General features: G+C 42.7%; 2 protein-coding genes across 4 annotated transcripts; both read right to left on the bottom strand.

Annotated features, from left to right (window-relative positions):
- Positions 1–3,892: 3,892 nt before the first annotated feature.
- nsfa (N-ethylmaleimide-sensitive factor a) lies at positions 3,893–30,135 on the bottom strand. 3 transcript variants are annotated; one of them, XM_048246741.1, is made up of 23 exons: positions 30,013–30,101; positions 23,212–23,229; positions 19,247–19,332; positions 15,906–16,005; positions 15,449–15,488; positions 15,166–15,332; positions 14,253–14,360; positions 14,087–14,162; positions 13,706–13,861; positions 13,136–13,335; positions 12,618–12,783; positions 12,379–12,453; positions 11,674–11,861; positions 11,126–11,221; positions 10,682–10,838; positions 10,329–10,462; positions 10,057–10,123; positions 8,810–8,889; positions 8,302–8,436; positions 7,433–7,546; positions 6,592–6,647; positions 6,221–6,297; positions 3,893–5,222 (listed from the first exon to the last, which is right to left on the bottom strand). In XM_048246741.1, the coding sequence occupies exons 1-22, from the start codon at positions 30,022–30,024 to the stop codon at positions 6,267–6,269; spliced, it is 2,262 nt and encodes a 753-aa protein (XP_048102698.1). In that variant the 5' UTR covers positions 30,025–30,101; the 3' UTR covers positions 3,893–5,222; positions 6,221–6,266. The 3 variants fall into 3 exon arrangements, with proteins under 3 accessions (XP_048102698.1, XP_048102700.1, XP_048102699.1); XM_048246743.1 differs by lacking the exon at positions 23,212–23,229 and having other exon boundaries at positions 30,013–30,135; XM_048246742.1 differs by lacking the exon at positions 6,221–6,297 and having other exon boundaries at positions 30,013–30,100.
- Positions 30,136–31,668: 1,533 nt separating this feature from the next.
- On the bottom strand, positions 31,669–45,675 carry LOC125296679 (26S proteasome non-ATPase regulatory subunit 11A). The gene is made up of 13 exons (XM_048246718.1): positions 45,508–45,675; positions 44,260–44,361; positions 43,817–44,013; positions 42,488–42,545; positions 41,736–41,930; positions 40,728–40,872; positions 40,320–40,380; positions 39,659–39,721; positions 38,295–38,420; positions 38,026–38,061; positions 37,865–37,916; positions 35,500–35,642; positions 31,669–31,838 (listed from the first exon to the last, which is right to left on the bottom strand). Exons 1-12 carry the CDS (start codon positions 45,596–45,598, stop codon positions 35,500–35,502), a joined length of 1,269 nt encoding a protein of 422 aa, XP_048102675.1. The 5' UTR covers positions 45,599–45,675; the 3' UTR covers positions 31,669–31,838.
- Between the last annotated feature and the right edge of the window lie 76,221 nt (positions 45,676–121,896).

Below are 121,896 nucleotides of genomic sequence, written 5' to 3'. Positions count from 1 at the left end.
GACCGGTCTACAGATCATTGGATGGATAATTAGATTGATCAATAGCTCCACCACGTTCCTACAGTACAGCAAGTCTCCCCTCCCCAATCTTCATTCATAAATACACACACAGACACCCATCCTTCAGCATAAAGTACCTATACATAGACCCTCTCTCTCTTTTCTCTCCCCCTCTCTCTCTCACACACACACACACACACACACACACACACTTGCAACCTACCCTTCAGGGCCCTGGAGCCATGACGTTAGACACGCTTACCCCTGAACATTACATTTATGATTTATTTTTTACTCTAGTTCACAGAAATATATATGAAAGAAGGTTCTTGACAGGATCAGGATCATTCAGTTCATTCACATTCAGTTTAATCATCCTAAAAACATAAACATAACTAAACATTCCAACCTTTCTCTTTCTCACTCTCAAGCATGCAAGCACACGCACACACACACACACACACACACACACACGCACAGACCTTTGGCCCAGCCCCTACCCTCTCTCCACCGCACTGCTGTCTGATATATTTTATTCTTTTCAATGACTTGATGAAAATCTTGATGAATTTGAATTTAAAACTCTGTTGATGCCAACCTTTTTTCATACAGACATATTTTTTGGATCATTTTTGATAATTGTCTCGGCATAACACTCCCATGGGCTCCTCATGACACACACCATGCATCCCCTGCACATGACACCCCCACACCCCATGTACACACACACGCACACACACAGATAGCCCCCTCCCCCAGACACATGACTCCTACCAAAAGCACCCCGCCAAATTCAAAGGCATCCATACTCAACAGATGCCTATACTGATGCCTATAGCTTTCTCTTGTGTCTTTTCTTAATGATTTCTCTTAATGTTTTCCTCTTAGGGGGCCCCCCTTAGCCACTTCGCTACTAGGACCATTTTCAGGAGTTGATAAACTAGCCATTTTACTTTGCTATCTTTACCCATACTTTTACACCGCTTTTTTATTCTCCCGAACAGCACCGCTCATAATTGCTCGCGCATGACACTCCCATGACACCCCGCACCCCCTGGACACACCCCCACCCATGACCAACACATCCGTGTACACCCCCACCCTGGACACACGCCACCCATGACCAGCACATCCTGCACACCCCACCCTGGACACACGCCACCCACTACCAGCACATCTAATGCATTACACCCCCACCCTGGACACACACACACACACACACACACACACACACACACACACCCTGTACACACACGCACACACACACACACACACACACACACACACACACAAGTCCTGACCCTGGCTAAAACATTTAAATGACTAAAAAAACATACAAATTGACTAAAAACACACAAAATGATCATAAAAGTACAAAAATGACACTAAACCTACAAAACTGTCAAATTCACTATCTCCCCATGAGCACACACACACACACACACACATACACACAACCCCTCCCCCAGACACATGACTCCTATTAAAAGCAACCCGCCAATTTCAAACATCCTGTCAAACTCAATTGATGACAAGTTCAAAGACCGGATGTCCCGCCCTCACCGGAAATCAAAGACCTTTGACCTTAATTAACTGGAAGTCCCGTCACATGCTAATTAATTGATAATTGAAGATAAGTACATCTTACTCTCTCTAAAAATGCATGTGCGACAATTATCGGCACCCCTTATAAATATTATAAACAGAATGAAACTTTTAGAGTGATCAGAGTGCTTATGTAATTTCAAGTTTAGTTAGGTCAAACACCTACAACATGGGAAAGACAAGAGAATAAACAATTCAAATAAGGGGAAATTTGATCTCAGGAAGTCAGGGAATGGGTATAAAAACCAGATTCTAAAAAAAAAATAATCAGGAGTGACCTCAATGCTAACAGGCACTCAAGGGAAAGCATTTCTTGTCAATGAACTGTACATGTAAATGGCAGGGGTTGCTAAATACTACTGGGACTTTGACTGGAATTGTGTTATGGATAAAAAGAAGCATTGAGGTTTTTTTTTTACCAACAATCATTCAAGGTGGATTTGACGTATGCTGGGGGATGATGCTATCTACTGTATGTATATACAGTATGGGATGTATATCTACTGTATGTTAGAGGGTGGTGCAGGGTATCACGAAATATCTGGGCATTTTAAATTAAAACATAAACTATGACACTTAAAAGTGGCTCACGATTGGATCATCCAGTCAGTGATACAAAACGAATGTCGATCAACACAAAAATGGTTTACTTAACACAAAATCAAGTTTTTGCCATATCTCCCTGATCTGAACCCCATAGAAAAGCCATTGGAGTGAGAAGAATGCAAAGGAGTGGTCCTATAGGAATCTGACCAATCCAGAGATATTCTGTTGAGGACATTTCCCAAATCCCCTGCTTTGTATTTTCCAACTTTATGAGATGTTATAGGAGAAGACTATAAATACTCTTTTAGCAAGGGAAGGCTCTACAAAGCATTAAATAGGGATGCCAATAATTGTGCCATGTGTGTGTTTTTAGTATTTATTTATTCATAAGTAATTTCTTCTTCCCATAATGCTTTTTTTCTTACTTTCAAGGTTGAATTTTTGTAAATAAAACAGCAAAATATGGATTTCTATACCTTTTAAATAATGTTATCTCTACCAGGAGGCTTACAAGGAGACTTTGTGCACATTCCAGGTGCTGAACAAAAAAATTACGTTTTTGTGAAAAAAGTTCGCACAGTCCTTGGTAGGCTATTGTTTTTGAGTTTATTTTCTCACTTGGAAGATTCATTCATTCATTCGTTTCGACTTTGCGGTCTTCTTCAGATTCACTTGATTCTCTACCAGCTTATCTTCATGATAGGTGAAGAACTTTAGCTGGTAGGTTGGTTAGTTCTCTTAATAAATGTGCTATATGCATTTTTATCCTATATCCTATAATGATGCACATCTTGAATGCATTCCAGTAAACCAGCAACGTCTGGATAAAACAGGAAGTCTGTGATTCTGACAAACAGATAGAGCCCTCCTATCCGTGCCCCTGAAGAGACATACTGATTAACTGGATGTTTTATGGGTTAGTGCGCTACTGTGGGTTTTTATTTTATTTATGTTTACAGGATGGTATGGGCCTATGAGGTTATTGTGTACAAACACCTGTAGACAGCAATAGGACTATGTGGAGCTGTGTGCTGAATGTGGGTGTGTTGGATTGGAATTTCAGACTGCACCTTGTTCTACTCTTGCAAAGGCTCTGTTCTTTGTTTCAATTGTTGTTGTGGTGAAATGTCTACATTTATATTAGGACTACAAGTACAAGCATTTCCTTGCAAGGCCATGAAAAATGTTTTCTTTCCAAGGCAATATCAGGTATGGATTACTTAACAGGCCTATAAGCCCCAGGGGGCCCTGAAGCCAAAGCCTCTGCATGAAGTTGCTACTATGTTCTTCATTCCTGATATTTCAGTGAGACTCCTCAGTCAATTAACACAGGTTATGTGTGATATGTCTTAGGAGGGTCCCTCAATCATAAGTTATTTTATTTCATGTTATTCACCCTTGATATATGAATGGGGTCCATTAGTCATGTGTTCATGTGTGTGCCCAGGGGCCCAGTGGCTCATAATAGGCAGTATAACTAAATGTACCTTAATTGACTTTCATTCTCTCTTACCTCCATTGGAATAATGCATGTTACACTGCAACTCTCAACCAAAATTCATCCAGGCTAATTGTTTCTGCTAAATACCCCCCTTCCCTCCTCACGTGTGTTTATGTACTGTAAACATTACAATTACATACAAAAGGAATGGGCCTAGAGTGGCTAAAACAGTCACTACACAGTTATTATGAGGAAATGGTTGATTTCAGTTGAGTGCAAAAATAACATTATTTTCCTTCATATGTGTGCCTGTGCTTTTATTGCAATAATACATCTGCATCCTTGCCATACATCTTTAATGGTGATAAAGTACTCTGGTTAACACACTTGTTACCAAAAAAGAAGAAATAAAAAGATCATAATTAAGAACATGAGGTCATTAGGCAGGCAAAAACATGGACAAAAATACTCACAGTGTACACATACACACACCACACACACACTGATTAAATCTTCCAACACACTGCATACACACATGCATACGCATAAACATACATACATACATACATACACACACACACACACACACACACACACACACACACACACACACACACACACACACACACACACACATACTGTATACACACACAAACACACACACCAAACCTGAACAGTCATCCACAGTACATGAGTACAAGATCGAAATCCAGTGCAGAACTAATTCACCCTACGATACAGTAAAGGTTGTTCTCTTGGTTAAATCTCACTAAATGTATAAGTGTGGTATTTTTTCCAAACACTGACTTTTGACATTTACATTATGCAGAAAGTAAACTCTATATAAATACTGTACTTGACCCAACTGCCATCTACACAGGAGCAAAACATATAGGTCTGATATGTATACAGAGGCTATACATAAACAAATGTCATTTAATGGAATGAGATCACTGTAATGTGTCCTATGTACAAAAAAAATAATAAATATAGAGTAGATGGATAGTTTGCATTTACACACATCACAGACAATAAATTACATTTCCACTTTACACAAACTACAGGCCTTCTCTGATTGTATTTCTAGGTTAGTTTTAAAGACTTACATCTCATATATGCATAATGTATATATATATATATATATGTATATATATATATATATATATATATATATATATATATATATATATATATATATATATGTACATATAGTACATATATGGTATACTTTGTCATACTGTTGCACACCTCCTAGGCTCAGGATTCACAGAAATGTGCTGTATCATTTCTTTCGGACTATAGATAGAAACATACATTAGCAATAGACACGGCACACAAAAGCACAAGACGACACTTGGAGATTGATATTGCATTAATACCGACAACATGGAGTATTACTGCTCTCCCACTGAAGGTGTTTGTCTCTGAAGTGTGTGTGTGTGTGTGTGTGTGTGTGTGTGTGTGTGTGTGTGTGTGTGTGTGTGCTGTGTGCGGTGTGTGTGTGTGTGCGGGTGGTGCTGGACTGTAGCAGGAACAATCTCGGTCTGCCATCATAAACATGCATGACGGGGCGCCTCTCTGGCGGGATGGACCCCCTCTCTTCTCCTCTTCTGTCTCCTAGAACTGGCCACTGCAGGGGGGAAAGGAGAGACGTACAGTAAGCGGGTGTTTCTGTGTGTGTATGTGTGTTCATGTGTGTGAGAGGGTGAGGGTCTACATACTGTACATGCCTGCAATGACTGGTTTGCGTGTGTGTGTGTGTGTGTGTGAGTGCAAGCGCGCTTGTGAGTGCACGCGCGCATGCACGTGTGTGTGTGCACGTATGTGGGCGTGGGCACAGTCACTAAAATCCAAACGTGAATATGTGTGTGTGTGTGTGTGTGTGTGCGCGTGTGTACATGTGCATGTGTGTGTGCGTATGTGTCAGTGTGTGCGTGGTTGCCTCCATGTCTATCTCTAGCCTGCCCTCACCGATTCTAAACTCCTTGAGAACCCTCCTCCCCTCTAAAGACAGGCCCTCGCACAGCAGAGCATGGACACTTTGGGTGGCTGCCACCTAGGAAGATGACCCCATGAGTATCCACAGTCAAAACCCGTCAGCCTTTTATACTCACACTGACACACTGAACAGTGTAGAGCTCCCTCTTGTGGAGGCACAGGCTGTACTACAGGCTCATTTATTTTTTTCTGAAGATTTGTTATGTGCAGCAAGTCTATCATTTTACGTGTCCTGTGCTGTGTGTGTGTGTTAAGAGCCAGGGATAAAATTACTAGCAGTGAACTCCTATGTGGTGTTTACCATAATAGACTACTACACAAACAACAAACACAAGCTAGGGCAAAAAGACAGACATATCACAAACATGGACATGGAGGCCTACTGGAGACATGAAGGCCTTTGGAGGCCAATGGAATCAGAAGATGCTATTTTGATGGACCAATGGGACTAACACAGTGTATCCACGGAAACCATTAGGAATACAAAAGTTCTTTGACTGTAGCAAGAACATAAAAGCAACTAATAAACTATTAGCAGCTAAGCCTGTCTATCAAATGGGGAACTATAGCTAATGTTAGCTGTGAAACTAATGCAAGAGCATATCAATAAGACTTCACCCGCTCTCTTACCATACAGGACAGATTTGGCTGAACAGTGCAGTGCGACAAAAGGGACTTATACTCGGATCTGACTGCCGTCGTCCATCCTAGTGGGATAGAATAGATGGGCATATCGACCAGGCGGTCATTTTTATATTGTCTCAAGATCATAAAGTAGAAAACTGCCAGTTTGAAACCAGTCATCATGGCATCTGCTGTGGAACATGATTGCACATAGACACTGTTTCTTGGTAACAAAGAGCAGTTTGTAAAACAGAGCTAATATTCTGCTGAGTCGCAACAGTGCTTCAGAGGTGGTAGGCCTAAGAGATAACGATTTGATGAGAATGTGATGAGTCATGGTCAGCTAAATAACAAACAGGCTAAATGATGACACTCACGCCCCCTCGTCTCTTAGCAGCGACAAGAACTTGCTGACTCTGTAATCCTTGTCCATCTAGAGAGAGAGAGAGAGAGACACAGACAGACAGACAGACAATTAAATGTAATTGCTTTTCCAAGTGGATTGCAGCATTTTAAACAATATATTAAGATGGCATCGACTCCAAACCTGCAAATACTGTACTTAACTAATTACATCATTCACAGACTGTACACATGACAATGCATACACATATTTCAGGTCCAAGAAACGATAATGGACAAGGATATTTAGTGAAACAATGGTACAATGACATCAGTATTATAGACTGAAATCCCCCACTGATGAGTGTCTATACCAGTTCTATACCTCGCAACTTGAGGTGTGCCGTGTGGAAAACCAATGCATGTTTTTGAGGAAACCAATGCATGTTTGTACAGGCTATTTTTAAAAGCATAAGTAACACAGCTTTTTAATCAGAACGGATTTAGATAGTCATAAAGTGGTTGTTATAGAGTAGCCTAATAGGCTACAGATCTATTACGCAGCTCAGTCAAAAACAAGTGAGCAACTACCTATCGCTAATACCTATCAGCCCATAGACACTCTGTATAGAAAAAATGTGGGTATACTGTAAGAATGTACACCCCTGTTATAGCCTATATTATATACCTATATTATGTGTGTGATACTTCATAGTGAAGGTCAGTGTGCCTTGGTGTTTTGGTTTGACCCTTTGCCCAAAAAAAGGTTGAGAATCTCTGGTCTATGTGAAGGATCTGATTGCAAATTCAGACAGGTATATTGCCTCTGTTATTACAGAGATGGCTTCAGACCTCACTCAGCCCGGTCTGGCTCACCTGTAGGGACATCTCGATGAGCATGAGGAGCTTCTTGATGCCGATCCACACCCTCTTGCCCTTCACCTCCCGGGCGATGTTGGCCCGCTCAGGCTCCGAGAAACTGCCCAGGAGCTGGAGACCACATTCAGAACAGATAGATAGATAAATAGATACTTTATTGATCCCCAAGGGGAAATTCAAGGTCTCAGTAGCATACAGACATCACACACAACATGCACTTACCGCAGAAATAATATACATATAAAAATACATATAAAAAAACTCCACTGTACAATAGAGACAGTAGAAGATAAACATGATACTAAAATACTAAATACTAAATATACTATATAAACTAAATCAAATATCAACATAGTGTGCTTAAGGATGATCAAGCATGACAGGGCAGGGACTGAGCCTGTAATTCAATGTGCATTGTAAGGTGCTCTATGAGAGTGAGTGTCATGGTGATGGTGAAAATAAGTAAGTGCAACAGTGCAAGAATAATGTTTAGAGACCAGCGTGAAATAAATATGGACATATAAGAGAATAACGTATAATGTAGACAAGGTAATATAAAAAAACTATATTAGTGCAAGAATAGATTGAGGTAATAGGGTTACAGCCATTGGTCAAGTATTACGTATAAGGTATTAAGCGAGCCATTAAAGTACGGCAAAATCCAGTAACATATAAATAAATGACAAGCACTCATACACACACACACACACACACACACACACACGCACACACGTGCACACACACACACGCGCACACACACACACACACACAAATTGAACAGATGACAGGACAGAGAGACAGAGAATGAGAGAGAAAGAAAGAGAGGGAGAGGGGAAAGAGAAAGATGCAGAGCCAGAGTGCCAGACCTCCAGAGCCTCCACCAGATGTTCTCCTGTGGAGATGTTGTGCACGTGGATGGAGGTACTGAAGGCATCCAGCATCTCCATCTCCTGCAGCACATCCTTACGGCTGGTCGTACCAATCACCAACAGCTTACGACCCTGAGGGAGACAGCAGAGCACATGAGCCCAAGAACACACACACACACACACACACACACACACACACACACACACACACACACATACAGGCACACAGGCACTCATTCACACATACAGTACACACACACACACACACACACACACACACACAGACACACACACACACAGGCACTCATTCACACATAAAGTACACACACACCACACACACACACACACACACACACACACACACACAGAAACACACTCACACACACACACACACACACACACACACACACACACACACACACACACACACACACACACACACACACAAGTACTTGCTCACACATTCACAAACACACACACACACACACACACACTATATACACACTTTTGGGGGAGTTTTCTTGAGCAGAACAAGTAGAGCCTGTAGAACCAAGTTGGAGAACCGGGGACCAATTGGAACGTAATCTGTGGGATGACAGTGGCCATAAGAAGATAAGTACCTTCATCAACATCTTGATAGATTTATGCCACCCTACTGCTACAGCATAGCTCCTGGTCTACAACCAACCCAAAAGGACACATGTTACCCCCGTTGCTCATCCAGCTACACTGGCTACCTATGACCGCCCGCATCAAATTCAAGTCTCTAACGCTTGCCTACAAAGCAGTTTCCGGTTCGGGTTCCTACTGAACGCCCTGGTACAGGCATATGCTACTGTACCTCCCAACCGTTGCGCTCCTGGTAAGGCTAATCAGGCCAATCCAAATTTTTCTCATCTGTTGTTCCTCATTGGTGAAACGTGCTACCAGTTCCTACTAGAGCAGAGGCATCCCTCTCCATCTTCATAAAAACTCCTAAAGACCCAGCTCATCAGAGAATATCTCGTCTCGTAGCACTATTTACAACTAGCCTTGCTAATTCTAGCACTTATCACCTGACTAGAACTGACTCCTGACTGTATAAAAACAGCCCTCACTGCTGCACTAATTTGTTCTTATTGTACTCTACCTTTTAAATAGTTTTAAATTGTTCTAGAATTGTTTTTGTTTTGTTTTTGTTAAAAAAAAAAAAGCTTAAAGGAACCATATGTAAGAAATGTGTTTCAATTCATATTGTCATTTAAAAAGTGAAGTTGCAGCCCTCAACTGATGTTGATGTTGTCATGTTGTGATTTGGCCTGATGCGCCACCCTCCACCTATCTACTAATCACAAAGTCAGTAGTCAGGAGGGGGAGGGGATAAACCGCTTTACAGTAATTTGAAAGTGATTGCAGTACTAGTTTTGGCCACAATCTTACAAACGGTTCCTTTAAAACTGTTTACCAAATGTAATGTAATGCAAAGTAATAAAATATTCTAAAATCATGTTGCAGGTGTCACGTCTCAGGTAGTTTGGGTTCTCTAACTGTGGAATAAACAGAAGTCTCTGATTAGAACTCCCAGCAGACACTGGTAACCATGCCAACCACTGCCATGGGGGACGTGGCACACTTTGCGGTTTGTTTCCTAACTCAAGTCCTTAAAAATATCATTTAACATTAGTAATACAATTTGTGTTAACATTCCTCATTTCTTCTATCTATAGTCAGTGTGAGTGTGTTTGAGGCACAAAGACAGGCATGTTATCTCACCCAGCAAACGCTCAATGTCATCTACGACCACACAGCTCAGCTGTGACTTGCAGGCATCATCAAAAACCTGTAGAAACAAAGCAATTACAAAGTTAGAGACATCTAACTGGGTTCAAGACACAGCCATGTTAAACTGGCTCTGATCACAGTTAGAGTCTGTGAAACAGAAATCGAGTGACTATACTCATATTTTTTATGGACATTGTCTTTTTCCCTTCCAAATTTCACAGAAGTTTATTTCATAGCTCAGTTTCCCCTCCAACATGACTCACTTTCTTGATGGCCTGGCACTTGGAGATCTCAGAGTGACCGATCATCTTATCTGGAGAGCAGATCTTGATGAAGGGGAACTCTGAGTCCTCTGCAATCTTGGCAGCCAGAGCGGTCTTACCACTGTGGGGTGGCCCTGTCAGTGAAGCATGGAAACAACATGAGGAACAGAGGAACAACATGTCATTTTAAAAAGGATATAAAAATAAGAGTATGTGTATATGCATGTGTAGGTGTATGTGTATGTGTGTGTGTGTGTGTGTGTGTGTGTGTGTGTGTGTGTACTGTATGTGTGTGTGTGTGTGTGTGTGTGTGTGTGTGTGTGTGTGTGTGTGTGTGTGTGTCTCCTGCATACCCTCCAGTAGGACGGTCACCAGGGGCGTGCGGTCACTGTTCTTGGTCTGCTGCACCAGCAGTTCACCATCACCCAGAACATGGCTGACTGGGTCACCCCATTTGATGATGCCGTTCATGATGTAGCTTGAGTAGTCCTCTTGGTTCGTACCAAAGGCCTACAGCATGGACAAACAGTGGAGCAGGAAAGTTGACCCCCGGAAACCACAAAATCACCAAACAGTATTGACAGTACAAAAATGTTTTCTGATATGTCCTTTTGCCTGATACCCTTCAATGTATGCTTTAATGTTTTAGACTAAATGTATAGCTTTGACTGTCATTACATAATTATTAATACAAATTAAATTAGACTGTTAATTAGCTAATCATATAATACATATAGGTGAGAATGTCAACAATCTAATGACTGACTACATGAATGAATGAATGAATGAATGCGTACAGGCTTGATGTCATTGTTGAGAGATCCCATAAAGTCATCCCTGTGAACTTGTAGCTTCTCAGCGCGCTCCATGTCCACTTCCACTGTGGACGTGGCCTGTAGGAATCAATGACACCGTTAAAATATCAGTGACTGAAATTTCAATATTTCAAAAGACTATTTGTGTTGGAGAAATTTGACAAATAAATTTAAAGCTGGTATTTTAATGATTGATATATCTAACAGTATGGATTTCTGTGTCCTAGGGAGTGAGTGCAGGTGTAAATAACAGTAAAAGAAAGTAGCATGTGGACAGGTTGGCTCTTACTGCCAGTGTTTTCCATCCCAGTGTCCATCTAAGACTTGATCTTATCTAGACTCATCACTTGCAACAATAGGTAGGTGTGTTATTTACCAACAGAAAAAGACAGATTGACAATTTCTATAACTTCTTGATTGATTCATTGATTGATCAATTGATTGGTTGATTGATTGGCAGACTAACTGACTGATTGGTTGGTTGACTGATTAATCTTATCACGATTTAAGTTTGGCCCAAAGTGTCTGACCTTGATGTGGCGGTTCATGGCAGTGGACTGGGCAGCTCTGACAAGACCCTCTATCTCAGCACCACTGTAGTTCTTGGTCTCAGCTGCGAGCTCTTTGATGTCCACATCACCGGCCAGCAGGTTGAACTCTACCATCTTCTTCGTGTGAATGTTGAGGATCTGGTAACGACCCTTTTCATCAGGAAGACCTGTCAGAGAGGGACGTGAAGTTATATATAGCCAAAGTCCTTTTAGGCAAGTCCCTCCACTCGGCGGTCATATTGTAACGCTTTTTGGGTACCTATCGGGCATCTATTTCGGCAGAAATGCGCATGCGCAAGGCATCATGACACCAACCTTTCTCCAGCGGCAAGATCACAACACATAATTGGCACGATGTATTAACAACACATCACATGATTGGCACAATGTATTCACATGTCAACGTTTTTGCCGTGGGAGGGGCGGGATATGTGTAGACAACTGCCATATTGGCGTTACAAACTAACCCCATGCAATTCTATGGAGAAGTTTTTGAGTGCTGTGTCTCCTCATTAGAAAGTCTCTGATATAGCTTTGACACATATGTTAGTTCCGTTATCTAGTGTTAAACACACACAGATCTACATATTTAAGTAAAGAGCCAATATGAAGATGTTTTTACAATTTTCCCAAGATTTTCCCACAATGCATCATATATTCAAACACAGCGTTGGTTAGACTCACCAATTTCCATCTTGACCTCAAATCTGCCAGGTCGCATAAGAGCATCATCAATCAAGTCAGGCCTGTTGGTCATGCCTGACAGAGACAGAGAGAGAGAGAGAGAGAGAGAGAGAGAGAGAGAGAGAGAGAAAGAGAGGGGTGGTGAACAACGGGAAAGCAAAAACTCAATGAAAAGAACTCCAGAGATGATGTATAAAAGACATATTGCTGATATCGCTGATTGCACAGTTCACACGTACCGATGACCAGGATGTTGTTGAGCTGCTCCACGCCGTCGATCTTGGACAGCAGCTGGTTGACCACAGTGTCGTGCACGCCTGTGCTGCTGGCGCCCGTGCCTCTCTGCTTGCAGATGGCGTCCAGCTCGTCAAAGATGATGATGTGCAGGCCGCTGTTGGCGCCCAGCTATTAGGAGCAGATACACATGAGGGGTTTACACACACAACAATAACAACAACAAATACTCTGAGTTGCGTACAAATGATGATGTTTACTTATGAGTTGTTTACCAATGACAATGTTTACTAAAAGTTGTGTTGTCTACCAATGCTAATGCAAGAAATATCTAGTTATTTACATGCTACATTACATGTAAACTCATCGTAGACAAAAGGGCAGGGAAAGGATGCCATTTGGGCTGCCATTTGTATTTAAAAAAAAAAGGGGTTGCTGGTATGTTAATTGTAGTCAAACCCCTCCCAAGATGTAGTGAGGGGTCTATGGTATCCTATGGTGTTCTCTCATGTTTGTGTCTCACCCTTTTCTGCTCTTCCTCAGCATCTGCGAACAGCTTCCTGATGTTGGCCTCTGACTCTCCCACATACTTGTTGAGGATCTCAGGGCCGTTGACTATCTTGGGCTCGCGAGCGTTCAGCATCTTGCCGATCTGCCTGGCCATCAGGGTCTTACCACAACCGGGAGGACCGAAGAGCAGGATACCCTTCACGTGCTTACAACCTGGGAGAGAGGGAGAGAGGGGGATGAGAGGAGTGAGAGGAATGAAGAGAAGAGAGAGAGAGATGTAAGGAGAGAGGGAGCATGTGTGAGAGAAAGATGAGCAAGAGAGAACATGAAGGACAGAAAGAGTGAACTTAAAGGGATGGGAGGTCATCAAGGTCAATGATGCTCTTCAACTGATGTTTTTCATGTACCGCATGAGGTAGAACAAGGTGCAAACATGTGCTCTACGCTGATGAAAATGATAGAAGATATCTATCCACCCTCCAATTAGAAGTATGAGAGTAAGTGAGGGAGAAAACATGGAAGTCTGTGAATGTCTAACACAGGCAAACAGACACACAGCACACAATGAGACTAGGCATCTCACCCATCTGTTCCACAATGTCTGGGGGGAAGACACGAGAGGCGAAGGCCCTACGGAAGATGTCAGAAAACTCCTTATCCAGACCACCGATGCCCATACGCTCAAAGTTCCAGTCGGGGTTAATGATGGTCTGGCGAGCCTCTTTGGTCTTAGCCTTGCCTGAAGGCATCAAAATAAAAGTCATGACAAGGATATTATGAGAGGATATGTAAGATATTAAGATATTTTTAAATGATCAAGTACTCTACCTAAACATTCAATATTCTTGATACAACAACATAACAGTAGCTTGTTATATGCTGTAACACATATAATACTATGGTGGTAATGTTAAAATATTTGTTCATAACAAAAATATATTATAGAAGCATTTGTCAAACCTACCCACTAATGTGAGTGAGGAACTGTCTGCCTTCTCGAAAATCACTTGACTATTGCCTACCAACAGGCCAATCTCAATCTGCAAGAAGGAAGGAGTGGGTCATTAGGTTGGGTTTGTGCTTACAATGCATTTGCACCATGTCTTGTCATGAAGCTTGTAGTAGCCTACCTTTTGTTTTTTCCCAGATGGTGCCTCCCCTTTCAGGATGCTAGAATCCATGGCCTCTATATCCTTAATCATCAAGCCGAAGAGTTTGTCACAAAAACTGAACACCAGCTGTGGGGATGACACAGATCAGATGGTGTCAGAGGACACACAAATGCTGAAATGGCAAAATATTGCATAAAAACTAGAAATACCCTCCACAATATGGTTTGTCTGAGCAGCCACACTAGACTCATTTATCTATAAAACACAGCAGTCATCTAATGGCTTGATCAGATTACACATTTCAGCCACGATTTTGTCATAGCCGACAAAATTCCAACGTCGTGCCGAGTATAAAATGCAACAGCGCCGAAGGAGGAACGTGATGTATTCAACAACCAGCAATTTATTGTCTGCGACGTTCAAGAAGATCACGACCAAAGATTCTAGAGCGCTACACGCAAGATGTATTACTGGACGGAAAACACGTTGGATATGTTAAAGTACGTTCTATGACTCTATGGGCGTAACTGATCTATCTTGCTCTACTCTAGAATCTTTGATCACAACCAAAAGTCGAGCATGTCAGACTTTTTGGGGAATCTCCTACAACTCACCATTGTGGAAGACAAAAAAAAATCATATAATCTGACCCAGCCATAAAAGAGCATGTTTTTGGATGCACAATAACAGGATACTAGTCTGGACTGGATTAAATTAGCTTTTTTGTGACACTAAAACAACACTAAGTATCACAACATCAATATGTGGCTCAAGTCACTAATGATAAGCCTTATTGAAAACACATCATGTAGTGACAACACTACCAAGTAGATGTACTGTATATAAGCTTGTGATATCAAGGAACACAGACATGTACTGTCAGGTCCCATGCTGTGCTGTATCCATACTGTATTTCTGTGGTCATTTATACCTGCTGGGTCACAGAGAAGGACTGGTTGTTGAACTGCTGAATGAACTCGCTGGCCATCTTGTCCGAGTCGTAGGGGCTGGTGTCTGTGCTCTTCTTCTGGAGGAAGTCAATCTCAATGGTAATGAGGCCGACGCACTGCCTAGACTTGTCAAAGTTGTAGTTGGCCACTAACAGACAAGAGAAAGACGGACAGACTTGGTTAAATGTGGGGAAAACGTGACCCAAACATATCGTGTGAGAGATAGAAAATAACATGAAGAGTGTCAGTATGTGGAATTAATACCTTCCACTTCTTGTCCGATGGATAAACCAGCCCATTTTCTCTGAGGGAAGAGAAAAAGAAGAATAAAGAACACATAGAGAGGAATACCGATAAAGAATACCAAACACCATCAATGTCACCTATCGTGCATGCACCTAATTACTAGGCCAGTTAGGCATCATCTGTTATGTGGTGTTTATCCATGGGCCTAAGCACATCCAACCAGGCTTGTCAGATGTAGAATTTGGGAGATGTGTATTTTTTACCAGCTGTAATATCAAAATGGCACCAGAGCTTGTCCTGCATCTCTCCTGGCGTGAATAGATCTGAACACACACACATACACACACACACACACACACACACACACACACACACACACACACACACACACACACACACACACACACACACACACACACACACACACACACACACACACACACACACACACACACACACACACACACTCTCTCACCTGGGGCAAACTGAAGGCAATAGTGCCGGGCGTCACAGTGTGGTGGCTCTTTACTGTAAACACAAACTTGTGGTTGGGCGTGGTCTTCACCGTCACATGCCTGCAGGAGGGAAAGGAACAACAACTTTGGAAAGTTCTTAAAGTTCTCAAAGGCTGCTGGATCCTGGACAACAGTTGAGTCTAGATCTGCTCTAGGGCAGAGCCAGAATCCAGTCACAATCAGATGCTGCTTAGTGGCATGCCTGTAAGGATAGTGCATAGAAAAGTCCTTTCACTTGAATTGCTAAGATTTCCATTCATGTTTCTTAAAATCTTAAATGTTTTCACACAGATAAACTCTCTCACACTTTACAATCACAACAGATAATTAGACAATATGAATGTGTATTTGTGTGCTCTACAATCTTGTTTAGTGTTTCAGCTTGCCATGTACCATAGTTTTGAAAATGAAATCAAGGGTACAGTATGACACAGTATATGAGGGAGATGAATACCTTGCCCATTCATATAACACAGTTAGAAATGACTGGTTTACTTGTGTACAAGGGCAGCCGTGGCCCACTGGTTAGCACTCTGGACTTGTAACCGGAGGGTTGCCGGTTCGAGCCCCGACCAGTGGGCCGCGGCTGAAGTGCCCTTGAGCAAGGACCTAACCCCGAGCACCGCCGTTGAAGCAGGCAGCTCACTGCGCCGGGATTAGTGTGTGCTTCACCTCACTGTGTGTTCACTGTGTGCTGTTTGTGTTTCACTAATTCACCGATTGGGTTAAATGCAGAGACCAAATTTCCCTCACGGGATCAAAAAAGTATATATACTTATACTATACATCAATGTAGTTACACTAAAAACATCATTCCTGGTTACACACACACACACACACATTTGAATGGTATCAGAAAGACTTCTTCACACAGACACACAAACCTGCAATCTCTCCCAGTGCAGCTGCAGTGGGCACACACCCCCTCAAACACACATGCCTGCAGTCTTTCACAGTCCTGTTGCAGTGGACAAACAGTGCTGACACACCCCACACTCATGTACACATGCGCACGCGCACGCACCAAGCACTGCAGACCGCACCTCTTCATCATCTCAGTAATGAAGGCAGCACATGCTCAGAATGAATTGTAAGAGGCCAGAATAAACCAGGCCCAAATCATTACAGAGTAGTGTATGAACTACACACTACATGCCCAAAAAACCATGTCCTAAATGAAAACATCTGTCAACTTTTAGAATGACCCACATGGTAGCTGTTACATTTCAGTGAGTCTTATTTACAAAGCAGAAGAGTCCTGATGGAATAAGTCAAATCATCCTGGTAATGCGAGCCATGAATGGAGCATTCAGACAAACAGGAAGTCCCTGATACAACCCTCTCCTCTCGTCACAGCCGCAAAGGATTGTGGGTCTGGTTAATCTCAGATGAGCCAGGGATTATGCTCAATGGGACAGACAGGAAGGGCTGGATAGCGAGAGGGATCTACCATCATTCAGCTGCAGACGCTCAGAGTGGATTGTATTTTTCTCTCACTAGGAATGTTTTATTCTAACCATCTTTACAATTTTTCAGTGGTAAAATCAATATTATTGTTGTTCAAACCCACAGGCACACAGACACACAAACATAAACATATACACTTTTAGACCCACAATGGCTGCCTTGCACTACTCCACTTGTACACTTGCACACTTGCAACTTGTTGTTGTTGTCCTGTTGTCCTGAACACTTCTGAACACACTTCTGCTGCTCTTACATAACTTGCACCACTATGCCACTTGCATACTTAGGTCAAACAAAACTACCTCTGCCATTTATTGGCCTGACTTTTGCACTATTATATTGACTGTCTACTGTATGCACAATTGCACAATTTCTACCAAATTTTGCTGCTCTTATTTCTTCATTGTATGTGCCTTCTTATTTTTACTTTTTATATTGTTTACTTGAATGTTATGTTTGTCTGTGGACCTAATTGGTAAAATATGTCTTGTCTCCACCGTGGGATTGTAGGAAACGCAATTTCGATCTCTTTGTATGTCTTGACATGTGAAGAAATTGACAATAAAGCAGACTTTGACTTTGACTTTGATACATTTGAAGATGCAAACAGAATAAAACAAACACATATACAGGTTTAATGATTTTATAGACAGATTACTAACTAGCAGGTTTAAAGGAGAAAGTCAATACATTTTCCTTAAAACTTGTATTTTCCTGTATATACTGTATATACATGTTCTGTCTCGGTCTAGAAGACTGCAGTGTCAGCAGGAGAGCGTGAATAATGGATCAGGCATTCCCCGCTTGGGAGACTTGGCATAATAGGGGACACCGGAACAAATACACACACATATGCAGCACATAGATACTGTACATACACACACACATGCCCACATACACAGACACAGACACAGACACACACAGACACACACACAGACACACACACACACACACACACACACACACATACACAGTGTCTCTATCTGTTTCACATGTAGTAGATCAGGAGGCACTGCGGCAGCTGTTGTCAGTCTATGTTAACGTCCATTCTGAATCAGCAGTTCAAGGACATGGGCGCACGCACACACACACACACACACACACACACACACACACACACACACACACACACACACACACACACAGCTATAGCCTTAGAGGGAAAAAAAGGAGGAAAAGGACAAAGAAAACAACACGGGGCAGCAGACCCTCTCAGGCTGAGATTATATTATGTCATCTCTGTGATGTTTGATTTCATGTCAGATTGGATGAATTTGAAGATATGTATTTGTTGATGACACATTCAGTGCTTCCCTATTTTAAGCGTAGACAACAGTGCCCAAGAGAGGAGGTGTGTATATATTAATAATTAACTGAACTCTCACTGAATACTGAGTGCACACCAATATATCCAGGTTAGTGCCCACAACAGGTCTGTGTCAGATGAACCTTCACTGCACCTGATACCTGGACTGGACCGCTTCCAAATCCGGTTTTGCTCTTGCTGGGCTTGGGCCAGTTTGAGGTCCGTTTGGACCTATTCTGGCGTCAGCTGAAATGTATCAGGAAAGGCCAGTTTGAGATCCGTTTGAACCTATTCTGGCGTCAGCTGAAATGTATCAGGAAAGGCCAGTTTGAGATCCGTTTGAACCTATTCTGGCGTCAGCTGAAATGTATCAGGATAGGCAGCTGAAACTGTAATAGATGACACATCTGGGTTCAGAGTCAAACATAAACTCATTCTTGAGTGTCACCAGTGGGAGAACAGCGAACGTTACCGTACGGAAACAGTGTGTGGGTGGGAGGAATAAAGCAGTAAAAGAGTATGACTTACTGTCCAGACTGCAGATCCTTCTCACTCACCACGGCGCAGTTGGTCAGAGAGAGTTCGTCTGTGGGGCATCGCGCCGCTTGCATTGTCTAAGGGAAAGGGAAGAGGAGGGGGAGAGGGGGCAGGTGAGAGTGGAGCAGAAGGGCAAAATCAGTGTAAGGGAGTTAGAAGAGTAAGGGTTAGACTACGTTCTCTCCATCTTTCATCAGCAAGTCCATTTCCAAAAACTTCCAGAAACGTTACAATAAAAATATTATCACCCCACAATGGACATCTTCGTGTACCACATGCTGAGGTGAAAAATAAATAAAAATAAAATAAAAACCAAGTGCGCTAGGCTAGAAAGATATCAACTCAGTGGGGGTAGTGTACTAGTGGAAAGCACATTTTTGTGGTCTTTTATGCTAATCAAAGCTGACGAAATAATGATGGCCGCTTGTGATTTACATTCACTTGATTACTCAGTTTGATGATTATTTTCTCCAATATTAACCCAATAGAGTATCTACAGTTCATACGTGTTCTATGCTCTGCATGAAGATATACAGTAGTCCTCAGTGGAACTTAATTGTTTAGCTCTACAAAGTAATCCCATAATGACTTCTCCGTGTGATATTCATGACTCATTTGTGCAGTTACAAAACACAGAGGCACTTATAACCATTAGAAGCTATCATAGGCTCCTGAACAACCATTGCTAATGACTGTCTATGTGGTAAGGAATTACTTAGACAGTTAGTATTAAACTGGTTTGGCTTTATCTGTCGAATATGAAAATACTGTATGCATGTATGAGGAATAGAAGACAAACGTTTGGCTTCAATAACAATATTTTTTGTTTGAAACTGAATACAAGGAACAGATATTTACAGATCATAGAAACACACTTCCAATATAAACTGTTGGTATGAATGTTATATTCACAGCAGTGCAAAAATCAGTCTCCTAGCAACACAGGTCGACCATGCATACCATCAAAAAGAAAGCTCATCATTCTGTGATGACACGGGTCTTTTATACACTGTCACAATCCTGTTCTGAAGCAAACTGGATGCCATGGCAACAGCTGATATGGGGAGGCATCGAGAGGCAGGCAGAGAATGCAGCAGGAGCACCACACCTTAACCACACACCTCGAGCTGCCAGCAGCAGCAGTCTATCACAGGGAGCCACACAGCCCAGAGCTTCCCGCTAAACACCACAACAACACCGAGGATGCACAGCACGGCACAGCATAGCACCACACCAAAGCAGAACACAGAGAACACAGTCAGGCAGAGAGCAGCGCAACACAGCACAGCAGAGCACAGCAGAGCAGAGCATCATCGACACAGACAGTCAACCCATCAAAGCAAGCCACACAGCACAGTGCTGTCACACCCATCGGCCAAATAACGCTGGGTGCAAAGCAGAGTATAGCAGAGCATAGCACAGCTAACACAGAGAGCATTCAGAGACACATGACATCCCCATCAGGATGCATGCAAACACACATGCTACATAAACTAAAAGAGCTCATGAATGGCAATGGGCAGATGGTCTGAGAGGTGAAGAGAAGCAAAGGACAGAATAGAACACATGGGAGGGTGGGGACAAGCTCTATAACACCACAGACGAATGGACACAAACACAAATGCAGGCAGAGCAGCAGACAGAAGCAGGAAAATCACAGAATAATAGCATTCATTATACAGAATTAAAAATAACAGTGAAACTACAGAACCAGTGACAAACGGTTAGGGAATACTATGTCCCAGAGAATGCAGAAGAATTAGAACCATGCAAGGGCGTTGCACATGTAAAATCAGTTTATGTCCTGAGGAATTTTGCACTTGCTGAAAACCTTGGCCTGGAACCTTATATGTAAAGCATTAGAGAGAGACTGGACCAGGGGTTTCCAACAGGTAGCTCGCGAGCTACCATTAACTCCCCACCTGTTTCTAAGTAGCTCTCCAAAAGGTTTGAGGAAGATGTTCATAAATCTGATTACCCAGTCACTTGGCAAACCTTTAAAAAGCATACATATCTTATTCTGCGGTTTTGGGTAGAGATCAGCCATGTGAATACATGGCATGGCATGCTACTACTAACATAAAATCTCGGCCATGTCCATTTTGTCAAAGTAACTGTCGGAGGAAAAAGGCTCTTGACCACGTCCATTTCGTCAAAGTAGCTCTCAACTAGACTAGACAGATGTGATTTATATGGAATCTGAGCCATGTGCAATCTTGGACCAACCCACTGAATGCCATGATGAAATTAGACCACATGAGAACATTAAGCCGGCTAATCTATAGGGATAGTGAGATGGTGGCATTATTTTCCTTTCCACAACATCAATGTTTTTAAATACTGGATCATGACCATGTTTTTTTATTTACCTTCTATCTATCTAACAACTACCAGCAGAAACGATCTCACGCCTCATATTTGTCACATAATTTAACATAGAGGCGAGCAATGCTTAGCCAACATATACAACCTGACCTTTATTCTATTTACTCTAATTATTATATCTAGATAGTTGTTAAAAGAATCACCTCCATTGTAACAAAAATATCAGACAGAGAGGACTGAAGACTTCAGTATCCTCGGTGGTAGATAGAGAACGTCGCTGCAGTGAAACGTGTGCTCTGACTGCCATGCCAACAAGACTCTTTGGTAATATACAGTTTCTATGACATATAGACGTTCAGGAGAATGGAGGGAAAAAAAATAAAGAAACGGCAAAGTGGCTTTGAAATGGCTTGTCATAGAAAGCCATTTAAGACATAATGAAATGGAACATTCTGGTCTGTTCTGATGATTCTATTGACATGTCTGAGTGAGTACTTCTGTCTCGGGAGCTGAGAGCACATTTAATCACTATGGCAGATTAAAATGGGAGCGCAGGCATTTCTTGACTGCATGTGTGCATCTGCACTTAATTCTGCAAATAATTGCACTGCACTGGTGCACCTTCTTGGTCACTGTGGGTTAATAAGAACTGGGTGGGGAGAAGGGGGGGCATGTGTGCCATTATAGGGAATCTCTGACCTTACAGGAATCTCTGAAAGGCTTGGGGCTTCCAGAGCAAGTCTATCATCAGACTGCACTGAGACACTAGACTGCCAACATGCCAGAGAAAGAAAGAGAGAGAGAGAGAGAGAGAGAGAGAGAGAGAGATGAGGAAGAACAAGAGAGGGAGGAGGAGAGAGGCGATGAGTGAGAAACAAAGAGAGAGGAATGACCCTGCAAGGTTGTCAACATAACAGAGATACAGGGTGAGAAAGTAAATAAGAGAGAGAGAGAGAGATGAGTAAAGTAGAAAGTGAGTAAAAGAGACTACAGAGAGCAAGATAAAGAAGGAGGTAGAGGCAGACGGAGTTGAAATAGAGGCAGAGTCCAAAGAGAAGGAGAGAGAGTTAGAGTGACTGTGCAAAAGGTTTGCACTGCAGACCTGGCACCAGGCCCAGAGACCTAGCACAGACAGACACACTGAACAGTCTCTAGCTCTACAGCCAGGCAGAAAAGACATCTTTCTGCTGAGCCAGTGGGGAGGAAAGCAGGAAGCAACCACCACCTTGGGACACCATTCAGCCACCAACCAACGGCCTACACTCAGGCCTACGCTCCAACTAGGCGTTGCAAGTTGCTTCATGGATTTGCAACACCACTTTCCTAAGGCCTCCAATGACAGGCACTGCTAACGAAGGTTGGAGGTGAGGGTTAGGGGTGGAGGTGGGGGAGTTGGGCGGGGGCAAGGGCAAGGGCAAGATGGTGTCAGGGGGCAGTTCTCTGCCGTTTTTCAGGGGGGGGGGCAATGCAGCTGCAGCTACTGTCACAGAAGCGAACTGTCCGAAAAACGACCCACCAACCAAACAACAGAAAACAAAAACCACAGGCTACGGAGTCAGAGCAACAGGCGTCCGGCGCTCTAGAACAACAGAGAAGGGTGGCTGACCTCTCGGTCATGGAGAGATACATACCTTGAAAAATATTACGACCTGGTGGGCCGACCAAGGCAAGCAAGAGGGAGGGGAAGAGGACGTCAGACACAGAATAGAAACAGCCAGGACCACTGTGTTTAAAGGCTTGTATGGGTGGGGTGGTGGTGGTGGTGGTTGGAGGGTGGGGGCAGTTAGGTGGAGGGGTTAAGGGGAGAGGTCCATTCACATTCAGTAGAGCTGTATAGAGTGTAGCATGAAGCATGCGAGGCAGAGTTGGGGTCATAGCCTTGGGTAAACACATGCTCTCTCGGGCCAGCCGGTGGGTGGCTTTGGCCAACACAGAGGCACCCTCCATCTTGTCCTTCTCAAAGTGGGCAGGCCAGCCAACGTTTCTCCACGCCCCTGACCCCAAATCTGAAGGGAAGAAAGGGGCACACATGCATGTGGCAGATGCACAAATGTCACAACACACGTATCAAATGCTCTCTGTCAGTCAGTCAGTCCTCCGACAGCACTTTAGAGGGCTCGCCAAGAACTTCAGTCTGTTTTTGATTAGTCATTTTTGGAAACACACAACAATCTGTTTCTTTCGTCAAAGCAAAGTGACATTCAGCTGATGTGATACAGCATATCAGTGTTCTTTCCACCAATTAATCTGCTAAGAATCTCTATAGATTTTTCTTAAATGTCTCAACTCATACAGGCAGGCTACACCAGGCACGTAAATTAAGCGCTCTGTTCACTGAGTGTAAAAATAGTATCCCATTTGGTGTAGCCAGTTCCATTGATTATAACGGAAGCTAATTGCTGTAGCATACACTCCGCTAACGGAATGCTTCACCAGTTACCAGCTACATGCCTGGTGTAGCCTGCCTGTTATTTAAGTATGATCCATCTACAAATATTTTTGCAACTATGCCATGTTTTGTATCCTCTGAGACTGTGTATGTGGGATATTCTGATCGACCTAATCTACTTGCAGAAAACCTCTGTTTATAGTTGCCCATTCCCAAAAACTGTTATGCAAAACCCCTGCTTATAACATACTGGCCCTATAGGTAAACACCTCACAAATTAGTCCTACTTGTCCACACCATGATGACAAACATCTACTGCCAAAGACCCTGTAGTACATTTTTAATGAGGCTGAGTCTCAGGGGGAACGTCCATTCAAGTAATTACAGGCTGCACCTTCAGACAGCCAATCACAATGACTTTTGTTTTCTGTAACTCCAGTGTCCTACAGTCTTTTAATCTAATCATTGTTACATACTAAAAACAGGACGTGCATGGAAAAAAAATAAAATGATGATTCAAAAGACTCAGCTAAGACAATCTGCATGTTATAAGAAGCCTGCTATGCCTACACAAACAGGAAATTCCACAACAAGAATAAGCCCATTAATCTATTCAGAGGAATCCCCTTGGATCCAAGATTCAGTCTCATAGGCCGATCACCCAATACTCATCCACTGTTCCTCGCCCCGCCCCCCTGCCAAGCACTGGGCTGCTCCCTCCTCTCTGATTCTCATTGGTCACCAAGAGGACACCGTGAAGGTCGTTCCTTGATTGCTGTCAGAGAACAGAGAGCAATCTAACAATCAGTCATAAAATGGGTTTTGCCGATTATTTTCGGCTATTAGTGCCTCCTCCCAACACATTTTGAATTATGGATTGCCTTCTTTTGTTCAGGAGCAGGAGGTGGGGGAGCAAGAGAGGTAGCATCTATCCAACATCTGAGCCATCGTGCTCAGTGCCTGCAAGTAGAGTGCTTGGATCTAAATATAGCTGTAGCTTGGAGCTCATGCTCTGGAAACACACACACACACACACACAGGCAGATTACACTAACACATGCTCCCTGTGCTCGCTCATAGTCTACCAGTCCACACCTGTCACCATTGGCACACCTTAACACAGTCACACAGAGATCTGAATCAGGAATCAGAGGAGAAAGTGTGTGTGTGTGTGTGTGTGTGTGTGTGTGTGTGAAAGAGAGAGCAGGCAAGAGGGAAAGAAAAAACAAGAGGATGAAGGTGAAAAGAGAGATAGAGAGAGAGAGAGAGCACAACAAGGAGAGGGAGATTATGTAAGTCCTTTTCTCTACTGGCTAATGACTTCATTGATTGTGAGACCATAAAGGGCATGAGCAATATGCACACGCACGCACACACACAATTATTACTCCTTGTTTAATTCAGAATTGAATTGAAACTGAATTAATCTAATGAATCTGACATCAATATCGAAAACAAATCGAAAAAAATCCTTCTATTGCCAGTTGGTGGCGCTATACCACACACATTAATTAGGCATGTGAATATCATCATAATAATATCCAATATTTTTTATGTTTCCAACCAATTAACCAATGTGTTGTCAATGTCTGGCACACTTCCTGTTTGGTCAAGTGGTGGAGCTAGACCAGGTTGGCAGTTAAGGCATGTGGATATCATCAGATTTATATTAACTAATATTTTGTTAATACATTTCAAAACAACTATTCTGACTTTGGCCAGCTGGTGGCGCTACACCAGACAGGCATATTGGGTGTTTGGATGTCATATACACCTAATCTGATTAATCTGATGAATCTGATTGTGATATCCAACAGAAGTGAAAAGAAAAACACATTCCTTCTCTTGCCAATTGGTATTGCAACATGCCATGCATGTTAATAGGACATATGAATATCATCATCATGATATCTAATATTTTGTAAAATTTCAGATCAATCAGTCAAAGCAACATTTTTGGCACATTTCCTGCTTGGCCAGATGGTGGCGCCAGGGTAGGAATTTCACGGCGGCCACGACGGCCATGGTCGTCGTAGCCCCTAGCGTTGGCCGTGACGCCCCTTTGAAAATCAGAGGTTTACAGGCCACGGTGGCCTTGGTGCCCCCTTCTTCAAATATTCTGCTTTGCGTCCTACTAATAGCGATATATATTTAGCCTATGGCCTGTCAAAATAATCTTAGCATTCACAGCGCAAATTACACAGTGGAGAAAGTGACAGCGCAAGAAAGAAAGTGCGTCCAAATGAACCCATTCTTCTCAGTTGAACTACTCGCGAAGTAGCCTACTCATCACACAGACAGAGGGATGGATTACTGCACGGGCCTACCGGGCCCAGGCCCAGGGGCCCAAGGGGTCAGGGGGCCCTGAAGCCCAAGCCTTTGCATGGAATCATTGCCTCAATGTCAATAAATCAGGATGTAGGCTATGAATCTGAATGAATTTAGTATTGGCTATCCCCAAAATGCACCAGAATACAGGAAATCACATCAAACAAATTAAACATTTTCTGGGGGAGGACCCCCAAACCCCCCCTCCCACATATATACGACAATTAGTGGGAGGCCCTTAATACATCTGGGCCCAGGGGCCCGAAAGTTCATAATCCGCCCATGCACAGACATCACAAGTATCACATGAAAGAGCTTTTTCTCATCTTTTAAACGATGTTAGCCGCTAATTGCTGTGGTGAACGGTTCGCGAGAAAAGTAAATAATATCATTCAATTTAATCATAAATTCTACTGAAGGTTTTGCGTCCATCTCCCTACCCATTCATCTCGGTGGAATACTTCACGAACCCTTCGTTTAACATATGACAAACCATATATCAGAATAAACAGCAGACCTTACCGAACAGAAAGGTGTAAAGCAGTCCCCTGTACAGTTAGCCGTTCCAGACTAATCCCGTTTTGAATTTGCAGTAAATTTCAACATACATGAATGTCTCCAAATTTGGGATTTAAGTTTTACACTGTGTTTAAATTGTTCCACATTATTTCATAACGGGCCAAATACAAAATAAATATTACAATGTCGCCTAGATATCGGTAAATCAGAGGACAGCTGACTATAAGAGTTTGTGAAAGTAGCCTTAATGATCACAAAATGCTAAGCATGCATCTAGGCTATTTGAGTTTCTTAAAGCTGAGCTGTGCTTAAATTGTTCAATACATGATTTCATAACAGGCCAAATATAAAATAAATGTTAAATATAGCCTAGATATCTGAAAATATTAGATGATCAGATGATTTACAGTTATATGTAATATGTCATGTTTTATGTTTTTGTAATGTTTCATACAGTGATGCAGGTCTACTGCAGTGAATACAACTTTGATCATTTTTATAGCATACTACTGTATAGTTAACTTTGGCCTTGGTGCCCTGACATGTGGCCTTTGTGCCCCCCACCAAATATGCCCAACTGAAGGCCAAGTGGCCTTGCCCCTAAAATGGTGAAATTCCAAGCCTGGGTGGCGCTATGCTAGGCATGTGAATTACACGTGCGAATATCATCACAATAATGATATCCAATATTTTGTAAAGTTTCCAATCAATGAATAGGGCTTCACACCTCTCGGTGCGCAGGGTTAGGAACACATCTCTACTTAATAGATTCTCTACCATCACTTACTCTTGCGGCAGGCTTGGCTCAGGCCTTAGTAAGACACTTAAAAAGTAAATTGCTTGCATTGCAAGTCTTGCCTCTCCTTTTTGCCAGACGGCTGAGGACAACCACCCACACTGCTCGTCCTCCCACACAGAAAAGCAACACTACCAAGTCTCACTAGGCCAGGCTTTAGCAATCAGAGCACAAACCTGTAAAGGTTCAATCTAGATTGGGTAAATCAAATCCACACATCCCAGGCCCAGGACAGGGCAATTTCCGATTGTGATAGAGAGTACACGTGACGTGTTACTTGAGTAACTCTATGAGTATGCTATCATTGGAGTACTTATTTTTTCGGCCATTTTTGAAGTGACAGCCCCTGTAAGACCAAATCAAATTTCAAGGTGGAACCTTGGATTCAGCTTGTCTCCTCAATAATAATACTGGTTCACATTTTCTTCTTTTCAACCATGGAACTTAATTCCATTTCCAAAAAGGTTTTGTGTGATAGATAGATTCTACTGGATTTCATTCAGTTGAAATGCACAGGGAGCCATAGCAGTAAAACTCATTCAGTCTCTCATTAGACCACATTTGTCCAGATTCACCACTGGAATAATGGGGAACTACTGCCAGTGTCGTCTTATATAATCTGGACAAAGCTGAGTCAGTCTGTGGACACATTTTATATATATATATATATATATATATATATTGCTGCTGCCGGTGGAAACCTGGAAACCTGCGTCATCAAAAAAAAAAAAAAAAAAGAAAAAAAGGGGAAAAAATGAGAAATGAGGTTTTTACCTGACAGCAGCGATATATGTCTCTCATATAAATTTGAACCATTCAGAACTAATGTAATGCTTCAAACAACGTTGCTGGCTTAACAGCTTCAGTAGATGGTTGACAGTTACCCCCAAAATTTCACTTTTTCCCTATACATACTGACATATTTTGATACATACTCAGAGTGAGTCTTAATATGGGTGTTTCATACAGAGGACTGAGAGAGCTGGTCAGCTGTTGCCAGATATTAGTTAAGGGGATGAACTAAGATGATAAACAGGAATAAAGAGTGGACTGGACGAGGAACTGTTTGAAAGGACATGCACAAGAAAGGTGGTCATCGTCCAGTAACACACTTCATGTTGTCTTACAGATGAGGAGCATGTCATATAGGCTACATGCAGCCATTTGGTTTAGTCATTCTCAGGTGGACACAGCATCCTTGATTAGTCTATAGCACACATTTTGGTGTGGCGATGCCTGCTAGGCCTACTGCATCATGCAAGTGTAGTGTAGCCTCTGCAGTAACATGTAAGTCTGCCAACAGCAGAGATGGTAATTAAGCCAGAAGCTATGCGGGTGTTAAAGTGCACTGACTTGCCTGGGTAAAGCCAGACGAACCGGTTAGCAAATTGCTCTCTAAAGCGGGTGAATATATTGCCTTGAGTTAAGCCTCATAGCGGATTTCTGTAGCCTACTCCATTTGGTTAAACTGGTGTATCCATTGAGCTTCAGATGACGTGCCTTGGGATAGCGGATTTCTCTAGCAGTCATCTCAGGTGATGTATTTTGACATGGCTATGCCTTTATGCCCCAAAAGGCTTTTAGCCCAAACCTAATGAGCAAAGTCTAGGCTATGCCTACATATGACTGCAACAGTCTTTGGACATTCAAAGTAGCCTGGCTAATCTCTTCCGAAAGCTATGCCAAGGTTAAATCCTATTCCAAGCACCGACATTTAAAATATGTTTTATGCAAAGGCATTCCGTTATCTTGGGTGAAATAATAAACTAAGTCTGGGCCTACCTTGAGGGAAAATAAGTAAATTAAATGACATGCTTTGTATCCTGAAATGTAACCTATGTTCTATTCAAAACAGTACGCAAGCTAGATATCCAGCAAGCTGTTTGTTATGGACCGTGATGGCTAGTCTATGGCGAAACTGCATAGATAAACCGATAGCCCTAATATTAGGTCATTTCATTATCGTTAGACGTTTAAATATATAGCAATGTTGCATTTACAATCCATTGTAGGTCCTGGAATATAACGCAGTCACGTCTGAAACCGTGTAGTAGCGTGATAAGCGAAGTAAATAAGGTCTGCATGCGACCCCATAGTTGCAACAGCAATTCATGACAGTGGGCAGACATTCGCTTTATTATTTTAATAAAACAATGGAGTATTAGTTCGTTGATTAACATTATTTACAATGACGTACGTTTAATATTTTTTTTTAATGACGCACTTAAACGACAAAATTAAATGTCATTCCCGCAGAGCAGGGGGTTAAGCTTATTTAGGCTTGATACGAACCTCAATCCTAGGTGAAAAATAGGCGAGGACATTATGTCCCATGTAATACCTTAACTAAAAGGTGTTGATGGAAGTGATGGGATGTAATTTTAGATTAAAATATCTTACCCTGGCCGCCATCTTCGCGTTTGTTGATGCTTAGATATGCACCTCAGAATTTGGATTACCAAACCAGCACCACCGACGTAGTGGACAGCGACACACGGAGCTAAACACTGCGCATGTGCACACTGGCTGGGCTACGTCCTATTCGATGGGATCTCAACTACCGCATTCTACGTCGTAAAATATGACTGGACACAAATTGTAGTCGCTTGCCATTCGTTACCAACATCACTTTTCACAAGCAGGTCTGACACATACGCACACACTTGAGAGATGCAAACTGAACTGCTATGTTAGCAAAAGAACTGTGGTAAATGTATCAGACAACAATCTACTGGGACTAAGTAGCACTGACTGACAAACTCATTGAGTAGCAGGAGTCGCTGTTTACAACCATATGCAACAGTCCAGGTACCAGCACACGACATCTCGAAACTATTGAATTCATAAACCAGCCAGGTACCACCGACTATGTAGTGGGTAGAGATATAGAAGCAAAACACAACGTCCGAATTTAGACAATATTCTATGTCCCATAACTGCCCAACATACTAGCTACAGTACAAATACCTTTCCACATTTGACAAATATCAGTTGTATTTCCCCATATTTCAATGGAAACATATGCAAACTCTGTAATACTGATTACAGAGTAATTTCATAGGAGATTTACATTTTATACTGATACACAGCTGGAGATTCAAATAAATGAAGGCACAATTCAATCAGATCAAGATCAATAAGGACTGAAACAGACAAGTTCTCCCATTGTGACTTTATTATGTTTTTAGCGTTATAAAAAAAGGGTGACGGCCATTCAAGCCATGGAATGAGGCTCTTGGCAACGTTATGTACAAACAGGGAGCTGGAAAGGTTGGGAAGGGCTGGGCTGGGGTGGGGGCGCAAAGGTGGGAGGAGAATTAGGGCGGCAGGATGCAGTTGCCTCATGCCCCACCTTGTGACGGAATCCTCCCTCGATACATCGGCCCAACCCTTGCCCGGATACAAACAGTCCTTACACCCCATCAACACTCGCAGTGGAGCCAAATCCGGGTGTAGTGGGGTGGGAGCAGGGCATGGGGTCTCAAGGAGGTTGGGGTGTAGGGGTACAGGGTGGGGGCCCTTGAAACCGTTCCTTTGGTGTAGCTCATGGACGTGCCCAGAAGAGGAGGGAGGGTCAGGGGGGTCTGACGTCCAATGCCACGTTCTGGGAGAGGGGCGCGGGTGTTGGCAACACAGCTGAACCTTCAGTCCAGGGGTTGGCCTGCCTGCAGAGCTCCAGGACAGATCTGTATATGTACATTTCGTATAGAACTCTTTTTGTGTGTGTGCGCGTGTGTATATATATATATATGACTCTTTTGTTGTGTAACTGCTGTATTATCAGAAGGATTCCCTGATAACCCTCTTGAAGGGTGTGTGACAGAGGACAAGAAGAAAAAACAGAAAACAAACGCAAACCCAGAATCAAAAACCTAAGTGTTGAGGGGTAGGTGGTCGGGGTTTGGGGTAAAGTTGACAGTAGTCCATTAAGGAGATAGCTAGGGACACTGACCACGTTTCAAAAACTTTCCAGGTGAAAGCTGGAAGGGCCAGAAGAACCCTGTCAGTTTGTTATACATTTTGTCTTTTTTTTTTTTTTTTTTTTGCAAGGGGGGGGGGGGGGGGGGGGGGGGGGTGGGTTGGTTTTCCTTTTTCTTCTCATGTCTTTTTTTGTCATTTGTTTTGTCCTGGGTGTAGACTTCTGCTTCTCCCCATCTCGCCCCCTCTCCCTGGAGTCTTTTGGGGAACTGGCCACATGGAGGCCCAGTGACGACGCCAGTGCTCTCCTGTGGGACAGCACACACAAATGGACAAACATACACCACGTGAGCTACTACCAAACAGACAAAAAAGTTGTTGTATATGTTGTAATATTCATTGTATATTGCAGCATTCCTAAGATGTCCTACATTGCCACAATAGGAAATTACACCAAGCCATATGTGTAGAGCCCTACTATGTGAGAATGGTCTAAATGTGGATAGAACAATATCAGTGGGTTTGAAACCTACTAAGCCAATTTAACCTCTTATAAGGGCCAAGGTCATAGTAGTGACAGATTTTAGCACAGACTGAAACAGAACACAGCATAGAGATGAGAAAGAGGTGATTTCAGCCAGGGCAGGTTTTAGGAGGAGAGTTAATCTATACGAGTAATGGTTTACCGCTAGCCTGAAAAAATCAAAACTCATTCACCAAGTGGGTTAGATGGGTGTGGACGCTCACCTGGTAACCTGGATTACAGATTACCTGACCGAGCGACCACAGTTCGTCAGACTGAAGAACTGTCTCTCTGACACTGTGATCAGCAGCACCGGAGCGCCACAGGGAACTGTGCTCTCTCCAGTCCTGTTCACCCTGTACACATCTGACTTCTGCTACAACACCGAGTCATGCCACATGCAGAAGTTTTCTGACGATACTGCAATTGTGGGGTGTATCAGGGACGAGCAAGAGGAGGAGTACAGGAGCCTTTCTGCATTGGTGCAAATCACCTTCAACTCAACACTTCAAAGACCAAGGAGATGGATTTCCGCAGGTCTAAGCCCGCTCTGCTACCAGTCTCCATTGATGGGGTCAATGTGGAGGTGGTAAGCACCTACAAGTATCTGGGTCTCCACCTGGACAATAATCTGGACAACACCGACACACTCTACAAGAAAGGACAGAGCAGGCTGTACTTCCTGAGGAGGCTGCGGTCCTTCAATGTGTGCAGCAAGCTCCTCAGGATGTTCTACCAGTCTGTTGTGGCCAGCGTCCTCTTCTCGGGAGGAAGCACAAAGAAGAAGGATGCTGGGCGACTTGACAGGCTGGTAAGGAAGGCTGGCTCTGTAGTGGGAGCTGAACTGGAGTGCATCACTTCAATAACTGACAAAAGGACCCTGAACAAACTGATCAACATCTTGGACAATGAATGTCATCCACTCTACACAGCACTATTAAAAAGCAAAAGAGCTTGATCAGCTGGAGACTTCGCTCACTGCCATGCACAACTGAAAGGCTGAGGAAGTCATTTGTCCCCAGGGCCATTGAACTGTTCAATGCCTCACTAAAGGGAAGAGGAGAGATCTACTTCTCTGCTTAGTCTGTCTGCCTCTCCGTATTTAGTTCTTATCTTCTACTGTCTTTATTGTACAGTGGAGTTTAGTTATATGTTTATATATACCATTTCTGCTGTAAGTGCAATTGTGTATTCTACCGAGATCCTTGAATTTCCCCTTGGGGATCAATAAAGTATCTATCTATCTATCTATCTATCTATCTATCTATCTAGTCTGGTGACTCTTGATTGGGAAACGTTTCCAACATTTGCATCGCAACAGGCACCAACTTTCACAGATGCACCCCTCCTCCCAATACACAACAAAGGGATCACTCTTCCTCCCATCATCATGGCGAATCAGGTTCAGGAATCATGCTGAGGAGACTTCGCCACAGGAAAGCAGCCGGCCCAGAGTGTCTTAGACTGCTTAAAGCCTTTGCTGTGGAACTGGGGGAGCCTGTGCAGCATGTCTTCAACCTGAGCCTCCGACTGGGGAAGATACCAGCACTGTGGAAGACATCATGTCTTAACTAAAAAAAGCCACATCCCAGTGAGCTAAATGACTTTGGGCCAGTCTCTATAACATCACACATGATGAAGACCATGGAGCGACTGCTACTTCACATCCTCAGACCCCAGGTCCACCACTCACTTGACCTGCTCCAGTTTGCATACCAGGAGAAGGTGGACGTGGAGGATGCCCTCATATACCTACTGCACAGAGCACAATCTCATCTGGACAAGGGGGAAAGTGCTTTGAGAATCATGTTCTTGGATTTCTCCAGCGCCTTTCACACCATTCAGCCAGTCAGATTAAGAGACAAGCTTGTGCAGATGGTCACCTGGTACCCTGGATCACAAACTACCTGATGGAGACACCACAGTTCGTCAGACTAACTGACTGCTTCTCAGAGACTGATCAGCAGCACCGGAGTGCCTCAGGGGACTGTGCTTTCACCGCTCCTGTTCACCCTGTACACGTCTGACTTCAGCACCAGCTCGAGTCATGCCACATGCAGAAGTTCAGACGACACTGCAATTAACTTGTCGCTAAGCGTTGCCCTTAGAACGCAGATGAGCCAATGACAGTCCAGCCTCAACTGACTCGGATATGAGCTCGAACAACTCCAAAGGAAACAACAGGGAGGAGGCATAAAATTACAAATTAAGGGTGGATTTATGGAGTTTAATTTCCTCAAAAAACCCCAACGGATAACCATGGTCAACCGATGTGCATGGGGGACATGTAATACCGATAGCCGGTACCCGAGAGGCTAGAAAATGGGGGTATATTTCATAAACAGTAGCCTACAGGACGTCTCTCGTGTTCGCAACAGCTCAATGTAATGTAGGCTACTAAGCCAACAACTTGGGTCACAGTAACCAGGTTCCCTGTTAAATCCCAAGATGAAAATGCTCATTAGTGCATGTGTGTGCATACCTGTGTGTGCGTGCGTTTATGTTTGTGTGTGTGTGTGTGTGTGTGTGTGTCTGCATGTGTCTTTGTGTGTTTGCGTGTGTTAATGAGTGTGTGAGTGCATGTGTAGTGTAGTTACTAAATGTACACATATATTAATTTATTGTATGGTCTCCCATGAACGGAATTCCACTAACCACAAACTTGGCATGCATTCTGAGGGTGTCATAATGATCCTACATTTCAAATTCCGTGCAGTTTCGAACCGGTCAGCCAAAGATACCCGCGATTACAACGCCTCGTTTCTGCTTTTTCATTGTTAACTAGGTGGCGCTATACATCAAATGAGTGGTTATAGGATGGGTGGACATGGCCCCTTGAGACCAATATACTAAAAAAAAATGTGGTCTTCCTAGGCTGTACGGTTCGAGATATTTACAGAAAACTGTCCCCGCCCCATCCTCCTTTGGGGGTCCAGTCAGGCGGGGGGCCTGATCAAAACGAAAAACAATGGCTCCGTGACCTCTTTGTGGGGCTAAATGCCCAACAAGTTTCGTGAACCTGTCTTTCAGTGTCCCGGGAATCATTGACACAAAATTACTAAAGGAAAAAAAAAAATCCGGAAGAAAAAAAACCCTTTGCCGCTTCACTGCGCGGCGGTCATAATAAATGCTGCCTTGTTTCCAGGCTACTCATCAAAGTGCATCTCCATACCCTTCAAACAAGATCCCCACAGATCAGAGAATTTAACACAACAGTATGAATGACATGTCATCAATGTAGTATTACTTTTAATTATTAAAAAAAAAAACAAATTCAAATCAGGTCCTTGCTTTGCAGATCTTGCAATTTAATTTGCCCTTTGTGCATGAAGGCGATACTTGACAGAGAGAGAGCTATTTTGCATGAAAATATTCACCATTTCACCAACAACAAGCTCAGAGGCCTGAAGGTGGAGCAGTACAATGCTCAAACATCTTTGACTGACCTATGTTAACTTCTTGGCTTTGTTGTAGAGCGAGTCCACTACTTTGCTCATGTTCTGAATGGTCTCCAGAGCTGCCTCATATGTTTTGTCAACGGGGGGCTCGTCAAAGACGATCAAGACGCCTTCTCCCTGGTCCAAGATGCCTGCAGCACAACCACAAGGATTAAAATTCATTATGATGTTTTTGACACACAATACAAACAACAAACCACTGGTGTCGAAGGAATTTAGCCACTGGGCGAACCTGCTCTTCAGAGAGGTCTACCAACAATGCCAACAATGGATTCAGTGGGGTATACTACAAAGCTTGATTAGTGGGTTAGCGAGGTATGTTGTAGCGGGGTATGCTGTGACACAAAAGTGGTTCTGTTTTAGCATCGCTAGATCACCATGGTGTCTTTATGCTGCCAACCAAACCTGGTCCTCTTGCGTGAAATAAACTGCTCTAGATCGATCCATTTTGTAAAGGTGAGTAAAATGACGCAATGGGAACGCGCATTGAAACTAAAGACGAAAACCTAGCTTGACAAATTTACTCGTAAGTGAGCTTCGTGGTAGCATTTAACTCTGATTGCAAATTTCGTATATTTGTCGATCCAGGTTAGGGATTGACCGATATGGATTTTTTTAGTGCTGATACCGATTTTTTTTCCATCAGCCATAGCCGATGACCGATACAGGCTGCCGATTTTCTTGAGCCAATTTTTGGAGCCGATACTGCTTTTGCTCCCTCAATTTACATCATACAAATGACACATAATTACACAAATGATAACAAATGGTTTAAGTCTCAATTTAAAAAAAGGAACATTTATTAAAACTTATGGATGGATGCAATACATATGGTTAACTGTGCAAGGGTAAAAGGCTTTCATTAACATCTTACAACACAGCCTTGATGATGCATTGCTTGCTGACATATTATAAGACATAATTCAGGTCATCACAAAATGTCCTTTGTCAACACATTTAAATAATTTAAGAAAACAATAAGCCTGAGAAGTAGCTATTGAAATAAAGTGCTTGATTTGTAATTTAAGACTGCATGGCTATGTCTATATTTTTCTAAAAAAAGCTGCCAGATGTGTCAACCACAGAACATAAATCAGCAGAGGAAAATAATGTGGTGTCAGATGTTTCTGTTCTAAACGGCATCAACGTTAAAAAGGTATAAAAACATCTCTCTCAAAGTTTTAAAAGCTCTCCTTCAGGTAGCGCAGCACTCTCATATCACTGTGATGCGTGTGTCCCACTGAGTGAGACAGACCAGACGCACACACAAACTTCTGTTTGGTTGCTGACGAAAACTCAACCACCATTGAACTGGCTCTGAACACAAGTAAGGCATACACGGTACACTTATGTCTGGTACATGAGAAACATTAACACAAAGTAATATTCAACTACGTATAACACGTCTCATTATTAAAGCTCTGATTTCACTGCGATGGCAACTCCATCCAGCTCGAAGGGAGAGGTGGAGGGAGAGACACACACACACCACACGTGTCCAAAACCCAGCCAGGTGGTCGCTGAATAAAACTCCCACAAATACCATGGAACAATGTCGGCATTACTTAATCATATGATTGACCAGTGTTCGTAACAGCTACCGCTACCGCATGCATACAGATAGCCTACGACTTAGCTATTTGCAGCTCCCTAAATACAATGGCAAGCAGTTTTAGGCATTCAGGGAGGGAGCCACACACACATGCGCTCGCTGAATAAAACTCCCACAAATAACACGGAACAACGTTGGCATTACTTAATTTACTTTTACTTTACCACATGCATATGGATAGCCTACAACTTAGCTATTTGCAGCTCCCTAAATACAATGGCAAGCAGTTTTATAGACGAGGCATTCAGCATTAAATAAAGTATCTATCTATCTATCATTCGCATTTTCCATTTGGACCCACAAACTTGCTTCCACTTAAGTGTATGGCAATATTTCAGCTAAGTCAAACAGTTAAAAGAGCAACACAGAGCTGCCTGTGGACGCCTATATGTAAATAATGCGGGGGGAAAACTATCGGCGAACACAGCCACTTATCGGCCGATGCCAATGCATGTAAAAAACGCAAATATCGGCCCGATATACCGGCCGGCCTATATATCAGTCGATCCCTAATCCAGGTTATCCAAAGGAAGCCTGGGTATGTTCAGCACGCTTCGTAGTATACCCCACGGGTGTGTTGAAATTAGCAAACAATTTAGAAGTTGAAAGAAAACCAGTTCCCCCTCTGAATGCACCTCCCATGAACCAGCCTTAGAGAAGCGTCTTATGGAAGCATGTCAAATTGAAGGTGTTTTTCATCAGAGGTTGAAACAAACCCACTACAGTGTTGTGATCACTTACCATGGAATTTCTTGTCTAGGATCATCTGAGATAGTTTCCTCTCAACGTCACCCTGAACTCAAAAGAGGGACAAACAATCAAACGTCATTGTCTACTCACAAACCAGAAGCATTTTGGATCATACACCACCATAGACCAGCTCTTTAAAAAGATGATCTCACCTTAGACAGTTTAATAAGACTGGAAATGTTCCCAATCTGTGAGGGGAAGAAGAAAGAGGCCACCATGAGGACAAAAACTTTGTACACAATTAGTATTTAGTAAAGTATCTCCTGAACTAGTACAAGATCCTGGACATGAAGCACTGGCTTCTAGAAAAACAAATGAATTGCTAAAGGATATCTCCAAACATTACAAAACATACCAAACTAAACCAAAGCAAGAACAAAAAAATAAACAAATAAACATAGGGGAACGTGCTGTGGCCAACCTGGACTCTGGAGAAGGGTTCAATGACTCTGATGAGGTTCTGCTCCAGCAGGTTGTCGTAGAGTTTGGTCAGGTGGTTGCTGATGATGGGGTCATCCCTCAGCTCAGCTCTGTATTCCGTTAGTGCCTGGTAGGGGCAGCAGAGGGCAGTGCATTTATGCATTCACATTCTACTCATAAGACACTAGAGCTGCCACCATTAATTAATTGATTCGTCGTGAACTATTAAATTAGTTGCCAACTGTTTTGGTAATCGTTTTTTTCTTTTAAGGAAAATGCCTCAAATCACTGATTGCAGCTTTTAGAACATATATTTTCTATTTTATTTAATCCTCTATGACGGTAAACTAAATATGTTTGGCATGAGAGGGATAAAAGGGCTTTGGGAAATACTGAAACACTCCATTTATTGATATTTTACCGTCCAAAAACGCTAACTTGCGCAGGCAGCTGGTTTTCACAACCTGTACACCTTGTCACAATCACCACTGTTAAAGTAAGAGTTAAAAAAAAAGCTTAACTCTAAGGTATGAGCTACACCAGGCGCGTAACTGAAGCGTTCCGTTCGCGACGCGTAAAATCCATTTTAGATAAATGGTCTATTTTTTTCTAACGTACGCCCCACTGTCACGTCTGGTGTAGCTACTTCCATTGATTATAATGGAAGCTAATTGTTGCAGCAGACACAACACGAACCGACCGCTTCAGTTACGCGCCTGGTGTAGCTCAGCCCTAACAGAGTTAGTGTAGCTTTGCAGCTAGATGATATAATCAAGGGTAACGTCCAGGCCACCGTGAAAAATAGGATTTTATTAGGTTGACACCATTTTCTTATAGGCTTCTCTGAATAGCAGAAGAAGAAAAAAAAGTGTGTCCAAAATTAGTTGAAAAGAAAAAAACTTTTCTTCACCAAGGCACTCCAAGGAGTATTTTAAAATGTCTTTATTATTATGACATGTCCACTGAGGACTTTAAAATTGCCCACGCGTAGCGGCGATTGGGCCTTCAAGGAAAAAAAAAAAAAGTGTTTCTTTTACTATCTATGGAAAATAACGAGCGGCTCTGGGACGAGTTGGACCCAAAAAGGGAACTATCGGCACATTATTGCATCATGACTTAACAACCAAATATGACACATATACACAAAACATCTTTAGAGCTGATGAGCTCAAGCAAATAGAACAGGGAAAAAGTTAGAGGGAAAGATGATGAAGAAGAGGAGGGTGGGGCGGGCAGGGTAGAAAGAGAGGAGTGGAAAGGAGAGCAGACACAGAAGGGAAGACATACAGGTTGCAAAAACACATGAATAATAAGATTTTCCAGAGTGTGAGAAAGAATTAGATGGCCAGCTGTGTTTTGTCTCACCTTTTCAAAATCAGCGAGTGACCGGTTCTTACTAGCCTGGGCCACACACTTTAGCGCGTCTGTCTGTCAAATACAAAAAACATATGAGAGAAATTCTGGCATTTAAATCCACAAAGCGAGTCTGTGAGCAGTGTGTGTGTGTGGATTTAAACAAACATTTTTTTTTTTCTTTTTATTAAGACTGATGTATGTGAGCATTCAGGTCAATCTTGCCTACTTTTACACTGTAAGTTCACACCTGACAATAACTCACAAGGGCCCCAGCTGTGGCGCAACTGGCTGGGGCACCTGCACCGAACGCCGGCGACCCGGGTTCGATTCCCGCCCCGTGGTCCTTTCCGGATCCCACCCCTGCTCTCTCTCCCATTCGCTTCCTGTCACTAGTCCCCTAGTCCCCCAGAGGCAGGGTATAACCTCCATTTGCATAACAAGAGTAACATCTGGAGATGACTAGTGATGTGGACTAGAGAGTATCATAAATTAATGGCAATAAAGCAGTGCCCCTTTCTCAACAAAAAAACTGCCCACCCCAGCATGTTTGTCTGCGGGTGAGTGTGGCTATGGGAGATTCGTACTGAGGACGCCATCAGAGCATCCTTTGTCCTACAGCGGACAGCCATGAACCTCTGGAGCGTGTAGTGATGCCCTGCGGCTCACATACCTGTCTGCCGGCATAACGCAGGGCAAGTTTCCCGCTTATCAATGCCTGGACGTCCTCAGGCCTGCAAAACAAAGCAGTAAGCACATCAGCCATTGTTCCAGTCTTTGTTGTTCAGTCATCAGTCATTGTTCCATTGTTCCAGTGTCATCCTCCTATTCCACAAACTCTTCATGCATCAATAAGATCTCCGCCAAAAGGCTGAATTCACAGGAAGGAACCATGTGTATTACAAGTAGGCATGCAGTTAGATTAGGGTAATTTGTGGTTAAAAACATTACTTCATAACATTTGTACAACAGCATAATGATGTGGCCAAAGTAAAGCTTTGTATAAGAAATTATGATGAGGTAGGAGAGTGATTATGTGTGTATGATTGTATGTGTGTGTTTTGATAGAAGGTTGGCTTACGCATTGAGCATGATCTTGCACAGCAGCATGTACTTGAGGGCCTTGACGGCCCGTGGACTGTCGATGGAATCGTAGCCTTCGAAGGCCTCGTAGAAGTACGAGTACGCTGTCTTCCAGTCCTTCTCCTCTGCCGCGTGGATGATGCCTAATACACAGAAAGGGACAATGAGCCTCTCTATGCTGGAGACACCCACCTGGTACGCATCCTGGAGAAAATGGAGTCGTGAAGCTTCCCAACATCACAACAGTTTGTAGAGACAAATTCTGCCACATGTTACGTTGTTAAAATTATTTAGCCCTTAAAGCAACACCAAAGAGTTTTTTGTACCTTAAAATAATGTTTCCAAAATAGTTTCAATGGTTCATCAACTCGTAACAGGGTGAACAGCACTTCTGCATTCGCTTTGCAGCCCTCTATCGGCTATAACCACACTATGTAAGTTTGCCAGATCGGGTAGCGGATCTGTAGTTCGATGGAATGAGACATAAGAAACTACAAATTTGACGTGCTTCTGATGTCGCAATATATCATACTTTCATAAAATCATGCAACATACTCTACCTTGTCTGTGGACATGTTATTTGCAAAGCCAGTGCTGGATAAACAAATATTGTGCGTGCGACAGAGAAAAAGTTCTTTAGTGTTGCTTTAATACTTAAAGAAGTCCACTTGTTTATCACAAGAGACAAATCACATGACAGCTGTCGATACCTATAATGCTATGGAACTTCTACACCACTCTATTAGGAGATTAGATGTGCATTTTCTGTCAATACAACCATTTATTAGAATTAGTTGCATCAAGAAAATACAATTTCTCTTTGCAATCCTTCAGCTAAGAGAGCCCAGGGAAGTGGGCAGGTAGAGATGGAAGGAAGGAAAGAAGGAAAGAAAGAAAGAAAGAAAGAAAGGAGACATGACCAGGGAGCTTCAGAAGCCCATTTCAAAGCCTCCTGACAGGGGCGATCACATCATGCAGGAACAGGGCACTCAAATTGCGGACTCACCCGACTGCATGTCAAGGGCTGCTTGCAGCTTGGGCGGGCAGTAGATGGCGTTGGCTGTGGTTCTGGCGGACGTGAGGGCGGCACGGGCCTTAGGCAGATTGCTGAGCGCATGGTACGTCTTGCTCTCCAGGAGCTGCACTTCCACCAGCAGCGCTTTGTCATCCATCTTTTTCAGCTCCTGCAACAGCTGTGAGCCTGAGAAAAGACCAGAGACGGTTGCTTTTTTGACTCCACATAATGTAATACGCCATTAAAAAGATTGCTAAAAACACGGTATAAACTTTCTGTTATAAACTGGTGTTAAGCATCAGTGATGTGGTTGTGGTGAGGCCTGGCCTTGTGCATGTCTATGGTCTTTATGTATATGAAGTTGATGGAACTGGCTATTGGGGTCCTTAATATCACTTAATCATTAGGGCACAGGTTTAAACATTTAGTCCCACGTGTGGCTGAATTTAAACTGAACCAATTCTGGATCTGAGTAACTGAGGAAGGTGCACCAACTTCACAATGTATTAATGATGATAAAATAAAATGTGTTCATGTACCACCTGGTTATTCAAGTTCAGTTCAAGTTCAAGTTTCAGTGTCAAGTTGAGACACATTTTCACTGATTGTATGATGCTGCACAAGCAGGCTAGCATGCATGTATGAGTGAAAGAGTATATCTGTGCGAGTCAGACTCAGGAGAGAACAGAAATAAACAGTGACACACACTTTGTCTAGGTCAGACAACTTGCTCTTCAGCTCACCTAGCAACAGGGCTTCCTGGTACCTCCTGGTGTCGAAATACAGTGAGACCAAGCGTGCCTGCACAGAACAAAGATGGTCTCAAGATTAGCAAACATGGACCAGTCACAGAGAGGACACACATTAGCTTCATCAACTGAACATCCTGCTGCCAGACTAAAATGTAGGCCTCATATTTTACCCCATCAATCCCCGGGTAAAAAAGGCTACTTCCTAACTTAAACTGAGGTCATTTCATATTATTGTCTGCCATCTCAATTCTACGATCAAGCTGTACATCCCCAACCGCCCTTTGCGGTCTTCTGATGAGCATCAGCCATAACGGCAGGTTAAATTCAAGACTCTTTTCCTCAGTGGTTCTTGAATGAGTTGCCCAGTGCTCTCCTTCCTGTAATAGTTTTGAGTCTTTCAAGAGGATAGCTGTTCAGCATGCACTTAGTTAATTAAGCGTTTCTTATGAGTTATGGTTTGTATACTATATTATAGTATAGTTTCATTGTTTTATTTTCATTGATTGCATTGACATTATTATTTAGTATTGCTATTCTCCTTGTAGTCTTACCAACTTCTTTAAACTGTTCACTGTTAAATAAATAAAATACAATACAATAGTTAAATTAAGTCGCTTTGGACAAAAGCGTCTGCCAAATCCCATAACCATAACTATTATTGACTCTTGTAGTAATATGGGTTGGGCAGGCAAGTGGGCTTCAGGTTCTGCTCCAGAGTACAAACTAAAGTTTAGCAGATCCTATCACCACAGCCAAAATTCAGCCTGATTATTTTCTGTGACTACCACTACATGCCCAGGAACGTTGTTCAGGATCAACCATAGCTTTACCACTTCATGACAAGCACACAGACCGGAGACAGTGTAACTGAGGCAGACTGAGCTAGCGTGCTAGTTGCCCGTGTAAATCCTCACAGCCCTAACCTTAAGAACGCTTCTAACCGTTGAGTTGGAAGCCTGTGGTTTTAGCTCAGTGGTTAGAGCGTTTGTCTCCCATGCCGGTTTGTGTGTCAAGGTGGCGGGTTCGAGGCCCGTGAGCGGCGAGCGAACCAACCTTGTGACAACAGCATATCAGAACTGTACTTTTGAACGCAACTGAAAGGTGAGGGGGCAAAGACTGAGGGGCTTTCTTTCTTAAATACTCTCACAAGGCGTTGTTTTGGAATGTTTCCCCATACAGACAAACGTTACACTAAACCAGTTTCCATATACAGCACACGCAAAACGCTCCCACACCAAATTCCTTAATGGATTTATGCACACAGCTTCCCATATATGTTATGGTAGCTGCCAGACTGTGTGCAGACTATCCATGACATACCTCTAGCGCTTGACGCAGGAACGTCCTCTTCTCAGATTTGGCCCACTCTATGCACTCCAGGCACAACTCCACTTCCTGCCCTGTGGCTGCCTCCATGTCCAGGAAGAGGTCTAGCAAGGAGCGCACCAACCTCGCTGCCTTGGCTTTACTGATGGAGTTCAGAAAGGGTCTTACATACTTCAGGAGGCCACCGAGCTCTGGGAATAGAGTAAGAAGGAGATTAGTTAACCATCATACCACTGAAGTAGTTTTATTTTCTGCAGTCCAGTCACATCAGTAGAGTAGTGACAAGGTTGGTAGCAATGGTCATGAGAAATAATTTCCCTAAGTGCATCAAACAAGTTGTTGAAAAGCTATGTAACCTATCTATTGTGGTCTAGGATAAAAATTATAGGAGAGGTTCGAAAAGTAACGGTGTGAACAAGACAGAACTGAAACCTCACCTGCTGCCTGTCCCGTTTTGGCCAGCAGACCCCCCAGTTCAAGGATACTCTGTTCCTTGACGCGCACAGCCTCCTCGTCGGTCTCTTGGACATCTCGCTTGACTGCATCAACAATGAACAAATTGTTAACAAAATGTGTTAAACAGAAACGCTGCAAATACACACACTGTTTCGCATCATGTGAAACGAGATAGCCATGACTCAAATTACGAACGACTTTATCTGATTAACAATGGTCTTGAGTTTCTAAACTTCAAGAACCGACGGATTAATTACTGAATTGACATGAAGATACTGTGTCGTTTACTTTTTCGCGTGCCAAATCTCAAACACTTGACAATGAATCGAATGAATAATGGTAGTCTAACGTTACTGTCATCCTGAGCTGAAGATGCTTTGCGTCAAACCCTTATCCCAGTTGGAGAAATCAGCGGGGTTTACCCCTTATCCCAGTTGGAGAAATCAGCGGTTTACCGCAAACTTACCGTTAACTATCTAGAACTAGCCTGTTTTCTATCACTATTACCGTTTACATTCTAGGGAAATAATCAAGGTAACAACAGCTAATAACGCTGACTGTCTATATAAGATTAAGTAACATTAGCGACCTATGTAGTAGTATTTGATAGCACAAAGAGGAGACTCTTTGATAGTAGACAGGAGATATTCCACATCATTCAATCGTTGATTGTTATTATCTTAAAATTCGTAACTATTACACAGACTTCTCAGGACATTCATGTAATCTTACTGTGGGGCTACATAACAGTAACTTACAGCAGTGTGTAGCAACTTAATAATTGCTAACTAACAAAGTAGCAATGAAGTCTGCTTGCAATGACCGCTTCAGGATTGAAGCGGAGCTACACAGTGAGCTAGCTAGCTAATACAATGACGCTAACTAACGTTAGCGATGTAAGGGTAGCAAAAGGGTTGCCTTAATGAAACTGCTTTCCGCAACCTATATTATACATTTAGTAGACTGTAGCATTACATTGCTACGCACCATAACATACCACAATGTAACTTACCTTATGTAGTATCCGTGCAGGCTTTTAGCTTGGTAGCTGCTAGCTAAATAAGCTACTCATGCCCGTCACAGTGAGTCAGCAGCAAGAAAACCGGCTAGCTAACACCATGGGCGAAAGAGAACTTGGCTGTTTTGTGACAGCACGATGGCAAATTAACGGTCAAATAAAGACAGTGATTTGGTGTCAGGATATAACACTTAGTGCATAATGTACTTACCAATCGCATGTAAAATATCAATGGAAGCGTCTCGATCCGTGCTGATCAGAGACTGTGCTCTCTGAAATTCAACCACTGCCGCAGCCGCCATCTTACCAATTCTTGGACTGCCTGGTGCACATACTCGGAGCCTGACGATTCATTCGCTACCACGACACAGGAAATACACAAATCACATCCTACAGCGTGTGTGTGCAAGTGGCTATCATCGTTTTCTACACGGTGGCGAATCTCACGAAGCCTGTCAAACTGTCAAAACTCAAAAAAATATTATCTACCTCATTTGATTGATTTTTTAAATATAAGTGACAAAATAGAATGTGAACTTGTATTTTTTGATAAAAGTATTTTAAAACAATTTAATATAGCCTAACTTGATTTCAATGTTATGGTAGCTACCATGATCCAGAATAATTCCAATTACCGATGTAGGCTAGTAAATGACAAAGGGTGAAAGGGAGACCATAAAACATTTTTTTTTTTCATTTACACAAAAAAGTCCATCAAATGAATTAACTCTCATGACCAATTCAATTCAATTTTTCAAATAATCTCTGTTATTGATATATTTTTAACAAAACCATGTAGGGCACAAACACAACACAATAAGGACACAATGAACTTGAAGACATTCTTGTATTCTTGTAATATTTACAATATCTATGTATTTGTAGACTATGTAATGATATGAAAATTGAACCTCATGGTTATAGTGACCAAAATTATCACGGTTTTCGGTATTATCGCGATATTTTTAAAAGTGTGTTCAATATGTTCAGAAAGGACTAATAGGCCTACACAAGCTGAAATAGTTTCAAAAAGTGTGACAGCATTTACTATTACAAAATATAGGCAAAACCTTATCAAAAGTGCAACATTTAACCAGGGACGCTGGAACTCATTTTCATCTGGGGGTGCTCATAGAGGGGGTGCTGAGGGAGGGTAAAAACATTGTTACTGAGTAGAGGTGATTCTTTTATTCTGGTGCATTTTAAGGTGGCCTATTCCTACTGGAGAAGGGCATATTTTCATTCACATTCATAGGCCTACATCCTGACACAAACAAACCTGGCTGAGCTGAGCATTCTTAATTCATAGCATATAACGTTACCGTGGCATTGTGTGTTGTCCTGTTCACTTTTTGTGTACTTGTTCACTAATGTTTACCATTACCACATCGCAAATATGTGTTTTAGTCAACGATACGACACTTGACCCATCACATCAGTACTGTGACTTTTGAATTATTTGTTTGATGCATCTATGTGTGAAAACATTAAACAATATAACCGTCTCGTAGTTGGAGCGCAAGAGAGTAGGCTACAATGTATGAAGTCAAGGTAAAGTTGGCTAGTGGCAGGCTCAGGTTGTTTTTTTCTTGTTGTCTTTGTTTCATTAACAGGTCCATTTTATGTTTATGTAGAATATGCAGTTCTGATGCAGCAAGGTTTGGGCTATGTGTCGTTGTTGTAAGGTTTATCCCTGACGCAAAATGTAAAAAAAAAAGGTCGCCCTTTACGTGCTTCAATTGTGCGAGAAAAAATAAAGCACATTCATTTGAATGATTTTAGCTTGTGTGCGATTTATTGCGGGCACGGGTCGGGTAACGGGCAAAATATTAACGGGTCCGGGCGGGTGCGGATTTAATTTTAATATCACCACAGGTGACGGGATGGATCTGGTGCTGAACTTCTCGGGTGCGGGCGGGGGCGGGTCTAAAAAAATGGACCCGTGCAGGACTCTGGACCAGGGGTTAATATTAATATGGCAATCATAGCTACTAGGCTAGGCTGTTATTATTATTATTAGGCCATATAGGTTATTATTACTATTATTATATTGTTATTATTATTGATTATAGTTATAATATTAGTAGGCTATTAGCTAATTTTATATTATTATTGTTGTCGTTGTTAGGCTCAATAGGTTATTATCATCATTATAATAATTATTATTACTATTACCATCATTATTTTTTGGTTTACGGTAATTAGATTATTAGGTAGTAATGGTACTAGGCCTAGCTAGGCTATTATTATTAGGCCTATTATCATTATATCATTATTATTATTATCATTTTCATAATTATTATTACTATTATTATTATTATTATTATCATCATTATTATTATTATATTTAGTCTCTGTTATAATCTTTGTCAAAACTTTGTATGTTGTCAATGTGAGACGTGGGCCTGCTTTTCTTTGCAGAGATCTTTAATTCTTGGCTCAATTTTAGATAAACATAGCTTCAGGTCATCCTTGATCTGTGCACGGTTGCGATATTTAGTTTTGAGCGCAGTCAATTTTGAAAAACCTTCCTCACACAGGTATGTCGATGTAAATGTCGATGTATGTTGGAGAGTTGGGGGTATTCCTGCATCACTGCTACCCAGAAGGATGCAAGAGGACAGGTGGTGAAGAGGTGCTTAAACCTACTGTCACTCTTCAGCTCAATAAGCTGTTCCTGCATTTGCAACGACAGCTCATTTGCTGTGCAGATAAATGTATCCCGAACCCACAAAAATGAGCAGTAGTCCTCCTTGAAATAGGATGCGAACTGGTTCATCAGCGCAGACAGGTGATCTGCAGCTGATTGGAGGAGAGAGGAGAAATCAGTGCCACATGCATCACTAATGAACTCAGCAAGGCTCGGGAACATTTCACAGTTACCGTTATTGATGCGGTCATGCCAGAGGGCAAGTTTTTGAACGAACGCATCCAATCTGTCTGCAAGGAGCAAGACATTCGAATCTCAGCCTTGGAAGGACAGGTTCAAGCTATTAAGTCGCTCAAATATATCGACCAAATACGACAGAGAAGCTAACCACAGAGTGTCGTCAAGGTGCTTCGCCAGTTCTGATTTCATTTCAGTTAAAAACAATTTGACCTCTTCGCGCAGCTCATACAAGCGGTTTCCCAAGTTTTGCAATTCTTTGGGAAACCACATACGAAGCTTCAAGACATTGACTTGACACAGTGGTGTGTTGACAAATGGTGGCCTTTTGGAGATGGAGGGCATCGCATTTTCTTTTAAAAAAATCCACTGGTTTGCCTTGTGCTTGGTCTCCAAATGTCTCTTTAATTTGCATGGTTTCATGCTGTCATTAGCTAGCACCTCCGCACAAATAACACACTGTGGACGTGGTTCTAATGTGCCTGTTACAGAAAAACCAAACTGCAAATAACTCTCGTCATATTTGCGGAGCTTAGCCTTTTTAGGAGCTGGTGCATCAGTTGGTTTATCTTTTTTTTGTCGAACAAGGAATTTGTCCATTCTGTTTTGATGAAGTGAATTCAAAATGAATAAAGTTGTCAGTTCTAAATATTAAGGTGTGTGTATTGTGTATGTTAATTTAATGAACAAATTACAGAGGCTATTCCTTGTTGTAATGCTAGCTCGAAGACGATGGAATGAATGAATGCAAGCGGACAATCCAGGGACAAGCTCCGTTGAAATGACTGGACCGGTAAGGTATTGGATAAATGTGTGTTGCAATACGGTGTGGTTGAATCCTAATGAAGCGTAAGAATAGACAAGTATTAAAGTAAGTACAGTAGGAAGGGAAATGGTAAGGGTACAAGCAGTATAGGGAAAGAAGGCAAGCCAGAAAAATAGGCTAGCTACTGCAGTTGCAGCGGCAAGAAAGGCACGCTTAGCAGGAAGAGAAAGAGGCAAGTCTATTCAATTTTAAAGTAAAATTGAAAACAGAAATATGTCTTTACAAAGACAAAGCAATTTACTAAAATGGAACACGGAGATAGCCTTTAAAAAGGCTGTTGTGGTCAACTTGAAAACTGTCGAAATGAACGTGATCAAAGTAGGCTACCAGGCTACAACTTCATATGTTGCACAGTGGTGTGTTTCTGATGTCTGCACATTCTTAAGTAGGCCTACGTGTGGTGTCCGCGCCTTAAGGTCATTGTTGAAATTTCAAATGAATTGTAGTTTCTAATTGGTTGGCGTGAAACTGAATGTTTGTGATTTGTTGGTGCAGCTGTAGCCCAGCCCCTTCTGTCTTTTTTTTTTTTTTTTCAGCACCTTGAGCAGCCAGTGACTGGTCCGTGACACGCCCTCCTTGGGGTGTGTTCACGCCCCCCAGTTTGAGAACCACTGACCTAGACCATGCCTAGGTTGGTTAAGGGTATTTGGATGTTTATTGTGTTAATATGGTGGTAACATGGGGCGTAAGCTAACTGGCTAATTTGTTTTGTGTTTGTGATAGGCTGTGCCTAGGTTGATGGTGGTTGACTAGGGTTTTTATGGTTATGGTTCAGTCCACATCAACGGGACGGGCCAACCAAGACCATGCCTAGGCTGGTTAAGAGTATTTTGGGTATTGGATATTTCAATGTGGTAATATGGTGGCAGCATGTCTCCAGGACGCTGGTTTCACTGTTCAGCCTTCATGAGGTGTCGTGGGCCTAACTTAACGAAACATCGGTGAATGAGGGTGCCCACTTCATAACCCCAATGACATGCCGCATACTATATACTGCTGTTGGATGGGCCATTTGTCTTGTGTTTGTGACCATTTGTTGGCAGATTTGTGGGTAGCATGCTTTTTAACTCATTGAGTGCCACAAACGTAATATTAAGTTTTTCCTTCCCATGCGTTGAGTGCCAAAAACGTAATATTACGTTTTTAGCTTTTTTTTTTATAATTACGAATCTAGACACTCTAACACACCTTATATGTGATTTTGGGAACTCTGTGATGAATGGAAATTAAATATATGACGATCGAAAACTCATGAAAATGCACAATCTGGACATTTTATCTGGACATTTTACATCCGCTTTGGGTCGAATTAGTGATGCATGCACGTCAGCTCTTGTGGGTCTATCACTAGGTGGCAGTCTCGCCAGGTCTCCTAGGTCACTTCCCGGAAACTTTACAGGCAACACTTCATATTTCATGAAAGACGTTATATCTCGATTTCTAGGAAAAAAACAGCAATTTTGATGAAAACTAGCCACTGTTTAGCTTAGGATTTCTCAGGAACAGAGGGGTGTAGAAATACACGGTCTGCACCCACTGAGAGCTTAAAGTCTCACCTTTCAAACGAGCCATTGTATGTGTTCATAGCTATAACACAGAATATGCTGTGGCTGTACAAAAATCATCAACAATAGTCTAGATTGCTGGCACTCTAGGACAAAGCTTCCAAAAACAGCTTGGCATTCAATGAGTTAAAGTTAATTTGAGATAAAATTGACATTGACATTGGAACAGCTAACTATACACGGGAATGCATTACACCTTTGTGTTCGGTAAGGTCTGCTGTTTATTCTGATATATGGTTTGTCATGTGTTGCGTGAAGAGTGTGTAGGCCTACGTCCGATATTCCACCAAGACGAATGGATGTGGAGATGGGCGCAGAGAATAATGATTAAATCTCTTGAAGTTATTTTTCTCGCAAACTGTTTATCACAGCAAATAGAGGCTAGGTAGCACCGTTTAAATAGCCTGACGAGCCAGACCCACATTAAAATGTAGGGTCTGGGCACTTACCGCAGTGCTCAGGCGCGATAATCGGTTGTCTTTCAAATTCCATCTGCACGCAATAGGACAGCGCTGAGTCCCATGCGTTTTCCCACCAGCGGAGCTAGTTGGCTAGTTCAAACTTTTGCCAACTTAAAACAAGCTTAACTCGTGTCATACTGTTGGCCAACAGTAACATCCATCTTCTTTGTTTTCAAGAAGCAGGGAATTCAAGCCAAACCGTTGCAACTCTGCCATCAATCATTATGTTAAGCCCGCCTAACGACTCTATACACGATTTGATTGGCCTGATAGAAGTTTCATTTCTGAGCTCACAAACCAACGGAGAGTTGCTAGACTAGCCCTGTGGGGTGTCCTACGAATCTCGATTAGTGGGTTAGCGAGGTATGTTGCGCTCAAAGCCAGGCTATGCTGTGACACGAAAGTGGATCTGTTTTAGTGTCGCTATATCACCATGGTATCTTATGCTGTCAACCAAACCTGGTTGGGAGGAGGTTATGTGCTAAGTTATAGCTCAAATCGTGTAATCTACCGCACACTGACCAATCAATTGTCTTAAAAACAAAGTTATCTCAATGTAGGATTCTGTCATATATCTTACAGGTGGAGCTCGCCTCTACTAACATTTAGGATCTCGAATGCGCTTTAATAGTGCTGTGCGTGCAAATATCCCACTATGGGCGTGCATACCATACAACAACTGATGACAATTGATTTATTTGATGTTATAGGTTAGACACAAAAAAATGACCGCAGTGTAGATTAAGCTATCTCTCATGAATGCGGGAAGTAATTATTTTTTTAAATAGAGGCGGTCTTGTCGTCTCCACGTTACACGATTGGCCAAAGTCATCCCAACACCGAGAACGCAGCGACAGATCTGAGCTGAAAGCCTAGTTTGACAAATATATCACATAACTGCAATCGTAGTATCACTTAAATTATGCCGAGTCAAGGCTTTGTCAAGCCTCGATATGTCTACATAGCCTAGATATGTCTAACGTGCTTCGTAGTATGTATACCCCACCGGAAGCAAATGTAATTTGCTGCCGCTAGGGTGCGTCTAGATTTCTAGGCTACCGTTTAAAAGCTGAAAGGCTCTTTCATGTGACACATGTGTGATGAGTAGCCTACTTCTCGAGGAGTTTAACAGAGAAGAATGGGTGAATTTGGACGCACTTCATATGCCTTGTAGTGAAGCTGAAGTGCTGCGCCATGCTGCGCAGGAGACTGCGGCTCACTGGTAGTTATTATAGGTAACTTCAAATCAGCGCGATTTACCCTTATAGGCTACTGCACATTACAAGATCTGTACGAGATGATCCGCAGCACTGAAGTGACAAATGATTTAACTCTTTGTGTAGCGCATGTGAGTGCTTTTTCCCCCATTTCAACCTGAATATTGGTGGGGACATTTCAGTTGTAATTTGACATTGGTGTGGACACGTCCTTCGTCCCCACGCAAATCTACGCCCCTGTGGACTTGCTTGAGACTTGAAGGTTAAGACTTGAGACTTGCTTGTGACTTGCACATGTGTGACTTACTCCCACCTCTGACAATTTATAACACTTTTAATGACTTTTTAATGTGGACCCTCTTTTGCCCAGCTTACCTGCAGCAGTTAACTTCCCTTCTGCTGCAGGACACCCACAATGCAACTACTGTTCAGAATAATTCCAAAATAAAAGTCTTGACCCATTTAGCAGGATTTAACATTAACTATATGGAACACTTTATTAACACCGTTACATGTGCATGGCCGGTTGATGATGCAGTGATGTTTCTTCCACTTGCAGATAATGGCTCCCATGCTGCTTACTGAAGATTCTGAAGTTTTGAAATGCATCTGTAACCAGTTTCATTGATATGCTTTGCAACAATAAGGTTTCAAAGGTCTTGGAAGAGCTTTTTGCTTTTATCCATCATGAAATGTTTCTTGTGTGACTCCTTGGTAATGAAAAACCTTTTTATAGCCCATCAATATGTAGGCTACTAACCAAGCTCATATTAATTTGCACAGATAGAAAGGATAACTACTCTCTAACTACTCACAGATTTCAGATTGTTCCTTCTCTTTCCTTGCCTTAGTGCTTTTTCTTAGCTTGTTCAATACTTTTTTCTCTGTGTTATTCCATTTCATTACACATGACTCTACTTATGGAGTTGTTTGGATTTATGTGTGGATTACCTGAGTTATTACTAATGCCTGGTGAAAATGTTGTACCCGCCGTATTCCACTTTTCAAGGGCCCTCTCCTCCATTGGGGCCCTATACTTCCCACTCCCCCCCCAGTTCGATGCCCTTTAATCTGCTGAACCTTCTGCTCGTTTCCAAATATAAAAAAAAAACTCTCTGCAACTCAACATTGGCCTGCCTGCCTCAGCTGCCTGTGATGGGCTTTTCAGTTGTGCTGGATTACTGTTCACTGCAAAGCGACCCAAGGATGAGTGCAACTAACTTTGAAAATGAACTACTGCTCAAACTTAAAGGAGAACTCCGGTGATTTTTTTTGTTTTTGCTTAAATTGCTTGGGTACACTTCGGCTGAGAACAAAAGTGCTTCAGACAGCAGGTGGGCAAATAAGATGGCAGTAGTGAAACTGGGTAAACTCCATAAAAGAGGATTGAGTCAACCAGACGATGGGGAAATGGGACACAGAGTGGTGAATGCAGGTGATGAAGGTGGAGCTCATAAATCAAATATTCAGTCACAGTGTAGCAGATGCCAGGGTTTCCGTTGTCCGGTAATTACAGGACATTGGCCGAAAAAAAAATGAAATGTCCGACAAAATTAAATCTCTCCGGTCAAATTGTCTGAAATTGTCCATGTTAAACAACGAACAAATGAGTGAGGCGGTTCAAACATGGCCAGGCCCAGGCAGAGCCTTAAACGTTTTTTCAGAGGCCAGACGCGATGGATGATGATAAATTGGTAACGTCTGAAGCCTCAGATGTCTGGTCAACTCCACCACCAATAGATAAAAAGCAGAAGTGTCGGGCGTATCTGTCGGAATCAGTGACATTGGAAGTGGAGTTGCGGGGGGTGCGGCCGCTCCAAGACACTGTCATTCTCCGTGTACACTGTATGCAAAGTGTTCTTTACCCAAAGCATACAGTAGGCCTATGCATTCTCTGTCTATGATCTGCAGGGTTAGGGCCTCCTCGACGAGGCGATTACTGGTCCACGGATAATTTCTGGCACAATTAAACGGTATCATTGAACCGCGGCCGAAAAAAAAAAAAAAAAACTAAACATTTCCCAGAATAGGAAAAATTTCTTAATTTATTGTTGTCAAATAAAGAGGCATAGCATTAGGGGGTAGTGGTGTGAGCGCTCATTCTTGTATGTGCGCATCTGTGTAAGTTAAACAGTCACCACTGGAGATAACGTGGGTAGCAGCAACAAACAACGTAGCCTTTTTAAAACAACGAACGAAGCGGACTCTTGCTGTCCATGAAAAGATACTGGCTAGATCTTGTTAGGCATGTTTAAGTTGGGCTAATGAACATGTTGCATTCTATACAGCCTGATTATCTCATTCTTTAAGCTACATAGCCTGTCTCCAGTTTTCCTAAATTTGACTAATTAAGAAGGGATAATAGGATATTTGACCGGCATATCATCAAAATGTCCGGAAAACAAAACCTTTTTTTTCTAGCGGAAACTCTGGCAGATGCCCTGCAATACTGCAATGAAGAGCTGCACCTTCCCCAGGGATGTGAGGAGACTGTTCAGTTCATTCACAGTCTCCTTGAGCAAGGCAGTTGTTCTGAGGAGATATAAAATAAATAAATGAATAGGAATTTGAGAGGCATCTTAGTGGCAATGACTGGTGAATAATACAGTGTTGGGCAAGCTACTTCGAAATTGTAGTGAGCTAAACTATCAGTTACTCTGCCATGAATAAAACACTACACAATACTACCACCCAGTCAAATGTATTAGTAACACAAAAACAGCAGTAGGCTAGTTCTCTACATAGGAAGCTACTTTAAATTGTGCCAATTACACATGACAAGAAAGGTGTAGCTTGTGTGGCTAAGCAACTTGATAAATAAAGAAGTTAAGCTATTGAAAAGTTACTTTATTCAGGAAATAGTGAAGCTAGGCTACCAACACGCTTAGGCTACAAGTAGCAGCTAGCGATTGCCTAATGGCTACAATCTGTGCCACTTGTGTAAAATTCGCCGGCCAAATCTAGTATGATTTATTTCTACAATAGCCTTTTTGTGTCAGTTGTAATCTAAGTCAGTGTTATGGAATATGACTTATCAAGTCTCAGTTCATAGCCGGGTGAACACCGAGTAAACATAGCCTAGCTAACTGGCTACGATTTTCATACAGTAATATCAAAGATCCTTGCTCCTTCTCAACTCTCTGGTAATATTCTATTCACAAAAAACAACCAAAGATCCTTGATTACTAGCTCCGCTTGAACCCTCTCTGATACAACCAATAGTACGGTAATGTTAAATCTTACTTGTGAAAAGTAAATCCCCCGAGCCCTGTTTGTGATGGTCCGCCGATTTGAGCAGAAACATGCTCCACAGGGCTGGCATCTTGTATCTTCTACTGTAACGCAAGGAGGAGTATGACCGGTCCAAGATGGCGGCCACATTTCTCGTTTCCAGCAGCCAATGCAGCGTCAGTATATATATCTATGAGCGTCTATGTATATTATGTCTATGGCGTTATACCATAGACAGTAAAAGAAATGGACGAACAGACTCCGTCGTTTTCAATGGGAGGGCACGGAGTCAAATAGAACGATTTTTCAGTTGGTCCCCCCAGTACTGCGCAGACTCACACTTAACTTCGTGACGTTAGCCATCGAACTGAATCTTGTAACTCATATGATAGATACACAGAAATTCTTCTCACACTTCCTTCGCCTTCAAAGTCATCAAAGTTAAACATTTATTTATGTATTATTATTAATATCATCCTCACCAAGTCGTGTTAATGTTGAAGCTACCAAACTTGATCATCTTCAAAAACAGTCATGCTAAAACAAAACAAAAAAGTTATAGCCTTGAAGCTAATCTTCTTTCCACTTTTCCGACGGTCCTCCTACGGTCAATCCTGCCAAAACCTCTGAAATGATTAGTGCCGTTTTTTTTTAAAATTAGGTTTACTTTTTTATTATTATTAGGTTGCCTCTGTGTAATGCTTTACCTTAACATACGGTCGTGTATGCTAGGTTTTGCTTTTGAGTTACCGTCAGACAGTAAGGTGTACTGAGCTTCTTATCCAAACAATACAGTTATCTCCCTACGGCGCGAAGAAGAGATTACGCCAAAGCTAGCTTCTCTCCAACCGAACAAGCTAACCATTCTTCTTACGGGTAACCAACGTTACGGACGAGGTAGTGGAGTCTGTTTTGCCTTTGTAGTGTTTATGTGGATTACACAGAAGCTACAATATCGGCACAGGATATATGTTATATGAAGTTATGGTATTTAAAAAAAAATCCTAGAATAAATGGGCTTCTATGGGAGTTAGCAGAGAGGTGGTCCCTCCAGCCTACGTCGATTCTTCTACTTCCGGGAATTCGCCTGCCCCCTTGCGTTATACACGAGTGTTGCCAGCAGGGACGGTGTAGAGTGCCCTCTGGTGGACAAAATATACAACGGCAACACTCATGACATGGTTGAAGGGTGTTTCGTCCGTTTTTATTTTATTTTTAAAATATTCATTTATCGGCCATTATAAATGCCGATACCGATAGTTTGGAAAATGCCTAATATCGGCCCGCCGATAAATCGGTCGGGCTCTATTATGGACAAGCTCTGGCAGCTTCAAATAACAGAGCAGCTTATTTGTGTCATTATCAAGTGAGATTTTAAGACTCGTTACACAGCTCCTGAGCTGTAAATACTCCCAGAAGTCTGCTTTATCCGTCAAATAAAACTTTTGTTTGAGTTCTTCAAATGACTGGAACAGGCCATCAACATACAAGTCACTAATCCTATTTATGATTTTATTCAGCCAAGTGATCCATACAAAAGGTTCCCTTCCTACTTTGATTGAGGGGTTATTCCATATGGATGAATACATTTGCTTATATTGGGATATATGTAGTTGCTTATGCACTTTTGCCCAAGTCTCCCTAGAGTACTGCACTATGTCCAACCAACTCAGAGCTAAGCTCTCCCCACACCAGTGCAGTAGCTATTTTAAATACCTCAAAAGCTGTTCTGTATAGCTCCACATTAGGCAAAGCCAACCCTCCCTTGTTTCTAGGTGTCTCTAACATTTTAAGCTTTATAAGTGACTTCTTGCCATTCCACAGGAAGTCTCTAATTATTTTATTGTACTGCTTAAAAAAAGATTCTGGGACAGTCAAAGGCACCATAATGGATACGTAATTCACCTGTGGAGCAACTATCATCTTAATAGTGTTTACTTTTCCCCATAAACTAAGGTTGATCAATTTCCACTTATCCGGATTAGCCTTTATAAACTGAAGCATTGGAAAAAAATTAGCCTGGACCATGGAAAGGAAAGGAAATCATAAGGGCAACAGTAGTTTCCACTACTAACCATTTAAAAACTGTGAGAGGGCCCAGCCGTAGGTACAGCACTAGCCATAGCGGAGCAGGCAGAAGATCATTGAGAAATAGACGTGAATTATAGCGACTGTCTTAAAGAGACAGTGCACAATTTATACATTTGTTAAACAGCATAAAATTAGCAGTATTTTTAAGCAATTCATGTCATACTAAATTATAGGCTATCATTTTTTTTTATGTGTATGTAGTTGGGGGGGGGGGGGGGGGGGGGGGGGGGGCTGTTGTCGCCCCGTTGTTACGTAAATAAAAAAAGACTGCTACAAACAATTATCTTGACAGTTTTTAATCTTTTAAAAATGCAAGATGGTGGACATTATATTTTCACAACTACCTAACAACAGTCAGCGAAGTAAGGAAATGTGTTTTCTTATGGACCCTTTCAAGAGAGTTCTATTATCAGCATCATAGTTGGCCCCACAAGACTTCCTTTTTAACATTCCATATGTTATCTTAATGCAGAGGAAGTAGATTGGGGCCCAAATAGAACGTTCAAGCATTGTTTTTGTTTACCTTGTTGAAAGGGTCTATAGGTCAGAAAATGGGAAGCCGCACCCACCCGGAGAGAGTGAAATTTTTCTGAAGGATTACGTGAAGGAAACAATCATTTCTAGCACAGATTCAAAGTAAAGAAATAGCTTCATAGCAGTAGTTGCTACTGTAGTTCTATAAAGAAGTGAACTTGTGAGGTGTGGATTCTCTTGTTATAGAAGACTTCGGGTTATGTTCAGATTATTGAAGTCTCTGTAAGTGTAGATAGTCACTTAGCCGGCCATATTAGCCAAGAAGCTAGTCCTGGGGTTTCACACCAGGCTAGATTCCGTGTTTATCACACTACATGTGATAAACATTACATCACATTAGTGATGAGATTTGAATGATTAAGATTTGAATGTTAAGAACTTCCGAACATGTTCCATAATGGTGTGATGAATTTGAATGAGTTATTCTGTATCCTATATTCACATAATCAGCGTGTAGTTGTACATGGCGCTGATAACCACTTGAATTTTATGTAATTTATGTCTTAACGATACATTTCATGTTCTTGCGTATTTGTTACTGAAATGAATGTATTAGTTTACTAGTAGGTTAATTTTGTAAGCCCTATGTACATGTATGCAGGCTGGGTTTTTATGACACTGGGCTTCCCTGCACAGAGGATGGCGAGCCACTCAAGACTTAATCGCTTCGGAGGAAACCCTTCCGTGTGCATCTTCTGATTTCAAGTGTGGTAGGACTGATCGTTTACCACGCAATTGATCGAATCTTCCTCCTTTTTTGAATTCTCCGACCAGATCCTATCAGGTAGGACTGAACTGTAAACACACACGTGATTGAAACAACGTTTGGATTCCTCATCTGGACTATTCTATTTGTTTGTTGTTGTTTGAACTTTGTTGCAATTGCGAAACCATAACTTTTATGGGTGCACCCTGCTCTTTTGGGACTGTTGGTTAATAGCTCATTAATAACTGGAAATTACCATAACACACCTACACTGTCACTTTTATTTATATAGCACATTTAAAAACAACAGGTGTTGTCCCAAAGTGCTTTACATGGCAAAAGAGAGGTTGGGCAAAACAGTTAAAACATAAAAAAGGGACCCAGGGATACACAGGTCTGACTAAAGTAGTGTATAAAATAATTAAGAAGAAAAACAATATTACATGAGTAGAATTAAGAAGTAGTACATTTTTAAAAAATAATTAGATCAGTAAAATAGATCAAATTAAAGATACATATAATATAAAATAAATGGAGTAAAACAGGTAAAATAGAGTAAACAGGGAAACAAAAAAGCAATAAATAAGTGAAACATAAATAAATAAATAAATAAATAAACAAATAAATAAAAGTAAGCACTATTCAGAGTCATTGCATTTGATCAGTCTAAGGACAACAGAAATGATTGTAAGTGCATGATGACACTTCAGCATAGAATAAGGAAGTAAAACACACAAAGACAGGTCTAACTTCTTGCCCAACCAAAAGGATGTGGATCATGTGGTCCTTCATACCCTTAGGTTCTCCATCCCATCTGATATAAGTAAGTCAATTTGACAAATCCTGACTACAGCTATCAAGACCAAGGGACTCTGTGGTATGAATGATTTGGCTATACCTTTTGTTATAGATTTGATCATGCTCATGTAGGTCATCTATGTACAGTACAGATCATTTTATGTTCTTGTCTTTTCAAAGCAGTCAAATCAACCTCAAGACGAAAAATGATGTTCAGACTGATACTGGTGATAAATGGGATTATGGTACATGTGGGTACCACAGGTGAATATTTCAAGCAGTGCAGGGCATTATTACGAATGCGTATTAGGGCCACTGTATGAAATAAACAAGGTAGAGGGGGTAATATTCCGAGAAAAGTCTCCGAATTTCTGATATTAAAGTCGTAAATTTGGCAGAAAAAACTTGGATATTCTCTGACATTGTAAAGTTGCAAATTTATGAGAAAATTAACTCAGAAATTAGAATATTACCTCCTCTCCTAAGGTCAGTATCTTTTTTTTCTTCCATGGCCCTAATACATCTTTGTTGGACTTGTATTATTGTTCTTTTCCTGTCTTCTATTCCATCATGACATTTCAATCCTTCTCTTCTGACTAGGTACACTCGAGGGTCCGTGTCCAATCCAAAACTGCGGGAATTGGTTCAAGCTGGGGCCTTATTGTGTCATACGTTGCAAATAAAGTCACCTTTGACATTGCTGAAGTAAGTGGGGCTTTTGCTGTTGTTCAATTATGGTTCTGATGGATAATTATTGATATTATGAGTGCCATGAAGAGGTTTAGATTTGGACAGGCACTTTCTCCAAAATTGAATACATTTTGTTTAATACTGTAACAAGGTTTAAAAAAGTGAAAATGTGGAAAGTATCATAGTTTACAAATAAAAGATTTTTAGTCATATAACTGCTTAAATCCAGCTTGCTCCAAAACAAATAAAAAATGTACGAATGCTGCAATGTAATGATAGATAACCAGTGTGAAACAATTTAGACTTAAAGGAGTAGTTCATTGTTTGTGCTGATATAACCTGTGTGATTTTGACTAGACTTAGAGAATGTTTGCTTATAAAACTTAAAGAATGTTTGCTTAAAACATAAAGTGTCTTTGCTGCTGTCCATGTTGCACAGAACTTGTAATGAAATTCTGAGTCTCTTCAGTGGCACAAGTGGTCTGCTTTGACATTATAGGTAATATGGCTTTGTTGCTGCCTTTCCATTCTCGCCGCTAGCATGACATCAACCTCAGTGTTGCACTGATTTTTTTTAATTACTTTTTTCCCCTACCGACAAAGACCTAACAACAGGGCTCTTGATTGAAAGATATCTCCTTTGAGTAACTATATCTATTGCGCACTTTCTGTAAGTCTGGCAACTGATCACTTATAAATTCTTCTCTTTCAGACAAGGTGCAGAGGAGAAGCTAAAGGTGGCCATCTTATATCTATTCATGATAGCGATACCAATTATGGTGTGCAACGTCTCGTTGGTCCTCAAACACAAATCTGGATTGGAGGACTGAGGCTGCCTAATGTATGTATCGTAACTCCCCCTATTTCCACCGGTCCCGTATTTCCACCGTCTTGCGTGTATGTGTCACTTAATATCCATTTCTATACAAACCAAGACAGCGGACTCCTATAGAAACGCAACCACGCACAACATAGGTGTATCTAAATTAGCTATGTACCAAAAAATGACATTTTACCGTGATTTCGAGGAGCTGTAAACAGTGTTGTAAGGCTGCGTGTGTCACAACCGCTTGGAGCTCCAGTGGAATTTTAATTTCACACGGCGAGAATTCTCGGTCTAACCGTTAATGTGCCGTTGAAAGCGGTGTAAATAGGCGACCCATCAGGCCAGCACTATAACTCCGGCGTGGTAAACAAAATCGGATATTTCAGGCAGTAAATGCTCCGTTAGGAACCAAACCAGATTTTGTTCAAATCTACACAACTATGGCTACTGAAAAATGTAAGGTTCATTTAGTAAATATTATTTTGAAGTGTAAAAAAACATCGTTGTTTTAGAATTTCTGAACAAAAGTGGTGATAATTGGGGGTGTTACGATAGTGAATGCATAAGATAATGATCTCATCCAAAAGATACAATTTTATTTGATGCTCTCTCTCTGTCTCTTGGATAGTTTTATTATTATTATTTGGGAGCGGTGTGTTATGTTTGGTAATTGATCACACAGACACCGGTGATATCGTTAACTCATGTATCGTTTTCTTATCAAATCTCAACTTCCCGCTGACAGACCCAAGTATCAAACATTCATCAGTCAGGCATAACACAATGCTCTCAGCACAATCAACCAACTCACTGCATCACAATTCAATGCATAATTGAACGCTAACATAATGCCTTACACACGCTTGTGTGCAGACATAACATTTCCCCCCCTCCTACAGGATTTCAAACATGAAATTTGGATTGAAAGTCCTGTAAGTGCCCAGGGCAAGAACGAGTGCGAACAGGTCGCGGAGAGCCATGAGGCTGAGACTGGGCAGTGTGTGATGAATAGGTACCAGTCCCGGAAGGCGGATCAAGAGGCGTGTCGGGGACCTGTGTGGGAGCTTTCTGAGGCACCTGCTGTGGCGTCGGGACGTCCTGCTAAGCTGGAGGCACGATTTGGGGTGTCACCACCGTTGAATGTGGCGGAGGGGGCACCCTGCGGAGGCGGCTTGAGTGCCACCGAGTGCCATCATTCAGTGAGAATGTTGCTGCACCCAACTGGCGGGTGACTTGGAGAGGGGAGGACCAAAATGAGGCCAGTTTGTTGCCTCTGTGGGGCCTGCGGACCCTGACCCAATCTTTGGACGCGGGGAACCTTACTTGGCGTGCTGACAGGTCAAATCTTTGCTTCATCTGCCTCTGCCCGGCCGGGCAACAGAGGCCTTGACCCCAGGGGTGGCCCTTGAGGCATGACGGGCTGAGGCGGTCGAGGGGAGACGGAGCTCACGGCCAAGCATGAGAGACGCTGGGGAGACACCTGTTGTTGAGTGCTGATTGGCTCTGTAATGAAGAAGCGTGTGCCGTATGGCCAGTGGAAAGGTCCATCCCTGGACCATGTGCACTCTGAGGCTGTTCTTCAGTGACTGGTGGAACCGTTCAACACCACCATTGGCTTGGGGGTGATAGTAAGCTGTACGGACATGACGGATGCCTTTGCTTTTGAGGTAAGACGTGAACTCTGCAGAGACGAGTTGAGGGCCGTTGTCAGTAGTTATGGTGTTTGGGATGCCCCAGCGGGAGAAAAGAGAGTCCAGAAAGTCGATTATGACCTGAGAGGTCACCGAACCAGTGGTGATGAGCTCAGGCCATTTCGAGTGAAGGTCATGGGGAACCCCCTGTATCTCACCGCATATGTCCTGTAGGTGTAGGTGGTCCCAGGGCTGAGAAGGCCAAGCAAGAGGTTGTAGAGGTGGAGGAGCCTGGTGACCGGTCTTACCTTACCGGACAGTCTTTCACCAGGGCCTCAATATCCCTGTCTATCCCTGGCCACCATACCAGGTCCCTGCAGCGCTGCTTCAGCTTAGGTGGCCCTCGTGAGCCATGGTCAAGACACGTGCGCGCAGAACGCTGGGAACCACTGTGCAAAGGCCACGTGCCACACAGGTGTTGTTCCAGCAGGACAGCTCTTGCTTCACCCTGGAAAATGTCGCCAGCTCTTCTGGCACCTCGCGAGGCCACCCGTTCTGGATGTAGGCACGGAGCTGAGAAAGGACAGGGTCCTGCTCAGATGCCTCCTTGAGCTACTGTAGCGGCACAGTGGTCTGGAGGGGTGTGTGTAGCATCTGGACAATGTCGTGTTCCACACAGTCAGCGTGTGTGTGTATGGCAGGGTGGGGTGGAACGGAGTGGGACAGCAGGTCAGCTACAACATTATCTCTGCCCGGGGTGAACTTCAGGTCAAAGTTATATTGCTGGAGGCGGTCAGACCAGCGATGCAGCCTCAGTGGCCTGTGGCCTGTTCCAGATGTGGAGAGCAGTGCAGTTAGGGCCCGGTGATCCGTTCTGAGGGTGAAGGAACGGCCATAAATGCTTCACGCTCGCCCACTGAGTAATGCTGCTCTGTCGGATTGAGGGCCCGGGAGGCGAAGGTGACGGGCTTCTCCACACCCTGCTGAGTCTGTGACAGCACCGCTTCCATGGCTGTGGCGGATGCATCGCAGGTAACCAGGGTGGGGCTAGAGATGTCAAAGTGAGCCAGCACTGGGGCTGAGGTAAGTTGCACCTTGAGTGAACGCACAGCATCAGAACACGCTCGTGACCACACCCACGGCTCACCCTTATGCCGCAGGTGGGGCGGTGGTAGTAGAGTAGTGAGGGAGGAACTTCAAATAGTAGCCGGTCATGCCCAAAAAAGAGGCGACTTGTGCAGCTGAGATGGGCTCGGGAATGGCCAGGATGGCGTCCACGTTTGACTGAAGAGGTGTAATACCACCCGCCGACAACTGGAAACCTACATACTCAATGGGCGGTGCAGAGATAACACATTTTTCGGTGTTTAGGGTTAGTTTGTGCTTGGTTAGAGCTGCAAAGACTTTATTGAGGTTTTCATCGTGGCTCTCAGTGGAGGGCCCATGAATAACCACGTCATCCAGGTATATGGCCACGCCCGGTATGCCAGCCAACACAGGCACCATGATCTTTTGGAAACAGCTGAGGGCGGAGCTAAGCTTTGAATATTGCATCTAGCCTGATGGTCCTCACGGAAACATGGCTACATCAGGATTGTCATGTCACACATCAAATGCATTCTCCCCCCCACCCTGGACCCCTTCCAGTTTGCATACCGAGCCAAACGGTCCACAGAGGATGCAATCTGCTCCGCCCTCCACCCAGCCCTCACCCACCTGGAAAAAAGAGACTCATATGTGAGATTGCTGTTTATAGACTTCAGTTCTGCATTCAACACCTTAATACCACAACAACTCATCTGCAAACTTGACAAACTGGGACTCAGTACCTACCTCTGCAACTGGCTACTGGACTTCCTCTGTCAGAGGCCTCAAGTAGTTAGTACGTGTTGGCAACAATATCTCAAGCAGCATCACACTGAGCACGGGGGCCCCCCAAGGCTGCGTGCTCAGTCCGCTGCTCTTCACCCTGCTGACGCATGACTGCACTGCAACCTACAGCAACAACCACATAGTGAAATTTGCTGACGACACAACTCTGGTGGGTCTCATCACCAAGGGCGACGAGACTCAATACAGGCTGGAGGTCGACCTTCTGACCACGTGGTGCAGGGACAACAACCTCCTGCTGAACGTCAGCAAGACCAAGGAGATTGTTGTTGACTTCCGTAGAGGTCACACCCAACACCTGCCACTGACCATCGACGGTGCTGTGGTGGAGAGAGTGAGCAGCACCAAATTCCTGGGGGTGCACATGAGTGAAGACCTCTCCTGGACCACCAACACTGCATCACTGGCGAAGAAAGCTCAGCGCCGCCTGTACTTCCTGCGGAAACTCAGGCGAGCAAGTGCTCCACCAGCCATCATGACCACATTCTACCGAGGCACCATTGAGAGCATCCTCTCCAGCTGTATCGCTGTGTGGGGTGGAAGCTGCACTGAATACAACAGGAAAGCCCTGCAGCGCATAGTGAACACAGCTGGAAGGATTATTGGTGCTTCACTCCCCTCCCTGAAGGGACATTTACACCTCCCCCACCCACCCAAGGCTACCACAATTGTGAGTGATGCAAGTCACCCCCTCACAATTTGTTTGATCTACTGCCCTCTGGGAAGAGGTACAGAAGCCTGGCGCCCCGCACCACCAGACTCACGAACAGCTTCATACACCAGGCTGTTAGGATCCTGAACTCTCTCCCCTCCACCCTCAGCTACATAACATCCTGGACTTTTAGACCCACAATGGCTGCCTTGCACTACTCCACTTGCACTACTCCACTTGTACACTTGCACACTTGCAACTTGTTGTTGTCCTGTTGTCCTGAACACTTCTGAACACACTTCTGCTGCTCTTACATAACTTGCACCACTATGCCACTTGCATACTTAGGTCAAACAAAACTACCTCAGCCATTTATTGGCCTGACTTTTGCACTATTATATTGACTGTCTACTGTATGCACAATTTCTACCAAATTTTGCTGCTCTTATTTCTTCATTGTATGTGCCTTGTTATTTTTACTTTTTATATTGTTTACTTGAATGTTATGTTTGTCTGTGGACCTAATTGGTAAAATATGTCTTGTCTCCACCGTGGGATAGTAGGAAACGCGATTTCGATCTCTTTGTATGTCTTGACATGTGAAGAAATTGACAATAAAGCAGACTTTGACTTTGACTTTGATATTCAAAACTCCCTAATTGACATTAAAGGGTTTTCGCTCATTCGTGCGGACAGGACAGAGCAATCGGGGAAAACCAGAGGAGGGGGCATGGCAGTGTATGTGAGTAACAACTGGTGCAAACAGTACACACTTAGGGAAACGCTTTGCTGTCCAGATGTGGAGCTTTTGCACTTGCACTTGAGACCTCGGTATCTCCCAAGGGAATTCGGTAGTGTGTCTGTGTGTGTTGTGTACGTTCCTCCGAATGGGAATGCGGCAAGAGCAGCTAGTCACATTGCGGACTGTGTACACAATGAATTACAGCGTTCTCCAGCAGCACCTGTGTTCGTTATGGGCGACTTTAACCATTGCAAATTAGAACTTGCACTCACTGGGTTCGAACAGTGCATCAAGTGCAGCACACGCGACAAAAGAACTCTCGATAAATGCTATGGTAACATCAGCAATGCATACGTTGCCAAACCCAAACCTCCCCTGGCCAACTCAGACCATAACGTCGTTCACCTAATACCAACATACAAAACCATGTTCAAACGCAGCAAACCCAAGTGAAAACTGTAACTATTTGGAATGAGGAGGGGATAGAATCTCTTAAAGGCTGTCTCTTTTGCACCGACTGGGATGTTTTTTATGATACAGACATTGATGTGACCACAGATAGGATCACAGCATACATCAACTACTGCGTAGACAGTGTTCTTAAAGGTCTCATTCACTGAGAAACTGTGTAATACTTGTTCCTTTCGAAATACTATAGCTCACTCCAAGTTGCATATGCATGCTGCACGTGAAAATGATCTTCTACCTCCATTGCCCGCATTAGCCAATGAAAGAAAATACACGGAAAAACAAGTGAATCAGAAAAAGCCCTTCCCTGTGACGCCGCAGGGAAAAAAAATATTCATGGCCTAGCCCACCTTGGCTTGTGACCGCCCACAGGAAGACAGGAAGATTTTGGCTAGGAGATTGTCTCTCTGCAGCTAGTAGGAGCTAACAGCAAGTTGTTAACACATGGAGCAAATTGGGTGCCTGTGTTATTTGTGGCAATAACACATCAATGTTGCATGTCTTGCCTTAGAAAGAAGAGTTGAGGAAGAAATGGTTGGAATTTATCGTTGGAACACCACCACCGAAGTATAGTGCAACATTAGTTCTGTGTTCCAATAATTTCGACCACACTCACTGTGCCTGCCTACAGTTAGAAAGTGGTTTTGCATCGATGTTCTGAAAACCTGGACCTGTATGTCACGACGATCGACCACCAGCTCACAGGCTGTAAGTACAAACAAACTTTTCCACCTAACGACTGTTACAAAATAGCATGTTCATATTCTTCGTTAGCATACATGAAAAGGGCACAAGCTAGACTTAGGCTAGCCTATATTACAGGAAGCTACACCAGGCACGTAACTGAAGTGTTCTGTTCGCGACGTGTAAAAATCAGAGAATGTCTAATAGGAAGGGCTCTGGTAAAATCCATTAGAGCAATGGTCTATTTTTTTGAGCGCAGCCTACTGGCCCACGCCAGGTGTAGCTACTTCCATTGATTAGACCTATTGGAAGCTAATTGTTGCAGATCTTTAACGCCGAAAACGAATGCTTCAGTTACGTGCCTGGTGTAGCTACACTCATAAGAAACTGTATGACCACACTACCCAGAGATTTAGCTTGTTGAACCTATAATCTTCTAACCTAAGCGTTAAACCACAAATAATAATATTGGCAACAATATCTTATGCTCAACTAAGGACTGGTATTGTTCTAGTCTAAACAGGGAAAATCATCAATACCCGTGCACTATTAGGCTAAGTTGCTATCACTAGAGCCCAGGTATTTACACTTCAGTCTAATTTATGTCTTCTTGCCATTATTACATTGGCCTTTGTAGGCCTACAATGATGTTTTGTTAGCCTGGCTAGCGCTACCACTTCTCAATGAGACGTGGTCTGGGAACCAAACGTTCATTTTCTCGTATTTGAAAAAAATGCCCAGATCCGTTTATTGGGTGCCACGGATGTCTATCAAATGCGTCTGTGCATAGCTCATCATCGTCTTGCTTTCCCACCTGTTCTGTGATTGGTTCCCTATCTCAGGCGAAAATTTGCTCCATGGTCTCCAGGCTGCCTTAGCAGCGTGAATCAAATCGCTCGCAAGGCAGCATGGGAACACCCAGGCTAATGTTTTGTTTGATTACTTGCTGTTTACTTAGTGTTTTGTATGTCTTCCAGAGCACATCCTCATGTTGGGCTACACAGCTTTCTAGCCTACATTAGGTCATCGCGTTAAAAGCAAAGGTTTGTGATCTAACTTTTTATTGTTGTGCTAGTTAGTTTCTAGAAGTCTTTTTCTAGTAGGCTAATACAGGTTCTTATGTGCTCATCAATGTTTGGGAAAGTCAATTCATGGGTTTCATCATGTCACTTTCCACAGGTGTATAAAATCAGTACCTCGATTATGAATGCAGACTGCATGGTGCTTGATTAATACACCTGTGTAAATGGACCTGATGAAACCCATGAATTGCATAACAGATATAATTGATATTACTGAATGTCTTCTTGTGGGTGTGCTACTTAGTAAAATCATACGCCTTACCACAGTCGCTAAAATATTTTTGTTTCCATTGTGCCAGTACAGTTTTGTGTGAGATAGTGAATGTCCTGTGTACTATTAGTATCTTGTAACTTGACAGTAATACACATTTATTTACTTTAGGTACCCAAACAGAATACTTCATGAAAAGTATGAGTATTTATACAAGCACTTCGGATACACCATGGACATGGGGGCCTTCTACCTCTACTCCCATCAAGCCTGTTCATCCAAGGCCAGCTAGAAGACCTCGGGTTGATCAAGAGGAGGAGGATGAAAGTGACATCTCCACACAACACCTAACACCTGATGGCTCCACCTATGGCCCAGCGCAATCAATGAGCAATGTAATAGAATCATCACAGCCAACGAATGTGTTTTGTGTGTTGTCCCTTCGGATACCCAGGACAACACAAGCCGAAACAATAACTCAGACCTTTTTTCCTAAATAATCCCAGCACCATCTTACAAAGGATCTGTAGGCCAGATGTCTGCATCGTCTGGCAAAAGAGGACATTGTTAATTCTGTGCATAGTTTGGATGGTCTTGTTTTTGTGTTTGCATTATTTTAATAGACTGCAATATTACTATTTGTCAGTGTTTCTCAAACTTTTTCAGACCAAGGACCACTTAAACAATAATAATTTAAACAAACAAAAAAAAAGATCACTGATCACCTAGCAAAAAAACAAAAAACAGTAGACCTACTTCAACAGTCTATTACACAATAGGCCTTCTCACTAAACCACCTTGCTTATTGTCTTTGCACCATGCTTATGCTGTCAGAGGATTTATATGATTTAAACTGGCATACTGTAGGTTACATGAGTGTTGCAGAACTGTTTGGACATACAAGTTGGCTCAATATTGCAAACAACTCATCTATTATATTTTACCACATCTACTTGTGGAACACTTGAGAGAGCTTGCGGACCACACTTTGAGTACCACTGCTGTATGTAAATATAATAAAGCTATTTATTGAAAATTTACCTGTTTTGTACATTAGTTTTAGGAGTTGCATCAGTTTTTGTCCCTTTTAGGCTAAAGGTTTATCTTACCTTTCATATCTTCTGTCTCACATGGGGCCATAGTAGTCATAGTCGAATGTTTAGTGCATTTTGAAGGGAGTACATTATGTTAAAGCAGACTGGTTCTAATCCTGGGTACAGGGTCATACAGACAACAGGGGTACTGGTGTTGCCCATTTTTCTAACCACATGAGCAATCCCCTTATGAAAATGTAGTATAGGAATCTTATAGTATTTGGGACAAAATATTATAGTAATCTTATAGGAATAATTATTATAGGAATAATTGGGACATACTGTAGAAGTACTACTAATAACTAAGTTTTTCTATAGTAGTCTTATACAATAAGATTCCTATAGTACTTTTTCCTAAGGGTCATACGTGACAGAAAACAACTTGAGTAGGCTAACCTCTGCCAATGTAGGCTATCAAAGCCATAGTTTATACTTATTACTGGAGAAGTCTTGCAGCACACGTTTTCTGCTTCTGTGGGAATTCTGGTGCAATTCCAGCGAAATATAGCTAGGAGTAGGTAAGTGTGTTTGCATTTAGATCTATATATATATTGAGCTATAACCAAGTGGTCTTTCAATGATAGTATCATGGAATTCAAACCATAACTATCTATTCCGATAGCATACAATTAGCAGGCTAGGTCAGTGGCTGAACTGCATTTAGGGTGCTTATAACCAGTGTTGTGAAGTAAAATATCTATAGGAAGATTGCAAAGACTTTTGACTGTGTCTTTATTTTAAAATGTTTCCAACTGTTTATTACTTGAATGCAAGATGACGATTGCCACAAACGTTTACCTCTTTTAGGAGAAATTTTAAGCTGACATGCGATTGTTACCATTCTATTAAACCAACGTTCACCGACAAACAATCAGGAAGCGGTTCTTCTTCCTACTCGGATACTAGGATCAAACACATGAAGTTGTATCTCCGAAGACATTTTGTGCAACAGTTTTGACTCGAGTTTTAGCCAGGTTTTAGCACTGTAAAGTTGAATATGGAGCATAGCACAGGCAGAATCGGATGAGGACGCACTGGAGGGAGCGTCACAGTACTGTTAGCTAATCAGAGGCGAGAATATGTCATGAATATTCATGAGCAAGAGGCAAATCCCGTCATTCTTCCCCTCCCAGCTTCCCCACCAAACTAGAACAGCATGAAATAGACGCAGGAGAGCATTTTTTTCACCAAAACCGGCTCACAGGGCATTCATTAATACTAGAGACCATGGCAAAATTAATGAAAAAACGATGAGATGAGACCTTTAATAAAAGAGAAATTGTGGTCTATCCAAACAATAAGCCCTACATAACTAAAGACATTAAAGACTGCATTAACAGGAAAAAGGCAGCATTCAGAAATAAAGATAGGGCTGGATTGAAAGCTGTGCAAAAGGAACTCAATCAGCTACTCAGGAAAGCCAAAAGTCGTCAAAGGGACCAAATGGAAAGTCACCTTTCAAACATAGACTCTAAAAAACTCTGGGACTCAATGAAGTCAATGGCAAATATGATACCAAGTAAAGTGGATATAGTTACCCCTGATGATCATCAGAAGGCTAATGAACTAAAATGACTTCTTTCTTAGATTTGAAAGCCAGGATTTTTCGAATAAATGCATGTCACTAGGTGGTGATATCATACATGAAGTAGACTGGTTGAAGGTACAGTCACTATTCCAGCAGGTTTGCATAAGGAAGGCTGTGGGGCCAGATGGGATCTCTGCCCGCCTCTTACAAACGTGTGCGGAGGAGCTTGTCCCAGCCTGGTGTCCTATTTTGAAGCTTTGACTTCAATAGTCATGAAATGTTTTGAGAAATATATGGTTTGTCTTTTAAAAACCTCGACCCCTGGCAGTTTGCCTACAAATGCCACAGAAGCACAGGTGATGCTATAAGCAGCATCACCCACCTGGTCCTTAAACATCTTGAGGACACAAAGGCCTATGCACGTCTTCTTTTTATCTATTTGAGTTTAATACAATACAGCCCTTTTTACTGCTAGAAACTCTGAAGGAAATGGGTGTCAGCCCCTTCATTATTAAATGGTACTACTCATTCTTAACAAATAGGATGCAGTATGTAAGAGTCAATAAAGAAGTCTCACTACTAAAGCCTATAAGCACAGGGCCCCCCCAGGGGTGTGTGAGTTCCCCAGTCCTCTTTACCATCTACACAAATGATTGTGTGAGTAAACACACTGCCATCTTGAGCCTATTATATAGGGATCAAGACACAGCATCTTACCATTCAGAAATCAAGCAGTTTGTAGATTGGTGTGATGCTCACCATCTAGTTGTGAATGTAAAGAAGACTGAGGAAATTACCTTTGATCCCAGAGCAGTTTCTGAATCAAGTCCAGTGTGCATCCATAACACTCCCATCCGTCAGGTCTCTTCATATAAATACCTTGGTGTTTTTATGGACTGCTCACTCACATGGCATGTCCATATAGAAAGTCTCTGTTCTAATATCCAGCAGAGGATGTATTTTCTGAGAAGATTGAGGCTGTATGGTGTCAGTAGCGGGCTCTTGTTTTTATTTTTCCAGATGATCTTAGAGAGCGTGATACAGTATGGCATGCAGACCTGGTATGGCAATCTGACAGTTCAGTTAAAGTCCAAGTTGGGGCGCCTGGTCAAAACTGCCCTGAAGATTGTAGGTCATCCAGACCAGGGCTACATGCAGGCACTCTATGAATAGTCAGTCCTCAGGGAGGCACTGAAAATTGTAGAAGACCCCACACACATCCTGTATGAGGAGTTTACCCTCAGGTAGACGCTTTAGAGTACTAAACTGCAGATTAAATAAATACAAAAACTCCTTTATCCCAACTGCCATAAAGATGCTCAATGATGGGTAGCTGGCTACCTATATGTTATCCAGTGTGCAGCTCTGACTGAGTTTTTTTTTTTTGTAACTGTGGTGGTGTGGAGCTGTATGTATAACTGTTGTTTTTTAATTGCCTATGTATGAGCTGTGTATGTGTGATGCAGTGATCGTGAAGCCCAAGACAAATTTCCCCTTGGGGACAATAAAGTATAAAGTAAGTAAGTAAGTATTGACCGCACGCAGGTCGACACAGATGCACAGAGCTTCTTCTTAGCCACCACCAAGTTCGAGACCCAGGGTAACGCATCCACTGGTTCAATGATGCCGGCATCCAGGAGCAGTCGGAGTTCAGCTGAAACGCCATCACGGAGAGCCAGAGGGATGCGGCAGAGAGGTTGGATGAGGAGAGGTTTAATGGAAGGGTTCAGGAGAGGTTGGTGGGCATAGCCAACAGTCACTCGAAGAGAACCAATCAGGTCAATCTTTGAGTCGCCATAACCACAGAGTGAAGCAGAGGGCGCCGATAATGGGAGTGAGCCGAAAAAAGCATTGTATGTATGCATGTTCAGGAGAGACACGCTGGCATCAGTGTCCACAAGCAGTGGAATGCACACATCATTTAGGCGGATTGTGCATGACTTAAATGAAGCCGAGCCAGAGCTCACATCATGAATGATAGTGGGCACTGATGTGGCTGCTTGGCCCCCTGACGTAGCCGGAGCAGAGCGGCAGACTAATGCAAAGTGATTCCGCTTACCACAGTTGCGGCACATCTGGCCACGGGCTGGGCAGGTCTGTGCTCTTGAGACGTGAGACAGAGATCCACAATTATCACAGGGCTGTGACGCGTGTGGGCGTGGTCGATGACGTTGTTGGCACCGCAGTAGCATGACTGCTGCTGAAGAGTCGGCTTCAAGCATGTTGCTCTGGCTAGGCGGCAATGTCAGAGCAGGGGAAAGAGAAGGAGCTGGGCTGGCTGTTACTACTTGCTGTTTAGTTAGCGCTGATGCATACTGAGCTGCACTCTCTAGCTGTAATGCAATCGTATCTGCTCTGGACAGTAATAGATCATCAGGTTCGAGTAAAAGAGTCTCTCGTACTTTTGCATTGTTAGTGTGTTCAATTAACTGGTCGCCGATCATCTCGTCCTGCAGTGCACCGAACTTGCATGTGCTTGCCAGCCCCCGTAAGTTAGCCACATACTGTTGCACAGACTCACCAGGCAGTTGATGTCGTTGGCGGAATAAAAACCGACACAGGAGAGCACTCTGTGGGGCAGCAAAGTGTCCGGTCAGTAGTTCTACAGCTGTGTCATAAGTGGTTACGGCGCCCGATTCAAGTGTGCCAAGCAAACGCTGACCCTCGGCTCCCAGGCAATGCAGCAGCAGCGCCTTTTTGCGGGCTGCACTCACATCGGTAAGCCACACTGCCAGCAGAAAGGTTTCAAAGGCATTTAACCAGCGAGTCCAGGGGATCGGAGGCTCACCAGGTAGTGCCAGGAAGGGGGTAGGTGGTGGGAGAGCGATATCAGCCATCTTCGTCGCCAAATGTTATGTTTGGTAATTGATCACACAGACACCAGTGATATCATTAACTCATGTATCGTTTTCTTATCAAATCTCAACTTCCCACTGACAGACCCAAGTATCAAACATTCATCAGTCAGGCATAACACAATGCTCTCAGCACAATCGAGCAACTCACTGCATCACAATTCAATGCATAATTGAACGCTAACATAATGCCTTACACACGCTTGTGTGCAGACATAACACGGTGGTAGTGTGATTAAGGAACTGGGCTAGCATGCAGTAGCCAGCATTTGGATTGCTGCTTTGGATAAAAGTGTCGAAAGTAAAGAAAATGTATTTGATGATTTAAGTAATGTTTTTTTTTCTATTCTCAATAAAGATTTTGATGTTCTCTCTCTCTCTCTCTCTTTCTCTCTCTCAGTCTGCTAAATTCATTTGGACTGGTGAGTCAGAGTGGGATTACACAAACTGGGCCAAAGGGGAACCAAAGACTCATACCTGTGTGCAATACAACTGGAATAGTGAGTGGCTTAACATTTCATTGTCCACACTATTGCGTATGATTTTCCTTTGTCCACAGCAATAATAACATATCAACTTTTTGTGTTTAAGTTCCTGGCAAGTGGGATGATGTCAGGTGCCATGGTACACATAGATATGTCTGTGCTATACAGCTATAGCAGTGTGGAGAAATCTTCTGGGACAATGTAGTCATTCTGTGAAGCATTAAGTTCTAGTTGTGCATTCAAACTGTTGGGGCTTGGAAGGGACTGCTTAATCTTTTCTTCTTTTTAACTGTAGAGTACAAATTGTCATTAAATCAGAATAATGGCAGTCTGTATACCTTACTAACCTTTCACAACTGCATGACAAAAAGAATAAAAAAAAGTGAACTTGTCTTTAAGTATGGTGTCATTGCTTTAATAACCAGAGCACACTGAAAGAGAAAAAAGTCTTTCCACAACATCTTAGAACTATCCCTGTGTTCCATATAGAGATGATCCTCTTCATAGCACTTTGCATATGAGTATGTGTGTTTATTCATATTGAAAGTCCCATAGAAATACTTTAAAAATGTCTCTCATAAAATGTATGGAAACTACATTTCTCCTTTAACACCACAACAAGGTACACTTCGCTGCGCGACGGTCATAATAAGACATTATTAATGTAATTATGGTGTTTAGCTTAGATGAGTTGTTAATAGAATGTTCCATTCATATTCCTAAACATATAACACAGCATAGTCCGACTAATAACTAGTTTATCAAAGTTTTAAACGTTCCTTCTGTAATTGTTTCCATAGTAACCTTATCACTACCTGAGCTATGTTATTTGTAGTTTTTCAGAGAATTATATTCCAAATTGTGATCTTTTTTTTCTGGTGATAAACTCCAATAGAAACAGGTGGATATAACTTTTACAGCCTTTAACATGCAGGCCACCTCTGCACTGCTCATTTACAATATCTTTCATGCCACCAAGACAAACTCAGAGATTCTGGATGAGAGTCCGAAGTAAGGATTGGTGGGAGAGAGTTGTTATGAAGGAGTTTACAGACACTGAATGGAAAGACAATTTCCGAACATCCAGTGTATCATTTAACCAGCGTTCATAATTTAGAGGGTCCTGAGTCCCAGAGAAGTCCCTTTCCACAAACCTGTGCTACTGCAGATGTGAGTTGCAATTGCCCTGTATAAACTTAGCAGGTGTGGAGGATACCAGGTTATCGCAAACCAATTTGGTGTTGTTTCACCTTAAACAAGTTTGTTTAACTTTTTTTTGCCAATGCATGGTATCAGACATAGCCAAAGACCTAATTAAACAGGCAGAAGTGAGAAATGAGTTGTAAAATATAATTTAACGTTACAACTTGTCTCATTTGCACCAAAGGAAATCGTTACCAAACTCATTTTTGAAATATGTTGTATATTTTTTATTTAATGAGTTATATCTCCTGGGATACGTTGCTCTTTTTGCCGAAAAGAGTCAAAAAGGGATTTATTTTTTACTTGATAAAACAGAACTGATACATTCTTGCTTTCCTTGGTCATTTATTTAACAAGTACTATTTTTTAAATTGTTTTTCATCACTGACATGAGTTAACTTGGTCATTTGTTAGGTATTTGTGTACATTAATCGGTTACACTTTACTTGACAGTGTCAACATAAGAGTGACATGACACTGTCATGAACGTGCCATTTACAGTACAAGTCATAAATGTAACGCTTATTAAGTGACATTCGGTTTTTGTCATAACAAGTTAGCGTTAGGGCAGAGAGGGTTCAAGCTAGTAATCAAGGATCTTTGGTTAGGTAAAGGGAAGAATAAGGTTTAAAAGTGGTCTGATGTTCTTTCTGTGCACTGGCCTATTGGTACCATACCCTTTAGCTTCTCCTATATGTAAAAGCATGTTAAAATGTATTATAAAATTCCATGGTCTTATCCTACATTAACTATATTTAAGGAAGTTATCTAAAATCTAAATGGAAATAAATAGGTAATAAATAGGTAATAACTAGTTAAAATATTAATATTTTGAAAAAAGGCTCATTAAGGTAAAAAATGCCTAAAAATACTTAATATCAGGGTTCTAAAATAGTCTAAAAGTGCCTACTGGGTAAAATCCATAGTACAGGTAAAAACAAAGTGCTAAAATTGTGTGGTCATCAAAAGTGCTAAAGTGCAAATGTACAAATGTGCAATATAAATAGAACAAGTATATAAAGTCAAAATAAATAAAACACACATAGAGAAAGAAGGAAATAAATACCAGTACTATAAAGAATACACAAGGACACCAAAGACTAAGAAAGTGCTATATCCTGACATTAAGTAAGAAACAGAAAACAAGTAAAAAAAGACCATGGACTCATACATTTAAATCACTTTATTAAAAACTCCAAAATCAATTGTTAATTTAGTTTCTCATTTAAACCGTTGGGACTAATTGTTAATTTAGTTTCTCATTTAAACCGTTGGGACTAATTGTTTTAAATTTTAATATCCATTTTCTTTCTGCCCTTTTTCTCTGTTTTGAGGTCCAGCCTGGGTTCCCCTCCAAGGAGCCAATGGTGAGGTGTGTTGTGTTATGTATTTGAAAGTGTGTGACCAGGTGAGTATTGGAAGTGTTTTTCTGTATGTTGTTGAGGTGTTGCTTGAGTCTTGTCCGCAGTGTCTGTCCTGTTTCACCCATGTAAATGAGATGGCAATGTGTGTGTGTACATGTAATAGCGTAAACCAGGTTAGAGCTGTCCGGGTGCAAGGATGTTGTAGGGGCTGAGAGGTGAGTATGAATGTTAGTGATAAATTGGAATGTAGTGAAATGTACTGCTTCTCTGGGGGTGGGAGGTGGGTGTGCTCTAGTGAAGGTGGAACGAACAAGGAGGTCTTTAAGATTCCTGTTCTTCCTGTAGGCAGAAATGGGTGTGTACTGTGAAAAGTGAGGGTATTGTGTTTGAAGTTTATTGAAGTGTTTTTTGAGTTGTGAATGAAGATGTAGTGTATGGGTAGAGTAGGTGGACACTATAGGGATGATCTTAGCTGGGGTAGCTAGAGAGGGTACAGGCAAAGGGGGCATGGGTGGGTTAGGGTAAGGGTTAAGGTTAGAGTTCGGGTTTAGGTAGGGGTTAGGATTAGGGTTCAGGTTTGGGTTAAGGGGTCCAGGATTGGGGTTAGGGTTAGAAAAAGGGTTTGGATTAGGATTGGGGTTAAGGTTAGGATTAGAGTTTGGGTTAGGGGGCCCAAATGGGGAAGTGTCACTAGAGTCAGGTTTAGGGGGCCCAATAGTAGGACTAGAAGAAGGGGATTGGGTATGAGATATGGGGTGGGGATTGGAGGTGGGGGCAGGACAGGTGGTATGGGTAGAAGGAGGGAGAGGATTAGGAAGGGGGAACAGGTTGGGAGTAGGTGACAAGTGAGTAGTAGAGATTGGGTGAGTCAAGAGAGAAAAACTGGGTGATGAAGGTGTCAAAATGGATGTTTGTGATGTGTGTGAGGCAGTGTGTGTGCGAGTGGGAGCAAGGCCAGCCAATGTTTCATTTTTTATTTTTCGCAGGAAGCGTTTGGAATATTTGTGAGACCGGAGAGCTGAGAAGAAGACAGAGGTGGCTTCATGGAAATCTGCAAGGTAAGTACATATTCTATGAAATCTGATAATCTGTGATTTGATTATTCCTTTGAAGGTATGCTTGGGATGATAACTATGTTTATGGAGTAAGGCATGTGAATCTGTGGGTTTAAAGTAAACCTTTGTGTTAATTCTCTTCTGTGAAGGGGAAATAGGAGTGAGGAAGACCGTGGTGTCCAGAAAGTTCACTGAGTGGGGGTGAATAGTGGCTTTGAGTTTTATTGAAGGGTGATGTGTATTGAGAATGTCTAGGAAGTCATAGAATAATGGCAGAGGATGACCAAGCACCTATAATATCATCTAAGAACCGGAAATAAAAAAGTGGTTGAAATGGATATTTGGTCAGGGCTGCTTGCTCCCACTCGCTCATGTATATGTTCGCGTAAGATGGTGCAAATCTCTGGCCCATGGCAGTTCCGTGAATCTGGAGGTACGTTTTATTGTCAAAGTCGAAATCATTGTGAGTAAGACAGAGTTCTATGAGCTGTAGTAGGATTTTGTCTGGTCTTGAGGGATCCGGGTAAGTAGAAAAGATGTTCTTGAGAGCTATGAGGCCTGTGACTGTGTCAATGTTTGTGTATAAACTGTCCACATCTATTGTAAACAGGTGAGTATTGTGAGGAACTGCCATGGGCCTGATCTTATGTATGAAATCATAAGTGTCTCTAAGATAGCTGGGGTGACGGGTGGACAAGGGGTTAATGAAGTGATCAATGTACATGGAGATGTTGTATGTACTGCTTGAACAATCTGATACTATTGGTCTACCAGGAGGAACCTCAAAGGGAATAGTCCAGGTGTCGGGTGGTTTATGGATCTTTGGAAGAAGATAGAACTGGCGTGGACGGGGGTGATCTGGACCATTCAGGAAATCTCTTTGTTTACGTGTAATATAATGTTTTAGGTGAAGGGTGTTGACTAATTCTCTTACTTTCTTTTGTGTTGTAGGTTGGATGGACTGTGGAATGCGTTTGTAATAGGTGGAGTTATTTAACTGTCTATGGGCTTCAAAAAGGTATGTGTGTGTATCTAATATTACAATTTTAGATCCTTTGTCAGCTGGCTTTAGGATAATGAGTGAGTTGTTCTTTATGTGTGAAATGGCATGTTTTTCCTGTATGGTCAAGTTATTGGAGGTGATATGCGGTCTCTGATTCAAATTGTGATGGACTGATTTAAAATCCATTTTAATAAGGTGTTGTATGGTTTTGTCCACCTGGGAAGGATGTGGTTCCCAGGTGGAGGGGAAGGTGAAGGGAATAGGTGTATGATTGTTTTTATCTTTGAAGTGAGCTATTAGTTTGAGGCGACAGTGATACTGGTAGATGTCCCTTCGAAGTTCCTCCTGGTTCCTGTGGGTGGGTTGTGGGATGAATGATAAACCTTTTTCTAGCAGAGAGGATTGTGGTTGTGTGAGTGTGAATGTCTTGGAAAGATTCAGTATAAGGCCATCCTTAAAAATATTTTTGTTTGCAGTAACAACCAAAAAAAAAAATAAAAATGGGTCGGTAGGTAGGTCAATATTTTTTTTTCAAGATTCAAAGTAAAAAAAAAAAAAGTACAATTTTGGTCATGGTGATTACGAGGGAATGAATTTACACAAATGTGCATATCGTGGCGTAACTGACTGGGTCTTCAACCCGTGCCTTCAGGCGCACCATTGCAAACCTCATTCTGATGCAGGTTATATAGACCAGCCTTTCTCAAACTTCTTTGACCTGAGGCCCGGTCATGGCAGACTTTTGGGTCATAGGGCTCATCTACATGTACCCAGAAAGAAGGCTACAATAGCTCTTGGCCACGTTATATTTAAATTTGACTATACAATACTCAATGCTATACAGTGTATTATACAGTCTCTGCTCTGTTTCTAAGGAAGTTCAAAAAAAACAACGTCGTTCTATCAAGTTTCGTTAAATAAATAAATAGCCTTCCAACAGGTTTAAGCGAGCTTTGATACCAACGTTATCGATTAGTTTCAGTTTCTCTCAAGCAGACGCGCATTGAATTAATGCTCATACCACCACTTAATTGTAGGGCTCCATGTTTAATGACATCGATAGCAGAAACGCGTTTGTTTTTTTTTTTTCGTCGATCCAGCGGTTTCTTGATCAACTGCGCAGCAAATTATCAGATGAAGCACCGGGCCTAATTTCACTCCACGACTCCGCGGACCAGCAGTCTCCGTGTTGCGGACCCATATTTTGAGAAATGCTGAATAGACCACAACCAATTTCAATACTCCGACACAGTCACCGTTAGACTAGGGGGAGAAGGGATGAGAAAGATCTGGCCACAGTTCTTCCAGAACTTCGTGCCAAGTAAAAGCGTCATCAGTTTGTGTGAATGAAACGAAGCGTAGGCCATAGTGTGACATGCGTAAAACCAATGGTGTAGAGATGACGCCACAGGTTGTTTTTTTTTTTAAGTGAGCCACGTTTGCATGTAGGCAATTTATATTCACAATACTTGGGCCTACTAAAAGAAATATTATTTTATTGCATTTGTATTGGTTGTTTAGAGTAAAAAACAATCGGTCGGTATTAACGCAAGTTTACAACCGGCAAGTCGGTCGGACTAAAAGGGGAAAATAAATATTTGGGTCGGTTCTAAATTGACAGGGTCGGTCGGGTTACGGCAAACGAAAATATTTTTAAGGATGGCCTAAGTGAATCAGTAGAGAGTGTGTCTAGGTTGGGTGTGTTGAGAGTGGTAGCCTGGGTTAAGGTGTTGTTTTCCGTAAATTTAAAAGAGTGCACCAGTGATTGTAGATGTAGCTAGCTGTGGTAGATGTCCAGTGAATGTTATCAGTGGTGAAAAAAGTTAGAGTTAGGGTTAGAGGTTAAGATTAGGGTTAGGGTAATTATTTCATATTTAGTGTAGTCATTCCATATCAGAACCCCTGAAGTACAATTCCAATGAATGTTACCTTTCATTTGAGACCAAGATTATGCTTCTACACAAAGGGGTTCATAGACGGTAAGCATTTGATTGTCAGAATGCATTTTGGATAACCAAAAGTCCTATGGGGAGTTTCCATAGTTAATATAAGTATATATACTCTGTTGATCCCCAGAGGGAAATTTTGTCTTTGCATTTATCCCAATCCCTGAATTAGTGAAACACACACAGCACACAGTGAACATAGAGTGAGGTTAAGCACACACTAACCTGAAGCAGTGAGTTGCCTGCTACAGCGGTGCTCGGGGAGCAGTGAGGGGTTAGGTGCCTTCTCAAGGGCACTTTAGCCGTGGATGTGGGCATGGGAGAGCAGTGCTCAACCACTTCCCCCGCCCACATTTTTCCTACTGGTCGGTGATCGAACCAGCAACCCTTTGGTTACAAGCCTGAAGCCCTAACCCGTAGGCCACATTTTCTATTGCCTCTAACTATTTTTGGTTATAACTAATGGTTATAGATCTATGTCCATCATTATGCTGAATTATGAATAGGCCTACTTTATGACCCTTCATGAGTTTATGTAAAGTTTTAGCAAAACCTTTACGCTTTCAAAATTTCTATGGAATTGAAAGCCAATACTAACACAGATATTTTTCAGTTGTATAGACAGACTCACAGACCTCTGAAGTTCAACTACAAAAAAAGCTGGCATCTATGAGAACTAGTTTCTTGCGATTTTTCTAGATGGGAAAATAACATGTGGTTTTTGAATTATCGCACGTGTTAAACTCGCAGGGACGAAGAAGTCTGAAATGCAGACGTTTTGCTTAACACACTTTTGTCCTCTGTCTTTGAGTGGCTCCTGTCATCTTTGGTACGTTACAGTAAGACGGCATACTTAGACTTTTGCTACCCCAGAGCTAACTTGCCATATAGGTAGTTATCTTCAGATCTCCTTATATGGGCAAAGATGGCAACTTTGATTATTTTTTGTAGGCAAACTTCAGGTCTATGTTTCATCTCCCCTCGTCTTTGTTTACCTCAGTGTAAATAATCAGCAAATTATTCCTGTTCTGGTTCCTGAAATTTCCACTAGATGGCAACCTACAACAGCCTCAGAGTTGAAACCTGGGGTAGACGTTTGGAATTTGGCAATGTGTAAGTACCCATGGTAGATATTATTACCCTCACATATATAGCCAGTGGGTCGTCATCAAACTTCAAAGGGATGATCAGAACCCTGTATATGAAGCAGAAGCCTCTTTTATCACATAACACACACACACACATTCACACATTAACTTTATATAAACAGACAAAAGGCTGCCTAACCATTTTAGAGCAGGTATACTTATAGTTTACTTCCTTTGGAGCCATTCAAATCCTTAAAGAAGAACTCCGGCTCGTTTTAACTTACAGCCCTGAGAGAACGGTATACTATATGAAGCAAGGTTACTGGCCTCATTTCATATGACTCACATTATGATCATAGATAGGAGTTAAGGGCCCCTATTTTGCACCCTGGCACATGGCGTAAAACTCGTTATAGTACCGATGCATTCTTTGACATCATGCTTTGCGCTGTTAAAGGGAATGACAAATGTCATTCTCATTGGTTTAAATGATGTTACGCCCCAAACACACCCATGACTGATGACCTAGGAACGCCTAGGAACGAAAACACTCCCAATGTGGACTGGACATCCTACTAAATTTGAATAAGCTTTTGACCAGTGACCATGTGCTTTAGACTGTCATAACAGGGTCCAAGGTGTCTATTTAGTTTTGCTTTTAATTTATGTTTTAATTAGCCCACTTACATTGTTATATATTTTTATTCCACGTTTCTGCTATGATGTTGTCTTACTGTGATGTTTGACACAATTGAGGTTGCACTCTTTTCAAAACCATTTCTTTTTACTTTAATAAATTAATTTTCAATCTTGAAAGTTACTTAAGAACAACAATGACACTTAAAGAATGGAAAGGTATATGTTTAGGAATGGATTTTCTTTGTCCTTAGCTGCAGTAAAACCAGTGAGCTGTGCACTTTTGAACCCAGCTGTTTTACTGACCTTGGATACAATCTCAAGCCCTCATCTGTGGGCCTGGTCTTACCCTGGCCTGCTCCCTGATTTTTCAAGCTCATTGTGTTCTCTCGACCTGCTGACGCCTCGCACACCGCATGCTAATGATTACCACTTGAAAATCCCACTCCCAAAGAAAAGGCTACAGGAGATTACTCAGGGAGTTACATTACCCCTTACAGTGGCCAGTCTGGATAAACATTTTCTTAAAATTAGACCTCCTGGGTGCTGCTGTTATTACGTTATTATCAGATTAGTGAAGCCGTGTGGCTTAATCACTACGTCATTGTAAATGTATGTGCCATCGGGTCAAGGCTGGGTGACACTAGAGAAATATCATGAAACTCCAACTCTAACTCATTTTTTTTTCTGGAATAAGAAAAGTTGATACGAAAGAAAAAAAAGGTTAAGAGCTTTTATTATACACCTCAAGTATTTGGCACGCCTGGGAATTCAAATAGGTGAAGGAACGCATCCCTTTGCACCTTCTACTGCAAGGCTCTTAGGCCACAAGGAAGAAATTAAGTGGGGAAGTGGAAACATACCGTCAAAGATTAGCTGGCCGTCAGTATCGAGTTAAGTATGTTGCTGAGGTTTGTAGGCTACTGTGGATTCTGGCAAAGAGTAAAAATAACACAGCTAGCCTTCACATCCTCCGAGTTCTTGTTTTCACTGCCGATTTCTTTTCTTCACAGACCTATCATACACCTTGTCATGCAATCATAAAGATGGATTATGGTATGCTTAGAGTTGGGAATAATGCAGAGTGCAGTCCTTTGCCAGAGTACCATAATCAGCACTGCTTATCCATTTGAATGTATGCTCATGTGTTACAGAATATAATGATTAATGGTGTTGAAGCCGTATGCTGACAGGCGCGTAGCAAGCGTGGGGGATGTGGGTGTTATAACGTACACACTTTTGATGGAACACATCCCCCACACTTTTTGTCAAATGAAAGTAAAATATGGAAATAAACGCTCCCGTAAAGAGTTGGAACCGTATCTACCGCAAACACAGAGACACAAATAGGTCTGTTGATTTAATTGAACGGTCATCCAGCCAATCACATCAAGTTAGCCAGTGAAGAACCAGCGCCGCTCTGATCAAATTCAAATTGTGCGTCTTTCAAGGCTGTGCTGCTACCTGCTTGGGTCTGCATTATAACGTTTGCAGTGAGCAGATTTCAGGTAGAATTGAAATGATAATTGTTACCGCATTATGCTAATTTAGTAAACCAAAATTCACTGTCTGACAGTTTTTGTCACAATGTAGAAATGCAGGGAGACGAAGTAAAAGTGGGGTGCGCGCACCAAGGCACTTGCTGTTTCTGCAGAAAGACCTTTGGCTACTGTTCTCAGAGCATTATGCTTTCTCTGTCTATGATCTGCAGCTTTTCTCAAACTATGGGCCTCTTCAACAATTAACCTACTGGTCCACGTAGCCGCGAAATTAAGTTATACCCAGTGCTTCACACGTCTGATCAGGGGCGTGCAGAGACCTTTGAAGGGGCAGGGGCTCAAATTTTAAAAAAGGGCACATGGAACAAAATTTTCAGAAAACGTGTTAACTTTATTTAAATTCTAGCATTATGCTATTTCAATGATGATGGTGGGACAGGCTATTACAGTATATGGTTTAGCAATTTGCAAAGTAGTCTAATGTACTGATAAACATTTTATAAATGTTCATATTTATTCATTATGTATCAAGAAGAATGGGTGTAAATAGCAGACAGAGCTGTAACACATTTTTCTCATTTCTCTCCTTGGTTCTGAAAATTCAATAGGAGTGCATGTACTGTAGGCCTACTGTAGCCAGGGCACAGACAGATAGGTCTTTTCAGTTTTCATTAGGCTATTGTCTACACAGAGATCATAGGCTATAAGGCTACATCTTATTGATTAAATGTAAAGCTAATTTTAATAGCCTAGAAATCTAGACGCACCCTAGCGGCAGCAAATATGTTATTGCCTAGTCTGGCTTGTCAGGCTATAATTTTAATGTTTATCACAGTGAACTACCACCATTAGCAAGCTGGTGTCTTGCAGATTCACGTGCTGTGCGTGTGGCCACTGAGTGAAATGACGCGTAATGTAGCCTACTGTAAACAGAGAACGACGTGTGGAGTTGGGTTAGTTAATTAAACAACTACAGTAGCCTATGTCGTCGGCTTATGACGATTTAGAAAAGAACGTTCAGCCTTAGATTTTCGAAGCTGCCAGGTTATTGAAATGGATGGACCATGACATGGTTAAAACGGGTTTGATAGCCTACTTCATTAAACATGAAACAACTTTAAACATTTTATTCTCTATCTCTAAGCTGAATACTATTGCATGTTCAGATAGGCTAACTGACCTTACCGTGCTCCCAAACGTCTCCAGCAGCACTGTGCCTGCGTGCACCTTCTGAGAGTTCACTGAATGTATGACGTCACGGATTGGTGGCCGCAAGGCATTTCAATTAACACAGACAATTGTTATTTTTGTAAATTTCTAATTTCACAAACTATTAATGAGACATTTTAGCGAATATTCACGTTAGAACTAGCGGAAGTATTACACATTTTAAAAAGTAAAAACGAGTCTTGTCAAAAGGGCACTTAGACATCAAAGGGGCAAAAGGGCAGGTGCTAGAGCCCCTGTAGCCCCCCTTCTCTGCACGTGCCTGCGTCTGATCATTTGCAGCAAGATTGAATATGGAACCGCGGAATGAAACAAACAAAAAAAAAAACTAGACTAAGTTTCCCGAATCAGAAATAGGCCTACTTTTTAATTTGGTGTCATCAAGACATAGCCCAGTCAGCTCACATACGTCTCCAAGACACTTGGAAAATATCTGAACATCTTAATTACATCGTGTTCCATTTAGAACGTCTTATTTGATCTGATCAAACTTCGGCACCGTGGTAAAGTTGGTTTTATATTGGACGTTGAATATTCGACATTTTCGAAAAATCTATTTAGCATGAGGGTCGAGTTTGTGTCAAACCAACTTTAATGTGTTTGAACAAGGCCTGCCTATATTACACAAAGCTTCTTTTGTCCAAAAACCCATGTTTTGATTTTATGAATTTATTATGCTGATAAAAGATTTCAATCTATTATGCGGCTTCACCTTTTGACCTACCCATGTCAAAACTCGTCTGGTGAACTCGGATTACTGCTAGTACACAAAGCTTCTTTTTCCCAAAAACCCATTCTTTGATTTTTATAAATGTTTCAAATCTATTATGCGGCTTGCCCTTTTGACCTACCCATGTCAAAACTCGTCTGGTGAACTCGGATTACTGCTAGTACACAAAGCTTCTTTTTCCCAAAAAACCATTCTTTGATTTTTATAAATATTTTTTAATGTAAAAAAATGCTTTAAATGCTTTAAATCTATTATATAAAGCTTGATACGCCTCTGCGTATGCAAACGAGAAAAAGAAGTCACAGCCCCTCCAGATATAACCTGGGTTTGCTTATCTTGGGTGTATTTATCTTGTGGATAAACAGAACTCATCGATGGCTCATGATTCTTTCATGAATGTCAAGCACCAATCAAAAATACAAAAACCTTAACATTGTGATTCATTCTATGTGTGTGAAACCTGTGATACAAGCTGTAAGGTTATGTACACCAGGATTTGCCCCTGTCTCTGTCTATTAAATGTTTTGTTTATGCTTTGGGGTTGCATGGCTAAGGATGCAATAATGTCCAATGCTAATCGCTAATCCAGGTTCAGTGATCTGTGACTAAAGGGAAATGCTCTACTACACACTTTCTCTTTCTGACATGCATACACGCTCACGCGCACACACACACACACGTACGTGCAGTATACATACAACGTCCTAGACAATGTCTCTTGGATGGTACATTTATCAGGATTAAATGTTGTTTAAGAGAGAGCAGTTTGGGCCCAAGAGCTTTAAGGGGACCACGCAGCCGTTATTGAAAAACGCTCTGGGTTTGGCTGCACTGCAGAAGCTGACGCGTTTCAGCACTCAGGACAGGAGATATAGGGTGCAGGGCCACTGCCGACGTCTTTTCTTTTAAATGAACAATTAAGATTTCTAAACATTAAAGGTGATATCATATTTTATTTAGCGGAGGATACTTTGACTGGTGCTTATTCATTTTCAGGAAACCCACTAATCAAGAAAAGAGATATACAACATTAGTGAAGGTTTAGTGGAGACGTTTTCTGTTTTACGTTTTTGACAGTCAATTTATCTAAAGCCTTTCACAAGGCTGAGGCCTGAGGTCCTTTCAAGCCTTTTGGTGATTTAGGTCTTAGATTAAGACGTTTGCACTGAATACCATCTAGTTGGACAAGGTTTTGTGGACATCTCCAGGGATAGTTAGCTCAATAAAGTAGACAATCCGCTCACATTCCGGATACAACACCATGGCTGGTCTCAAATCCGTCACAACAATACACTGTGGAACTTGCAGTTGCCACCCACCAGGAGTTTCCAATCTCACATTTTGCCCCATTTTCCTGTACTGTTTGAATTTGCCTGATGGACACTTTTCTATCTCTCTCACACAAACTAAATTCTACTGTCCCTGCCATTCGGTGGCAAAGAGTTCATTTTCTCAAGCAAACACGTCAGTGATTGTAAAACCTTTCAAAAACTTCTGTTATATATTTTAATTTCCATATGCATTAATTCTGAAATGATCTGTAGAATCATGTCTGCTGAGTTGCAGTGAGCTATGGGATATCTCTGTGTATTCATTTGTGTCTTTCATCTTTGTATTTCCTTGTGAGTGTTCTTCGGTGTGTGTGGTCTGTGTTACTGGATATGCATTAGTCCCTAATCCATCTGAACTAGGCAATGCTGTACCCCCACTCCACCCCATCCCTCACGTGCGCACAGACACACACACACACACACATCCAGATTTAAGAAAGGAAGAGCTTTTTCAAGATGCTCAGTTCCACTGGATCATAGCATGCCTTTTCCTTTTGGGCATCCAGATTATAATCTTTTGGGGGTTGCTGCATCTTGGGGACAGTACCTGTGCTGACTTTAGTTTTAATCTGTAAGCAGATATTTAATTCCACTGTTCTTGAAAATCCCTGTGGAGCATGCAGCATTCAGAGATTGAAAGTACTGAATCACCACTGTTGGAGCTTCTCAAAGGTGACTGTATTTAGTGCTTCAATCTATTTTCCATACCAGTCCCCAGGATGTAGGTTGTGCATTTCGGTCCATAAATTTTGACCTCTGATTTTCAAGGAAGCCTTAGCAGTGTTTAGACCTCAGTGTCTTATATCATCTGTGCCTGAGGAACAGAACAACCTCACTTAATACACTCTAGAATTGTTCTACTCGCTCACTAGGGGAGAGCACAGTGAAAAGTGAGGGTGAAGACCTGAGAGGAAGGAGAGGAGAGGGTAATGAACATTTGAGATTTTAATTGAATTGAATTTCTTATATTTTCATTATACTGGTGTGTACAACACAATTCAGGTGCACCACCTAAGTGGAACTCCCACAAATTATATATTAAAAAAGAAACAATTGTGTTACAACCTCATACATACATATGCACCCCCAGACATGCATTATGCACATTCATACATACATACATACCTGCTGTTTACATATGCACCCTTATGCTTTACACAAGAATGAAAAAGAGATATGTTTAGGCAAGTCAAACATTGCACAGAATAAGGTTGCCTTCACACTGGGTCCGTTTAACTGGACCGTACAGTGTGATTATTCCCCCCTAACCCTGACCCAGCTGGTCTCTATTCACATTAGGCTACATTTTTGCTTACTTACCTGGGTCCATGTAAGGAATAATGTATAGAACGCCAATCATTATCGGGAAATAGGTCCCTTCAGGGCGGAACAAGACCCCTCCGCTGCACGTCGGGGTCCGGTTCGCCCTGTCGGGACCTATTTCCCGACAATGATCGGCGTTCTATACATTATCCCGCTAATTACACGGCTACTTGCCAAAACGAAACAATAAACTCCCCACGATATGACTCTTTAGCCCACATAGCCTAGGCTAGCCTATTTGTTACCGTTTCATCGTGGCTTTTGGTGAGAAACAAATAGTTTCCAACAACACACGCTGAACTAGCCTGACGTAGCCATACTCAATTCTAGTCAGAATATGAGTCTGATACTGCTCCATTGGGACGTAATTATGGGGCGTGTTTCAACCGATACAGGGGGGGAATGCCTCTGCACTCAGTTGGATAGACCTAACCAATCAGAGCAACGAAATTATTGTGCCGTCAACATCTCCTAGCCTACAACACTCATTAGCAAAATCTAAGAGATAAGTAGTAGGGTAGGCTATAGGAAAAAACTGATAGCCTATATCCCCTCTGTTTTTAAAAATAATTCTGTTGAACACTGATATGCTACAAACATGTTATAAACAGCTGGGAAAGGCTGTCGCAAATCCCTCGAATAGGTGGTCAATCAGAGATTTCAAATGAACGAGGGAACAACATGTCAATGCAACACTGTAACACTGTCAACACTGCAACACCGCATCTCAACTTTGGCCAAAGTTTTCAGAAATAATCGTTTTTAGTGATAAAACCTCATTGAAATAATATGCATATGGGGTCTTAGAAGCCATCTGTCTCCTTCTGGCCACAGCATTTTTGTTGCAAACATAATTAACCTAAGCATGCTCAGATGACGTGATAGACGACGCGCTGTTGCTCACCTGTCCATCATCATAAAGCCCGATTTGATTGGTCCGCCAGATTTTGGGCGAGCATAGTTGCGCCACAATGGAGCAATGCCAGACCGAACTTCCCGACCTCAAATGTTGTGGGCGGGACTAAGTTCGACTGGCACCCAGGCTATCGCTGAACTTGAATCAAACATTCTTTAGAACACAGCTGATCAACTGTCTGCTTTCACTTTTGAATGAAGTTCCAGTCCTTGCGCAGTAATATGAAAGTCGTGAATTAGAAGCACAAAGCTGTTATTGAGAATTAGTAGATCACCGAACGTTGGGAAAGCCCATTCAAGTGAATGGAGCATTCTGCAGCACTCTGTAGAGCCGTCATAAACACTACAGTGTAGCTTCTATTCACCAATATCGCTTGGCAACGTTGCAAAAATGCCAGTTTATTTCCTGGTTTTAGAACAGCATTCAAACTGCACCGGAGTTCTAATGAACCGTACCCCAGACCACTGTTTTCTAGCGGACTCTGGTCCAGATCCGGGTCCACACCCAGGTTTGGTAGACTGTGTTCACACTATCAAAAATCGAAACTCCAAACGAACAGACTTGGGTCCGGACCAAACGATTTAGTGTGAATGTGCCCTAAATATGCAAATATTGCAGAAGTAGTCAAATGTAATTGCACAGAAGACATATAAATATCAATTAGTTAAATATTGCACATAATAGTGCTCAGAGGAAGTCAGATGTATTGCACATAATAAACATATAACATAATAACTATTGCCCAGAGGTAGACAAAGAGTCAAAGTGTGGTGTGGTTCAGTGTGGTGGTAGCCTTGGGCCTTTCATTACAGAGTTCAGTGTGGAGATGGCCTTGGGGTAGAAACTGTTCGATAATGCAGTGGTGCGTGCTGTGATGGACCCGTAGCATTTTCCTGAAGGTAGGAGTATAAAGAAGGGATGGGCAGGGGGTAGATGAAGGAGGCTTTCCATGGGCAACAGGAACGGTAGATGTCTCTCAATGCAGGCAGATACAGTATACAGTATACGGTCGTCTTCTGGGCTGTGTTGGTGGTTCTCTGCATAGCATGTAGCAAAGTGCCTGTAGTAAAATGCCTGTACCAAAGTGCCTGTAGAGTGAAGTCACATGAAATCTAATCAAAGCCAGTAGGCGCACAGGTCTGGACCACAGAGAGTGAAGATAATAAGGTGGTGATGATGGATCGGTGGACATGTTTCTATAAAGTTTTTTTTTTTTTTTTTTTTTGCCTTTTTTATTTGGACACTAGTGCAGTGCCCGTTCAAACATGCCATTCCTGAAGAAAACCCATAGCCCAATTACATGCCCACATGTATGCCTGCTTTAAAAATAGGATGATAGGGAAACATCATTCCAGCTAAGCATTCAAGAATGAATACTGAATATTATAATATATTAGCCTATAATTAATGTGGCCTCTAATACATGTGTAATACATTTAGGCATGGCTGCATGTGACATTTCTACATATCAGAATGACATACGCCTAACAACTGTTTTGAGTTAAGGCTAAATGTGTTAAGCTTACTGAATAACTTCCTAATACTGAAGACAAACCATTTTATGGAATGATGCATCATTGTTTGAAATTTGCAACGATGTGACTCAAAAACAGTCTTCAGCATAAGTGACGTCGCTCAGTCTGCCACTTGTTGTTGTCTAGCTATGTGGCATTAGCCTATCGCTCGTTTCAATTTGGGACCTTGCAGTCGGAATTGTCGTTTGTTTAGTCAAAGTCTCAAGTCCAAAGTAGCCTGGGCTATTAGAAGTGTCAGTTTATTGCACACTTTTATTTTGAGTGGTCACTACATACCCGTGTTTGTTGGCGTGTTGTTGCAAAATCCACGTAATCATTTTATGCAAGCAAACTGCATAAATTGCGACTGACTATCATGAAAGTGAGACCTGTCAGTACACGATCCATGGGGTGGAGCTTCCCTTAAACTGGTCCCCTTGGAAACAGTGCAGTCCAGCGATAAACATCCTACGTAAATAAGCATATTTTGAAATATGCATTAAAAAACCTTCAAAATCGAGAGTGCACACCTTTGTGCCACGCGCAAGCCACATACGAAATCTTAGCTCATTCTGACAAACGGTCAGCGAGATATGCGTGTAGGGTGACCACCCGTCCCGCGTAGCGCGTGCGCGCACAGCGTTTGAAGCCATATTCATGCGTCCCGCAAATTGAGACTGTGTCACGCATAATCAATGCTTGCTCAATTGGTCAATTTGGTCGCTCTATATCCTGCAGCCGGTTGCACGTAAGTTCCATCTCAGCTCAGTTCTAACGTAAACTGGCACGTTGAAGTTTACGAGCTACTAAAATGTATCGGGTTGCACCAAATTGAATAGTTTCAACGTAACACCAGAGAATCCGTAGACGGGCTCTGGTAACACAAGTTATGACTTAAATTACACCCCCCTCTACCTAGGTGTAAGGTCCGTCGTAGGTAATTTGGTAACATGGTTTTCTCATTTAAATTGTGGGGATGTTAAATTTAACAAAGTATAGGCCTAAGTCGAGAAGAGTTAGCCTGGCGGGCCATCCTATATCATTGAAATGTATAGTCTGGAATCAAACCATTCACCTCGCTTAATCCAAGGGGCGGGCAGAGAATTGTCTTTCAAACTGCCTAGGCATGCAATAGGCCAGCGCTACGACCATATCCGTATCCGGTCGGCAAAACGGCAAATACATCCTTCTTTGAAAGGAATGACTTAAGTGCATTGTGTTGCTCAACTTTCAAAGAAAAGCACAAGTCCAACTCCTCTAAAATTGACGCCAACGCCGATTCAAACAACCGCTCTTCGTTCGCCATAGCCACCTTCCTTGTTGTTCACCGTCGCAGGACTGTCGTCATCCTGTTAAGCCCGCCTTAAGACTCTCTAACAAAATAGAGCACTGTGATTGGATGACGTCCACGGCGTCAGCCAATAGAAATCCCTATGGTTTGATACTAGACGTACAGGCTGAGCAAATTAATTTGCCGCCGCTAGGGTGCGTCTAGATTTCTAGGCTAGAGAAGAGTTACATACGCGACCAATTACACACATTTAATTTAGCTACTTGAGCAGTGTTTGAATGATGTTTAGACCAGATTTGAGTTTGTGAAAAAGAGGACACTTCAGCGGGGCGGGGGGGGGGGGCATGTGTCAACAGACATGGTGACTATGTATGATAATGAGCTTTATTGGCCGGCCCGCTAACAGAAAAACACTGCCTCAAAAGACTATTTTGAACACTTGAAAGTTTTAAATGTGCAAAAACAATAATTACAATAAAAGCAGGGCTGTTGAGCTCTATACACGCAAGATACATTTGGATGGCGACCCATCTTTAATGTTGCATATCTCTAAATTTGATCCAAGATGTTTCTGAAAATACAAACTGAATATTTTACAGTAGCCTAGCTCTATAATTTTGACAATCTGTTTTAGAGTTTAATAATCCTGACCTGTGAAAACAGTTGTGTTGATGGGGACTGATGTGGATGTTGTCCATTTTCTTATACCTATTCTATCATGTCTGGTTTATTATTAGGCCTACCTCTTTTCAATCCATTATTATTAGATATTTCTTTTGTAAAGAAAAAGGCCTACATCTATCCCTCATGTTATGCCAACATATTTAATTCACCTGAATATAGGCTACAATAGATTGAGGATTATTGACATCTGCTGTTATCAGTTAATTTAATTTAAGTTCACTGTTAATTCTTCAGTGAACTTACACTAAACAAGGACGTTTGCGCTATTGAGGTGACTGACTGACCAATTAAATGTTTACAGAGATTACTATCGACCAATGACGGTAGCTAAGGTCAGGCTCTCTCACTTTCCACTCAATGCAAAGCGAACTGTAGGGGGAGGGTGTGACTAAGTATATAAATCACATTAAGTATATTTACTTTTTTGATCCCGTGAGGGAAATTTGGTCTCTGCATTTAACCCAATCGGTGAATTAGTGAAACACAAACAGCACACAGTGAACACACAGTGAGGTGAAGCACACACTAATCCCGGCGCAGTGAGGAGTTAGGTGCCTTGCTCAAGGGCACTTCAGCCACGGCCCACTGGTCAGGGCTCGAACCAGCAACCCTCCAGTTACAAGTCCAGAGTGCTAACCAGTGGGCCACGGCTGCCACTAAATGACTATATGTGAATGAAAGACATAGATAGGCTATATATGAATGAAAGAGAGAGCAGTGCAAATTCGCTGTAAACACGTTTGAGGCTAGAATAAGAAAATCCCGGACAACTTTGAAATTCCGAATGAAACGGCCATGCTATCGAACTCCACACAACAAACTTTTTTTTTTCCTCTGGCGCCGGCCAACAGGCCAACTAGAACGGGCGCCCACACAGAACGGTGCCTCTCACACGCACCCAAACGTTTTAAAGTTCAGAGTTCAGAGAGCCTTTCCGTCAAAGCTGCTCCACCGTCGTGAGTTCGCTGCCCCCAGCGTCTCTGCCAACCGTCCGTCGTCCAGGAACCTCTTCCTCGCCGCTCTCCCTTGCTCTGCTCACGCATCGTGGCTCGCAGCGGAGTCAGCGCCCAGGCCAGCGTAGTCTTCTCCGCGACCGCTTCTTCAGGCCCCTCTTCCGGCAAGATCTCCTCCCATGGCAGCAGGCAGGTCCAGGCGACAGCTCCTCTCCTCTGGCGGCAAGAACGATAGAAGGCCTCAAGCTCTTAAGCAGCCCTTACAAGGGCTCTCTCTGGATCCTCTTGCGTGGGCCTCCACCCAGTGGTGAGGTCTCCCACTCCCAGCTTCTCTCGCTGAGCGGAGGCAATGTTCGAAAGTCGCTTCTGACACCAATGTAACGATTTGATAGCGACACACACAGTTGTCCAATCAAAAGGTTTATTAGCTGAGAACGAGAGCAGGGACACAGACCCAGAACACAATACACACGGAGCAGGTCAAGTACACACACACTACACATACAGGGGAGGATGCAGCCCCCCACACAAAAAGGATCACACACGAGGGAGAACTAAAAGGGAAACATGTTACAATAAAGACGCTAACATTACACTCATAACTTAGGAGAAATACAGACATAAACCCCAATTGTTCGCTCCTGTATCCCAGCATGCCCTGCGTGGGAGAACGCTAACAATGTCTTGTGCGCCAACGTTACAATACCATGTACGGTGGATATGTGCTAGAAATGGGTAAACCACTATCAGTGAGTCTGCCCGTGAGGTGGGGGCACCGCCACGCCAGGCAGTGTCCCACATTGTCCCTCAGAAACATACCCCTTGTCCCCCCTTGGGATTATTAGCAGGTGGTCACCCTATATGCGTGCCACAGACACACACACAGACGCTTCTTGCTTTATAGATAGATGACAGTGAAGAGTGACAGGAGGTAAGTGGGAGTGAGAGATGGGGTGGGAATCGGGAAATGACCGCAGGTCGGATTCGAACCTGGGTCCCCGTGGGCGCTCAGGCCCGTGGGTAGGGGTGGGCGATATATATCGTCTGCGATAATATCGTGATTGTTGTTTTAACGATGTGCAAATTGACATTATCGAGTATTTAAATTACTTATGGGGAAAAACACTTGAAATCACGCATTGAAGACTCATATATTCCCAGGATGTATGCGGGAGAAGCCCCTGGCTGCAGCAGAGCAAGTGTCACGTGATCACTAGTGGGTCACAACCTAAAACGTTGTCCCACGCACGCCTAATGTTTATTTTGTGCAGCGAGAGTAGCCTACTTGGGATTTTATGCGGCTACTTCTGTTCAAGTAGCATTGATGAGACGGTCACATTTTTTCCCACACGGTATTATATGGAGAGAAAACATTAGCCTTTGAGTCAGTTGTAAACAAAGAACTATTCTCATGTAACTCTTTTGTAAATGGACTGAAGTTCGCTCTAAATATCTACTTACCGATTATGCTAACCGTTCTCTATGGGATTTCTCATATACATTAGCCATACTGTAAGCTAAGCTATTAGTTTCTATTCTGTAACTTGGAATGCTAGCCTACATGATTGCTCTTAAACAAAACATAGAAGGAAATAACTGAGATGTACTCTGTTGGTCTGCTTAGTTTTACAGTGAATCCTATGTAAAGGTTTGAAAGGAACTTCAGCTTCAGACTTTCTCTTGGGAAACTGTTAGGCCTATTCAACTTCTCTAATGTAGCTGAGACCATGTCATTGCCACACACACAAGTGGGGGCAGAATTGGAAATGTGTCAGAGTTTAACAAAAACTATTTTTTAAAGGATATCGACTAATTATCGTTATCGTCAAAATCACAAAAAATATCGAGATATTATTTTTTGTCCATATCGCCCACCCCTACCCGTGGGTGGTATGGGTGCAGCAGGCCACATGTGAGACACGACACACGATATCTGTAGAGAGGAGCTCTGAAAGCAAAATGCACTACGTGAATGCATCACTTAGAAACACATTCCTTTTGTCGCACTCCTTTCTCTCCACAGGCCTCTGCTCAGGCTCATTAGTCCAAAGCTGTGCAGTAGGAGAACGGGAGAACAGCCCGTGTCCTCTGGCTAAGGCTGAGGGATGGCCAGAACACACATCACTGTCAGATTGTCAGGTTTGTGCGCAGATCAGCACCGGCGAGTGCAGCAGCAGAAAGAGAATATTGACTGAATACCGCCACAAAGAAAACAAGCTGTCAGCACTTTGGGTTTCAGCGGGGCAAAAGGCACTGCACTGTCAGGAGAGAGCGAGCGAGCGAGGCACTTGCACAAGGCCATTTTTGAAACACTTGGCTCAAAATATCTTTCTTTCATTACACTGTCAGAGGATTCTCAAGGCCAGAATTCTTTTGCGCTTTTCTATTCTTTTCCTTTCATGAGGTCTTTCTCATCTGACTCTTCTCGCTAGGACGGAGCATTTAGTACCACGATTCTTAACAAGATCAACACTTTCAAAGAAGCATGCTACCACGATTCATAACAAGATCAACACTTTCAGAGAGAAGCATGGTACGATGATTCTTAACAAGATCAACATTTTCAAAGAAGCATGCTACCACGATTCATAAAAAGATCAACACTTTCAGAGACAAGTACAGTAATGCATTTATCCCCCTTCCATCTAAGATTAACAAGTGCCCAAGAGATTGAAATAATAAATATGATTTCATGTTTACAGTACATGGAAGTTGCACTGAGTTGATTATGCTAATATTTACAGTAATTTTGGCAGAGTAGATGTTATGAATAGTACCATATTTTCCGGACTATAAGTCGCACTTTTTTTCATAGTTTGGCCAGTCCTGCGACTTATAGTCAGGTGCGACTTATATATCAAAAAAATTATATAATTGAACATGTTTTTAAATGTTAATTTATATTAACTGACATGAACCCTACATGAAACATTACCGTCTACAGCCTTGAGAGAGCACTCTCAAATGCACAAGTCCTGTGCACTTTCAGTCAGAGATTAGTGCTCGCTATGCCTGAAACACACGTGCATACTTAAATGCTCAAATTATGGCCTGGATTCTATTTATAGCCGGGCCTCAGATTCGGACAAATAAAAGCCAGTATAATTTTGCTTCAATTTAACTCATAAAAGAGCTCTTCTTAATAATTTATATTGTTGGTTGGTTTAATATTGTTGCCAATGAAAAGTCATCATCCTACACCATGAGTCTCCAACACTTGCTCTCAAGCTACCAGTCGCACGCAGCCCCTTTCTGAGCTAGAGGCTGAATCAATAGCCTACATTTAAACACAATTGTTGCTGCCAGGCATCAGCCTACGAATTTTATATAAAAAAAGTAAATCATGCATAATTTAAAAAATAACTACATTTAGGCTATCTTAGACCTCTTTGGCTATACGGAATATATGGTTTCCCTTGCAGCACAGCACACGTTCCATGAATGAATGAAAGCGGATGCCTTATCTTGCAATAAGCAGATGGAAATCCCGACACTCTTTCATACATGAAACTTAATAGTGAACCATTGCCATTGATAGCCTACCGGTATGCCGCTCCTATAACGAAAAGTATAAGCCGTCTCACAGTAAAACGCAAGAAATAAAGGCCTATAGCTGACTCGAATAGCCTACAAGCCATGGTCCAAATAAAGGTGCTGAGGATTTATGATAGTCTGTCCCCTAAACATTCCTCACCCGTTATCTAGACATGCATGAAAATATTTGAAAACAAAACTCACTGCCATGCAATATTTGATCGCTGTTTTGCTAATAATTATCTTTCACGTGAATATGCACAGAAAGTGAAAGTAGGCCTACTATGTGCTCCATGTCTGTAGCTGTCTGTTCACGTCCGCAATCGATTATACGTTCCTCAAATGGAGAACCCATCCATGTTCTCTCGCGTTATATTAGGCTGTCATGCTTCTGTGTTTGCAAAATTCCTGACGGTTCCTGATCGCTAAACGTTTGTTTTCCTTTCCTGTCGATAGCGGTTGATGTAGAAGCACCTATAGGCTATAATTTGACTTCAGCGGTGATAAATCCTGCAGAGATAGATAGAGAGACAGAGAGAGAGAGAGAGAGAGGCACCCCTAAAGTGGTCCTGCGCGCGCGCGTGTGTGTTTCTGCATGGGGTTCAATTGAAGTCAGAGTTGGTCCGTCCAGTCAATAGTCCCGCATTCAGGCCGCTGTATTATTAGATTAATGTCAGATAGCGCTGTAAAATGTGTGGGAATTTCTCGCATTGTGATGGTTAGAGTTGCGGGACTTAGTATGCTCAATACTTAGTAATAATTTATGCGCAATACCCGCAATCCTGCGCTGAAATTTAGGCCCTGGTTTTAAATGCGCATTTTCTCACGCTCTCTCGGAGGTGGCCAGCGATCATTTGTTCTGTTGCCGGCTTGTGCCAATATAACGTCCAAAATGCTTGATTGCATTGCATTCTCCATATTTTTAGCTAAATTTTCATGTACCACATCAGCATTTTTGTTTAGTGAATCTTTTGTAAATTGCTTTACAATTCGGGCCTATTGCCTGGCTTGCCTCAGCTTCGGTCACATCCTTTTAAAACCGTCTTTTTCTCTATCATGAGTATTTAATCTGCTGCCAGCTTGTGACACCACATCGCCCAAAATGCTTGATTGCATTGCATTCTCCACATTTTTAGCTAAATTTTCATGTATCATATCAGCATTTTTGTTCAGTGAGTCTTTTGTAAACTGCTTTACAATTGCCGTCGGGCCTATAGGCCTATCGCCTGGCTTGCTTCAGTCAAGTCTAAAACTGCATCTTTTTCTCTCTTGTGAGCATTTAATCTGCTTCCAGTTTTTGACTCCACATCGCCCAAAATGCTTGATTGCATTGTATTCTCCACATTTTAGATACATTTTGGTGTACCACATGGTATTTTCTTTCAGTGAATCTTTTGCTTTGCAATTACCTTCCTGCCCTCCTCTTGGCTGCCTTACTCCTTCCTCTTCATTAACAGTAATCTTTTTGGCCTCAATAATCAAGTTACATAGTCTCTGTTTTTGGTTTTGGATTTTGTGAAATACTTTTCTAAATAAATGCGACTTATATATGTATTTTTTCTGTTTTTTGACTGATGCGACTTATACTCAGGAGCGACTTATAGTCCGGAAAATACGGTAGTGTTCTCTGGGAATCAAACCTGATTAACAACGCTGATACCCACTTGAACCACATGAATAGGAAACACTGTGTTGTGGTAATCAGCAAATGTAATTCAGTGACATTTCAGCACTTTCACTACAAGTTATTTGGTCTGGAGACATTACTGCTGATATAAGTTCAGATTCCCACTGTATCAAACCTTTATAGACAGAGTGATTGACTGTGTAATGAGAGCAATGCCTTGCTAATGTGCAAGTTAGCTTTGATGTATTGCATATAGATTAGCACTCCTCACTATGGCTGCATTAGCACATTGGCATTATTTCTGTTATCAAAATGCAGTGCCATCCATTATCACATAGTTCATACACACAACTGGGAATATGCTTAGATTAGTTCTCCAATCATTGCTATTCTTAGTGTTGCTTACGGAATCGTGCTTCCCACACGTTTTGGTGTGCGCATTTTCCAAAGCTTCTCCTTCCTTTCTCACTCAACAACTACATACACTCTCACACACTGTCTCTCTCTCAGCAGCACAAACACGCACACACAGGTCTATGAAGGTCTGTGTCTGTGTGCTTGTGTTGTTTCTGGCCTGATCATTCTGGTCTTGTCAGCACCACGGTGAGATGCCCAGGCGTGTCATTTCCTGCCAGCACCAATCAGGGCAGTGGACTCGATTGTATGTATATCCAAAGTGTGTGTGTGTGTGTGTGTTTGAGTTTGAGTATGAGAGTGTGTGTCTTGTCTCTGATTTCTTCCGAATATGTGTATATTTTTCCTCTGTCGAAGGAGGCAATATTTCCTGGCAAATCAAGGTCACCGTCCAAAAACTCTCTACTTCTCTATTTCAGAAATCAGTTTATAATGAATTGTATGAAAAGTCGGTCCTGCTCCATTTGTAAATTAGAGTCAGAACGTACTTTTTAATTTTGAATAATAGTCTATTTAGACATTCTAACTTGCAATGCCCCATAAGATGGATTTATAAACTGTATATATAAGGCTTAGACAAACAATACAGGCTAATTGCATGGAATCTTAAATTTCATAGAGCTGCGTTTGTTTAAACAGAAACCGATAACAGCAAGGTCACATGAAATTATGTGTTATTAATGACCTGACTGACTGATCACTGGTTGTCTGTCCTGTACGAGTGTGTCTATGTGTATATTTGTTGTGTGTGTGCGTGTGTGTGTGTGTGTGTGTGACTGCATGCTTGTGAGATCTCAAGTAACGTATATGTATACTTCATTCAAAGTTAGTGGTAGTTATCTGGATTCAAAACGTGTGGATGTTTGTGTGTGTGACAGAGAGAGAGAGAGGGAGAGAGAGAGATTAATAGGTTCAAGATGCATCTGAAACTCATCCAGTCCGTAAACATCTTTTCAACTCCTATTTACCTCAAGAGGGTGCTGTTTACCTGAACATCATTTGTATCAAAGCTAGACGTCAGCTTGGAATATCATACTGCATCTCTCTCCTCTCCAAGACCTCATCCCTCCCTAACCTCCTGCCGAGGTAGCCAGTAGATGAGGAAAGAGGAGTGTGTGTGTGTGTGTGTGTGTGTGTGTGTGTGTGCACAGTGATTGCCAGTAGATGAGGCCATGTTTGTGATCACAGTGGGAGACCTTGTGAGGTAACGACCGCTTCTAAGAGCTCTCGGCAGCCATCAAATCATCCCCCAATCTAGCGCTTACTTCCTGAATTTCACTCACTCTGTTTTTGTTCATCTGTCTTTTTTATGTAATCTCCCAGCCCAGGGAAGTGTCTGTTGGCAGGCCTGGAACATTTCTTCAATGAATTTCTCCACAGCTTCCACTTGGAGGCGCTGTCTCTCTACTGCTGTCTGTTCAGTGCATTTTAAAGGGATTGCAGGTCATAACTTACCTCCGTCTCTGACTCACTCTTAACTCACTCACTTACTCTGTCACACTCTCATCCACTCCATCTCTCCATCTCTCATTGAGGCAGTAACTCCAGATGTACTGAGACGGACTCTCCCATGTGTTTGTGTACAGTATATGTGTGTGTATGATTATACTGTAGATGTGAGCAAAAGTGCCTGATTGATCACTGCCATTATAGATTGTAAGTAATCATAAAAATGGAATGAAATTTTAATTGTGGCCACCCACTGCTTTGTGTTGACATAAGAATTTGCCTTCTTTGGCCTAATATTTACAATTTGTCATGGCTATGGCTTCACATATGCCTGGTGTGGGTATGGCTGAAAATGTGCCTGTGTGTGTGCGTGTGTGTGCATGTGTGTGCGCATATGAGTGTGTCCTTGTATGTCTCTTTGTGAGTGTGAATTTGTCTGTGGTTGTATGTGCATAGGTAAGTGAATGTTTATGTGTGAGTGTGTTTGTGTGTGTGTGTGTGTGTGTGTGTGTGTGTATACATGTAAGTGTTTTTGGGGTCATACATCACTCCTCCCTCTGTGAGGCCCTCTCACGTCCATGGACGCGGTGTCAGGGGTTATCGAGCAGAGCTGTCGCAGGCTGATGATGCCACTGATAGCGACTCAACGAGAGTGTCTGTGTGAGATAAGACGCCGTTCAAACAAACAGACGTAAAACAAGAGCTCAAGTGCTCTTACAGAGCACATCGGGGAGAGCATTCCCTCAGGATTTGCTCCAGTTGGACACAAGCCCCTGATTTATCCGCCTTCGCAGCCTCTGCCACAGAGCAAGTTTGAGACTTTGGCTGAGTCCGTAACGATAAAAATCCAGGTTTCTGAGATAGCGTTTGGTGGCAACAAGGCATCGGAGCATGTGTGAATCATATTGGTATAAAATACTGCCTCCTAAGTTACCTTAATTTTGACCAATTTTGAAGGTAGCGTAGATGTATCCTTCATCCTGCCTTCAACATCCACATTTCTATTGAATTATGAGCAGCTGCCGGTAGTTGGCAACAACTATGGTCACAACAAGAAAGATGTCAAGAGCTTGTGTGTACAAATGCATTGTGTTTGGCCTGCATGAGCCTGTCCTTGAAAGCCTGTCTGAGCAGATGAGGACGTCAGTTCATTGTCATGATCCTTCGACAGCAACCTCTGTGGCTTTCGCATTTAAAGCTTTATTGCTGTGCAGTAATAGTCAAAGGGTGAGATTTTGCCCATGTTAACACAAGCAAGCGCACACACACACACAAACACACTCACTGGCTGCCATTAGTGGCCGTGTAACAGCTGGAAGTGATTGTGGAAACATGGTGCGGTGGAGGTGTTTTGAAACCACACCATTCAACTGCTTTTCACTCTCTCCCATTTTTCTATTCCACTGCTTTCACTCTCTCCCCTACTTCTTTTCCCTCCTCCTTCTCGCACCATCCACCACTGTTGAGTTCAAATTCAGCTATGCATCCTGGGCAGTCACCTTATGCTCAAAAGTCAGCAGCCAGGGAAATAAGTAGGCTAAAAGCCATAGTGTGTAGATAGTCACTCAATCGCGCGCGCGTGCACACACACACACACAAACACACACACACACACACACACACACACACACACACACTCAGGGTAGACCTGCATGTCCCAGACAGGCTCAAATCCCAGCTAGCACACAGGCTTAAGTTAAAGCTCTCCTCCCCCACAGTCCAACAGCACCCTAATTTACCGCTATGGGCCGCCGTAGCCATATACAATCCAGCAGAAACAATAAAACAAGCGCCGCTGTTTTAAATCTCTGAGTGCTCTCTTTTAATGTGTAAGCCATGCTTGGCTTTGTCCACCAGTATCCCAGAGAGGACTTGCACTTAGAAGGGCTCGTGGTCTCTAAATAAGGGTTTTACCCTCTACATGACAAATTGGACCCAGAGCACAAAGCCATTTTCATATTTAACAACTTCAACCTATACTGAACTCTGGACCCTGAACATAATGCTTGATGCAGTTTCAACCGCAGATCCATCTGCTGTTTCATAAACTATGCAGATATTCCATCATTCCTGTAAAGATGCATTTATGGCTCAGTTTGTGTACATACAGCAACGTGGCTCTCAGTTTGCATCACATATAACAACAGCAGCAACAACAGCGCAAGATTCAGAATGTACTCAGAACATACTAAGACATTTGAATGAGATTTTTTTTTATTATTATTTGTGTGGGCCATTAATTTTTCGCACCCATCTCACTGTTATTACTCCACCATGGGATCACTGAATTGGCCTGAAGCTGGAAAATTGGCCAGTTTGAACAGGCCCAGTCTTCATGCTGTCTGGAAATGGTTGGCAATGATGTGAGCAAACCATGACAAGGCCTCATGAGAAGAGAGACAGCCTGTCAGATGATCACATCTGGAGCAACCTACATGTGTGTGTGTGTGTGTGTCTATGTGTCTATGTGTGTGGGTGTGTGTGCTATACTTCAGTGTACTTTCACCTCAGTGGAAAAGTAATATAAAAAAGTTTTAATAACTTCCTACTTTTAAAGGCGTTTTTCTATTATACACCATTTGTTTATTTAGTTCGGAGAATATTTCATAAACCTGTGCTTGATTTACTCTCAAGACGTGTTATATATTTTTGGAGAAAACGTTCAAATTTCATGTTTTTTCTTTTCTCTCTCTCTCTCTCTCTCTCTCTCTCTCTCTTTTTTTTTACAGGAGACTCAGGCCTCCGTTGCTGGTACACTAGTAAGGTCTTGGCTGCAGCAGAGATGTACAAATATCAAATGGGAGCGTGGTGGAGGAAGGGAGGGAGAGCAGTTTGAGCCTGAGCTTTGTGTGTTTAGGCAGTTTAGAGGGTCCTTTCAGGAAATGAAGTACTCGGTCCCAGACCTCATACGGGCCTGGCCCGTCTCTAAGTGACTCCATCTCGTGCTGTTCGCTGCCATGGCGAGGAGCGGAGGTGAGGAAGAGATTAGGTGGCAGGGCACTCCAGAGCGGCGCACCCCCGTCGAAAAAGAGACAACTCTGATTTGTTCTGATGTATTTATATAATTTTGGGTTATATTAAATCCTTGAAGGACAGTTTGAATTGGGAGTTGATTAGGTTTTGGCAGTCCTCGTGAGTGTGTGTGTGTGTACGTGTCGTTGAGCATGTGTGTTTGAGTATGTGTGTGCCCAGCGGGCCAGAAAAGAATGTGAGTCACATGATAATAATCTCGTCTGTCTGGAGATTGAACAACTACCTGAGGACATGTGTCTGTAATGTGTGTGTGTGTGTGTTGCTCTCAGTGTGCTGCTGTGGCAGTTTCCTGGCGGTGTGCTCCATGTCCACAGTTCTCTGTGCCATGGATGGACTGTTGCGGAGTGTCTGGGCAGTCTGTCCATTATTAGATGAGCGTTAGGTGACTTATGATGGATGAGTCCCATAGCCCTTGGTGTGCCATGGATGTTTATCCATTTTTTCGTTTTTCCACATTTTTCTAAAACGATTTTATGTATTTAGCTCTCTGCGTTTATACTCGATTTTATGTATTTTCACATGCTCTCTCTCTCTTTCTCACACACACACACACACACACACTTACTTCACACACTTTTTGTACATCTGTTAGCTGTACAAAGTACCAAGCTGTACAAAGACGGCAACAGTAGTCCTGTTCATCCGCTGCCGGCTGAGCGGCGTGAGGCTCATTACCGGGGGTCAGAGGAGAGGTTTATGGAGGACCCGCCTCACAGTTTGTTGTAGCTTGTCATGGAAACCTTTAGACACGGCAATAAAAGGTCTCGTATTATTGTCAAGGTGAGCAGGAGCACTGCCTCAGCCCTGCTCAATTAAACCCCTGCGTGTTAGCAATTAGCAGCGGCAGTCAGGAGCTGTTAGCAACCCTCCAAGCCCTGCTGTCAGAGTTACGAGGTGAGAGAGGAGCTACAGGCCCCTGCTTAGGCAGGTGTGTGTGTGTGTGTGTGTGTGTGTGTGTGTGTGTGTGTGTGTGTGTGTGTGTGTGTGTGTGTGTGTGTGTGTCATCACTGAGTGCAGGTAGCCTGAAAGTAGTAAACAACAGGAGCAATCTCATTTCCTGTGGTGCTGGGAGCAGTTAGCCACACCAGCTACTGAGACCCCAGCGCTAACCGGGGTCAGGGCCACGGAACGATGGAGCGTGGCCCAGAAAACCAAGGTCATAAGGTTTGGGGCATATTTAAGTTTTTGGAGTCACGTCAACGTTTGATTGAGTTGCCATGATATCATCATGCCAACATGCTTTCGGACTATAGATTAGGTGTATATGTGTACAGTTTGTGTTTATGTGTGTATTTTTGTGAGTTTATGCAGAAGTAAAATGTGTGTGCGTAAATGTGTGAGCATAAGTGTGCATGAGTGAAAGAGAAAGTGAGTGTGTGAGAGACTCTGTTGTGTGCTTGTGTGCCAAATCCTACATGAATAACTCATAGGATGGAAAAGACAGCAGTTTGGGCTAAATATGCTCGTTTGTGTCTGCCTGTGTTGGCGTCTGAGCATGGGAACACATTCATGGTCATACCCAGCCTGCGTCATGGAGCTTTGTGCACCGCAGTCCCAGCCACTTGCACGGCCAGAGAAGACACAGATGTGGAAGATGGAGCTTCATTAATACATGTCGAGTCAGACTTACCATAAAGCCTGCCTCTAAAGTCTGCTTCACTCATCCCATACACTGACCCATACACACACACATTGTACACACACACACATCGCACACACACACACACACACACACACACACACACACACACACACACACACACACACACACACACACGTACATACATATATACAACACAAGATAGTATTACGCACTGGTCATCCGACATCCTAAAGCAGAGAAGATGAATACACAGTTGAGCTGTCATTAAGGAAATGAGGGTAATTATTCACATTAGAGTACTTTGCCATTCCCAAGTGTGTGTTTCTGAGTTTGTGTATCTGTGTGTGGGATTTTTATTAATAGAGCGCATCAACATGAGGTCTGTGGTACCCTCCTCATGAATATCCATTACCTCCAGCCTCTTAACCAGGCATGACAAATAACAGACCTGAGCTACACACACAGGCGCACACCCTCACACATATGCATGTATACCCACAGAGTTTGTAGACTCCTACTGAGCTTTTTCCAAAGTGTTTAGATCATTGCGTGCGATCAGTTCATTCATCTCCAGGACCAGACAGACATTCTTGCTTGTAAATGAACTTTCTTCTGTGATTCGTCTACTTTCAGTGCCAGTATTGCGCTGTCGTTTCTCTAGCAACAAAATTCCTTTACTTTGCTATGTTTACTCGTTTAGCCATAGATACTCAGGTGATACTTAGCAGCTTCTGACCATGTCCACAGCAGGTGTGGAAGCCTTGTACATCTCCATCTCACCTGGCCGGAGGACAGTTTGTTGGAGTGTGTGATGAATTTTAATTATAACTTCTAATTTACCGTCAGCACACATATGCAAATAAGACATTAGGAATCCAAATTATGTGGGCAAACATTCATACTCAGCAGACAGGGTCATTACTCACTGTCAGATAGGGTCTCAGTAAGTACCACACACACTGAGGGGCTGCCTGTGTGTGTGTGTGTGTGTGTGCCTGCACGCATGTGTGTGTGTGTGTGTGTGTGAAATACTGAATTTGTGTGTGTAGCCTTTATTCAACATGATCACCCGATCTGATTTTGTTAGATTTCTTAGCAGGCCAGTTTCAGGACGATAGGATAGCTTTGCATTTCCTCCCCCAAAACATTGTAATCCACAGAATAAAAAGCTGAAACCCTCAATTGCCCCACTTGCTGCCTGCCAGGAGAGGGCAGAGATCACTTTGTTGGAGTGTGTGTGCGTGTGTGTGTGTGTGTGTGTGTGTGTGTGTGTGTGTGTGTGTGTGTGTGTGTGTCTGCGTGTGTGCGTCTGCTCGTGTGCGTGTCTGTGTGTGTGTGTGTGTGTGAGAGTGAGTGCTGGGGTAGTGAGAGCCACAGAGAGAAAGTGAGAGGAGGTTGGTGGAGCACCTCTGGCCTCAAACAGGAAAAACCAAACAATGAGATGTGATTTTGAGAACATGCTGAAACACGCCAGACTGTTTACCAAAATAACAACACAAGCCAATGTCATGGTTACCAGCCTGAGCAGGAAGTCCAGAAGCGTGATCAGTCAGTTGTCCAAACCTGTGTGCATGGTGGAAGTACGTGCTTCACCCAAAAAACATAATGACTTACCACAATATCATAAACCACCAAAATAATCAAATTCTGTACTTTTTGAATATAATAGCTTCCTACAAAGACAATAACTCACTTCCCACACATAATTATAATGTTTGTAGGAAATTATTACACTGTTGGGGAGATATGTGTGTGTGAGGTTGAGTGTGTGTGTACAGGTATGTGTGCGTGCGTGTGTATGTACACGTGTGCATCTTTGCATTTTCACATAGGATCATCAATTAAAATCACTATTAAAGATTTTTTTTCTAATCAAATAGGTGGATGAAATCAGAGATGACCCTTCCTGTGGTCTTGGAGGCAAAGGTGGTATTTAATATTATTTTGTTTTATTATTATTTTGCTTTGACAAAAACAATGAGATTGATGCAGGGTTCTGGCTTGCAAACACATAATGAATGTATGACGTAGTCAAAAGATGATAAACTGGTACCCTATGAGAATGTTACATTGCTGACCTATCTAGTGTAGGCCTAGCTGAACTCCCTTATGCTGATGGTAGTCTGCCCTCCCTTTGATGCCAAATACCTCATTCTGACTAAGCTTCAGAATATTGAAATCATGAAATCATGCACTGCTTTATCGGTTGTTACAATGTTGACAAAACATTTCAAAAGCTGATAACATTAAGTAACATTCTGTACTTTGTTGCTTGGCCCTGAGCATGTGTAGGATTTAGATGATCCATCAGCAGAAATTGGCTATAGCATTCAAAATTGTGTTTTTATTAAATTACATTGGTATTAGTGTGTGATTTATCAGTGTCTCATTTTATAGTAGGTAATCATAAATTGTTGTGTTTTCGTTACCTCAGAATGAGAACTCTATCCACACAGGGAGTAGGTCCTCCGTTGTTTATTGGTACCCCCAGAGAGGACAAACCAAAGCACTGGCTCTAGCTTGGGCCTTTCACATTTTTATTTGTGCCACACATTTGGTTATTCCCTCCACACACATTGAGTGTGGCATTAGCGGCTTTACACCATGGACACACAGCAATTTTGAGAATTTCATTAGATGGTGAAGATTTGTGACAGCATACTTTTGAAACTGATGTCTTGACATAGAAAGAGTAGGGGATTTTGTTGCTGCTAAAAGCATTTGGTAATTATGCAATTTTGCATAGTGTGTGTGTGTGTGTGTGTCTGTCTGTGTGTGTGTGTATGTGTCTGTGTGTGTATATATATGTGTGTGTCTGTGTCTGTGTGTGTATGTGTGTTTTAAGGGGGGCGTCATGTGCACATGTTTCCTGTGTGGATTGAGTGGTGGTCCCATGTGTGGAAGTCAGAGCTATGTGAAGGACCATATGACTGAATCTGTGTGCATATGTGGGTATGTCTGTGTGTAGTTGATGGAAGGAGAGTGACATGATAGCTTTCAACATGTGCGTTCTCTTATAATCATGAATTAAACATCACTCACTGACCATTCATTTCCCATTTATTTAGAGTGTATATGGGTCTTTTCCTGAGTGGGCTGCTGTTTCAAATTCCAAGAGGCCCTTGATTTGTCCTTTGTGTCCAGAACCATGTCTGTCACTACATGAGTGTGTCTCTACAGTATATACAAAGATTATATGAATAAGTATATGTGCGCTTTGTTTTAGTTTATAAAGTGCAGGTATGGCTGCAGGAAAGCATGTGTTCTCTACATGCACATTTACAAACCTATTATATGCCCAATCATGTGTGTGTGTGTGTGTGTGTGTATGCTTGGTTGGCTGCAGACAGCCTGGAACATGAAAGAAAGCAGACAATATGTTTGGAGCCCCACTAGACTCTGTGCATGTCTTGTGTCTCTTATCCAGCATGGGGTGTTGTGGGGATGGGGGGGACACAAAATCAAATGTTTAGTGTGATTAGAGAATTGATTACTACTCAATCAAGACAAAATTACATGACATCTGACACAAAAAATGCCCATATTAAGGGACATATTCATATTATCCAACTCTTGTCACTGTATTTCAATGGGTGTTGATCTACATTGATTTCCTGTTAATGTGAGCCGCGGCTGTTACACGGCTGTTTGTGTGTGTGTGTGTGTGTGTGTGTGTGTGTGTGTGTGTGAGAGAGAGAGAGAGAGATGCACACAGGAGACAGTGAAGGACAAACAGCTGAGGAAACCGAGGACAAGCAGGCAGTACGTCTCCATGGACCTCTTCATCAAACACAGTTTCATCAACCCATCTGGGCTCTGTTGATTCAGACTTTGGCACCACTGTTACTGTTCTGGAGCTTTCCACTGTTTATCCCATCGTAAGGCCAGTAAGAGGCCAGCGTGCAGGGATCTGGGTGGACTGCCGACCGGCCGCCCTCGGCGAGTCTGTAGCCTTGTGTCCAGTAACTTACCTCAACTTATAGATAGATAGATACTTTATTGATCCCCAAGGGGAAATTCAAGTAACTTTCAGCCTGCGTAACCTGTTGCTAAACCCTGTTCACACTCCCATACCCACGCCCATATTTTGGCGATCAATGTAAGCTATTCCTCATTGCCTGTCAAAGATTTCTGATTCTCCTGTTCCCTCTGGTTCATTTTATGGTCTGCAACTGTCCCTTTAAATTCAGATTGGACAAGGGTGTAGCTAATGATCGTCAATCCAAATGATATCGGAAAAAAATGGCTAGTACTTGGGAACACAAATAAGTAAAACAAATCACACTTAGGAGATAGTGAACTGTAGTTTTGGCTTAACTCATTACTGTGAGAAATATATTGATATTTCAAGATGACACCTTGTTGTTTCAAGATGGTTATCATTTCAAGATAGTCAGTATCTTGAAAGCACAACTTTCCAACCCAATGTATGAATTACTATCTAGACTAGAGCACCATTCCAGTCCACTTCTGGAAAAACATTGACACTGGAGTACTTCAAACACCTTTTGGCTGAAATTCTTCTTCCATAACAATGCAGCGGCAACAGTCCTGTTGCTCTACCCACACATGAGGTCCTGTCAAAATAAATCTGCCGTCCAGCCAGGCTATTGGATGTTTGGGAGAATCACACCTGTCAATCATGCCATGGGCTGGGATGTGTTTGCACAGCCAGCTCTTCGCTGGTGGGCCGGTCACGCTTAACAATGAGACACACACTGGTGCGCGCGCACGCACACATACACACACACACACACACACATGCTCACATTCACACATGTGTCTGCCACACAGAGGGTTTCCTGCACTGCTGTACCCTGAGAAGGAAGCTGTATTCTCTCATTACACCTCCATGATGGCCCCTGTCTAAGCAGTGCCGTTAATGAGGCTCACACAGACACACACACATACTCACTCACACACACACACACACACACACACACACACACACACACACGCTCCAAAAGAATACGACCAGGGTATTTGCTTAGCTCCAATTAGCCCATAATTAATACTTTCGTCCCCCCGCTGCGGCTCAAATCAACCTGCTGGATGAGGGAGACGGGCCAGTGGCACGGACCCAGGCCGCCCGGGTTCCCTTACAACACAAACTCACACAGGAGGCAGAGGAGAGGAGCAGGAGATCCTCGCCTTCATGAGAAAACATATGAAGAGGAGGAGGAAAACGGAGAAGGGCCACCGGATCCGCTCACACTCGCCAACTTCCCAACACGACAAGACAAAGTCATGCCGAGTGTGTGTGTGTGTGGGAGTGTGTGAGTGAGTGTGTGTGTGTGTTTGGTGGGGGTAAATTTCCATCTGCTTAGGTGGTATTCCCCCTCAGAGGATGGAAACAGTTTTAACACATAAATAAATATGATGGAGTGTTTTCAGTGTGTTTGTGCATGTCTGTGTAGCGTGCGTGTGTGTGTGTGTGTGGGGTAGACAGAGAGAGTCTTATAGAAAGGGCGGTCTGAGTGGAAACCAGAGTTTTAGATGTTTTAATATCAAGGATTTAGACCTGGGTTCAAGTAAAGTTTGTGTGCGTGCATACAGGCTGTGATGTACTGCATTTGAACTTTCATGTATGCATGAGTGTGTTTGTGTGTCTGTGTGTGTGTGTGTGTGTGTGTGTGTGTGTGTGTGTGTGTGTGTGGTGTGTGTGTGCGTGCGTGCGTGTGCGTGTGTGTGTGTGCGCGCGCGGGCGTGTGTGTAGAGAGTGGTAGTGTGTGTGAGAGGTGTGTGCAGGGTGTTAATGTTAAGCTCTGAGGTCTGCAGCAGTTTGTAGGTGGCAGCAGCCGATTACCTCAGGCAGACACGCACAGACACGAAGGAACCCAGCTAGGCTGAGGGAACACCACATGAAGTGCGTCTTTGTCCAGAGCAACTGTGTGAGAGCATGTGTGTATGTGTGTGTTTGTGTGTGTATGTGTGTGTGTGTGTGTGTATGTGGTGGTCTGTTGTAATCAGCCGGTGTAAATCCTCATAAAGGTTGCACCACTGGGACCTGTGTGTTTGTGTGTGTGTGTGTGTGTGTGTGTGTGTGTGTCTGTGTCTGTGTGTGTGTGTGTGTGTGTGAGTGTCTGTGTATGTGCCTGTGTGTGTGAGTGCATTACCTGTTCCTCCCTTCAGGTGAACTGCCACCACTCTGGGTCAACCCCTGGTGACCCCACAGGTCTGTTGGCAGCTCGTTACTTTCTGTTATTGTGTCTCCGTCACTGCTGCCCGCTGGCTAATTACCACGGGGCCTGTGCGCACACCTCTGCCCAGCCACTGTTTCCACTGCTGGGAAAGCTAGCCTCGGAGCGCCGGGATATAGCAGGAATATTGTTCCCCGATTGGGAATAATCTGCTCACAATGTGTTTGTTTTTCTGTTTGCACTCACTGCTGTAGGCTGTGTGTGAACACACCATAAAAAAAAAATCACGACCTGCCTGGGTGCCGTCAACATCTGTCAGTGCACGCACACGTCATCGGCCTTCAGTGCTCTGGTTCACAGGCTGAGAAGTAATGATTTTGAATGACAAACACCGCCTAAAGCTTCCCAGATCCGTGTCCGACGGATTTGTTTACAGGAAGTTGAAATGAGTCTTTAGAACTACTTTCAGCATTCCAGTGACGATGCTGAGGTTCATGTTGAGTTTTTGGAAGTGGAGAAGAAAAAAAAAAAAAAGAACAAGCTGGGACCCATTGAGATGTTGCTTTGTAAACCAATCTGTTCTTGTTACAAGAGACACACTTTGGCTCTGGCGTGGGGGGAGAGGCGGCGGGCTGGAGGGAAGAGGAGAGGTATCTTTTCCGCTCTGCTCTCTCCGCTTTGGCCACCTCAGTGGGAAACTCCCTTTCGTCTGACTCACGTGTGTATTTTGTACGGTGTACTGCCAAGTCAAATGGTGAGACTGCACAAACTCTACAGTACATGCATCTGCCTTGGCCCGACGCACGGACACACACATACACACACACACACACACACACACACACACACACACACACGCACACGCACACGCACACGCACACAAACACAGCCTGGGCGGGAGGCCAGACAGACTGAGTGCAGCGCATGCCAACATCCTATACCCCAGCCTGGATGTCTCCCTCACCGCACTACCATATTCAAACAGAAACACACATGCACACACCCTGGCATGGCCATGTGCATCACACCCACTCATACACACAGGCTGGCTGTCTGCCTCACCGTGCTGCCATACATGGCTGCCCAGGGCCAAGCCAAATACTGGCATTCGCACTCCAAGGCTCCCGCAACGGGACAAGAATTATCTGTAAGTGTGAGGGTGCCTGTGCATTTGTGTGTTTATATGCATTCTTGCACATGTGTGTGTGTGTGTGTGTGTGTGTGTGTGTGTGTGTGTGTGTGTTCTTTTCTCACTTGCAAGCCCAAAGCCTACACTCCCAGTACAGCAGCTCTCTGATGACACTGGATCAACTAAGAGTGCCCGCGCCAGTACTAAGCCCACCTTCCAGCCCCTAACTCTGCCAGCTCCGAGGGCACATTGTCATTATCCTTTACACCGTAGAGCACATAAAGTTGTTTTTCTTTTCCTGTGAGTGGCTGTGTTGGCTGTCATGTTTAACCCTATTTGATTACTGGAACCACTTCCAACTCCTTAAGAGAACGAAGCACAATATACAGTACCCTACAATGGCCAGACTCTTTTGTTAATGTTAGGGGCCTCCTCCATAACAACTCCACGCACCTCCATCCCCTGGCACTGAGAATGGACCTGACGCATCCACCCAACCACCACCCCCCGCCCCCAACACACACACACACACACACACACGCACATGCACACACACACACACACACACACACACACACACACACACACACACATACACACACATGCATACACACACACACACACACACACATACACACGCACTCCATGAGGGTATTTACGAGTGCAAGAGAGTGGCTCTGGCAAGGGCAGGGGCCCTTCGTCCACCTCTTCAGGGGGTCCTACCCTCTCCCCTGTGTGTTGACAGCATTACAGCCCGCCTGGAGCCCTGAGAAACGGGGTGTCAGCTGGACGGATTTGCCACGACCCCTGTAAACCGGGCACCAGCTACCAGTGGCCTTTTCCTGTTTGTGTATCTCACCCATAAACGATTCCCTCGCCGGGGCCCGGGCACACAGGACGCGTCACCGCTCCACAGGGACCGGGCGACGGGGTTATTAGCCAGCAGGGCACTCTGGGGAGTCCCCGAGAACTAATGAACTCTCCTGACAGGACAGCTTTAAGAGCCGAGAGGTCAAATGCACCCGAAAAAACACCACACAAAACTTCACTAACAATACAGTTTCTGCTGAGCAAATTTGAAATTTGAAAAGACTCTCTTTTTCTATAATCATATGAAAAAAATATTCATTAATAATAATAAATATCAGCTATTTCATTAGATCAGGTAAAGAGGGCAAACTTACAATGTTAAAAAGTGTTTCATTCTGCTCATAATGTCCTTCATCAGAAAAGAGTTCTTGGTTGGGCTTAGGTTATAAAGCTGATACAGTACATGACCATGAACTGAGGAATTAATCTCATTTGTTATCTAATTTTGCTTATGATCAAGACTGCTTATATAGTGCAATTCAGCCACCAGAATACCCAACCCACATTAAAGTTCAGCCACCAGAATACTCAACCCACATTAAAGTTCAGTCACCAGAATACCCAACTCACATTCAAGTTGAGTGATTAGAATATCCTACCAAACATTCAAGTTCACTTGAGCTAATGGACAGACCATAGTCTTTGAACATTTTATGTAGACTTGTTTCAAAGAGAGCTTATTCATGCTGTATACTGTACGTAACAATAACGCTTAGGTACACAGTATACTTCACAGTTTTGGTTGATAACTAAGCTCAACAGCCAGTCACTTACACCCTTCCCTTTCTATGCTCCTGAAACCCCATGTTGATTGGCTGGTATTGTTTATGACCTCAGTCTAAGCCAGTCTAAGTTTTTTTTTCCCATTTTACAGATCCAAGAATGTGTATGAACCCCAGAGGGTTTTTTAACACTGCATGGACAACTAGGAAACCATGGTGAGTAATTACAATTGGGGACTATGCCTTTAAAACAGTCCAGATCTCAAGGTCTGAGAGCTGAGAGGTTGGCTCTCCAGCAGAACAAACTCAGGCTCATTAATAGACGTCTCCTCATTCCGATTCTCCTCCTGAAGAAATAGTGGCTGGCCTGTTTGGCTCGGCCGGTCATCTGTAAAAGCCCACCTCCGTGTGTCTCATGTCCTTGGCCTTTTAATTAAAGGTGACTGGAAAAAGTGACCGCGGCGCTGGACCGTCCGACTCCTGACTGCATGTAGGGAGGTGTGTGGTGCATGGCGGCCCGAGCCCTGATCAGACCCCCGGCACCTCACCTGTGATTTACACCGCAGCATGTGGGACGAGCTCGTCCAGCCAGACCTCCAAACGCCCATTTAATTGGACTTACACAAGCCTTAATTTCAACATCTGACACACCTCTTACTTAGCCAGTCGCCGCTCATAAATAAACATAGCCTGTTTTACTATCGGAAAGGTCTAGGAGAATGAACCAAAATATTTCCTGTGGTGGCAGACTGGCCCAGGGTTTTTCTGGCGAGTCTGTTAAAACCCATCCAGAATTTGAATTGTGCCAAAATAAAGATGCCAGCGTACATAATCCCTCCCTTTTTTCTATTAACAGAACAAGCATTCATTACCTGGGCAACAAGAGGAGTGAGAGGGTTCAGACGGTTGGTGCGTGAAGACTCGCTCCTCTCTACCTGCGGGCCATCTTGCCCACCAGGGGAAAGCTGAAGTCAGCACTATTGGAGACCGCAAACTGGACTTCTGCATAGGTCAGCCCCCCCAGTCTGCTACCTTGAGCATTGCTACAGTGTTCAAACCACAGCCTTGACTATATTTTGTAACTTTGTCAACATATTCACAAGTTTACATTTCAGGATGGCTTTTTAACCGTTTTTAATCTGCATTGGAAGTGGCATACAACACAGTGAGACTGATTTAAAAGGCAATCAGTTTCATGTTTTGGAATATGGTTGTTATGCTGATTATTACACACGGTATCACACACCCTTGGTAAATAGAATTGGCCATGTGTCTAAACCTCAGGAGTTTTCTCTTGTGGAACTTAAGTTGTCTTTTGTGGTTTATTTCTCTACAGGGCTTAAACCGCCAGTTTGGGGGATGGGGCTCTATTAAAAAATCATGGTTGGTGTAGTGGTTTAAAGAAAAATATGAATAAACAGACTCCTGAGCTTGGAGGAATTCTCTTGCAGACACAAATGTTTTATTCCTCGGAGTGTAGTTTTCAGCTGACAAGAACAAGTGAGAACGTAAAGGAGAGACTGGGGCCAGAGTTCCCGTAAAGGAGCCATAAGTTTTCTCTTTGAAAGAAAAACAGGAGTCTCCATTCCTCCATTAAAGCTCTGGGTAAGAATAGATTCCCTTCACCCTTGTTTGTTTTCCTCAGTAATCCAGTCAAGGACCTGCAAACACAGGGAGAATACTGTTTTATAAATGGAAATATAAACGGTAAACACAAAAACACTTAAAACGAAAGAGAGTAGCTAAAAGCAGAAGGTGTAATTTCATCTCCCACGAGACGATGCCACACTTTATTTGTTTTCTCTGTCTTCTGGCCTCTCAAGGTCACAAGCTCTCATGGCGCCAAACAGGTCACCTACTGCATCGCATACAGAGAGAACTGCAGCACTCTGTTTTTATTAAGTTGAATTACATAAAAACAAATTAATACATAACTTAAATACACTATTATTTCTTCATTTGCTTTACTTCATATAACACAACCCAATAGCACAAAACAGTTAAAAATACTCTGGAAAGAAAGAAGCTAAAATTAGATGAAATGGCTATATTTTGTTAGACTAAGCAAAGTGACGTTTGTTGCGTCTATCAAACTGAGCACCACACTGAAAACACAGCTAGCTGTAACTCATTTTAAAAAACTTAACATCAGCAAATAATAATCCTCCGATTGTACTGGCATGAGCCTACTTGTGGTTGATTTTCTGATTTTAGAGATTAAAATTAACTTCATTCACAAAATAAACATGTCTGCCGACCGTGATGTGCCTGACCTTTCCATGTTTCAGTTGAAATCCTGAGATTTATGTTCCTTATCCGCAACTTTCTGGAGAAACGGAGCCTGTGTGGCGAGTATCATTGTAATATCAACCTTATACTGAGCTGGCGCTGAGTCAAACAAGGCATCACGTCAATGCAGCACTTTCTGTTCCCGCCTAGGGCCAGTGCGCTCCAAGACTATCACCATAATCCATTTGGACTTTGCGAGACACTTGTATTAATTTCACTAAATACGCTCAGGCTACCAAAGCAGTTGCCAACCATGTCAACCGAGTAAAAATGTTTATTTTAAAAGTTATGTCTGAATATTGACTTTATTTTCTATATATTTTTAGTCCTGGCACAGGGAGTGTGTATATCCCTCTGACATATTTGGAAGCAATGGCCAGCCCTGAACTCATGGAAGACATATTAGGATGGTGTCAGAGCACGGCAAGCAGCGATAAGGGAATCTGTGTCGGGAAGTCCAAGCAAAATAATCTGACTGTGGGCATACTTTATTTTGAAACGTGGCGATGGAATATCTCTCCTGTGCACTGGAAAAATAGAAACAGTAATATCCATGCTGTAAGCGTCACTTTTCTTTTCCTTCGCGCAGTGTTCGGGGGGAACTTGAAGTTTACCTTTCATTATGTTTGCACAGGATTGTATTACATGTGCAATAAAACACCTTTTGACCTGTAAAATATGAAATTCCTGATTGGCTGTGAGCCTGTCTACTGAGCATGTCTGCCGGCTGTCTGAAAGTCTTAGTGGGCAGCTCAATGCCTACTCTGTGGAGAACAGCAGCAGGGCGGCACACCCAAGGGCCCGGCGTGACTGAACACCGGCTACTGCTTACCACAGCTCATGGCTGCTCAATGTCTGCCTGTATGGACCAACATGGATCGATACTTCTTGGGACAAGATTGCGCTGATTAGCATGGCATAGGCCTGATATAATTTGCTCACTATTGTTTTAAATGTATAAAACTAGATGTTATATTGGTCAGGCAAGCCTAACCTTGTAATGATTGCCTGGCCCCTATATCCTGAGAAAGTTAAGTTGAGTTTGCAACTTTGTGAGAACATGTCTGAGCACCAATGGGCAGAGGTTAGCACCTTTTAGCAACTACTAACAACCTAAAACCTAGACACAACTCTAGACACCCATCCAGACACAACACATGCAGTGTAGTGATACAGAAAGGGAAGCAAAAGACTGAAAACAGGGCTTATTTTGTCAGACGACTGCAACACCTTGACTGCCCTAACATAACAACAAAGTAGCAAGAGTTCAAAGAAATGAAAAGCCTTCTTAGCTCATGGTGTGAACGTCTGAATATTTACCCCTAGCCTGTTTTTAGAGCGGATTTACAGTGGTCATGGATATTACACGGGCCCTGTTTCTTAGAAACAGATGTCTATTTTTTTTTTGTATCCATCTGTCATCAATGCAGTGAAGTACTGCATATATATCCCGTTATAAGAGATCTCTTCACCTTAACCCCAACATTCAAAATCACATTTCTCCATGAGACCTCGTTTATTTCTTTTGTCATTTACTCACACATTTTCGCACATCTGTAAAACATTGGGCTAATTCTCCATGTTCCCCGTCAAGCTGATGATAAATCAAACACATCAGACGCCCGTGTAGAGAGGGGCGACGCACACACGGGAGCTCAGCGGCCGCCCGTCAAATCAATCAATCAATCAATCAGGCCCGTTAAAGTCGCCCCGCCGTGACTGAGGTGCGCCATAAAAGTGCTGTTGTGTGGGAGGGTGCGAGGGAAGGATCGTTTTCTATCCCCCTGCTAAAGCAAACATCGGGCCCAACCGAGACTATTAGCTCCGTCACAATCCCTGCTTATTCTGCAGTCCGTCGCGCGCTCGGGCTAAGGCAGGGCGGACGTCAGAAACGCCGGACGGACAAAGGGCCTCTTTCTGTGGGTTGGAGGCGCTGAAAGCCCACTGGAGTCGCAGGAGGAGTGGTGGGCTAGAGGGGCATAGAGGTGTGGAGGGGGTGTGGGGGCGCTACTATCATGCTGTGCAGGGACACAAAGGACAGGTCTATTATCCTTCTGTAGCTTGCAAGAGACATGAGCTGACGGGGGGATTGTGGAGAGTATAGAGTATATGTGTGTGTGTGTGTGTGTGTGTGTGTGTGTGAGAGAGAGACTGTCTGAGAGACTGCTACTCCCTCAGTGTATGTGCTATATTTCAATTTTGTCCAATGTGTCTGTCAGCATGCTTATAAGTTTTCTCTTTGATATGTGCGCATGTGATATTGGTACTCAGAATGTTTTTGCTTGGCATGTGCTGAATATCTTTGTGCACGTCCATACATGTTCTAAGCCTTTGCAACTGAGCTTCTCTGGCCCAAGTTTTAGGAGGGCCTTTGACATCAATGTCAGAGCTTTTCAAATTCATGTCAGAATGACCTCTGGGAAATGGTGGGTGGGATCTAGGCTGGCAGACCTGATGTTACAGGATGCATTTGCTTCCTAATGTAAGGTTACCATTAAAACACACAAGCCTACAGTATCTAACCTGCAGAATCTTTCCTTTTTAAAGAATGTAGCTGGAGCCATAAACAAAACAGCAATGTTTTGATGTGGGAACTGTAAGTGTACTTGTGAGAGCTGAATTGTGATGTTGGATATATGCCGGATGGTGTTGTGTGTGTGTGTGTGTGTGGTGTGTGTGTGTGTGTGTGTGTGTGTGTGTGTGTGTGTGTGTTCTGTGTGTATGTGTGTGCGTGTATGTGTGTGTGTGTTTGTGTGTGTGTGTGTGTGTGTGTGTGTGTGGTGTGTGTGTGTGTGTGTGTGCATGTGTGTGTCCATGTGTATATTCTTGTATGAAACTGTGGAGTATTTTTTTTTGGTTCTTCATATTGAATGATGGCATCTAGAAGCAGACATGGCAAAGCTTCATCCCTCATTGATTTTTGGAGCGGCTGCGCTCTGACACAGCACAGAGTAATTTGTAACACATGTGCCCAAGTGTGCCCTCTCGAGTGAGACGTCTGGGACGTTTGGCAGAGAGAGTGAACCACTGATTTCTCCCTGTAGTTCTTGGGAGGAGGTCATATGACTCAGACTGGTGGTCATGTTCTCTCTCTCACTCTCTCTCTTTCTCTCTCTCACTCTCTAATCTCTCATTACTGTTCTATCCATTCTCTCTCTCTCTCAGCCAGTGCAGAGAAGTGAATGATGGGATGTATTTAATTGGGAAGTCTTCTGTGAGTCCTACTCTGCCAACACACACTATTTATCTCTCACTCCCACTCCCCTGGCTCCCCCTCCCTCCCTCCCTCTCTCTCTCTCTCCCTCCCTCTCTCTCTCTCTCTCTCTCCCTCTCTCTCTTTTTGCCGTACATGTTGGTTTTGAACAATGAATCATGGGATGTGTTTCATTCTGTTTTTTTGCCCTGCGAACACAAGCCATTAATAACTCTGCGGCAGGTCTGATGAACCAGTCTCAGCTCATGCGTGGCTTGACCTAAGTGGTGCTGCTTTTGACCGGCGTTCGTGTTTTTGCCCATCCCCCCATCCTCGCCGCGGTGGCGGACTCTCCCCCGGACAGCCAAGGCAGCTCGTATATATCACGAAAGAAAAACGTGTGTATATGCAGAACTAGCACGTCCACCCACAGACACTCAGACTATCAGGGAGGTGCGTGGTACTTGAGGTCATCTTCGAAGGGGACAGGGACGCCCTGGACTGTGGTAAAGCTACAGCACAGCAAGACGCAGTGACAACAGAAATGTGATACAGCTTAGTATTAGTACGCTGGGACATTGATCATAAATCTGGTAAATATCAGTGGGGATCAGGTTTGTGTTCTTCAGCGTCCCTTGTGTTCTCTCTGAAGCAACAGTTGCTAAGGTACAGACAGGACAAGCAATGACATGGACCCATTCTTGTTTTTGTCGCTGTTTCTGTTCACTTGACCCGTAGGCATTTTTGGTGTGTGCTTGCTTTACATGCCTGCTTGGTGAACAGTGGATATGGCAGTAAAATGAAAGCAATTCAAACCTTCCACCTGTTCTTCACTAGCTAGATTAAGAAACTAGATTGAAGCCGGTATCTGCTTCCTATTATGAGGGATTGTTGTAAGCCACTCTTTCTGACATTGCCAAGACCACACACACTCACGGACACATACACACGCAAGAAAACACAGGCACACATGCGCACACACAATCACACATCGGTGATCGGACATCACCCATGACCCTTAAAACAGCCCCAAGGCCTTCAGGCCTAGAACACACACAATGGGGTCATACTTGACTATATACACACATACTTAAAGTTAGTGGGAATGTGTGTGCCGATGGAGTGCACATGTGAGATATAGTGCGGCATTCACTGGGAAAAGTGTTTATTTTCAATGAAATTAAGTAGTAAAATATTTTTTTCTGTTCTCACAAGTCTTATTCTGCCGTGCCCCTCTCTCTCAACTAGACTAAATTTGTCAGACCACTGGCAAATAAATACACTATAAATCTTTCCACCACACTTGCAGGGAACATTCTAAAAACACCACATAATTTTAGTCAGTCCAAAGTGTAACCGATTGAGAAATCTGGCAAAAACTAATGACCTCAATATGAGAATTAATGATTGGATGACAAGTGAAAGTTTTACGTGTGATTTAAAAAATGTTCACTATTTCAAAGTATCAGATGGGTTCTTCCCAGATGTAAGAAGATGCACAAAATCCCTTCCTGATTTATCATAACAGCCCCAAGCAGAACAGTTAGTGAAGGGGAAGGTCATGGTTCTCTCTTACTCCATGGAATTCTTTCCCTTTGTGTGTGTGTGTGTGTGTGTGTGTGTGTGTGTGTGTGTGTGTGTGTGTGTGTGTGTGTGTGTGTGTGTGTGTGTGTGTGTGTG

Source organism: Alosa alosa, chromosome 6, assembly GCF_017589495.1.
Source record: "Alosa alosa isolate M-15738 ecotype Scorff River chromosome 6, AALO_Geno_1.1, whole genome shotgun sequence".
In the NCBI taxonomy this organism is placed as follows: domain Eukaryota; kingdom Metazoa; phylum Chordata; class Actinopteri; order Clupeiformes; family Clupeidae; genus Alosa; species Alosa alosa.
This window is presented reverse-complemented; position numbering and strand designations above follow the sequence as displayed.

Excerpts from the sequence above, each read along its gene's own strand:
- LOC125296679 (XM_048246718.1), bottom strand. The coding sequence starts at position 45,598 with ATGGCGGCTGCGGCAGTGGTTGAATTTCAGAGAGCACAGTCTCTGATC. Across the intron at positions 42,546-43,816 it reads TCCTGCGTCAAGCGCTAGAG|GCACGCTTGGTCTCACTGTA; the intron begins GTATGTCATGGA and ends TGTTCTGTGCAG. Across the intron at positions 37,917-38,025 it reads GTCTTATTAAACTGTCTAAG|GGTGACGTTGAGAGGAAACT; the intron begins GTGAGATCATCT and ends TTTTGAGTTCAG.
- nsfa (XM_048246741.1), bottom strand. Across the intron at positions 13,862-14,086 it reads TTCCTCACTCACATTAGTGG|GCAAGGCTAAGACCAAAGAG; the intron begins GTAGGTTTGACA and ends TGATGCCTTCAG. Across the intron at positions 13,336-13,705 it reads AGACATTGTGGAACAGATGG|GTTGTAAGCACGTGAAGGGT; the intron begins GTGAGATGCCTA and ends CCTCTCTCCCAG.